We start from the raw sequence: 144,179 nt of genomic DNA, 5'->3' as shown, positions 1-144,179 counted from the left end.
GGCTTGCCATGCCCATAGGCACCCAGGACTAACTAGATGGTGTGTATTCCAGTTGAGGGAACCCACTGCTGTGCTCTAGAGTACCTCTCCTGGGGGGGGGTCCCCTGTGGCAGAAAACAGTACTCTTCATTCCCACAGAATGAACACAAACACTTGGGAGCTTGGACAATCCCCCGAGAGGAAGGCTCTTCCTCGGCCTCTGAGACAACCCCTACCCTGACCGGACACTGTAAACGCATCACCCAGAGACAAAATCCTGAGTGACTGCCTCCCACTTGCCCTACTTTGATTTCCAGAGGATCTCCCCTCACGGACTAGAGATCAGGCCTGCCATTACATTGGCCCCTAGCTGAGCCAAGTTTGCTTTTTCAGACATCTGTCCCCACAGCCCTGGCAAACACAGCCTCTAGGCTGGGTCCTCTGGAGCCATACCACAGGACCGTGCCTGCTCTCTCCTGGGAAACTGTGTCCATTCCTTTGGCCACACACCTCCAGAATATGAGAAACCTCAAGGCCTCCGAGGACATCCCACTACTGGGAGCCTCACTGGACTCACAGGGGCATTCGGACACAAGCTGAGCAGCTACATCCATGAATGCATGCACACAGATGTCAACAGAGATAGAAGGTTGAGCCGGACAGGCCTTTAGGCCGTAGTCTCAACTCTTGCTTTGGTTTCCAGGTGTCACTCCTCAGAGGCTTTGGTTCGAAGAACAGGGTATGGGGCTTTCCTGAGGCACGGAACAGAACTCCTCTCGTCTCCACATGGGAAGTTTCCTTGTTGGAGCCGTGTCAAACACCTCATGTTGGAGAATCCTGCAGAGTCCCTGAGCCACCTCCACATTCCAAAGTCTCCCAGGCCACCAAGCCACAGTAGGACTCATCTTCAGGAGAGACCATTTCAACTCTCCCCTCTGGGTAGCTCACCCAGGAGCCCGCAGATTGAGCCTGCCTTGTCCTGACTAAAGAGTGGGAATATGAGGTGGCGTTCCCAGGCATCCATGCTTAGACACCTGCTCTCGAGTCTTTCCATATGGGGCCTCTTGGAACCATCCAATAGGACTCGACTGTCGTGCAGAAGGTAACCTTCAGTTTTGGAGCAGTTCACAAATCCCATCGTAGCCAAAACTTTCTGGCCTCATGAAGCCCCCACACCCTTCAGGAAGAGGCCATGCTGGACAAGAACTCTAGCCTGAGGCACGTCTCATAGTTGACATGACCTCAGTGCAGGAGATCTCGATTCAGCCTCTGCAGAGTGGGCCTGCCGTGCCCTCGGTCCCAAACCTCACGCTAGCTTGTGTTTTCAGACTTCCTTCCTCACACTCCTGGCAAACAAGCCCTCCGGACTAGGAACTCCGGAACCAAAACCCAGCCCAGTGTCTGCCCAACCGAAGAAAAACGTTTCCCTGTGGGGCTCTCCAGAAAACCCAGATGAGGATCAACCTGCTCGGGCCTCGACGGTACCCGAACTGGATAGGCTGCTCTGGGCACTCATGCTCTGCCTGACACAGCCTGAAGCCAGACGTCCAGACAGACAAGGAGACAGCTGGCCGCACACCCAGCACTTCGGACACGCCATGGTCTTATGCCGTCACCTCATCCTAACCTTGGTTTTCAGATATCTGAACCTAGACATTATATCAATTCTCCACACAGCTGGGTATAGCAAGCACAAAACAGAACTCCTCCTTCCCCATGGCTGTCAAGCTTGCTCTTGGCATGGAGTCACACCCTCAGGGTGGGAGAAACCTTCATGGCCCCTGATGCCACGCCCAAACTTGAGTGCTGCTTGGGCACAAATTCACACTGTGACCCTCAGCATGAGCCCCATGTCAAAGAAAGGCCTGTCAGGGCCTGGACCAAGAGCCCACATATGGGGCTTGCCAAGCCCCTATGCACCCAATCCTCACCACGGTTTGAATTTTCCAGTCGCCCCGCCCGTACCTGGAGCTCTGCTCTGGAATCCCTTTCTTGGAGAGACCCATGAGCCAGACAACACGACTCCACCCTTCCCACAAAATGACCCCAAACTCTTGGGAGCTGGGACAAATCCCCAGAGAGGGATACTCGTCCACAGTACCTGAGGCCACCGCTCCAATCCACGGCTATCCCGGACACAACATCCAGAGACAAAAGCCTGAAGGAACGCCTCCCACTCGCCCTTGTTTCAGAGGCCCAGGAGCTCCCTCTCGGGCTGTACATCCGGCCTGCCATACCCTAGGCGCCACTCATAAGCTGAGTTTGTGTATTCAGACTTCTGTGCCCACAGCCTGGACCCACACAACATCCAGGCTAGGGCCTCTGGACCAAACAGCGAAAGATTGTGCCTGCCCTCTCCAAGGAAAGTGTGCCCAATCCATTGACCACAACCCTACAGGTTAGGGAAAAGCTCCAAGGTCCCTGAGGCCATCAATAGTATAGGCCACCCTGGACTAAGAGGGGCTCTCTGACACCAGCGGAGCAACTATCTCCACTTAGACTCTCAGACAGTGTCCCCAGAGACAGAAGGTTGAAATGGACAGGCCCCCAGGCCCTAATCTGAACCTTAGCTTTGGTTTCCATGTTTCCGTTCTCAGAGGACTGTTTTCGTAGACCAGCACATGGGGCTTTTCTGAGGCACCAAACCAAACCTCTCTCATCTCCACATGGGCAGCTTTCTTACTGGGATGTATCAAACACTTCAGGTAGGAGAGTTCCGCAGGGCCACCGAACAACCAGCACATTCCAAGGTCTCCATGGACCCAAACGCACATTATGACGCATCCTCAGGAGAGGCCATTTCAACTCAGCCCCCTGGGTCGCGTGTTCCAGAGGCAGCAGATCAAACATATCTTGTCGCTAATAGCCAATGGGAATGCGAGGCATGCTGTACAGGGATCCATCCTTCGAACCCTGCTCTCCAGTCCTTCCATATGGTATGTCCTGGAGCCATGCAACAGGACTCGAATGTCCCGCAGAAGGAAACCTTGTGGTTTGGGGCAACCTCCAAACTCAGCGTGGGAAAACTTCCTTGGCCTCATGAGGCCCCCACTTCATGAAGGTGCCATCATGGACACATACTCCAGCCTCAGCCAACGTCTGATCCTCAGCCTGACTTCAGATGCAGGAGATTTTGATTCAGCCTCTGCAGAGTGGGCCTGCTCTGCCCTTGGCTCCAATCCTCACACTAGCTTGTGTTTTCAGACTTCCGTCCTCACACTCCTGGCCCACAAACCCTCCCTCCTGGGAATTCTGGGGCCACAATGAAGCACTGTGCCTGCCTCCCAGGAGAAAAACATTGTCTATGGCGCTGCCCAGAAACCCCAAATGAGGATCAAACTGCTTGGCCCTCGGCAACACCCCAATTGCATAGGCTACCTTAAACAGTGATGCTCTGTCGCAAATAGCCTGAGCCCAGACCTTCCAACAGACACCGACACAGCTGGCTGCACACCCAGCACATTGGACCCGCCACTGCCTTAGGCCACCATCCATTCCCAACCTGGGTTTTCAGTCATCGGAACCTAGACCTTATCTCCAATCCCTGCACAGGGGGGAACCTGATGCACAAGTCAGAACCCCTCCTTCCCCCTGGCAAGAAACCTTGCTGCTGGCAGTGAGTCAAACCTTCAGTGTAGGAGAAAACGGCATGGCCCATGAGGCCACGCCCAAGCGTGAGGGCCGCCTTGGGCACAAACACACATTGTGACCCTCAGCGTGAGTACCTTTTTCAAGTAACGCCTCTCAGTGACTGGACCAAGAGCCCGCATATGTGGCTTGCCATGCCCATAGGCACCCAGGACTAACTAGATGGTGTGTATTCCAGTTGAGGGAACCCACTGCTGTGCTCTAGAGTACCTCTCCTGGGGGGGGGTCCCCTGTGGCAGAAAACAGTACTCTTCATTCCCACAGAATGAACACAAACACTTGGGAGCTTGGACAATCCCCCGAGAGGAAGGCTCTTCCTCGGCCTCTGAGACAACCCCTACCCTGACCGGACACTGTAAACGCAACACCCAGAGACAAAATCCTGAGTGACTGCCTCCCACTTGCCCTACTTTGATTTCCAGAGGATCTCCCCTCACGGACTAGAGATCAGGCCTGCCATTACATTGGCCCCTAGCTGAGCCAAGTTTGCTTTTTCAGACATCTGTCCCCACAGCCCTGGCAAACACAGCCTCTAGGCTGGGTCCTCTGGAGCCATACCACAGGACCGTGCCTGCTCTCTCCTGGGAAACTGTGTCCATTCCTTTGGCCACACACCTCCAGAATATGAGAAACCTCAAGGCCTCCGAGGACATCCCACTACTGGGAGCCTCACTGGACTCACAGGGGCATTCGGACACAAGCTGAGCAGCTACATCCATGAATGCATGCACACAGATGTCAACAGAGATAGAAGGTTGAGCCGGACAGGCCTTTAGGCCGTAGTCTCAACTCTTGCTTTGGTTTCCAGGTGTCACTCCTCAGAGGCTTTGGTTCGAAGAACAGGGTATGGGGCTTTCCTGAGGCACGGAACAGAACTCCTCTCGTCTCCACATGGGAAGTTTCCTTGTTGGAGCCGTGTCAAACACCTCATGTTGGAGAATCCTGCAGAGTCCCTGAGCCACCTCCACATTCCAAAGTCTCCCAGGCCACCAAGCCACAGTAGGACTCATCTTCAGGAGAGACCATTTCAACTCTCCCCTCTGGGTAGCTCACCCAGGAGCCCGCAGATTGAGCCTGCCTTGTCCTGACTAAAGAGTGGGAATATGAGGTGGCGTTCCCAGGCATCCATGCTTAGACACCTGCTCTCGAGTCTTTCCATATGGGGCCTCTTGGAACCATCCAATAGGACTCGACTGTCGTGCAGAAGGTAACCTTCAGTTTTGGAGCAGTTCACAAATCCCATCGTAGCCAAAACTTTCTGGCCTCATGAAGCCCCCACACCCTTCAGGAAGAGGCCATGCTGGACAAGAACTCTAGCCTGAGGCACGTCTCATAGTTGACATGACCTCAGTGCAGGAGATCTCGATTCAGCCTCTGCAGAGTGGGCCTGCCGTGCCCTCGGTCCCAAACCTCACGCTAGCTTGTGTTTTCAGACTTCCTTCCTCACACTCCTGGCAAACAAGCCCTCCGGACTAGGAACTCCGGAACCAAAACCCAGCCCAGTGTCTGCCCAACCGAAGAAAAACGTTTCCCTGTGGGGCTCTCCAGAAAACCCAGATGAGGATCAACCTGCTCGGGCCTCGACGGTACCCGAACTGGATAGGCTGCTCTGGGCACTCATGCTCTGCCTGACACAGCCTGAAGCCAGACGTCCAGACAGACAAGGAGACAGCTGGCCGCACACCCAGCACTTCGGACACGCCATGGTCTTATGCCGTCACCTCATCCTAACCTTGGTTTTCAGATATCTGAACCTAGACATTATATCAATTCTCCACACAGCTGGGTATAGCAAGCACAAAACAGAACTCCTCCTTCCCCATGGCTGTCAAGCTTGCTCTTGGCATGGAGTCACACCCTCAGGGTGGGAGAAACCTTCATGGCCCCTGATGCCACGCCCAAACTTGAGTGCTGCTTGGGCACAAATTCACACTGTGACCCTCAGCATGAGCCCCATGTCAAAGAAAGGCCTGTCAGGGCCTGGACCAAGAGCCCACATATGGGGCTTGCCAAGCCCCTATGCACCCAATCCTCACCACGGTTTGAATTTTCCAGTCGCCCCGCCCGTACCTGGAGCTCTGCTCTGGAATCCCTTTCTTGGAGAGACCCATGAGCCAGACAACACGACTCCACCCTTCCCACAAAATGACCCCAAACTCTTGGGAGCTGGGACAAATCCCCAGAGAGGGATACTCGTCCACAGTACCTGAGGCCACCGCTCCAATCCACGGCTATCCCGGACACAACATCCAGAGACAAAAGCCTGAAGGAACGCCTCCCACTCGCCCTTGTTTCAGAGGCCCAGGAGCTCCCTCTCGGGCTGTACATCCGGCCTGCCATACCCTAGGCGCCACTCATAAGCTGAGTTTGTGTATTCAGACTTCTGTGCCCACAGCCTGGACCCACACAACATCCAGGCTAGGGCCTCTGGACCAAACAGCGAAAGATTGTGCCTGCCCTCTCCAAGGAAAGTGTGCCCAATCCATTGACCACAACCCTACAGGTTAGGGAAAAGCTCCAAGGTCCCTGAGGCCATCAATAGTATAGGCCACCCTGGACTAAGAGGGGCTCTCTGACACCAGCGGAGCAACTATCTCCACTTAGACTCTCAGACAGTGTCCCCAGAGACAGAAGGTTGAAATGGACAGGCCCCCAGGCCCTAATCTGAACCTTAGCTTTGGTTTCCATGTTTCCGTTCTCAGAGGACTGTTTTCGTAGACCAGCACATGGGGCTTTTCTGAGGCACCAAACCAAACCTCTCTCACCTCCACATGGGCAGCTTTCTTACTGGGATGTATCAAACACTTCAGGTAGGAGAGTTCCGCAGGGCCACCGAACAACCAGCACATTCCAAGGTCTCCATGGACCCAAACGCACATTATGACGCATCCTCAGGAGAGGCCATTTCAACTCAGCCCCCTGGGTCGCGTGTTCCAGAGGCAGCAGATCAAACATATCTTGTCGCTAATAGCCAATGGGAATGCGAGGCATGCTGTACAGGGATCCATCCTTCGAACCCTGCTCTCCAGTCCTTCCATATGGTATGTCCTGGAGCCATGCAACAGGACTCGAATGTCCCGCAGAAGGAAACCTTGTGGTTTGGGGCAACCTCCAAACTCAGCGTGGGAAAACTTCCTTGGCCTCATGAGGCCCCCACTTCATGAAGGTGCCATCATGGACACATACTCCAGCCTCAGCCAACGTCTGATCCTCAGCCTGACTTCAGATGCAGGAGATTTTGATTCAGCCTCTGCAGAGTGGGCCTGCTCTGCCCTTGGCTCCAATCCTCACACTAGCTTGTGTTTTCAGACTTCCGTCCTCACACTCCTGGCCCACAAACCCTCCCTCCTGGGAATTCTGGGGCCACAATGAAGCACTGTGCCTGCCTCCCAGGAGAAAAACATTGTCTATGGCGCTGCCCAGAAACCCCAAATGAGGATCAAACTGCTTGGCCCTCGGCAACACCCCAATTGCATAGGCTACCTTAAACAGTGATGCTCTGTCGCAAATAGCCTGAGCCCAGACCTTCCAACAGACACCGACACAGCTGGCTGCACACCCAGCACATTGGACCCGCCACTGCCTTAGGCCACCATCCATTCCCAACCTGGGTTTTCAGTCATCGGAACCTAGACCTTATCTCCAATCCCTGCACAGGGGGGAACCTGATGCACAAGTCAGAACCCCTCCTTCCCCCTGGCAAGAAACCTTGCTGCTGGCAGTGAGTCAAACCTTCAGTGTAGGAGAAAACGGCATGGCCCATGAGGCCACGCCCAAGCGTGAGGGCCGCCTTGGGCACAAACACACATTGTGACCCTCAGCGTGAGTACCTTTTTCAAGTAACGCCTCTCAGTGACTGGACCAAGAGCCCGCATATGTGGCTTGCCATGCCCATAGGCACCCAGGACTAACTAGATGGTGTGTATTCCAGTTGAGGGAACCCACTGCTGTGCTCTAGAGTCCCTCTCCTGGGGGGGTCCCCTGTGGCAGAAAACAGTACTCTTCATTCCCACAGAATGAACACAAACACTTGGGAGCTTGGACAATCCCCCGAGAGGAAGGCTCTTCCTCGGCCTCTGAGACAACCCCTACCCTGACCGGACACTGTAAACGCATCACCCAGAGACAAAATCCTGAGTGACTGCCTCCCACTTGCCCTACTTTGATTTCCAGAGGATCTCCCCTCACGGACTAGAGATCAGGCCTGCCATTACATTGGCCCCTAGCTGAGCCAAGTTTGCTTTTTCAGACATCTGTCCCCACAGCCCTGGCAAACACAGCATCTAGGCTGGGTCCTCTGGAGCCATACCACAGGACCGTGCCTGCTCTCTCCTGGGAAACTGTGTCCATTCCTTTGGCCACACACCTCCAGAATATGAGAAACCTCAAGGCCTCCGAGGACATCCCACTACTGGGAGCCTCACTGGACTCACAGGGGCATTCGGACACAAGCTGAGCAGCTACATCCATGAATGCATGCACACAGATGTCAACAGAGATAGAAGGTTGAGCCGGACAGGCCTTTAGGCCGTAGTCTCAACTCTTGCTTTGGTTTCCAGGTGTCACTCCTCAGAGGCTTTGGTTCGAAGAACAGGGTATGGGGCTTTCCTGAGGCACGGAACAGAACTCCTCTCGCCTCCACATGGGAAGTTTCCTTGTTGGAGCCGTGTGAAACACCTCATGTTGGAGAATCCTGCAGAGTCCCTGAGCCACCTCCACATTCCAAAGTCTCCCAGGCCACCAAGCCACAGTAGGACTCATCTTCAGGAGAGACCATTTCAACTCTCCCCTCTGGGTAGCTCACCCAGGAGCCCGCAGATTGAGCCTGCCTTGTCCTGACTAAAGAGTGGGAATATGAGGTGGCGTTCCCAGGCATCCATGCTTAGACACCTGCTCTCGAGTCTTTCCATATGGGGCCTCTTGGAACCATCCAATAGGACTCGACTGTCGTGCAGAAGGTAACCTTCAGTTTTGGAGCAGTTCACAAATCCCATCGTAGCCAAAACTTTCTGGCCTCATGAAGCCCCCACACCCTTCAGGAAGAGGCCATGCTGGACAAGAACTCTAGCCTGAGGCACGTCTCATAGTTGACATGACCTCAGTGCAGGAGATCTCGATTCAGCCTCTGCAGAGTGGGCCTGCCGTGCCCTCGGTCCCAAACCTCACGCTAGCTTGTGTTTTCAGACTTCCTTCCTCACACTCCTGGCAAACAAGCCCTCCGGACTAGGAACTCCGGAACCAAAACCCAGCCCAGTGTCTGCCCAACCGAAGAAAAACGTTTCCCTGTGGGGCTCTCCAGAAAACCCAGATGAGGATCAACCTGCTCGGGCCTCGACGGTACCCGAACTGGATAGGCTGCTCTGGGCACTCATGCTCTGCCTGACACAGCCTGAAGCCAGACGTCCAGACAGACAAGGAGACAGCTGGCCGCACACCCAGCACTTCGGACACGCCATGGTCTTATGCCGTCACCTCATCCTAACCTTGGTTTTCAGATATCTGAACCTAGACATTATATCAATTCTCCACACAGCTGGGTATAGCAAGCACAAAACAGAACTCCTCCTTCCCCATGGCTGTCAAGCTTGCTCTTGGCATGGAGTCACACCCTCAGGGTGGGAGAAACCTTCATGGCCCCTGATGCCACGCCCAAACTTGAGTGCTGCTTGGGCACAAATTCACACTGTGACCCTCAGCATGAGCCCCATGTCAAAGAAAGGCCTGTCAGGGCCTGGACCAAGAGCCCACATATGGGGCTTGCCAAGCCCCTATGCACCCAATCCTCACCACGGTTTGAATTTTCCAGTCGCCCCGCCCGTACCTGGAGCTCTGCTCTGGAATCCCTTTCTTGGAGAGACCCATGAGCCAGACAACACGACTCCACCCTTCCCACAAAATGACCCCAAACTCTTGGGAGCTGGGACAAATCCCCAGAGAGGGATACTCGTCCACAGTACCTGAGGCCACCGCTCCAATCCACGGCTATCCCGGACACAACATCCAGAGACAAAAGCCTGAAGGAACGCCTCCCACTCGCCCTTGTTTCAGAGGCCCAGGAGCTCCCTCTCGGGCTGTACATCCGGCCTGCCATACCCTAGGCGCCACTCATAAGCTGAGTTTGTGTATTCAGACTTCTGTGCCCACAGCCTGGACCCACACAACATCCAGGCTAGGGCCTCTGGACCAAACAGCGAAAGATTGTGCCTGCCCTCTCCAAGGAAAGTGTGCCCAATCCATTGACCACAACCCTACAGGTTAGGGAAAAGCTCCAAGGTCCCTGAGGCCATCAATAGTATAGGCCACCCTGGACTAAGAGGGGCTCTCTGACACCAGCGGAGCAACTATCTCCACTTAGACTCTCAGACAGTGTCCCCAGAGACAGAAGGTTGAAATGGACAGGCCCCCAGGCCCTAATCTGAACCTTAGCTTTGGTTTCCATGTTTCCGTTCTCAGAGGACTGTTTTCGTAGACCAGCACATGGGGCTTTTCTGAGGCACCAAACCAAACCTCTCTCACCTCCACATGGGCAGCTTTCTTACTGGGATGTATCAAACACTTCAGGTAGGAGAGTTCCGCAGGGCCACCGAACAACCAGCACATTCCAAGGTCTCCATGGACCCAAACGCACATTATGACGCATCCTCAGGAGAGGCCATTTCAACTCAGCCCCCTGGGTCGCGTGTTCCAGAGGCAGCAGATCAAACATATCTTGTCGCTAATAGCCAATGGGAATGCGAGGCATGCTGTACAGGGATCCATCCTTCGAACCCTGCTCTCCAGTCCTTCCATATGGTATGTCCTGGAGCCATGCAACAGGACTCGAATGTCCCGCAGAAGGAAACCTTGTGGTTTGGGGCAACCTCCAAACTCAGCGTGGGAAAACTTCCTTGGCCTCATGAGGCCCCCACTTCATGAAGGTGCCATCATGGACACATACTCCAGCCTCAGCCAACGTCTGATCCTCAGCCTGACTTCAGATGCAGGAGATTTTGATTCAGCCTCTGCAGAGTGGGCCTGCTCTGCCCTTGGCTCCAATCCTCACACTAGCTTGTGTTTTCAGACTTCCGTCCTCACACTCCTGGCCCACAAACCCTCCCTCCTGGGAATTCTGGGGCCACAATGAAGCACTGTGCCTGCCTCCCAGGAGAAAAACATTGTCTATGGCGCTGCCCAGAAACCCCAAATGAGGATCAAACTGCTTGGCCCTCGGCAACACCCCAATTGCATAGGCTACCTTAAACAGTGATGCTCTGTCGCAAATAGCCTGAGCCCAGACCTTCCAACAGACACCGACACAGCTGGCTGCACACCCAGCACATTGGACCCGCCACTGCCTTAGGCCACCATCCATTCCCAACCTGGGTTTTCAGTCATCGGAACCTAGACCTTATCTCCAATCCCTGCACAGGGGGGAACCTGATGCACAAGTCAGAACCCCTCCTTCCCCCTGGCAAGAAACCTTGCTGCTGGCAGTGAGTCAAACCTTCAGTGTAGGAGAAAACGGCATGGCCCATGAGGCCACGCCCAAGCGTGAGGGCCGCCTTGGGCACAAACACACATTGTGACCCTCAGCGTGAGTACCTTTTTCAAGTAACGCCTCTCAGTGACTGGACCAAGAGCCCGCATATGTGGCTTGCCATGCCCATAGGCACCCAGGACTAACTAGATGGTGTGTATTCCAGTTGAGGGAACCCACTGCTGTGCTCTAGAGTCCCTCTCCTGGGGGGGTCCCCTGTGGCAGAAAACAGTACTCTTCATTCCCACAGAATGAACACAAACACTTGGGAGCTTGGACAATCCCCCGAGAGGAAGGCTCTTCCTCGGCCTCTGAGACAACCCCTACCCTGACCGGACACTGTAAACGCATCACCCAGAGACAAAATCCTGAGTGACTGCCTCCCACTTGCCCTACTTTGATTTCCAGAGGATCTCCCCTCACGGACTAGAGATCAGGCCTGCCATTACATTGGCCCCTAGCTGAGCCAAGTTTGCTTTTTCAGACATCTGTCCCCACAGCCCTGGCAAACACAGCCTCTAGGCTGGGTCCTCTGGAGCCATACCACAGGACCGTGCCTGCTCTCTCCTGGGAAACTGTGTCCATTCCTTTGGCCACACACCTCCAGAATATGAGAAACCTCAAGGCCTCCGAGGACATCCCACTACTGGGAGCCTCACTGGACTCACAGGGGCATTCGGACACAAGCTGAGCAGCTACATCCATGAATGCATGCACACAGATGTCAACAGAGATAGAAGGTTGAGCCGGACAGGCCTTTAGGCCGTAGTCTCAACTCTTGCTTTGGTTTCCAGGTGTCACTCCTCAGAGGCTTTGGTTCGAAGAACAGGGTATGGGGCTTTCCTGAGGCACGGAACAGAACTCCTCTCGTCTCCACATGGGAAGTTTCCTTGTTGGAGCCGTGTGAAACACCTCATGTTGGAGAATCCTGCAGAGTCCCTGAGCCACCTCCACATTCCAAAGTCTCCCAGGCCACCAAGCCACAGTAGGACTCATCTTCAGGAGAGACCATTTCAACTCTCCCCTCTGGGTAGCTCACCCAGGAGCCCGCAGATTGAGCCTGCCTTGTCCTGACTAAAGAGTGGGAATATGAGGTGGCGTTCCCAGGCATCCATGCTTAGACACCTGCTCTCGAGTCTTTCCATATGGGGCCTCTTGGAACCATCCAATAGGACTCGACTGTCGTGCAGAAGGTAACCTTCAGTTTTGGAGCAGTTCACAAATCCCATCGTAGCCAAAACTTTCTGGCCTCATGAAGCCCCCACACCCTTCAGGAAGAGGCCATGCTGGACAAGAACTCTAGCCTGAGGCACGTCTCATAGTTGACATGACCTCAGTGCAGGAGATCTCGATTCAGCCTCTGCAGAGTGGGCCTGCCGTGCCCTCGGTCCCAAACCTCACGCTAGCTTGTGTTTTCAGACTTCCTTCCTCACACTCCTGGCAAACAAGCCCTCCGGACTAGGAACTCCGGAACCAAAACCCAGCCCAGTGTCTGCCCAACCGAAGAAAAACGTTTCCCTGTGGGGCTCTCCAGAAAACCCAGATGAGGATCAACCTGCTCGGGCCTCGACGGTACCCGAACTGGATAGGCTGCTCTGGGCACTCATGCTCTGCCTGACACAGCCTGAAGCCAGACGTCCAGACAGACAAGGAGACAGCTGGCCGCACACCCAGCACTTCGGACACGCCATGGTCTTATGCCGTCACCTCATCCTAACCTTGGTTTTCAGATATCTGAACCTAGACATTATATCAATTCTCCACACAGCTGGGTATAGCAAGCACAAAACAGAACTCCTCCTTCCCCATGGCTGTCAAGCTTGCTCTTGGCATGGAGTCACACCCTCAGGGTGGGAGAAACCTTCATGGCCCCTGATGCCACGCCCAAACTTGAGTGCTGCTTGGGCACAAATTCACACTGTGACCCTCAGCATGAGCCCCATGTCAAAGAAAGGCCTGTCAGGGCCTGGACCAAGAGCCCACATATGGGGCTTGCCAAGCCCCTATGCACCCAATCCTCACCACGGTTTGAATTTTCCAGTCGCCCCGCCCGTACCTGGAGCTCTGCTCTGGAATCCCTTTCTTGGAGAGACCCATGAGCCAGACAACACGACTCCACCCTTCCCACAAAATGACCCCAAACTCTTGGGAGCTGGGACAAATCCCCAGAGAGGGATACTCGTCCACAGTACCTGAGGCCACCGCTCCAATCCACGGCTATCCCGGACACAACATCCAGAGACAAAAGCCTGAAGGAACGCCTCCCACTCGCCCTTGTTTCAGAGGCCCAGGAGCTCCCTCTCGGGCTGTACATCCGGCCTGCCATACCCTAGGCGCCACTCATAAGCTGAGTTTGTGTATTCAGACTTCTGTGCCCACAGCCTGGACCCACACAACATCCAGGCTAGGGCCTCTGGACCAAACAGCGAAAGATTGTGCCTGCCCTCTCCAAGGAAAGTGTGCCCAATCCATTGACCACAACCCTACAGGTTAGGGAAAAGCTCCAAGGTCCCTGAGGCCATCAATAGTATAGGCCACCCTGGACTAAGAGGGGCTCTCTGACACCAGCGGAGCAACTATCTCCACTTAGACTCTCAGACAGTGTCCCCAGAGACAGAAGGTTGAAATGGACAGGCCCCCAGGCCCTAATCTGAACCTTAGCTTTGGTTTCCATGTTTCCGTTCTCAGAGGACTGTTTTCGTAGACCAGCACATGGGGCTTTTCTGAGGCACCAAACCAAACCTCTCTCACCTCCACATGGGCAGCTTTCTTACTGGGATGTATCAAACACTTCAGGTAGGAGAGTTCCGCAGGGCCACCGAACAACCAGCACATTCCAAGGTCTCCATGGACCCAAACGCACATTATGACGCATCCTCAGGAGAGGCCATTTCAACTCAGCCCCCTGGGTCGCGTGTTCCAGAGGCAGCAGATCAAACATATCTTGTCGCTAATAGCCAATGGGAATGCGAGGCATGCTGTACAGGGATCCATCCTTCGAACCCTGCTCTCCAGTCCTTCCATATGGTATGTCCTGGAGCCATGCAACAGGACTCGAATGTCCCGCAGAAGGAAACCTTGTGGTTTGGGGCAACCTCCAAACTCAGCGTGGGAAAACTTCCTTGGCCTCATGAGGCCCCCACTTCATGAAGGTGCCATCATGGACACATACTCCAGCCTCAGCCAACGTCTGATCCTCAGCCTGACTTCAGATGCAGGAGATTTTGATTCAGCCTCTGCAGAGTGGGCCTGCTCTGCCCTTGGCTCCAATCCTCACACTAGCTTGTGTTTTCAGACTTCCGTCCTCACACTCCTGGCCCACAAACCCTCCCTCCTGGGAATTCTGGGGCCACAATGAAGCACTGTGCCTGCCTCCCAGGAGAAAAACATTGTCTATGGCGCTGCCCAGAAACCCCAAATGAGGATCAAACTGCTTGGCCCTCGGCAACACCCCAATTGCATAGGCTACCTTAAACAGTGATGCTCTGTCGCAAATAGCCTGAGCCCAGACCTTCCAACAGACACCGACACAGCTGGCTGCACACCCAGCACATTGGACCCGCCACTGCCTTAGGCCACCATCCATTCCCAACCTGGGTTTTCAGTCATCGGAACCTAGACCTTATCTCCAATCCCTGCACAGGGGGGAACCTGATGCACAAGTCAGAACCCCTCCTTCCCCCTGGCAAGAAACCTTGCTGCTGGCAGTGAGTCAAACCTTCAGTGTAGGAGAAAACGGCATGGCCCATGAGGCCACGCCCAAGCGTGAGGGCCGCCTTGGGCACAAACACACATTGTGACCCTCAGCGTGAGTACCTTTTTCAAGTAACGCCTCTCAGTGACTGGACCAAGAGCCCGCATATGTGGCTTGCCATGCCCATAGGCACCCAGGACTAACTAGATGGTGTGTATTCCAGTTGAGGGAACCCACTGCTGTGCTCTAGAGTACCTCTCCTGGGGGGGGGTCCCCTGTGGCAGAAAACAGTACTCTTCATTCCCACAGAATGAACACAAACACTTGGGAGCTTGGACAATCCCCCGAGAGGAAGGCTCTTCCTCGGCCTCTGAGACAACCCCTACCCTGACCGGACACTGTAAACGCAACACCCAGAGACAAAATCCTGAGTGACTGCCTCCCACTTGCCCTACTTTGATTTCCAGAGGATCTCCCCTCACGGACTAGAGATCAGGCCTGCCATTACATTGGCCCCTAGCTGAGCCAAGTTTGCTTTTTCAGACATCTGTCCCCACAGCCCTGGCAAACACAGCCTCTAGGCTGGGTCCTCTGGAGCCATACCACAGGACCGTGCCTGCTCTCTCCTGGGAAACTGTGTCCATTCCTTTGGCCACACACCTCCAGAATATGAGAAACCTCAAGGCCTCCGAGGACATCCCACTACTGGGAGCCTCACTGGACTCACAGGGGCATTCGGACACAAGCTGAGCAGCTACATCCATGAATGCATGCACACAGATGTCAACAGAGATAGAAGGTTGAGCCGGACAGGCCTTTAGGCCGTAGTCTCAACTCTTGCTTTGGTTTCCAGGTGTCACTCCTCAGAGGCTTTGGTTCGAAGAACAGGGTATGGGGCTTTCCTGAGGCACGGAACAGAACTCCTCTCGTCTCCACATGGGAAGTTTCCTTGTTGGAGCCGTGTCAAACACCTCATGTTGGAGAATCCTGCAGAGTCCCTGAGCCACCTCCACATTCCAAAGTCTCCCAGGCCACCAAGCCACAGTAGGACTCATCTTCAGGAGAGACCATTTCAACTCTCCCCTCTGGGTAGCTCACCCAGGAGCCCGCAGATTGAGCCTGCCTTGTCCTGACTAAAGAGTGGGAATATGAGGTGGCGTTCCCAGGCATCCATGCTTAGACACCTGCTCTCGAGTCTTTCCATATGGGGCCTCTTGGAACCATCCAATAGGACTCGACTGTCGTGCAGAAGGTAACCTTCAGTTTTGGAGCAGTTCACAAATCCCATCGTAGCCAAAACTTTCTGGCCTCATGAAGCCCCCACACCCTTCAGGAAGAGGCCATGCTGGACAAGAACTCTAGCCTGAGGCACGTCTCATAGTTGACATGACCTCAGTGCAGGAGATCTCGATTCAGCCTCTGCAGAGTGGGCCTGCCGTGCCCTCGGTCCCAAACCTCACGCTAGCTTGTGTTTTCAGACTTCCTTCCTCACACTCCTGGCAAACAAGCCCTCCGGACTAGGAACTCCGGAACCAAAACCCAGCCCAGTGTCTGCCCAACTGAAGAAAAACGTTTCCCTGTGGGGCTCTCCAGAAAACCCAGATGAGGATCAACCTGCTCGGGCCTCGACGGTACCCGAACTGGATAGGCTGCTCTGGGCACTCATGCTCTGCCTGACACAGCCTGAAGCCAGACGTCCAGACAGACAAGGAGACAGCTGGCCGCACACCCAGCACTTCGGACACGCCATGGTCTTATGCCGTCACCTCATCCTAACCTTGGTTTTCAGATATCTGAACCTAGACATTATATCAATTCTCCACACAGCTGGGTATAGCAAGCACAAAACAGAACTCCTCCTTCCCCATGGCTGTCAAGCTTGCTCTTGGCATGGAGTCACACCCTCAGGGTGGGAGAAACCTTCATGGCCCCTGATGCCACGCCCAAACTTGAGTGCTGCTTGGGCACAAATTCACACTGTGACCCTCAGCATGAGCCCCATGTCAAAGAAAGGCCTGTCAGGGCCTGGACCAAGAGCCCACATATGGGGCTTGCCAAGCCCCTATGCACCCAATCCTCACCACGGTTTGAATTTTCCAGTCGCCCCGCCCGTACCTGGAGCTCTGCTCTGGAATCCCTTTCTTGGAGAGACCCATGAGCCAGACAACACGACTCCACCCTTCCCACAAAATGACCCCAAACTCTTGGGAGCTGGGACAAATCCCCAGAGAGGGATACTCGTCCACAGTACCTGAGGCCACCGCTCCAATCCACGGCTATCCCGGACACAACATCCAGAGACAAAAGCCTGAAGGAACGCCTCCCACTCGCCCTTGTTTCAGAGGCCCAGGAGCTCCCTCTCGGGCTGTACATCCGGCCTGCCATACCCTAGGCGCCACTCATAAGCTGAGTTTGTGTATTCAGACTTCTGTGCCCACAGCCTGGACCCACACAACATCCAGGCTAGGGCCTCTGGACCAAACAGCGAAAGATTGTGCCTGCCCTCTCCAAGGAAAGTGTGCCCAATCCATTGACCACAACCCTACAGGTTAGGGAAAAGCTCCAAGGTCCCTGAGGCCATCAATAGTATAGGCCACCCTGGACTAAGAGGGGCTCTCTGACACCAGCGGAGCAACTATCTCCACTTAGACTCTCAGACAGTGTCCCCAGAGACAGAAGGTTGAAATGGACAGGCCCCCAGGCCCTAATCTGAACCTTAGCTTTGGTTTCCATGTTTCCGTTCTCAGAGGACTGTTTTCGTAGACCAGCACATGGGGCTTTTCTGAGGCACCAAACCAAACCTCTCTCACCTCCACATGGGCAGCTTTCTTACTGGGATGTATCAAACACTTCAGGTAGGAGAGTTCCGCAGGGCCACCGAACAACCAGCACATTCCAAGGTCTCCATGGACCCAAACGCACATTATGACGCATCCTCAGGAGAGGCCATTTCAACTCAGCCCCCTGGGTCGCGTGTTCCAGAGGCAGCAGATCAAACATATCTTGTCGCTAATAGCCAATGGGAATGCGAGGCATGCTGTACAGGGATCCATCCTTCGAACCCTGCTCTCCAGTCCTTCCATATGGTATGTCCTGGAGCCATGCAACAGGACTCGAATGTCCCGCAGAAGGAAACCTTGTGGTTTGGGGCAACCTCCAAACTCAGCGTGGGAAAACTTCCTTGGCCTCATGAGGCCCCCACTTCATGAAGGTGCCATCATGGACACATACTCCAGCCTCAGCCAACGTCTGATCCTCAGCCTGACTTCAGATGCAGGAGATTTTGATTCAGCCTCTGCAGAGTGGGCCTGCTCTGCCCTTGGCTCCAATCCTCACACTAGCTTGTGTTTTCAGACTTCCGTCCTCACACTCCTGGCCCACAAACCCTCCCTCCTGGGAATTCTGGGGCCACAATGAAGCACTGTGCCTGCCTCCCAGGAGAAAAACATTGTCTATGGCGCTGCCCAGAAACCCCAAATGAGGATCAAACTGCTTGGCCCTCGGCAACACCCCAATTGCATAGGCTACCTTAAACAGTGATGCTCTGTCGCAAATAGCCTGAGCCCAGACCTTCCAACAGACACCGACACAGCTGGCTGCACACCCAGCACATTGGACCCGCCACTGCCTTAGGCCACCATCCATTCCCAACCTGGGTTTTCAGTCATCGGAACCTAGACCTTATCTCCAATCCCTGCACAGGGGGGAACCTGATGCACAAGTCAGAACCCCTCCTTCCCCCTGGCAAGAAACCTTGCTGCTGGCAGTGAGTCAAACCTTCAGTGTAGGAGAAAACGGCATGGCCCATGAGGCCACGCCCAAGCGTGAGGGCCGCCTTGGGCACAAACACACATTGTGACCCTCAGCGTGAGTACCTTTTTCAAGTAACGCCTCTCAGTGACTGGACCAAGAGCCCGCATATGTGGCTTGCCATGCCCATAGGCACCCAGGACTAACTAGATGGTGTGTATTCCAGTTGAGGGAACCCACTGCTGTGCTCTAGAGTCCCTCTCCTGGGGGGGTCCCCTGTGGCAGAAAACAGTACTCTTCATTCCCACAGAATGAACACAAACACTTGGGAGCTTGGACAATCCCCCGAGAGGAAGGCTCTTCCTCGGCCTCTGAGACAACCCCTACCCTGACCGGACACTGTAAACGCATCACCCAGAGACAAAATCCTGAGTGACTGCCTCCCACTTGCCCTACTTTGATTTCCAGAGGATCTCCCCTCACGGACTAGAGATCAGGCCTGCCATTACATTGGCCCCTAGCTGAGCCAAGTTTGCTTTTTCAGACATCTGTCCCCACAGCCCTGGCAAACACAGCCTCTAGGCTGGGTCCTCTGGAGCCATACCACAGGACCGTGCCTGCTCTCTCCTGGGAAACTGTGTCCATTCCTTTGGCCACACACCTCCAGAATATGAGAAACCTCAAGGCCTCCGAGGACATCCCACTACTGGGAGCCTCACTGGACTCACAGGGGCATTCGGACACAAGCTGAGCAGCTACATCCATGAATGCATGCACACAGATGTCAACAGAGATAGAAGGTTGAGCCGGACAGGCCTTTAGGCCGTAGTCTCAACTCTTGCTTTGGTTTCCAGGTGTCACTCCTCAGAGGCTTTGGTTCGAAGAACAGGGTATGGGGCTTTCCTGAGGCACGGAACAGAACTCCTCTCGTCTCCACATGGGAAGTTTCCTTGTTGGAGCCGTGTGAAACACCTCATGTTGGAGAATCCTGCAGAGTCCCTGAGCCACCTCCACATTCCAAAGTCTCCCAGGCCACCAAGCCACAGTAGGACTCATCTTCAGGAGAGACCATTTCAACTCTCCCCTCTGGGTAGCTCACCCAGGAGCCCGCAGATTGAGCCTGCCTTGTCCTGACTAAAGAGTGGGAATATGAGGTGGCGTTCCCAGGCATCCATGCTTAGACACCTGCTCTCGAGTCTTTCCATATGGGGCCTCTTGGAACCATCCAATAGGACTCGACTGTCGTGCAGAAGGTAACCTTCAGTTTTGGAGCAGTTCACAAATCCCATCGTAGCCAAAACTTTCTGGCCTCATGAAGCCCCCACACCCTTCAGGAAGAGGCCATGCTGGACAAGAACTCTAGCCTGAGGCACGTCTCATAGTTGACATGACCTCAGTGCAGGAGATCTCGATTCAGCCTCTGCAGAGTGGGCCTGCCGTGCCCTCGGTCCCAAACCTCACGCTAGCTTGTGTTTTCAGACTTCCTTCCTCACACTCCTGGCAAACAAGCCCTCCGGACTAGGAACTCCGGAACCAAAACCCAGCCCAGTGTCTGCCCAACCGAAGAAAAACGTTTCCCTGTGGGGCTCTCCAGAAAACCCAGATGAGGATCAACCTGCTCGGGCCTCGACGGTACCCGAACTGGATAGGCTGCTCTGGGCACTCATGCTCTGCCTGACACAGCCTGAAGCCAGACGTCCAGACAGACAAGGAGACAGCTGGCCGCACACCCAGCACTTCGGACACGCCATGGTCTTATGCCGTCACCTCATCCTAACCTTGGTTTTCAGATATCTGAACCTAGACATTATATCAATTCTCCACACAGCTGGGTATAGCAAGCACAAAACAGAACTCCTCCTTCCCCATGGCTGTCAAGCTTGCTCTTGGCATGGAGTCACACCCTCAGGGTGGGAGAAACCTTCATGGCCCCTGATGCCACGCCCAAACTTGAGTGCTGCTTGGGCACAAATTCACACTGTGACCCTCAGCATGAGCCCCATGTCAAAGAAAGGCCTGTCAGGGCCTGGACCAAGAGCCCACATATGGGGCTTGCCAAGCCCCTATGCACCCAATCCTCACCACGGTTTGAATTTTCCAGTCGCCCCGCCCGTACCTGGAGCTCTGCTCTGGAATCCCTTTCTTGGAGAGACCCATGAGCCAGACAACACGACTCCACCCTTCCCACAAAATGACCCCAAACTCTTGGGAGCTGGGACAAATCCCCAGAGAGGGATACTCGTCCACAGTACCTGAGGCCACCGCTCCAATCCACGGCTATCCCGGACACAACATCCAGAGACAAAAGCCTGAAGGAACGCCTCCCACTCGCCCTTGTTTCAGAGGCCCAGGAGCTCCCTCTCGGGCTGTACATCCGGCCTGCCATACCCTAGGCGCCACTCATAAGCTGAGTTTGTGTATTCAGACTTCTGTGCCCACAGCCTGGACCCACACAACATCCAGGCTAGGGCCTCTGGACCAAACAGCGAAAGATTGTGCCTGCCCTCTCCAAGGAAAGTGTGCCCAATCCATTGACCACAACCCTACAGGTTAGGGAAAAGCTCCAAGGTCCCTGAGGCCATCAATAGTATAGGCCACCCTGGACTAAGAGGGGCTCTCTGACACCAGCGGAGCAACTATCTCCACTTAGACTCTCAGACAGTGTCCCCAGAGACAGAAGGTTGAAATGGACAGGCCCCCAGGCCCTAATCTGAACCTTAGCTTTGGTTTCCATGTTTCCGTTCTCAGAGGACTGTTTTCGTAGACCAGCACATGGGGCTTTTCTGAGGCACCAAACCAAACCTCTCTCACCTCCACATGGGCAGCTTTCTTACTGGGATGTATCAAACACTTCAGGTAGGAGAGTTCCGCAGGGCCACCGAACAACCAGCACATTCCAAGGTCTCCATGGACCCAAACGCACATTATGACGCATCCTCAGGAGAGGCCATTTCAACTCAGCCCCCTGGGTCGCGTGTTCCAGAGGCAGCAGATCAAACATATCTTGTCGCTAATAGCCAATGGGAATGCGAGGCATGCTGTACAGGGATCCATCCTTCGAACCCTGCTCTCCAGTCCTTCCATATGGTATGTCCTGGAGCCATGCAACAGGACTCGAATGTCCCGCAGAAGGAAACCTTGTGGTTTGGGGCAACCTCCAAACTCAGCGTGGGAAAACTTCCTTGGCCTCATGAGGCCCCCACTTCATGAAGGTGCCATCATGGACACATACTCCAGCCTCAGCCAACGTCTGATCCTCAGCCTGACTTCAGATGCAGGAGATTTTGATTCAGCCTCTGCAGAGTGGGCCTGCTCTGCCCTTGGCTCCAATCCTCACACTAGCTTGTGTTTTCAGACTTCCGTCCTCACACTCCTGGCCCACAAACCCTCCCTCCTGGGAATTCTGGGGCCACAATGAAGCACTGTGCCTGCCTCCCAGGAGAAAAACATTGTCTATGGCGCTGCCCAGAAACCCCAAATGAGGATCAAACTGCTTGGCCCTCGGCAACACCCCAATTGCATAGGCTACCTTAAACAGTGATGCTCTGTCGCAAATAGCCTGAGCCCAGACCTTCCAACAGACACCGACACAGCTGGCTGCACACCCAGCACATTGGACCCGCCACTGCCTTAGGCCACCATCCATTCCCAACCTGGGTTTTCAGTCATCGGAACCTAGACCTTATCTCCAATCCCTGCACAGGGGGGAACCTGATGCACAAGTCAGAACCCCTCCTTCCCCCTGGCAAGAAACCTTGCTGCTGGCAGTGAGTCAAACCTTCAGTGTAGGAGAAAACGGCATGGCCCATGAGGCCACGCCCAAGCGTGAGGGCCGCCTTGGGCACAAACACACATTGTGACCCTCAGCGTGAGTACCTTTTTCAAGTAACGCCTCTCAGTGACTGGACCAAGAGCCCGCATATGTGGCTTGCCATGCCCATAGGCACCCAGGACTAACTAGATGGTGTGTATTCCAGTTGAGGGAACCCACTGCTGTGCTCTAGAGTCCCTCTCCTGGGGGGGTCCCCTGTGGCAGAAAACAGTACTCTTCATTCCCACAGAATGAACACAAACACTTGGGAGCTTGGACAATCCCCCGAGAGGAAGGCTCTTCCTCGGCCTCTGAGACAACCCCTACCCTGACCGGACACTGTAAACGCATCACCCAGAGACAAAATCCTGAGTGACTGCCTCCCACTTGCCCTACTTTGATTTCCAGAGGATCTCCCCTCACGGACTAGAGATCAGGCCTGCCATTACATTGGCCCCTAGCTGAGCCAAGTTTGCTTTTTCAGACATCTGTCCCCACAGCCCTGGCAAACACAGCCTCTAGGCTGGGTCCTCTGGAGCCATACCACAGGACCGTGCCTGCTCTCTCCTGGGAAACTGTGTCCATTCCTTTGGCCACACACCTCCAGAATATGAGAAACCTCAAGGCCTCCGAGGACATCCCACTACTGGGAGCCTCACTGGACTCACAGGGGCATTCGGACACAAGCTGAGCAGCTACATCCATGAATGCATGCACACAGATGTCAACAGAGATAGAAGGTTGAGCCGGACAGGCCTTTAGGCCGTAGTCTCAACTCTTGCTTTGGTTTCCAGGTGTCACTCCTCAGAGGCTTTGGTTCGAAGAACAGGGTATGGGGCTTTCCTGAGGCACGGAACAGAACTCCTCTCGTCTCCACATGGGAAGTTTCCTTGTTGGAGCCGTGTGAAACACCTCATGTTGGAGAATCCTGCAGAGTCCCTGAGCCACCTCCACATTCCAAAGTCTCCCAGGCCACCAAGCCACAGTAGGACTCATCTTCAGGAGAGACCATTTCAACTCTCCCCTCTGGGTAGCTCACCCAGGAGCCCGCAGATTGAGCCTGCCTTGTCCTGACTAAAGAGTGGGAATATGAGGTGGCGTTCCCAGGCATCCATGCTTAGACACCTGCTCTCGAGTCTTTCCATATGGGGCCTCTTGGAACCATCCAATAGGACTCGACTGTCGTGCAGAAGGTAACCTTCAGTTTTGGAGCAGTTCACAAATCCCATCGTAGCCAAAACTTTCTGGCCTCATGAAGCCCCCACACCCTTCAGGAAGAGGCCATGCTGGACAAGAACTCTAGCCTGAGGCACGTCTCATAGTTGACATGACCTCAGTGCAGGAGATCTCGATTCAGCCTCTGCAGAGTGGGCCTGCCGTGCCCTCGGTCCCAAACCTCACGCTAGCTTGTGTTTTCAGACTTCCTTCCTCACACTCCTGGCAAACAAGCCCTCCGGACTAGGAACTCCGGAACCAAAACCCAGCCCAGTGTCTGCCCAACCGAAGAAAAACGTTTCCCTGTGGGGCTCTCCAGAAAACCCAGATGAGGATCAACCTGCTCGGGCCTCGACGGTACCCGAACTGGATAGGCTGCTCTGGGCACTCATGCTCTGCCTGACACAGCCTGAAGCCAGACGTCCAGACAGACAAGGAGACAGCTGGCCGCACACCCAGCACTTCGGACACGCCATGGTCTTATGCCGTCACCTCATCCTAACCTTGGTTTTCAGATATCTGAACCTAGACATTATATCAATTCTCCACACAGCTGGGTATAGCAAGCACAAAACAGAACTCCTCCTTCCCCATGGCTGTCAAGCTTGCTCTTGGCATGGAGTCACACCCTCAGGGTGGGAGAAACCTTCATGGCCCCTGATGCCACGCCCAAACTTGAGTGCTGCTTGGGCACAAATTCACACTGTGACCCTCAGCATGAGCCCCATGTCAAAGAAAGGCCTGTCAGGGCCTGGACCAAGAGCCCACATATGGGGCTTGCCAAGCCCCTATGCACCCAATCCTCACCACGGTTTGAATTTTCCAGTCGCCCCGCCCGTACCTGGAGCTCTGCTCTGGAATCCCTTTCTTGGAGAGACCCATGAGCCAGACAACACGACTCCACCCTTCCCACAAAATGACCCCAAACTCTTGGGAGCTGGGACAAATCCCCAGAGAGGGATACTCGTCCACAGTACCTGAGGCCACCGCTCCAATCCACGGCTATCCCGGACACAACATCCAGAGACAAAAGCCTGAAGGAACGCCTCCCACTCGCCCTTGTTTCAGAGGCCCAGGAGCTCCCTCTCGGGCTGTACATCCGGCCTGCCATACCCTAGGCGCCACTCATAAGCTGAGTTTGTGTATTCAGACTTCTGTGCCCACAGCCTGGACCCACACAACATCCAGGCTAGGGCCTCTGGACCAAACAGCGAAAGATTGTGCCTGCCCTCTCCAAGGAAAGTGTGCCCAATCCATTGACCACAACCCTACAGGTTAGGGAAAAGCTCCAAGGTCCCTGAGGCCATCAATAGTATAGGCCACCCTGGACTAAGAGGGGCTCTCTGACACCAGCGGAGCAACTATCTCCACTTAGACTCTCAGACAGTGTCCCCAGAGACAGAAGGTTGAAATGGACAGGCCCCCAGGCCCTAATCTGAACCTTAGCTTTGGTTTCCATGTTTCCGTTCTCAGAGGACTGTTTTCGTAGACCAGCACATGGGGCTTTTCTGAGGCACCAAACCAAACCTCTCTCACCTCCACATGGGCAGCTTTCTTACTGGGATGTATCAAACACTTCAGGTAGGAGAGTTCCGCAGGGCCACCGAACAACCAGCACATTCCAAGGTCTCCATGGACCCAAACGCACATTATGACGCATCCTCAGGAGAGGCCATTTCAACTCAGCCCCCTGGGTCGCGTGTTCCAGAGGCAGCAGATCAAACATATCTTGTCGCTAATAGCCAATGGGAATGCGAGGCATGCTGTACAGGGATCCATCCTTCGAACCCTGCTCTCCAGTCCTTCCATATGGTATGTCCTGGAGCCATGCAACAGGACTCGAATGTCCCGCAGAAGGAAACCTTGTGGTTTGGGGCAACCTCCAAACTCAGCGTGGGAAAACTTCCTTGGCCTCATGAGGCCCCCACTTCATGAAGGTGCCATCATGGACACATACTCCAGCCTCAGCCAACGTCTGATCCTCAGCCTGACTTCAGATGCAGGAGATTTTGATTCAGCCTCTGCAGAGTGGGCCTGCTCTGCCCTTGGCTCCAATCCTCACACTAGCTTGTGTTTTCAGACTTCCGTCCTCACACTCCTGGCCCACAAACCCTCCCTCCTGGGAATTCTGGGGCCACAATGAAGCACTGTGCCTGCCTCCCAGGAGAAAAACATTGTCTATGGCGCTGCCCAGAAACCCCAAATGAGGATCAAACTGCTTGGCCCTCGGCAACACCCCAATTGCATAGGCTACCTTAAACAGTGATGCTCTGTCGCAAATAGCCTGAGCCCAGACCTTCCAACAGACACCGACACAGCTGGCTGCACACCCAGCACATTGGACCCGCCACTGCCTTAGGCCACCATCCATTCCCAACCTGGGTTTTCAGTCATCGGAACCTAGACCTTATCTCCAATCCCTGCACAGGGGGGAACCTGATGCACAAGTCAGAACCCCTCCTTCCCCCTGGCAAGAAACCTTGCTGCTGGCAGTGAGTCAAACCTTCAGTGTAGGAGAAAACGGCATGGCCCATGAGGCCACGCCCAAGCGTGAGGGCCGCCTTGGGCACAAACACACATTGTGACCCTCAGCGTGAGTACCTTTTTCAAGTAACGCCTCTCAGTGACTGGACCAAGAGCCCGCATATGTGGCTTGCCATGCCCATAGGCACCCAGGACTAACTAGATGGTGTGTATTCCAGTTGAGGGAACCCACTGCTGTGCTCTAGAGTCCCTCTCCTGGGGGGGTCCCCTGTGGCAGAAAACAGTACTCTTCATTCCCACAGAATGAACACAAACACTTGGGAGCTTGGACAATCCCCCGAGAGGAAGGCTCTTCCTCGGCCTCTGAGACAACCCCTACCCTGACCGGACACTGTAAACGCATCACCCAGAGACAAAATCCTGAGTGACTGCCTCCCACTTGCCCTACTTTGATTTCCAGAGGATCTCCCCTCACGGACTAGAGATCAGGCCTGCCATTACATTGGCCCCTAGCTGAGCCAAGTTTGCTTTTTCAGACATCTGTCCCCACAGCCCTGGCAAACACAGCCTCTAGGCTGGGTCCTCTGGAGCCATACCACAGGACCGTGCCTGCTCTCTCCTGGGAAACTGTGTCCATTCCTTTGGCCACACACCTCCAGAATATGAGAAACCTCAAGGCCTCCGAGGACATCCCACTACTGGGAGCCTCACTGGACTCACAGGGGCATTCGGACACAAGCTGAGCAGCTACATCCATGAATGCATGCACACAGATGTCAACAGAGATAGAAGGTTGAGCCGGACAGGCCTTTAGGCCGTAGTCTCAACTCTTGCTTTGGTTTCCAGGTGTCACTCCTCAGAGGCTTTGGTTCGAAGAACAGGGTATGGGGCTTTCCTGAGGCACGGAACAGAACTCCTCTCGTCTCCACATGGGAAGTTTCCTTGTTGGAGCCGTGTGAAACACCTCATGTTGGAGAATCCTGCAGAGTCCCTGAGCCACCTCCACATTCCAAAGTCTCCCAGGCCACCAAGCCACAGTAGGACTCATCTTCAGGAGAGACCATTTCAACTCTCCCCTCTGGGTAGCTCACCCAGGAGCCCGCAGATTGAGCCTGCCTTGTCCTGACTAAAGAGTGGGAATATGAGGTGGCGTTCCCAGGCATCCATGCTTAGACACCTGCTCTCGAGTCTTTCCATATGGGGCCTCTTGGAACCATCCAATAGGACTCGACTGTCGTGCAGAAGGTAACCTTCAGTTTTGGAGCAGTTCACAAATCCCATCGTAGCCAAAACTTTCTGGCCTCATGAAGCCCCCACACCCTTCAGGAAGAGGCCATGCTGGACAAGAACTCTAGCCTGAGGCACGTCTCATAGTTGACATGACCTCAGTGCAGGAGATCTCGATTCAGCCTCTGCAGAGTGGGCCTGCCGTGCCCTCGGTCCCAAACCTCACGCTAGCTTGTGTTTTCAGACTTCCTTCCTCACACTCCTGGCAAACAAGCCCTCCGGACTAGGAACTCCGGAACCAAAACCCAGCCCAGTGTCTGCCCAACCGAAGAAAAACGTTTCCCTGTGGGGCTCTCCAGAAAACCCAGATGAGGATCAACCTGCTCGGGCCTCGACGGTACCCGAACTGGATAGGCTGCTCTGGGCACTCATGCTCTGCCTGACACAGCCTGAAGCCAGACGTCCAGACAGACAAGGAGACAGCTGGCCGCACACCCAGCACTTCGGACACGCCATGGTCTTATGCCGTCACCTCATCCTAACCTTGGTTTTCAGATATCTGAACCTAGACATTATATCAATTCTCCACACAGCTGGGTATAGCAAGCACAAAACAGAACTCCTCCTTCCCCATGGCTGTCAAGCTTGCTCTTGGCATGGAGTCACACCCTCAGGGTGGGAGAAACCTTCATGGCCCCTGATGCCACGCCCAAACTTGAGTGCTGCTTGGGCACAAATTCACACTGTGACCCTCAGCATGAGCCCCATGTCAAAGAAAGGCCTGTCAGGGCCTGGACCAAGAGCCCACATATGGGGCTTGCCAAGCCCCTATGCACCCAATCCTCACCACGGTTTGAATTTTCCAGTCGCCCCGCCCGTACCTGGAGCTCTGCTCTGGAATCCCTTTCTTGGAGAGACCCATGAGCCAGACAACACGACTCCACCCTTCCCACAAAATGACCCCAAACTCTTGGGAGCTGGGACAAATCCCCAGAGAGGGATACTCGTCCACAGTACCTGAGGCCACCGCTCCAATCCACGGCTATCCCGGACACAACATCCAGAGACAAAAGCCTGAAGGAACGCCTCCCACTCGCCCTTGTTTCAGAGGCCCAGGAGCTCCCTCTCGGGCTGTACATCCGGCCTGCCATACCCTAGGCGCCACTCATAAGCTGAGTTTGTGTATTCAGACTTCTGTGCCCACAGCCTGGACCCACACAACATCCAGGCTAGGGCCTCTGGACCAAACAGCGAAAGATTGTGCCTGCCCTCTCCAAGGAAAGTGTGCCCAATCCATTGACCACAACCCTACAGGTTAGGGAAAAGCTCCAAGGTCCCTGAGGCCATCAATAGTATAGGCCACCCTGGACTAAGAGGGGCTCTCTGACACCAGCGGAGCAACTATCTCCACTTAGACTCTCAGACAGTGTCCCCAGAGACAGAAGGTTGAAATGGACAGGCCCCCAGGCCCTAATCTGAACCTTAGCTTTGGTTTCCATGTTTCCGTTCTCAGAGGACTGTTTTCGTAGACCAGCACATGGGGCTTTTCTGAGGCACCAAACCAAACCTCTCTCACCTCCACATGGGCAGCTTTCTTACTGGGATGTATCAAACACTTCAGGTAGGAGAGTTCCGCAGGGCCACCGAACAACCAGCACATTCCAAGGTCTCCATGGACCCAAACGCACATTATGACGCATCCTCAGGAGAGGCCATTTCAACTCAGCCCCCTGGGTCGCGTGTTCCAGAGGCAGCAGATCAAACATATCTTGTCGCTAATAGCCAATGGGAATGCGAGGCATGCTGTACAGGGATCCATCCTTCGAACCCTGCTCTCCAGTCCTTCCATATGGTATGTCCTGGAGCCATGCAACAGGACTCGAATGTCCCGCAGAAGGAAACCTTGTGGTTTGGGGCAACCTCCAAACTCAGCGTGGGAAAACTTCCTTGGCCTCATGAGGCCCCCACTTCATGAAGGTGCCATCATGGACACATACTCCAGCCTCAGCCAACGTCTGATCCTCAGCCTGACTTCAGATGCAGGAGATTTTGATTCAGCCTCTGCAGAGTGGGCCTGCTCTGCCCTTGGCTCCAATCCTCACACTAGCTTGTGTTTTCAGACTTCCGTCCTCACACTCCTGGCCCACAAACCCTCCCTCCTGGGAATTCTGGGGCCACAATGAAGCACTGTGCCTGCCTCCCAGGAGAAAAACATTGTCTATGGCGCTGCCCAGAAACCCCAAATGAGGATCAAACTGCTTGGCCCTCGGCAACACCCCAATTGCATAGGCTACCTTAAACAGTGATGCTCTGTCGCAAATAGCCTGAGCCCAGACCTTCCAACAGACACCGACACAGCTGGCTGCACACCCAGCACATTGGACCCGCCACTGCCTTAGGCCACCATCCATTCCCAACCTGGGTTTTCAGTCATCGGAACCTAGACCTTATCTCCAATCCCTGCACAGGGGGGAACCTGATGCACAAGTCAGAACCCCTCCTTCCCCCTGGCAAGAAACCTTGCTGCTGGCAGTGAGTCAAACCTTCAGTGTAGGAGAAAACGGCATGGCCCATGAGGCCACGCCCAAGCGTGAGGGCCGCCTTGGGCACAAACACACATTGTGACCCTCAGCGTGAGTACCTTTTTCAAGTAACGCCTCTCAGTGACTGGACCAAGAGCCCGCATATGTGGCTTGCCATGCCCATAGGCACCCAGGACTAACTAGATGGTGTGTATTCCAGTTGAGGGAACCCACTGCTGTGCTCTAGAGTCCCTCTCCTGGGGGGGTCCCCTGTGGCAGAAAACAGTACTCTTCATTCCCACAGAATGAACACAAACACTTGGGAGCTTGGACAATCCCCCGAGAGGAAGGCTCTTCCTCGGCCTCTGAGACAACCCCTACCCTGACCGGACACTGTAAACGCAACACCCAGAGACAAAATCCTGAGTGACTGCCTCCCACTTGCCCTACTTTGATTTCCAGAGGATCTCCCCTCACGGACTAGAGATCAGGCCTGCCATTACATTGGCCCCTAGCTGAGCCAAGTTTGCTTTTTCAGACATCTGTCCCCACAGCCCTGGCAAACACAGCCTCTAGGCTGGGTCCTCTGGAGCCATACCACAGGACCGTGCCTGCTCTCTCCTGGGAAACTGTGTCCATTCCTTTGGCCACACACCTCCAGAATATGAGAAACCTCAAGGCCTCCGAGGACATCCCACTACTGGGAGCCTCACTGGACTCACAGGGGCATTCGGACACAAGCTGAGCAGCTACATCCATGAATGCATGCACACAGATGTCAACAGAGATAGAAGGTTGAGCCGGACAGGCCTTTAGGCCGTAGTCTCAACTCTTGCTTTGGTTTCCAGGTGTCACTCCTCAGAGGCTTTGGTTCGAAGAACAGGGTATGGGGCTTTCCTGAGGCACGGAACAGAACTCCTCTCGCCTCCACATGGGAAGTTTCCTTGTTGGAGCCGTGTGAAACACCTCATGTTGGAGAATCCTGCAGAGTCCCTGAGCCACCTCCACATTCCAAAGTCTCCCAGGCCACCAAGCCACAGTAGGACTCATCTTCAGGAGAGACCATTTCAACTCTCCCCTCTGGGTAGCTCACCCAGGAGCCCGCAGATTGAGCCTGCCTTGTCCTGACTAAAGAGTGGGAATATGAGGTGGCGTTCCCAGGCATCCATGCTTAGACACCTGCTCTCGAGTCTTTCCATATGGGGCCTCTTGGAACCATCCAATAGGACTCGACTGTCGTGCAGAAGGTAACCTTCAGTTTTGGAGCAGTTCACAAATCCCATCGTAGCCAAAACTTTCTGGCCTCATGAAGCCCCCACACCCTTCAGGAAGAGGCCATGCTGGACAAGAACTCTAGCCTGAGGCACGTCTCATAGTTGACATGACCTCAGTGCAGGAGATCTCGATTCAGCCTCTGCAGAGTGGGCCTGCCGTGCCCTCGGTCCCAAACCTCACGCTAGCTTGTGTTTTCAGACTTCCTTCCTCACACTCCTGGCAAACAAGCCCTCCGGACTAGGAACTCCGGAACCAAAACCCAGCCCAGTGTCTGCCCAACCGAAGAAAAACGTTTCCCTGTGGGGCTCTCCAGAAAACCCAGATGAGGATCAACCTGCTCGGGCCTCGACGGTACCCGAACTGGATAGGCTGCTCTGGGCACTCATGCTCTGCCTGACACAGCCTGAAGCCAGACGTCCAGACAGACAAGGAGACAGCTGGCCGCACACCCAGCACTTCGGACACGCCATGGTCTTATGCCGTCACCTCATCCTAACCTTGGTTTTCAGATATCTGAACCTAGACATTATATCAATTCTCCACACAGCTGGGTATAGCAAGCACAAAACAGAACTCCTCCTTCCCCATGGCTGTCAAGCTTGCTCTTGGCATGGAGTCACACCCTCAGGGTGGGAGAAACCTTCATGGCCCCTGATGCCACGCCCAAACTTGAGTGCTGCTTGGGCACAAATTCACACTGTGACCCTCAGCATGAGCCCCATGTCAAAGAAAGGCCTGTCAGGGCCTGGACCAAGAGCCCACATATGGGGCTTGCCAAGCCCCTATGCACCCAATCCTCACCACGGTTTGAATTTTCCAGTCGCCCCGCCCGTACCTGGAGCTCTGCTCTGGAATCCCTTTCTTGGAGAGACCCATGAGCCAGACAACACGACTCCACCCTTCCCACAAAATGACCCCAAACTCTTGGGAGCTGGGACAAATCCCCAGAGAGGGATACTCGTCCACAGTACCTGAGGCCACCGCTCCAATCCACGGCTATCCCGGACACAACATCCAGAGACAAAAGCCTGAAGGAACGCCTCCCACTCGCCCTTGTTTCAGAGGCCCAGGAGCTCCCTCTCGGGCTGTACATCCGGCCTGCCATACCCTAGGCGCCACTCATAAGCTGAGTTTGTGTATTCAGACTTCTGTGCCCACAGCCTGGACCCACACAACATCCAGGCTAGGGCCTCTGGACCAAACAGCGAAAGATTGTGCCTGCCCTCTCCAAGGAAAGTGTGCCCAATCCATTGACCACAACCCTACAGGTTAGGGAAAAGCTCCAAGGTCCCTGAGGCCATCAATAGTATAGGCCACCCTGGACTAAGAGGGGCTCTCTAACACCAGCGGATCAACTATCTCCACTTAGACTCTCAGACAGTGTCCCCAGAGACAGAAGGTTGAAATGGACAGGCCCCCAGGCCCTAATCTGAACCTTAGCTTTGGTTTCCATGTTTCCGTTCTCAGAGGACTGTTTTCGTAGACCAGCACATGGGGCTTTTCTGAGGCACCAAACCAAACATCTCTCATCTCCACATGGGCAGCTTTCTTACTGGGATGTATCAAACACTTCAGGTAGGAGAGTTCCGCAGGGCCACCGAACAACCAGCACATTCCAAGGTCTCCATGGACCCAAACGCACATTATGACGCATCCTCAGGAGAGGCCATTTCAACTCAGCCCCCTGGGTCGCGTGTTCCAGAGGCAGCAGATCAAACATATCTTGTCGCTAATAGCCAATGGGAATGCGAGGCATGCTGTACAGGGATCCATCCTTCGAGCCCTGCTCTCCAGTCCTTCCATATGGTATGTCCTGGAGCCATGCAACAGGACTCGAATGTCCCGCAGAAGGAAACCTTGTGGTTTGGGGCAACCTCCAAACTCAGCGTGGGAAAACTTCCTTGGCCTCATGAGGCCCCCACTTCATGAAGGTGCCATCATGGACACATACTCCAGCCTCAGCCAACGTCTGATCCTCAGCCTGACTTCAGATGCAGGAGATTTTGATTCAGCCTCTGCAGAGTGGGCCTGCTCTGCCCTTGGCTCCAATCCTCACACTAGCTTGTGTTTTCAGACTTCCGTCCTCACACTCCTGGCCCACAAACCCTCCCTCCTGGGAATTCTGGGGCCACAATGAAGCACTGTGCCTGCCTCCCAGGAGAAAAACATTGTCTATGGCGCTGCCCAGAAACCCCAAATGAGGATCAAACTGCTTGGCCCTCGGCAACACCCCAATTGCATAGGCTACCTTAAACAGTGATGCTCTGTCGCAAATAGCCTGAGCCCAGACCTTCCAACAGACACCGACACAGCTGGCTGCACACCCAGCACATTGGACCCGCCACTGCCTTAGGCCACCATCCATTCCCAACCTGGGTTTTCAGTCATCGGAACCTAGACCTTATCTCCAATCCCTGCACAGGGGGGAACCTGATGCACAAGTCAGAACCCCTCCTTCCCCCTGGCAAGAAACCTTGCTGCTGGCAGTGAGTCAAACCTTCAGTGTAGGAGAAAACGGCATGGCCCATGAGGCCACGCCCAAGCGTGAGGGCCGCCTTGGGCACAAACACACATTGTGACCCTCAGCGTGAGTACCTTTTTCAAGTAACGCCTCTCAGTGACTGGACCAAGAGCCCGCATATGTGGCTTGCCATGCCCATAGGCACCCAGGACTAACTAGATGGTGTGTATTCCAGTTGAGGGAACCCACTGCTGTGCTCTAGAGTCCCTCTCCTGGGGGGGTCCCCTGTGGCAGAAAACAGTACTCTTCATTCCCACAGAATGAACACAAACACTTGGGAGCTTGGACAATCCCCCGAGAGGAAGGCTCTTTTTCGGCCTCTGAGACAACCCCTACCCTGACCGGACACTGTAAACGCAACACCCAGAGACAAAATCCTGAGTGACTGCCTCCCACTTGCCCTACTTTGATTTCCAGAGGATCTCCCCTCACGGACTAGAGATCAGGCCTGCCATTACATTGGCCCCTAGCTGAGCCAAGTTTGCTTTTTCAGACATCTGTCCCCACAGCCCTGGCAAACACAGCCTCTAGGCTGGGTCCTCTGGAGCCATACCACAGGACCGTGCCTGCTCTCTCCTGGGAAACTGTGTCCATTCCTTTGGCCACACACCTCCAGAATATGAGAAACCTCAAGGCCTCCGAGGACATCCCACTACTGGGAGCCTCACTGGACTCACAGGGGCATTCGGACACAAGCTGAGCAGCTACATCCATGAATGCATGCACACAGATGTCAACAGAGATAGAAGGTTGAGCCGGACAGGCCTTTAGGCCGTAGTCTCAACTCTTGCTTTGGTTTCCAGGTGTCACTCCTCAGAGGCTTTGGTTCGAAGAACAGGGTATGGGGCTTTCCTGAGGCACGGAACAGAACTCCTCTCGCCTCCACATGGGAAGTTTCCTTGTTGGAGCCGTGTCAAACACCTCATGTTGGAGAATCCTGCAGAGTCCCTGAGCCACCTCCACATTCCAAAGTCTCCCAGGCCACCAAGCCACAGTAGGACTCATCTTCAGGAGAGACCATTTCAACTCTCCCCTCTGGGTAGCTCACCCAGGAGCCCGCAGATTGAGCCTGCCTTGTCCTGACTAAAGAGTGGGAATATGAGGTGGCGTTCCCAGGCATCCATGCTTAGACACCTGCTCTCGAGTCTTTCCATATGGGGCCTCTTGGAACCATCCAATAGGACTCGACTGTCGTGCAGAAGGTAACCTTCAGTTTTGGAGCAGTTCACAAATCCCATCGTAGCCAAAACTTTCTGGCCTCATGAAGCCCCCACACCCTTCAGGAAGAGGCCATGCTGGACAAGAACTCTAGCCTGAGGCACGTCTCATAGTTGACATGACGTCAGTGCAGGAGATCTCGATTCAGCCTCTGCAGAGTGGGCCTGCCGTGCCCTCGGTCCCAAACCTCACGCTAGCTTGTGTTTTCAGACGTCCTTCCTCACACTCCTGGCAAACAAGCCCTCCGGACTAGGAACTCCGGAACCAAAACCCAGCCCAGTGTCTGCCCAACGGAAGAAAAACGTTTCCCTGTGGGGCTCTCCAGAAAACCCAGATGAGGATCAACCTGCTCGGGCCTCGACGGTACCCGAACTGGATAGGCTGCTCTGGGCACTCATGCTCTGCCTGACACAGCCTGAAGCCAGACGTCCAGACAGACAAGGAGACAGCTGGCCGCACACCCAGCACTTCGGACACGCCATGGTCTTATGCCGTCACCTCATCCTAACCTTGGTTTTCAGATATCTGAACCTAGACATTATATCAATTCTCCACACAGCTGGGTATAGCAAGCACAAAACAGAACTCCTCCTTCCCCATGGCTGTCAAGCTTGCTCTTGGCATGGAGTCACACCCTCAGGGTGGGAGAAACCTTCATGGCCCCTGATGCCACGCCCAAACTTGAGTGCTGCTTGGGCACAAATTCACACTGTGACCCTCAGCATGAGCCCCATGTCAAAGAAAGGCCTGTCAGGGCCTGGACCAAGAGCCCACATATGGGGCTTGCCAAGCCCCTATGCACCCAATCCTCACCACGGTTTGAATTTTCCAGTCGCCCCGCCCGTACCTGGAGCTCTGCTCTGGAATCCCTTTCTTGGAGAGACCCATGAGCCAGACAACACGACTCCACCCTTCCCACAAAATGACCCCAAACTCTTGGGAGCTGGGACAAATCCCCAGAGAGGGATACTCGTCCACAGTACCTGAGGCCACCGCTCCAATCCACGGCTATCCCGGACACAACATCCAGAGACAAAAGCCTGAAGGAACGCCTCCCACTCGCCCTTGTTTCAGAGGCCCAGGAGCTCCCTCTCGGGCTGTACATCCGGCCTGCCATACCCTAGGCGCCACTCATAAGCTGAGTTTGTGTATTCAGACTTCTGTGCCCACAGCCTGGACCCACACAACATCCAGGCTAGGGCCTCTGGACCAAACAGCGAAAGATTGTGCCTGCCCTCTCCAAGGAAAGTGTGCCCAATCCATTGACCACAACCCTACAGGTTAGGGAAAAGCTCCAAGGTCCCTGAGGCCATCAATAGTATAGGCCACCCTGGACTAAGAGGGGCTCTCTGACACCAGCGGAGCAACTATCTCCACTTAGACTCTCAGACAGTGTCCCCAGAGACAGAAGGTTGAAATGGACAGGCCCCCAGGCCCTAATCTGAACCTTAGCTTTGGTTTCCATGTTTCCGTTCTCAGAGGACTGTTTTCGTAGACCAGCACATGGGGCTTTTCTGAGGCACCAAACCAAACATCTCTCATCTCCACATGGGCAGCTTTCTTACTGGGATGTATCAAACACTTCAGGTAGGAGAGTTCCGCAGGGCCACCGAACAACCAGCACATTCCAAGGTCTCCATGGACCCAAACGCACATTATGACGCATCCTCAGGAGAGGCCATTTCAACTCAGCCCCCTGGGTCGCGTGTTCCAGAGGCAGCAGATCAAACATATCTTGTCGCTAATAGCCAATGGGAATGCGAGGCATGCTGTACAGGGATCCATCCTTCGAACCCTGCTCTCCAGTCCTTCCATATGGTATGTCCTGGAGCCATGCAACAGGACTCGAATGTCCCGCAGAAGGAAACCTTGTGGTTTGGGGCAACCTCCAAACTCAGCGTGGGAAAACTTCCTTGGCCTCATGAGGCCCCCACTTCATGAAGGTGCCATCATGGACACATACTCCAGCCTCAGCCAACGTCTGATCCTCAGCCTGACTTCAGATGCAGGAGATTTTGATTCAGCCTCTGCAGAGTGGGCCTGCTCTGCCCTTGGCTCCAATCCTCACACTAGCTTGTGTTTTCAGACTTCCGTCCTCACACTCCTGGCCCACAAACCCTCCCTCCTGGGAATTCTGGGGCCACAATGAAGCACTGTGCCTGCCTCCCAGGAGAAAAACATTGTCTATGGCGCTGCCCAGAAACCCCAAATGAGGATCAAACTGCTTGGCCCTCGGCAACACCCCAATTGCATAGGCTACCTTAAACAGTGATGCTCTGTCGCAAATAGCCTGAGCCCAGACCTTCCAACAGACACCGACACAGCTGGCTGCACACCCAGCACATTGGACCCGCCACTGCCTTAGGCCACCATCCATTCCCAACCTGGGTTTTCAGTCATCGGAACCTAGACCTTATCTCCAATCCCTGCACAGGGGGGAACCTGATGCACAAGTCAGAACCCCTCCTTCCCCCTGGCAAGAAACCTTGCTGCTGGCAGTGAGTCAAACCTTCAGTGTAGGAGAAAACGGCATGGCCCATGAGGCCACGCCCAAGCGTGAGGGCCGCCTTGGGCACAAACACACATTGTGACCCTCAGCGTGAGTACCTTTTTCAAGTAACGCCTCTCAGTGACTGGACCAAGAGCCCGCATATGTGGCTTGCCATGCCCATAGGCACCCAGGACTAACTAGATGGTGTGTATTCCAGTTGAGGGAACCCACTGCTGTGCTCTAGAGTACCTCTCCTGGGGGGGGTCCCCTGTGGCAGAAAACAGTACTCTTCATTCCCACAGAATGAACACAAACACTTGGGAGCTTGGACAATCCCCCGAGAGGAAGGCTCTTCCTCGGCCTCTGAGACAACCCCTACCCTGACCGGACACTGTAAACGCAACACCCAGAGACAAAACCCTGAGTGACTGCCTCCCACTTGCCCTACTTTGATTTCCAGAGGATCTCCCCTCACGGACTAGAGATCAGGCCTGCCATTACATTGGCCCCTAGCTGAGCCAAGTTTGCTTTTTCAGACATCTGTCCCCACAGCCCTGGCAAACACAGCCTCTAGGCTGGGTCCTCTGGAGCCATACCACAGGACCGTGCCTGCTCTCTCCTGGGAAACTGTGTCCATTCCTTTGGCCACACACCTCCAGAATATGAGAAACCTCAAGGCCTCCGAGGACATCCCACTACTGGGAGCCTCACTGGACTCACAGGGGCATTCGGACACAAGCTGAGCAGCTACATCCATGAATGCATGCACACAGATGTCAACAGAGATAGAAGGTTGAGCCGGACAGGCCTTTAGGCCGTAGTCTCAACTCTTGCTTTGGTTTCCAGGTGTCACTCCTCAGAGGCTTTGGTTCGAAGAACAGGGTATGGGGCTTTCCTGAGGCACGGAACAGAACTCCTCTCGCCTCCACATGGGAAGTTTCCTTGTTGGAGCCGTGTCAAACACCTCATGTTGGAGAATCCTGCAGAGTCCCTGAGCCACCTCCACATTCCAAAGTCTCCCAGGCCACCAAGCCACAGTAGGACTCATCTTCAGGAGAGACCATTTCAACTCTCCCCTCTGGGTAGCTCACCCAGGAGCCCGCAGATTGAGCCTGCCTTGTCCTGACTAAAGAGTGGGAATATGAGGTGGCGTTCCCAGGCATCCATGCTTAGACACCTGCTCTCGAGTCTTTCCATATGGGGCCTCTTGGAACCATCCAATAGGACTCGACTGTCGTGCAGAAGGTAACCTTCAGTTTTGGAGCAGTTCACAAATCCCATCGTAGCCAAAACTTTCTGGCCTCATGAAGCCCCCACACCCTTCAGGAAGAGGCCATGCTGGACAAGAACTCTAGCCTGAGGCACGTCTCATAGTTGACATGACGTCAGTGCAGGAGATCTCGATTCAGCCTCTGCAGAGTGGGCCTGCCGTGCCCTCGGTCCCAAACCTCACGCTAGCTTGTGTTTTCAGACGTCCTTCCTCACACTCCTGGCAAACAAGCCCTCCGGACTAGGAACTCCGGAACCAAAACCCAGCCCAGTGTCTGCCCAACGGAAGAAAAACGTTTCCCTGTGGGGCTCTCCAGAAAACCCAGATGAGGATCAACCTGCTCGGGCCTCGACGGTACCCGAACTGGATAGGCTGCTCTGGGCACTCATGCTCTGCCTGACACAGCCTGAAGCCAGACGTCCAGACAGACAAGGAGACAGCTGGCCGCACACCCAGCACTTCGGACACGCCATGGTCTTATGCCGTCACCTCATCCTAACCTTGGTTTTCAGATATCTGAACCTAGACATTATATCAATTCTCCACACAGCTGGGTATAGCAAGCACAAAACAGAACTCCTCCTTCCCCATGGCTGTCAAGCTTGCTCTTGGCATGGAGTCACACCCTCAGGGTGGGAGAAACCTTCATGGCCCCTGATGCCACGCCCAAACTTGAGTGCTGCTTGGGCACAAATTCACACTGTGACCCTCAGCATGAGCCCCATGTCAAAGAAAGGCCTGTCAGGGCCTGGACCAAGAGCCCACATATGGGGCTTGCCAAGCCCCTATGCACCCAATCCTCACCACGGTTTGAATTTTCCAGTCGCCCCGCCCGTACCTGGAGCTCTGCTCTGGAATCCCTTTCTTGGAGAGACCCATGAGCCAGACAACACGACTCCACCCTTCCCACAAAATGACCCCAAACTCTTGGGAGCTGGGACAAATCCCCAGAGAGGGATACTCGTCCACAGTACCTGAGGCCACCGCTCCAATCCACGGCTATCCCGGACACAACATCCAGAGACAAAAGCCTGAAGGAACGCCTCCCACTCGCCCTTGTTTCAGAGGCCCAGGAGCTCCCTCTCGGGCTGTACATCCGGCCTGCCATACCCTAGGCGCCACTCATAAGCTGAGTTTGTGTATTCAGACTTCTGTGCCCACAGCCTGGACCCACACAACATCCAGGCTAGGGCCTCTGGACCAAACAGCGAAAGATTGTGCCTGCCCTCTCCAAGGAAAGTGTGCCCAATCCATTGACCACAACCCTACAGGTTAGGGAAAAGCTCCAAGGTCCCTGAGGCCATCAATAGTATAGGCCACCCTGGACTAAGAGGGGCTCTCTGACACCAGCGGAGCAACTATCTCCACTTAGACTCTCAGACAGTGTCCCCAGAGACAGAAGGTTGAAATGGACAGGCCCCCAGGCCCTAATCTGAACCTTAGCTTTGGTTTCCATGTTTCCGTTCTCAGAGGACTGTTTTCGTAGACCAGCACATGGGGCTTTTCTGAGGCACCAAACCAAACATCTCTCATCTCCACATGGGCAGCTTTCTTACTGGGATGTATCAAACACTTCAGGTAGGAGAGTTCCGCAGGGCCACCGAACAACCAGCACATTCCAAGGTCTCCATGGACCCAAACGCACATTATGACGCATCCTCAGGAGAGGCCATTTCAACTCAGCCCCCTGGGTCGCGTGTTCCAGAGGCAGCAGATCAAACATATCTTGTCGCTAATAGCCAATGGGAATGCGAGGCATGCTGTACAGGGATCCATCCTTCGAACCCTGCTCTCCAGTCCTTCCATATGGTATGTCCTGGAGCCATGCAACAGGACTCGAATGTCCCGCAGAAGGAAACCTTGTGGTTTGGGGCAACCTCCAAACTCAGCGTGGGAAAACTTCCTTGGCCTCATGAGGCCCCCACTTCATGAAGGTGCCATCATGGACACATACTCCAGCCTCAGCCAACGTCTGATCCTCAGCCTGACTTCAGATGCAGGAGATTTTGATTCAGCCTCTGCAGAGTGGGCCTGCTCTGCCCTTGGCTCCAATCCTCACACTAGCTTGTGTTTTCAGACTTCCGTCCTCACACTCCTGGCCCACAAACCCTCCCTCCTGGGAATTCTGGGGCCACAATGAAGCACTGTGCCTGCCTCCCAGGAGAAAAACATTGTCTATGGCGCTGCCCAGAAACCCCAAATGAGGATCAAACTGCTTGGCCCTCGGCAACACCCCAATTGCATAGGCTACCTTAAACAGTGATGCTCTGTCGCAAATAGCCTGAGCCCAGACCTTCCAACAGACACCGACACAGCTGGCTGCACACCCAGCACATTGGACCCGCCACTGCCTTAGGCCACCATCCATTCCCAACCTGGGTTTTCAGTCATCGGAACCTAGACCTTATCTCCAATCCCTGCACAGGGGGGAACCTGATGCACAAGTCAGAACCCCTCCTTCCCCCTGGCAAGAAACCTTGCTGCTGGCAGTGAGTCAAACCTTCAGTGTAGGAGAAAACGGCATGGCCCATGAGGCCACGCCCAAGCGTGAGGGCCGCCTTGGGCACAAACACACATTGTGACCCTCAGCGTGAGTACCTTTTTCAAGTAACGCCTCTCAGTGACTGGACCAAGAGCCCGCATATGTGGCTTGCCATGCCCATAGGCACCCAGGACTAACTAGATGGTGTGTATTCCAGTTGAGGGAACCCACTGCTGTGCTCTAGAGTACCTCTCCTGGGGGGGGTCCCCTGTGGCAGAAAACAGTACTCTTCATTCCCACAGAATGAACACAAACACTTGGGAGCTTGGACAATCCCCCGAGAGGAAGGCTCTTTTTCGGCCTCTGAGACAACCCCTACCCTGACCGGACACTGTAAACGCAACACCCAGAGACAAAATCCTGAGTGACTGCCTCCCACTTGCCCTACTTTGATTTCCAGAGGATCTCCCCTCACGGACTAGAGATCAGGCCTGCCATTACATTGGCCCCTAGCTGAGCCAAGTTTGCTTTTTCAGACATCTGTCCCCACAGCCCTGGCAAACACAGCCTCTAGGCTGGGTCCTCTGGAGCCATACCACAGGACCGTGCCTGCTCTCTCCTGGGAAACTGTGTCCATTCCTTTGGCCACACACCTCCAGAATATGAGAAACCTCAAGGCCTCCGAGGACATCCCACTACTGGGAGCCTCACTGGACTCACAGGGGCATTCGGACACAAGCTGAGCAGCTACATCCATGAATGCATGCACACAGATGTCAACAGAGATAGAAGGTTGAGCCGGACAGGCCTTTAGGCCGTAGTCTCAACTCTTGCTTTGGTTTCCAGGTGTCACTCCTCAGAGGCTTTGGTTCGAAGAACAGGGTATGGGGCTTTCCTGAGGCACGGAACAGAACTCCTCTCGCCTCCACATGGGAAGTTTCCTTGTTGGAGCCGTGTCAAACACCTCATGTTGGAGAATCCTGCAGAGTCCCTGAGCCACCTCCACATTCCAAAGTCTCCCAGGCCACCAAGCCACAGTAGGACTCATCTTCAGGAGAGACCATTTCAACTCTCCCCTCTGGGTAGCTCACCCAGGAGCCCGCAGATTGAGCCTGCCTTGTCCTGACTAAAGAGTGGGAATATGAGGTGGCGTTCCCAGGCATCCATGCTTAGACACCTGCTCTCGAGTCTTTCCATATGGGGCCTCTTGGAACCATCCAATAGGACTCGACTGTCGTGCAGAAGGTAACCTTCAGTTTTGGAGCAGTTCACAAATCCCATCGTAGCCAAAACTTTCTGGCCTCATGAAGCCCCCACACCCTTCAGGAAGAGGCCATGCTGGACAAGAACTCTAGCCTGAGGCACGTCTCATAGTTGACATGACCTCAGTGCAGGAGATCTCGATTCAGCCTCTGCAGAGTGGGCCTGCCGTGCCCTCGGTCCCAAACCTCACGCTAGCTTGTGTTTTCAGACTTCCTTCCTCACACTCCTGGCAAACAAGCCCTCCGGACTAGGAACTCCGGAACCAAAACCCAGCCCAGTGTCTGCCCAACGGAAGAAAAACGTTTCCCTGTGGGGCTCTCCAGAAAACCCAGATGAGGATCAACCTGCTCGGGCCTCGACGGTACCCGAACTGGATAGGCTGCTCTGGGCACTCATGCTCTGCCTGACACAGCCTGAAGCCAGACGTCCAGACAGACAAGGAGACAGCTGGCCGCACACCCAGCACTTCGGACACGCCATGGTCTTATGCCGTCACCTCATCCTAACCTTGGTTTTCAGATATCTGAACCTAGACATTATATCAATTCTCCACACAGCTGGGTATAGCAAGCACAAAACAGAACTCCTCCTTCCCCATGGCTGTCAAGCTTGCTCTTGGCATGGAGTCACACCCTCAGGGTGGGAGAAACCTTCATGGCCCCTGATGCCACGCCCAAACTTGAGTGCTGCTTGGGCACAAATTCACACTGTGACCCTCAGCATGAGCCCCATGTCAAAGAAAGGCCTGTCAGGGCCTGGACCAAGAGCCCACATATGGGGCTTGCCAAGCCCCTATGCACCCAATCCTCACCACGGTTTGAATTTTCCAGTCGCCCCGCCCGTACCTGGAGCTCTGCTCTGGAATCCCTTTCTTGGAGAGACCCATGAGCCAGACAACACGACTCCACCCTTCCCACAAAATGACCCCAAACTCTTGGGAGCTGGGACAAATCCCCAGAGAGGGATACTCGTCCACAGTACCTGAGGCCACCGCTCCAATCCACGGCTATCCCGGACACAACATCCAGAGACAAAAGCCTGAAGGAACGCCTCCCACTCGCCCTTGTTTCAGAGGCCCAGGAGCTCCCTCTCGGGCTGTACATCCGGCCTGCCATACCCTAGGCGCCACTCATAAGCTGAGTTTGTGTATTCAGACTTCTGTGCCCACAGCCTGGACCCACACAACATCCAGGCTAGGGCCTCTGGACCAAACAGCGAAAGATTGTGCCTGCCCTCTCCAAGGAAAGTGTGCCCAATCCATTGACCACAACCCTACAGGTTAGGGAAAAGCTCCAAGGTCCCTGAGGCCATCAATAGTATAGGCCACCCTGGACTAAGAGGGGCTCTCTGACACCAGCGGAGCAACTATCTCCACTTAGACTCTCAGACAGTGTCCCCAGAGACAGAAGGTTGAAATGGACAGGCCCCCAGGCCCTAATCTGAACCTTAGCTTTGGTTTCCATGTTTCCGTTCTCAGAGGACTGTTTTCGTAGACCAGCACATGGGGTTTTTCTGAGGCACCAAACCAAACATCTCTCATCTCCACATGGGCAGCTTTCTTACTGGGATGTATCAAACACTTCAGGTAGGAGAGTTCCGCAGGGCCACCGAACAACCAGCACATTCCAAGGTCTCCATGGACCCAAACGCACATTATGACGCATCCTCAGGAGAGGCCATTTCAACTCAGCCCCCTGGGTCGCGTGTTCCAGAGGCAGCAGATCAAACATATCTTGTCGCTAATAGCCAATGGGAATGCGAGGCATGCTGTACAGGGATCCATCCTTCGAACCCTGCTCTCCAGTCCTTCCATATGGTATGTCCTGGAGCCATGCAACAGGACTCGAATGTCCCGCAGAAGGAAACCTTGTGGTTTGGGGCAACCTCCAAACTCAGCGTGGGAAAACTTCCTTGGCCTCATGAGGCCCCCACTTCATGAAGGTGCCATCATGGACACATACTCCAGCCTCAGCCAACGTCTGATCCTCAGCCTGACTTCAGATGCAGGAGATTTTGATTCAGCCTCTGCAGAGTGGGCCTGCTCTGCCCTTGGCTCCAATCCTCACACTAGCTTGTGTTTTCAGACTTCCGTCCTCACACTCCTGGCCCACAAACCCTCCCTCCTGGGAATTCTGGGGCCACAATGAAGCACTGTGCCTGCCTCCCAGGAGAAAAACATTGTCTATGGCGCTGCCCAGAAACCCCAAATGAGGATCAAACTGCTTGGCCCTCGGCAACACCCCAATTGCATAGGCTACCTTAAACAGTGATGCTCTGTCGCAAATAGCCTGAGCCCAGACCTTCCAACAGACACCGACACAGCTGGCTGCACACCCAGCACATTGGACCCGCCACTGCCTTAGGCCACCATCCATTCCCAACCTGGGTTTTCAGTCATCGGAACCTAGACCTTATCTCCAATCCCTGCACAGGGGGGAACCTGATGCACAAGTCAGAACCCCTCCTTCCCCCTGGCAAGAAACCTTGCTGCTGGCAGTGAGTCAAACCTTCAGTGTAGGAGAAAACGGCATGGCCCATGAGGCCACGCCCAAGCGTGAGGGCCGCCTTGGGCACAAACACACATTGTGACCCTCAGCGTGAGTACCTTTTTCAAGTAACGCCTCTCAGTGACTGGACCAAGAGCCCGCATATGTGGCTTGCCATGCCCATAGGCACCCAGGACTAACTAGATGGTGTGTATTCCAGTTGAGGGAACCCACTGCTGTGCTCTAGAGTACCTCTCCTGGGGGGGGTCCCCTGTGGCAGAAAACAGTACTCTTCATTCCCACAGAATGAACACAAACACTTGGGAGCTTGGACAATCCCCCGAGAGGAAGGCTCTTCCTCGGCCTCTGAGACAACCCCTACCCTGACCGGACACTGTAAACGCAACACCCAGAGACAAAACCCTGAGTGACTGCCTCCCACTTGCCCTACTTTGATTTCCAGAGGATCTCCCCTCACGGACTAGAGATCAGGCCTGCCATTACATTGGCCCCTAGCTGAGCCAAGTTTGCTTTTTCAGACATCTGTCCCCACAGCCCTGGCAAACACAGCCTCTAGGCTGGGTCCTCTGGAGCCATACCACAGGACCGTGCCTGCTCTCTCCTGGGAAACTGTGTCCATTCCTTTGGCCACACACCTCCAGAATATGAGAAACCTCAAGGCCTCCGAGGACATCCCACTACTGGGAGCCTCACTGGACTCACAGGGGCATTCGGACACAAGCTGAGCAGCTACATCCATGAATGCATGCACACAGATGTCAACAGAGATAGAAGGTTGAGCCGGACAGGCCTTTAGGCCGTAGTCTCAACTCTTGCTTTGGTTTCCAGGTGTCACTCCTCAGAGGCTTTGGTTCGAAGAACAGGGTATGGGGCTTTCCTGAGGCACGGAACAGAACTCCTCTCGCCTCCACATGGGAAGTTTCCTTGTTGGAGCCGTGTCAAACACCTCATGTTGGAGAATCCTGCAGAGTCCCTGAGCCACCTCCACATTCCAAAGTCTCCCAGGCCACCAAGCCACAGTAGGACTCATCTTCAGGAGAGACCATTTCAACTCTCCCCTCTGGGTAGCTCACCCAGGAGCCCGCAGATTGAGCCTGCCTTGTCCTGACTAAAGAGTGGGAATATGAGGTGGCGTTCCCAGGCATCCATGCTTAGACACCTGCTCTCGAGTCTTTCCATATGGGGCCTCTTGGAACCATCCAATAGGACTCGACTGTCGTGCAGAAGGTAACCTTCAGTTTTGGAGCAGTTCACAAATCCCATCGTAGCCAAAACTTTCTGGCCTCATGAAGCCCCCACACCCTTCAGGAAGAGGCCATGCTGGACAAGAACTCTAGCCTGAGGCACGTCTCATAGTTGACATGACCTCAGTGCAGGAGATCTCGATTCAGCCTCTGCAGAGTGGGCCTGCCGTGCCCTCGGTCCCAAACCTCACGCTAGCTTGTGTTTTCAGACTTCCTTCCTCACACTCCTGGCAAACAAGCCCTCCGGACTAGGAACTCCGGAACCAAAACCCAGCCCAGTGTCTGCCCAACGGAAGAAAAACGTTTCCCTGTGGGGCTCTCCAGAAAACCCAGATGAGGATCAACCTGCTCGGGCCTCGACGGTACCCGAACTGGATAGGCTGCTCTGGGCACTCATGCTCTGCCTGACACAGCCTGAAGCCAGACGTCCAGACAGACAAGGAGACAGCTGGCCGCACACCCAGCACTTCGGACACGCCATGGTCTTATGCCGTCACCTCATCCTAACCTTGGTTTTCAGATATCTGAACCTAGACATTATATCAATTCTCCACACAGCTGGGTATAGCAAGCACAAAACAGAACTCCTCCTTCCCCATGGCTGTCAAGCTTGCTCTTGGCATGGAGTCACACCCTCAGGGTGGGAGAAACCTTCATGGCCCCTGATGCCACGCCCAAACTTGAGTGCTGCTTGGGCACAAATTCACACTGTGACCCTCAGCATGAGCCCCATGTCAAAGAAAGGCCTGTCAGGGCCTGGACCAAGAGCCCACATATGGGGCTTGCCAAGCCCCTATGCACCCAATCCTCACCACGGTTTGAATTTTCCAGTCGCCCCGCCCGTACCTGGAGCTCTGCTCTGGAATCCCTTTCTTGGAGAGACCCATGAGCCAGACAACACGACTCCACCCTTCCCACAAAATGACCCCAAACTCTTGGGAGCTGGGACAAATCCCCAGAGAGGGATACTCGTCCACAGTACCTGAGGCCACCGCTCCAATCCACGGCTATCCCGGACACAACATCCAGAGACAAAAGCCTGAAGGAACGCCTCCCACTCGCCCTTGTTTCAGAGGCCCAGGAGCTCCCTCTCGGGCTGTACATCCGGCCTGCCATACCCTAGGCGCCACTCATAAGCTGAGTTTGTGTATTCAGACTTCTGTGCCCACAGCCTGGACCCACACAACATCCAGGCTAGGGCCTCTGGACCAAACAGCGAAAGATTGTGCCTGCCCTCTCCAAGGAAAGTGTGCCCAATCCATTGACCACAACCCTACAGGTTAGGGAAAAGCTCCAAGGTCCCTGAGGCCATCAATAGTATAGGCCACCCTGGACTAAGAGGGGCTCTCTGACACCAGCGGAGCAACTATCTCCACTTAGACTCTCAGACAGTGTCCCCAGAGACAGAAGGTTGAAATGGACAGGCCCCCAGGCCCTAATCTGAACCTTAGCTTTGGTTTCCATGTTTCCGTTCTCAGAGGACTGTTTTCGTAGACCAGCACATGGGGCTTTTCTGAGGCACCAAACCAAACATCTCTCATCTCCACATGGGCAGCTTTCTTACTGGGATGTATCAAACACTTCAGGTAGGAGAGTTCCGCAGGGCCACCGAACAACCAGCACATTCCAAGGTCTCCATGGACCCAAACGCACATTATGACGCATCCTCAGGAGAGGCCATTTCAACTCAGCCCCCTGGGTCGCGTGTTCCAGAGGCAGCAGATCAAACATATCTTGTCGCTAATAGCCAATGGGAATGCGAGGCATGCTGTACAGGGATCCATCCTTCGAGCCCTGCTCTCCAGTCCTTCCATATGGTATGTCCTGGAGCCATGAAACAGGACTCGAATGTCCCGCAGAAGGAAACCTTGTGGTTTGGGGCAACCTCAAAACTCAGCGTGGGAAAACTTCCTTGGCCTCATGAGGCCCCCACTTCATGAAGGTGCCATCATGGACACATACTCCAGCCTCAGCCAACGTCTGATCCTCAGCCTGACTTCAGATGCAGGAGATTTTGATTCAGCCTCTGCAGAGTGGGCCTGCTCTGCCCTTGGCTCCAATCCTCACACTAGCTTGTGTTTTCAGACTTCCGTCCTCACACTCCTGGCCCACAAACCCTCCCTCCTGGGAATTCTGGGGCCACAATGAAGCACTGTGCCTGCCTCCCAGGAGAAAAACATTGTCTATGGCGCTGCCCAGAAACCCCAAATGAGGATCAAACTGCTTGGCCCTCGGCAACACCCCAATTGCATAGGCTACCTTAAACAGTGATGCTCTGTCGCAAATAGCCTGAGCCCAGACCTTCCAACAGACACCGACACAGCTGGCTGCACACCCAGCACATTGGACCCGCCACTGCCTTAGGCCACCATCCAATCCCAACCTGGGTTTTCAGTCATCGGAACCTAGACCTTATCTCCAATCCCTGCACAGGGGGGAACCTGATGCACAAGTCAGAACCCCTCCTTCCCCCTGGCAAGAAACCTTGCTGCTGGCAGTGAGTCAAACCTTCAGTGTAGGAGAAAACGGCATGGCCCATGAGGCCACGCCCAAGCGTGAGGGCCGCCTTGGGCACAAACACACATTGTGACCCTCAGCGTGAGTACCTTTTTCAAGTAACGCCTCTCAGTGACTGGACCAAGAGCCCGCATATGTGGCTTGCCATGCCCATAGGCACCCAGGACTAACTAGATGGTGTGTATTCCAGTTGAGGGAACCCACTGCTGTGCTCTAGAGTACCTCTCCTGGGGGGGGTCCCCTGTGGCAGAAAACAGTACTCTTCATTCCCACAGAATGAACACAAACACTTGGGAGCTTGGACAATCCCCCGAGAGGAAGGCTCTTCCTCGGCCTCTGAGACAACCCCTACCCTGACCGGACACTGTAAACGCAACACCCAGAGACAAAATCCTGAGTGACTGCCTCCCACTTGCCCTACTTTGATTTCCAGAGGATCTCCCCTCACGGACTAGAGATCAGGCCTGCCATTACATTGGCCCCTAGCTGAGCCAAGTTTGCTTTTTCAGACATCTGTCCCCACAGCCCTGGCAAACACAGCCTCTAGGCTGGGTCCTCTGGAGCCATACCACAGGACCGTGCCTGCTCTCTCCTGGGAAACTGTGTCCATTCCTTTGGCCACACACCTCCAGAATATGAGAAACCTCAAGGCCTCCGAGGACATCCCACTACTGGGAGCCTCACTGGACTCACAGGGGCATTCGGACACAAGCTGAGCAGCTACATCCATGAATGCATGCACACAGATGTCAATAGAGATAGAAGGTTGAGCCGGACAGGCCTTTAGGCCGTAGTCTCAACTCTTGCTTTGGTTTCCAGGTGTCACTCCTCAGAGGCTTTGGTTCGAAGAACAGGGTATGGGGCTTTCCTGAGGCACGGAACAGAACTCCTCTCGCCTCCACATGGGAAGTTTCCTTGTTGGAGCCGTGTCAAACACCTCATGTTGGAGAATCCTGCAGAGTCCCTGAGCCACCTCCACATTCCAAAGTCTCCCAGGCCACCAAGCCACAGTAGGACTCATCTTCAGGAGAGACCATTTCAACTCTCCCCTCTGGGTAGCTCACCCAGGAGCCCGCAGATTGAGCCTGCCTTGTCCTGACTAAAGAGTGGGAATATGAGGTGGCGTTCCCAGGCATCCATGCTTAGACACCTGCTCTCGAGTCTTTCCATATGGGGCCTCTTGGAACCATCCAATAGGACTCGACTGTCGTGCAGAAGGTAACCTTCAGTTTTGGAGCAGTTCACAAATCCCATCGTAGCCAAAACTTTCTGGCCTCATGAAGCCCCCACACCCTTCAGGAAGAGGCCATGCTGGACAAGAACTCTAGCCTGAGGCACGTCTCATAGTTGACATGACCTCAGTGCAGGAGATCTCGATTCAGCCTCTGCAGAGTGGGCCTGCCGTGCCCTCGGTCCCAAACCTCACGCTAGCTTGTGTTTTCAGACTTCCTTCCTCACACTCCTGGCAAACAAGCCCTCCGGACTAGGAACTCCGGAACCAAAACCCAGCCCAGTGTCTGCCCAACCGAAGAAAAACGTTTCCCTGTGGGGCTCTCCAGAAAACCCAGATGAGGATCAACCTGCTCGGGCCTCGACGGTACCCGAACTGGATAGGCTGCTCTGGGCACTCATGCTCTCCCTGACACAGCCTGAAGCCAGACGTCCAGACAGACAAGGAGACAGCTGGCCGCACACCCAGCACTTCGGACACGCCATGGTCTTATGCCGTCACCTCATCCTAACCTTGGTTTTCAGATATCTGAACCTAGACATTATATCAATTCTCCACACAGCTGGGTATAGCAAGCACAAAACAGAACTCCTCCTTCCCCATGGCTGTCAAGCTTGCTCTTGGCATGGAGTCACACCCTCAGGGTGGGAGAAACCTTCATGGCCCCTGATGCCACGCCCAAACTTGAGTGCTGCTTGGGAACAAATTCACACTGTGACCCTCAGCATGAGCCCCATGTCAAAGAAAGGCCTGTCAGGGCCTGGACCAAGAGCCCACATATGGGGCTTGCCAAGCCCCTATGCACCCAATCCTCACCACGGTTTGAATTTTCCAGTCGCCCCGCCCGTACCTGGAGCTCTGCTCTGGAATCCCTTTCTTGGAGAGACCCATGAGCCAGACAACACGACTCCACCCTTCCCACAAAATGACCCCAAACTCTTAGGAGCTGGGACAAATCCCCAGAGAGGGATACTCGTCCACAGTACCTGAGGCCACCGCTCCAATCCACGGCTATCCCGGACACAACATCCAGAGACAAAAGCCTGAAGGAACGCCTCCCACTCGCCCTTGTTTCAGAGGCCCAGGAGCTCCCTCTCGGGCTGTACATCCGGCCTGCCATACCCTAGGCGCCACTCATAAGCTGAGTTTGTGTATTCAGACTTCTGTGCCCACAGCCTGGACCCACACAACATCCAGGCTAGGGCCTCTGGACCAAACAGCGAAAGATTGTGCCTGCCCTCTCCAAGGAAAGTGTGCCCAATCCATTGACCACAACCCTACAGGTTAGGGAAAAGCTCCAAGGTCCCTGAGGCCATCAATAGTATAGGCCACCCTGGACTAAGAGGGGTTCTCTGACACCAGCGGAGCAACTATCTCCACTTAGACTCTCAGACAGTGTCCCCAGAGACAGAAGGTTGAAATGGACAGGCCCCCAGGCCCTAATCTGAACCTTAGCTTTGGTTTCCATGTTTCCGTTCTCAGAGGACTGTTTTCGTAGACCAGCACATGGGGCTTTTCTGAGGCACCAAACCAAACATCTCTCATCTCCACATGGGCAGCTTTCTTACTGGGATGTATCAAACACTTCAGGTAGGAGAGTTCCGCAGGGCCACCGAACAACCAGCACATTCCAAGGTCTCCATGGACCCAAACGCACATTATGACGCATCCTCAGGAGAGGCCATTTCAACTCAGCCCCCTGGGTCGCGTGTTCCAGAGGCAGCAGATCAAACATATCTTGTCGCTAATAGCCAATGGGAATGCGAGGCATGCTGTACAGGGATCCATCCTTCGAGCCCTGCTCTCCAGTCCTTCCATATGGTATGTCCTGGAGCCATGCAACAGGACTCGAATGTCCCGCAGAAGGAAACCTTGTGGTTTGGGGCAACCTCCAAACTCAGCGTGGGAAAACTTCCTTGGCCTCATGAGGCCCCCACTTCATGAAGGTGCCATCATGGACACATACTCCAGCCTCAGCCAACGTCTGATCCTCAGCCTGACTTCAGATGCAGGAGATTTTGATTCAGCCTCTGCAGAGTGGGCCTGCTCTGCCCTTGGCTCCAATCCTCACACTAGCTTGTGTTTTCAGACTTCCGTCCTCACACTCCTGGCCCACAAACCCTCCCTCCTGGGAATTCTGGGGCCACAATGAAGCACTGTGCCTGCCTCCCAGGAGAAAAACATTGTCTATGGCGCTGCCCAGAAACCCCAAATGAGGATCAAACTGCTTGGCCCTCGGCAACACCCCAATTGCATAGGCTACCTTAAACAGTGATGCTCTGTCGCAAATAGCCTGAGCCCAGACCTTCCAACAGACACCGACACAGCTGGCTGCACACCCAGCACATTGGACCCGCCACTGCCTTAGGCCACCATCCATTCCCAACCTGGGTTTTCAGTCATCGGAACCTAGACCTTATCTCCAATCCCTGCACAGGGGGGAACCTGATGCACAAGTCAGAACCCCTCCTTCCCCCTGGCAAGAAACCTTGCTGCTGGCAGTGAGTGAAACCTTCAGTGTAGGAGAAAACAGCATGGCCCATGAGGCCACGCCCAAGCGTGAGGGCCGCCTTGGGCACAAACACACATTGTGACCCTCAGCGTGAGTACCTTTTTCAAGTAACGCCTCTCAGTGATTGGACCAAGAGCCCGCATATGTGGCTTGCCATGCCCATAGGCACCCAGGACTAACTAGATGGTGTGTATTCCAGTTGAGGGAACCCACTGCTGTGCTCTAGAGTCCCTCTCCTGGGGGGGTCCCCTGTGGCAGAAAACAGTACTCTTCATTCCCACAGAATGAACACAAACACTTGGGAGCTTGGACAATCCCCCGAGAGGAAGGCTCTTCCTCGGCCTCTGAGACAACCCCTACCCTGACCGGACACTGTAAACGCAACACCCAGAGACAAAATCCTGAGTGACTGCCTCCCACTTGCCCTACTTTGATTTCCAGAGGATCTCCCCTCACGGACTAGAGATCAGGCCTGCCATTACATTGGCCCCTAGCTGAGCCAAGTTTGCTTTTTCAGACATCTGTCCCCACAGCCCTGGCAAACACAGCCTCTAGGCTGGGTCCTCTGGAGCCATACCACAGGACCGTGCCTGCTCTCTCCTGGGAAACTGTGTCCATTCCTTTGGCCACACACCTCCAGAATATGAGAAACCTCAAGGCCTCCGAGGACATCCCACTACTGGGAGCCTCACTGGACTCACAGGGGCATTCGGACACAAGCTGAGCAGCTACATCCATGAATGCATGCACACAGATGTCAACAGAGATAGAAGGTTGAGCCGGACAGGCCTTTAGGCCGTAGTCTCAACTCTTGCTTTGGTTTCCAGGTGTCACTCCTCAGAGGCTTTGGTTCGAAGAACAGGGTATGGGGCTTTCCTGAGGCACGGAACAGAACTCCTCTCGCCTCCACATGGGAAGTTTCCTTGTTGGAGCCGTGTCAAACACCTCATGTTGGAGAATCCTGCAGAGTCCCTGAGCCACCTCCACATTCCAAAGTCTCCCAGGCCACCAAGCCACAGTAGGACTCATCTTCAGGAGAGACCATTTCAACTCTCCCCTCTGGGTAGCTCACCCAGGAGCCCGCAGATTGAGCCTGCCTTGTCCTGACTAAAGAGTGGGAATATGAGGTGGCGTTCCCAGGCATCCATGCTTAGACACCTGCTCTCGAGTCTTTCCATATGGGGCCTCTTGGAACCATCCAATAGGACTCGACTGTCGTGCAGAAGGTAACCTTCAGTTTTGGAGCAGTTCACAAATCCCATCGTAGCCAAAACTTTCTGGCCTCATGAAGCCCCCACACCCTTCAGGAAGAGGCCATGCTGGACAAGAACTCTAGCCTGAGGCACGTCTCATAGTTGACATGACCTCAGTGCAGGAGATCTCGATTCAGCCTCTGCAGAGTGGGCCTGCCGTGCCCTCGGTCCCAAACCTCACGCTAGCTTGTGTTTTCAGACTTCCTTCCTCACACTCCTGGCAAACAAGCCCTCCGGACTAGGAACTCCGGAACCAAAACCCAGCCCAGTGTCTGCCCAACCGAAGAAAAACGTTTCCCTGTGGGGCTCTCCAGAAAACCCAGATGAGGATCAACCTGCTCGGGCCTCGACGGTACCCGAACTGGATAGGCTGCTCTGGGCACTCATGCTCTGCCTGACACAGCCTGAAGCCAGACGTCCAGACAGACAAGGAGACAGCTGGCCGCACAACCAGCACTTCGGACACGCCATGGTCTTATGCCGTCACCTCATCCTAACATTGGTTTTCAGATATCTGAACCTAGACATTATATCAATTCTCCACACAGCTGGATATAGCAAGCACAAAACAGAACTCCTCCTTCCCCATGGCTGTCAAGCTTGCTCTTGGCATGGAGTCAAACCTTCAGGGTGGGAGAAACCTTCATGGCCCCTGATGCCACGCCCAAACATGAGTGCTGCTTGGGCACAAATTCACACTGTGACCCTCAGCTTGAGCCCCATGTCAAAGAAAGGCCTGTCAGGGCCTGGACCAAGAGCCCACATATGGGGCTTGCCCAGCCCCTATGCACCCAATCCTCACCACGGTTTGAATTTTCCAGTCGCCCCGCCCGTACCTGGAGCTCTGCTCTGGAATCCCTTTCTTGGAGAGACCCATGAGCCAGACAACACGACTCCACCCTTCCCACAAAATGACCCCAAACTCTTGGGAGCTGGGACAAATCCCCAGAGAGGGATACTCGTCCACAGTACCTGAGGCCACCGCTCCAATCCACGGCTATCCCGGACAGAACATCCAGAGACAAAAGCCTGAAGGAACGCCTCCCACTCGCCCTTGTTTCAGAGGCCCAGGAGCTCCCTCTCGGGCTGTACATCCGGCCTGCCATACCCTAGGCGCCACTCATAAGCTGAGTTTGTGTATTCAGACTTCTGTGCCCACAGCCTGGACCCACACAACATCCAGGCTAGGGCCTCTGGACCAAACAGCGAAAGATTGTGCCTGCCCTCTCCAAGGAAAGTGTGCCCAATCCATTGACCACAACCCTACAGGTTAGGGAAAAGCTCCAAGGTCCCTGAGGCCATCAATAGTATAGGCCACCCTGGACTAAGAGGGGCTCTCTGACACCAGCGGAGCAACTATCTCCACTTAGACTCTCAGACAGTGTCCCCAGAGACAGAAGGTTGAAATGGACAGGCCCCCAGGCCCTAATCTGAACCTTAGCTTTGGTTTCCATGTTTCCGTTCTCAGAGGACTGTTTTCGTAGACCAGCACATGGGGCTTTTCTGAGGCACCAAACCAAACATCTCTCATCTCCACATGGGCAGCTTTCTTACTGGGATGTATCAAACACTTCAGGTAGGAGAGTTCCGCAGGGCCACCGAACAACCAGCACATTCCAAGGTCTCCATGGACCCAAACGCACATTATGACGCATCCTCAGGAGAGGCCATTTCAACTCAGCCCCCTGGGTCGCGTGTTCCAGAGGCAGCAGATCAAACATATCTTGTCGCTAATAGCCAATGGGAATGCGAGGCATGCTGTACAGGGATCCATCCTTCGAGCCCTGCTCTCCAGTCCTTCCATATGGTATGTCCTGGAGCCATGCAACAGGACTCGAATGTCCCGCAGAAGGAAACCTTGTGGTTTGGGGCAACCTCAAAACTCAGCGTGGGAAAACTTCCTTGGCCTCATGAGGCCCCCACTTCATGAAGGTGCCATCATGGACACATACTCCAGCCTCAGCCAACGTCTGATCCTCAGCCTGACTTCAGATGCAGGAGATTTTGATTCAGCCTCTGCAGAGTGGGCCTGCTCTGCCCTTGGCTCCAATCCTCACACTAGCTTGTGTTTTCAGACTTCCGTCCTCACACTCCTGGCCCACAAACCCTCCCTCCTGGGAATTCTGGGGCCACAATGAAGCACTGTGCCTGCCTCCCAGGAGAAAAACATTGTCTATGGCGCTGCCCAGAAACCCCAAATGAGGATCAAACTGCTTGGCCCTCGGCAACACCCCAATTGCATAGGCTACCTTAAACAGTGATGCTCTGTCGCAAATAGCCTGAGCCCAGACCTTCCAACAGACACCGACACAGCTGGCTGCACACCCAGCACATTGGACCCGCCACTGCCTTAGGCCACCATCCATTCCCAACCTGGGTTTTCAGTCATCGGAACCTAGACCTTATCTCCAATCCCTGCACAGGGGGGAACCTGATGCACAAGTCAGAACCCCTCCTTCCCCCTGGCAAGAAACCTTGCTGCTGGCAGTGAGTCAAACCTTCAGTGTAGGAGAAAACGGCATGGCCCATGAGGCCACGCCCAAGCGTGAGGGCCGCCTTGGGCACAAACACACATTGTGACCCTCAGCGTGAGTACCTTTTTCAAGTAACGCCTCTCAGTGACTGGACCAAGAGCCCGCATATGTGGCTTGCCATGCCCATAGGCACCCAGGACTAACTAGATGGTGTGTATTCCAGTTGAGGGAACCCACTGCTGTGCTCTAGAGTCCCTCTCCTGGGGGGGTCCCCTGTGGCAGAAAACAGTACTCTTCATTCCCACAGAATGAACACAAACACTTGGGAGCTTGGACAATCCCCCGAGAGGAAGGCTCTTCCTCGGCCTCTGAGACAACCCCTACCCTGACCGGACACTGTAAACGCAACACCCAGAGACAAAATCCTGAGTGACTGCCTCCCACTTGCCCTACTTTGATTTCCAGAGGATCTCCCCTCACGGACTAGAGATCAGGCCTGCCATTACATTGGCCCCTAGCTGAGCCAAGTTTGCTTTTTCAGACATCTGTCCCCACAGCCCTGGCAAACACAGCCTCTAGGCTGGGTCCTCTGGAGCCATACCACAGGACCGTGCCTGCTCTCTCCTGGGAAACTGTGTCCATTCCTTTGGCCACACACCTCCAGAATATGAGAAACCTCAAGGCCTCCGAGGACATCCCACTACTGGGAGCCTCACTGGACTCACAGGGGCATTCGGACACAAGCTGAGCAGCTACATCCATGAATGCATGCACACAGATGTCAACAGAGATAGAAGGTTGAGCCGGACAGGCCTTTAGGCCGTAGTCTCAACTCTTGCTTTGGTTTCCAGGTGTCACTCCTCGGAGGCTTTGGTTCGAAGAACAGGGTATGGGGCTTTCCTGAGGCACGGAACAGAACTCCTCTCGCCTCCACATGGGAAGTTTCCTTGTTGGAGCCGTGTCAAACACCTCATGTTGGAGAATCCTGCAGAGTCCCTGAGCCACCTCCACATTCCAAAGTCTCCCAGGCCACCAAGCCACAGTAGGACTCATCTTCAGGAGAGACCATTTCAACTCTCCCCTCTGGGTAGCTCACCCAGGAGCCCGCAGATTGAGCCTGCCTTGTCCTGACTAAAGAGTGGGAATATGAGGTGGCGTTCCCAGGCATCCATGCTTAGACACCTGCTCTCGAGTCTTTCCATATGGGGCCTCTTGGAACCATCCAATAGGACTCGACTGTCGTGCAGAAGGTAACCTTCAGTTTTGGAGCAGTTCACAAATCCCATCGTAGCCAAAACTTTCTGGCCTCATGAAGCCCCCACACCCTTCAGGAAGAGGCCATGCTGGACAAGAACTCTAGCCTGAGGCACGTCTCATAGTTGACATGACCTCAGTGCAGGAGATCTCGATTCAGCCTCTGCAGAGTGGGCCTGCCGTGCCCTCGGTCCCAAACCTCACGCTAGCTTGTGTTTTCAGACTTCCTTCCTCACACTCCTGGCAAACAAGCCCTCCGGACTAGGAACTCCGGAACCAAAACCCAGCCCAGTGTCTGCCCAACGGAAGAAAAACGTTTCCCTGTGGGGCTCTCCAGAAAACCCAGATGAGGATCAACCTGCTCGGGCCTCGACGGTACCCGAACTGGATAGGCTGCTCTGGGCACTCATGCTCTGCCTGACACAGCCTGAAGCCAGACGTCCAGACAGACAAGGAGACATCTGGCCGCACACCCAGCACTTCGGACACGCCATGGTCTTATGCCGTCACCTCATCCTAACCTTGGTTTTCAGATATCTGAACCTAGACATTATATCAATTCTCCACACAGCTGGGTATAGCAAGCACAAAACAGAACTCCTCCTTCCCCATGGCTGTCAAGCTTGCTCTTGGCATGGAGTCACACCTTCAGGGTGGGAGAAACCTTCATGGCCCCTGATGCCACGCCCAAACATGAGTGCTGCTTGGGCACAAATTCACACTGTGACCCTCAGCATGAGCCCCATGTCAAAGAAAGGCCTGTCAGGGCCTGGACCAAGAGCCCACATATGGGGCTTGCCAAGCCCCTATGCACCCAATCCTCACCACGGTTTGAATTTTCCAGTCGCCCCGCCCGTACCTGGAGCTCTGCTCTGGAATCCCTTTCTTGGAGAGACCCATGAGCCAGACAACACGACTCCACCCTTCCCACAAAATGACCCCAAACTCTTGGGAGCTGGGACAAATCCCCAGAGAGGGATACTCGTCCACAGTACCTGAGGCCACCGCTCCAATCCACGGCTATCCCGGACACAACATCCAGAGACAAAAGCCTGAAGGAACGCCTCCCACTCGCCCTTGTTTCAGAGGCCCAGGAGCTCCCTCTCGGGCTGTACATCCGGCCTGCCATACCCTAGGCGCCACTCATAAGCTGAGTTTGTGTATTCAGACTTCTGTGCCCACAGCCTGGACCCACACAACATCCAGGCTAGGGCCTCTGGACCAAACAGCGAAAGATTGTGCCTGCCCTCTCCAAGGAAAGTGTGCCCAATCCATTGACCACAACCCTACAGGTTAGGGAAAAGCTCCAAGGTCCCTGAGGCCATCAATAGTATAGGCCACCCTGGACTAAGAGGGGCTCTCTGACACCAGCGGAGCAACTATCTCCACTTAGACTCTCAGACAGTGTCCCCAGAGACAGAAGGTTGAAATGGACAGGCCCCCAGGCCCTAATCTGAACCTTAGCTTTGGTTTCCATGTTTCCGTTCTCAGAGGACTGTTTTCGTAGACCAGCACATGGGGCTTTTCTGAGGCACCAAACCAAACATCTCTCATCTCCACATGGGCAGCTTTCTTACTGGGATGTATCAAACACTTCAGGTAGGAGAGTTCCGCAGGGCCACCGAACAACCAGCACATTCCAAGGTCTCCATGGACCCAAACGCACATTATGACGCATCCTCAGGAGAGGCCATTTCAACTCAGCCCCCTGGGTCGCGTGTTCCAGAGGCAGCAGATCAAACATATCCTGTCGCTAATAGCCAATGGGAATGCGAGGCATGCTGTACAGGGATCCATCCTTCGAGCCCTGCTCTCCAGTCCTTCCATATGGTATGTCCTGGAGCCATGCAACAGGACTCGAATGTCCCGCAGAAGGAAACCTTGTGGTTTGGGGCAACCTCAAAACTCAGCGTGGGAAAACTTCCTTGGCCTCATGAGGCCCCCACTTCATGAAGGTGCCATCATGGACACATACTCCAGCCTCAGCCAACGTCTGATCCTCAGCCTGACTTCAGATGCAGGAGATTTTGATTCAGCCTCTGCAGAGTGGGCCTGCTCTGCCCTTGGCTCCAATCCTCACACTAGCTTGTGTTTTCAGACTTCCGTCCTCACACTCCTGGCCCACAAACCCTCCCTCCTGGGAATTCTGGGGCCACAATGAAGCACTGTGCCTGCATCCCAGGAGAAAAACATTGTCTATGGCGCTGCCCAGAAACCCCAAATGAGGATCAAACTGCTTGGCCCTCGGCAACACCCCAATTGCATAGGCTACCTTAAACAGTGATGCTCTGTCGCAAATAGCCTGAGCCCAGACCTTCCAACAGACACCGACACAGCTGGCTGCACACCCAGCACATTGGACCCGCCACTGCCTTAGGCCACCATCCATTCCCAACCTGGGTTTTCAGTCATCGGAACCTAGACCTTATCTCCAATCCCTGCACAGGGGGGAACCTGATGCACAAGTCAGAACCCCTCCTTCCCCCTGGCAAGAAACCTTGCTGCTGGCAGTGAGTCAAACCTTCAGTGTAGGAGAAAACGGCATGGCCCATGAGGCCACGCCCAAGCGTGAGGGCCGCCTTGGGCACAAACACACATTGCGACCCTCAGCGTGAGTACCTTTTTCAAGTAACGCCTCTCAGTGACTGGACCAAGAGCCCGCATATGTGGCTTGCCATGCCCATAGGCACCCAGGACTAACTAGATGGTGTGTATTCCAGTTGAGGGAACCCACTGCTGTGCTCTAGAGTCCCTCTCCTGGGGGCGTCCCCTGTGGCAGAAAACAGTACTCTTCATTCCCACAGAATGAACACAAACACTTGGGAGCTTGGACAATCCCCCGAGAGGAAGGCTCTTCCTCGGCCTCTGAGACAACCCCTACCCTGACCGGACACTGTAAACGCAACACCCAGAGACAAAATCCTGAGTGACTGCCTCCCACTTGCCCTACTTTGATTTCCAGAGGATCTCCCCTCACGGACTAGAGATCAGGCCTGCCATTACATTGGCCCCTAGCTGAGCCAAGTTTGCTTTTTCAGACATCTGTCCCCACAGCCCTGGCAAACACAGCCTCTAGGCTGGGTCCTCTGGAGCCATACCACAGGACCGTGCCTGCTCTCTCCTGGGAAACTGTGTCCATTCCTTTGGCCACACACCTCCAGAATATGAGAAACCTCAAGGCCTCCGAGGACATCCCACTACTGGGAGCCTCACTGGACTCACAGGGGCATTCGGACACAAGCTGAGCAGCTACATCCATGAATGCATGCACACAGATGTCAACAGAGATAGAAGGTTGAGCCGGACAGGCCTTTAGGCCGTAGTCTCAACTCTTGCTTTGGTTTCCAGGTGTCACTCCTCAGAGGCTTTGGTTCGAAGAACAGGGTATGGGGCTTTCCTGAGGCACGGAACAGAACTCCTCTCGCCTCCACATGGGAAGTTTCCTTGTTGGAGCCGTGTCAAACACCTCATGTTGGAGAATCCTGCAGAGTCCCTGAGCCACCTCCACATTCCAAAGTCTCCCAGGCCACCAAGCCACAGTAGGACTCATCTTCAGGAGAGACCATTTCAACTCTCCCCTCTGGGTAGCTCACCCAGGAGCCCGCAGATTGAGCCTGCCTTGTCCTGACTAAAGAGTGGGAATATGAGGTGGCGTTCCCAGGCATCCATGCTTAGACACCTGCTCTCGAGTCTTTCCATATGGGGCCTCTTGGAACCATCCAATAGGACTCGACTGTCGTGCAGAAGGTAACCTTCAGTTTTGGAGCAGTTCACAAATCCCATCGTAGCCAAAACTTTCTGGCCTCATGAAGCCCCCACACCCTTCAGGAAGAGGCCATGCTGGACAAGAACTCTAGCCTGAGGCACGTCTCATAGTTGACATGACCTCAGTGCAGGAGATCTCGATTCAGCCTCTGCAGAGTGGGCCTGCCGTGCCCTCGGTCCCAAACCTCACGCTAGCTTGTGTTTTCAGACTTCCTTCCTCACACTCCTGGCAAACAAGCCCTCCGGACTAGGAACTCCGGAACCAAAACCCAGCCCAGTGTCTGCCCAACGGAAGAAAAACGTTTCCCTGTGGGGCTCTCCAGAAAACCCAGATGAGGATCAACCTGCTCGGGCCTCGACGGTACCCGAACTGGATAGGCTGCTCTGGGCACTCATGCTCTGCCTGACACAGCCTGAAGCCAGACGTCCAGACAGACAAGGAGACAGCTGGCCGCACACCCAGCACTTCGGACACGCCATGGTCTTATGCCGTCACCTCATCCTAACCTTGGTTTTCAGATATCTGAACCTAGACATTATATCAATTCTCCACACAGCTGGGTATAGCAAGCACAAAACAGAACTCCTCCTTCCCCATGGCTGTCAAGCTTGCTCTTGGCATGGAGTCACACCTTCAGGGTGGGAGAAACCTTCATGGCCCCTGATGCCACGCCCAAACTTGAGTGCTGCTTGGGCACAAATTCACACTGTGACCCTCAGCATGAGCCCCATGTCAAAGAAAGGCCTGTCAGGGCCTGGACCAAGAGCCCACATATGGGGCTTGCCAAGCCCCTATGCACCCAATCCTCACCACGGTTTGAATTTTCCAGTCGCCCCGCCCGTACCTGGAGCTCTGCTCTGGAATCCCTTTCTTGGAGAGACCCATGAGCCAGACAACACGACTCCACCCTTCCCAAAAAATGACCCCAAACTCTTGGGAGCTGGGACAAATCCCCAGAGAGGGATACTCGTCCACAGTACCTGAGGCCACCGCTCCAATCCACGGCTATCCCGGACACAACATCCAGAGACAAAAGCCTGAAGGAACGCCTCCCACTCGCCCTTGTTTCAGAGGCCCAGGAGCTCCCTCTCGGGCTGTACATCCGGCCTGCCATACCCTAGGCGCCACTCATAAGCTGAGTTTGTGTATTCAGACTTCTGTGCCCACAGCCTGGACCCACACAACATCCAGGCTAGGGCCTCTGGACCAAACAGCGAAAGATTGTGCCTGCCCTCTCCAAGGAAAGTGTGCCCAATCCATTGACCACAACCCTACAGGTTAGGGAAAAGCTCCAAGGTCCCTGAGGCCATCAATAGTATAGGCCACCCTGGACTAAGAGGGGCTCTCTGACACCAGCGGAGCAACTATCTCCACTTAGACTCTCAGACAGTGTCCCCAGAGACAGAAGGTTGAAATGGACAGGCCCCCAGGCCCTAATCTGAACCTTAGCTTTGGTTTCCATGTTTCCGTTCTCAGAGGACTGTTTTCGTAGACCAGCACATGGGGCTTTTCTGAGGCACCAAACCAAACATCTCTCATCTCCACATGGGCAGCTTTCTTACTGGGATGTATCAAACACTTCAGGTAGGAGAGTTCCGCAGGGCCACCGAACAACCAGCACATTCCAAGGTCTCCATGGACCCAAACGCACATTATGACGCATCCTCAGGAGAGGCCATTTCAACTCTGCCCCCTGGGTCGCGTGTTCCAGAGGCAGCAGATCAAACATATCTTGTCGCTAATAGCCAATGGGAATGCGAGGCATGCTGTACAGGGATCCATCCTCGAACCCTGCTCTCCAGTCCTTCCATATGGTATGTCCTGGAGCCATGCAACAGGACTCGAATGTCCCGCAGAAGGAAACCTTGTGGTTTGGGGCAACCTCCAAACTCAGCGTGGGAAAACTTCCTTGGCCTCATGAGGCCCCCACTTCATGAAGGTGCCATCATGGACACATACTCCAGCCTCAGCCAACTTCTGATCCTCAGCCTGACTTCAGATGCAGGAGATTTTGATTCAGCCTCTGCAGAGTGGGCCTGCTCTGCCCTTGGCTCCAATCCTCACACTAGCTTGTGTTTTCAGACTTCCGTCCTCACACTCCTGGCCCACAAACCCTCCCTCCTGGGAATTCTGGGGCCACAATGAAGCACTGTGCCTGCCTCCCAGGAGAAAAACATTGTCTATGGCGCTGCCCAGAAACCCCAAATGAGGATCAAACTGCTTGGCCCTCGGCAACACCCCAATTGCATAGGCTACCTTAAACAGTGATGCTCTGTCGCAAATAGCCTGAGCCCAGACCTTCCAACAGACACCGACACAGCTGGCTGCACACCCAGCACATTGGACCCGCCACTGCCTTAGGCCACCATCCAATCCCAACCTGGGTTTTCAGTCATCGGAACCTAGACCTTATCTCCAATCCCTGCACAGGGGGGAACCTGATGCACAAGTCAGAACCCCTCCTTCCCCCTGGCAAGAAACCTTGCTGCTGGCAGTGAGTCAAACCTTCAGTGTAGGAGAAAACGGCATGGCCCATGAGGCCACGCCCAAGCGTGAGGGCCGCCTTGGGCACAAACACACATTGTGACCCTCAGCGTGAGTACCTTTTTCAAGTAACGCCTCTCAGTGACTGGACCAAGAGCCCGCATATGTGGCTTGCCATGCCCATAGGCACCCAGGACTAACTAGATGGTGTGTATTCCAGTTGAGGGAACCCACTGCTGTGCTCTAGAGTCCCTCTCCTGGGGGGGTCCCCTGTGGCAGAAAACAGTACTCTTCATTCCCACAGAATGAACACAAACACTTGGGAGCTTGGACAATCCCCCGAGAGGAAGGCTCTTCCTCGGCCTCTGAGACAACCCCTACCCTGACCGGACACTGTAAACGCAACACCCAGAGACAAAATCCTGAGTGACTGCCTCCCACTTGCCCTACTTTGATTTCCAGAGGATCTCCCCTCACGGACTAGAGATCAGGCCTGCCATTACATTGGCCCCTAGCTGAGCCAAGTTTGCTTTTTCAGACATCTGTCCCCACAGCCCTGGCAAACACAGCCTCTAGGCTGGGTCCTCTGGAGCCATACCACAGGACCGTGCCTGCTCTCTCCTGGGAAACTGTGTCCATTCCTTTGGCCACACACCTCCAGAATATGAGAAACCTCAAGGCCTCCGAGGACATCCCACTACTGGGAGCCTCACTGGACTCACAGGGGCATTCGGACACAAGCTGAGCAGCTACATCCATGAATGCATGCACACAGATGTCAACAGAGATAGAAGGTTGAGCCGGACAGGCCTTTAGGCCGTAGTCTCAACTCTTGCTTTGGTTTCCAGGTGTCACTCCTCAGAGGCTTTGGTTCGAAGAACAGGGTATGGGGCTTTCCTGAGGCATGGAACAGAACTCCTCTCGCCTCCACATGGGAAGTTTCCTTGTTGGAGCCGTGTCAAACACCTCATGTTGGAGAATCCTGCAGAGTCCCTGAGCCACCTCCACATTCCAAAGTCTCCCAGGCCACCAAGCCACAGTAGGACTCATCTTCAGGAGAGACCATTTCAACTCTCCCCTCTGGGTAGCTCACCCAGGAGCCCGCAGATTGAGCCTGCCTTGTCCTGACTAAAGAGTGGGAATATGAGGTGGCGTTCCCAGGCATCCATGCTTAGACACCTGCTCTCGAGTCTTTCCATATGGGGCCTCTTGGAACCATCCAATAGGACTCGACTGTCGTGCAGAAGGTAACCTTCAGTTTTGGAGCAGTTCACAAATCCCATCGTAGCCAAAACTTTCTGGCCTCATGAAGCCCCCACACCCTTCAGGAAGAGGCCATGCTGGACAAGAACTCTAGCCTGAGGCACGTCTCATAGTTGACATGACCTCAGTGCAGGAGATCTCGATTCAGCCTCTGCAGAGTGGGCCTGCCGTGCCCTCGGTCCCAAACCTCACGCTAGCTTGTGTTTTCAGACTTCCTTCCTCACACTCCTGGCAAACAAGCCCTCCGGACTAGGAACTCCGGAACCAAAACCCAGCCCAGTGTCTGCCCAACGGAAGAAAAATGTTTCCCTGTGGGGCTCTCCAGAAAACCCAGATGAGGATCAACCTGCTCGGGCCTCGACGGTACCCGAACTGGATAGGCTGCTCTGGGCACACATGCTCTGCCTGACACAGCCTGAAGCCAGACGTCCAGACAGACAAGGAGACAGCTGGCCGCACACCCAGCACTTCGGACACGCCATGGTCTTATGCCGTCACCTCATCCTAACCTTGGTTTTCAGATATCTGAACCTAGACATTATATCAATTCTCCACACAGCTGGGTATAGCAAGCACAAAACAGAACTCCTCCTTCCCCATGGCTGTCAAGCTTGCTCTTGGCATGGAGTCACACCTTCAGGGTGGGAGAAACCTTCATGGCCCCTGATGCCACGCCCAAACTTGAGTGCTGCTTGGGCACAAATTCACACTGTGACCCTCAGCATGAGCCCCATGTCAAAGAAAGGCCTGTCAGGGCCTGGACCAAGAGCCCACATATGGGGCTTGCCAAGCCCCTATGCACCCAATCCTCACCACGGTTTGAATTTTCCAGTCGCCCCGCCCGTACCTGGAGCTCTGCTCTGGAATCCCTTTCTTGGAGAGACCCATGAGCCAGACAACACGACTCCACCCTTCCCACAAAATGACCCCAAACTCTTGGGAGCTGGGACAAATCCCCAGAGAGGGATACTCGTCCACAGTACCTGAGGCCACCGCTCCAATCCACGGCTATCCCGGACACAACATCCAGAGACAAAAGCCTGAAGGAACGCCTCCCACTCGCCCTTGTTTCAGAGGCCCAGGAGCTCCCTCTCGGGCTGTACATCCGGCCTGCCATACCCTAGGCGCCACTCATAAGCTGAGTTTGTGTATTCAGACTTCTGTGCCCACAGCCTGGACCCACACAACATCCAGGCTAGGGCCTCTGGACCAAACAGCGAAAGATTGTGCCTGCCCTCTCCAAGGAAAGTGTGCCCAATCCATTGACCACAACCCTACAGGTTAGGGAAAAGCTCCAAGGTCCCTGAGGCCATCAATAGTATAGGCCACCCTGGACTAAGAGGGGCTCTCTGACACCAGCGGAGCAACTATCTCCACTTAGACTCTCAGACAGTGTCCCCAGAGACAGAAGGTTGAAATGGACAGGCCCCCAGGCCCTAATCTGAACCTTAGCTTTGGTTTCCATGTTTCCGTTCTCAGAGGACTGTTTTCGTAGACCAGCACATGGGGCTTTTCTGAGGCACCAAACCAAACATCTCTCATCTCCACATGGGCAGCTTTCTTACTGGGATGTATCAAACACTTCAGGTAGGAGAGTTCCGCAGGGCCACCGAACAACCAGCACATTCCAAGGTCTCCATGGACCCAAACGCACATTATGACGCATCCTCAGGAGAGGCCATTTCAACTCTGCCCCCTGGGTCGCGTGTTCCAGAGGCAGCAGATCAAACATATCTTGTCGCTAATAGCCAATGGGAATGCGAGGCATGCTGTACAGGGATCCATCCTTCGAACCCTGCTCTCCAGTCCTTCCATATGGTATGTCCTGGAGCCATGCAACAGGACTCGAATGTCCCGCAGAAGGAAACCTTGTGGTTTGGGGCAACCTCCAAACTCAGCGTGGGAAAACTTCCTTGGCCTCATGAGGCCCCCACTTCATGAAGGTGCCATCATGGACACATACTCCAGCCTCAGCCAACGTCTGATCCTCAGCCTGACTTCAGATGCAGGAGATTTTGATTCAGCCTCTGCAGAGTGGGCCTGCTCTGCCCTTGGCTCCAATCCTCACACTAGCTTGTGTTTTCAGACTTCCGTCCTCACACTCCTGGCCCACAAACCCTCCCTCCTGGGAATTCTGGGGCCACAATGAAGCACTGTGCCTGCCTCCCAGGAGAAAAACATTGTCTATGGCACTGCCCAGAAACCCCAAATGAGGATCAAACTGCTTGGCCCTCGGCAACACCCCAATTGCATAGGCTACCTTAAACAGTGATGCTCTGTCGCAAATAGCCTGAGCCCAGACCTTCCAACAGACACCGACACAGCTGGCTGCACACCCAGCACATTGGACCCGCCACTGCCTTAGGCCACCATCCAATCCCAACCTGGGTTTTCAGTCATCGGAACCTAGACCTTATCTCCAATCCCTGCACAGGGGGGAACCTGATGCACAAGTCAGAACCCCTCCTTCCCCCTGGCAAGAAACCTTGCTGCTGGCAGTGAGTCAAACCTTCAGTGTAGGAGAAAACGGCATGGCCCATGAGGCCACGCCCAAGCGTGAGGGCCGCCTTGGGCACAAACACACATTGTGACCCTCAGCGTGAGTACCTTTTTCAAGTAACGCCTCTCAGTGACTGGACCAAGAGCCCGCATATGTGGCTTGCCATGCCCATAGGCACCCAGGACTAACTAGATGGTGTGTATTCCAGTTGAGGGAACCCACTGCTGTGCTCTAGAGTCCCTCTCCTGGGGGGGTCCCCTGTGGCAGAAAACAGTACTCTTCATTCCCACAGAATGAACACAAACACTTGGGAGCTTGGACAATCCCCCGAGAGGAAGGCTCTTCCTCGGCCTCTGAGACAACCCCTACCCTGACCGGACACTGTAAACGCAACACCCAGAGACAAAATCCTGAGTGACTGCCTCCCACTTGCCCTACTTTGATTTCCAGAGGATCTCCCCTCACGGACTAGAGATCAGGCCTGCCATTACATTGGCCCCTAGCTGAGCCAAGTTTGCTTTTTCAGACATCTGTCCCCACAGCCCTGGCAAACACAGCCTCTAGGCTGGGTCCTCTGGAGCCATACCACAGGACCGTGCCTGCTCTCTCCTGGGAAACTGTGTCCATTCCTTTGGCCACACACCTCCAGAATATGAGAAACCTCAAGGCCTCCGAGGACATCCCACTACTGGGAGCCTCACTGGACTCACAGGGGCATTCGGACACAAGCTGAGCAGCTACATCCATGAATGCATGCACACAGATGTCAACAGAGATAGAAGGTTGAGCCGGACAGGCCTTTAGGCCGTAGTCTCAACTCTTGCTTTGGTTTCCAGGTGTCACTCCTCAGAGGCTTTGGTTCGAAGAACAGGGTATGGGGCTTTCCTGAGGCACGGAACAGAACTCCTCTCGCCTCCACATGGGAAGTTTCCTTGTTGGAGCCGTGTCAAACACCTCATGTTGGAGAATCCTGCAGAGTCCCTGAGCCACCTCCACATTCCAAAGTCTCCCAGGCCACCAAGCCACAGTAGGACTCATCTTCAGGAGAGACCATTTCAACTCTCCCCTCTGGGTAGCTCACCCAGGAGCCCGCAGATTGAGCCTGCCTTGTCCTGACTAAAGAGTGGGAATATGAGGTGGCGTTCCCAGGCATCCATGCTTAGACACCTGCTCTCGAGTCTTTCCATATGGGGCCTCTTGGAACCATCCAATAGGACTCGACTGTCGTGCAGAAGGTAACCTTCAGTTTTGGAGCAGTTCACAAATCCCATCGTAGCCAAAACTTTCTGGCCTCATGAAGCCCCCACACCCTTCAGGAAGAGGCCATGCTGGACAAGAACTCTAGCCTGAGGCACGTCTCATAGTTGACATGACCTCAGTGCAGGAGATCTCGATTCAGCCTCTGCAGAGTGGGCCTGCCGTGCCCTCGGTCCCAAACCTCACGCTAGCTTGTGTTTTCAGACTTCCTTCCTCACACTCCTGGCAAACAAGCCCTCCGGACTAGGAACTCCGGAACCAAAACCCAGCCCAGTGTCTGCCCAACGGAAGAAAAATGTTTCCCTGTGGGGCTCTCCAGAAAACCCAGATGAGGATCAACCTGCTCGGGCCTCGACGGTACCCGAACTGGATAGGCTGCTCTGGGCACTCATGCTCTGCCTGACACAGCCTGAAGCCAGACGTCCAGACAGACAAGGAGACAGCTGGCCGCACACCCAGCACTTCGGACACGCCATGGTCTTATGCCGTCACCTCATCCTAACCTTGGTTTTCAGATATCTGAACCTAGACATTATATCAATTCTCCACACAGCTGGGTATAGCAAGCACAAAACAGAACTCCTCCTTCCCCATGGCTGTCAAGCTTGCTCTTGGCATGGAGTCACACCTTCAGGGTGGGAGAAACCTTCATGGCCCCTGATGCCACGCCCAAACTTGAGTGCTGCTTGGGCACAAATTCACACTGTGACCCTCAGCATGAGCCCCATGTCAAAGAAAGGCCTGTCAGGGCCTGGACCAAGAGCCCACATATGGGGCTTGCCAAGCCCCTATGCACCCAATCCTCACCACGGTTTGAATTTTCCAGTCGCCCCGCCCGTACCTGGAGCTCTGCTCTGGAATCCCTTTCTTGGAGAGACCCATGAGCCAGACAACACGACTCCACCCTTCCCACAAAATGACCCCAAACTCTTGGGAGCTGGGACAAATCCCCAGAGAGGGATACTCGTCCACAGTACCTGAGGCCACCGCTCCAATCCACGGCTATCCCGGACACAACATCCAGAGACAAAAGCCTGAAGGAACGCCTCCCACTCGCCCTTGTTTCAGAGGCCCAGGAGCTCCCTCTCGGGCTGTACATCCGGCCTGCCATACCCTAGGCGCCACTCATAAGCTGAGTTTGTGTATTCAGACTTCTGTGCCCACAGCCTGGACCCACACAACATCCAGGCTAGGGCCTCTGGACCAAACAGCGAAAGATTGTGCCTGCCCTCTCCAAGGAAAGCGTGCCCAATCCTTTGACCACAACCCTACAGGTTAGGGAAAAGCTCCAAGGTCCCTGAGGCCATCAATAGTATAGGCCACCCTGGACTAAGAGGGGCTCTCTGACACCAGCGGAGCAACTATCTCCACTTAGACTCTCAGACAGTGTCCCCAGAGACAGAAGGTTGAAATGGACAGGCCCCCAGGCCCTAATCTGAACCTTAGCTTTGGTTTCCATGTTTCCGTTCTCAGAGGACTGTTTTCGTAGACCAGCACATGGGGCTTTTCTGAGGCACCAAACCAAACCTCTCTCATCTCCACATGGGCAGCTTTCTTACTGGGATGTATCAAACACTTCAGGTAGGAGAGTTCCGCAGGGCCACCGAACAACCAGCACATTCCAAGGTCTCCATGGACCCAAACGCACATTATGACGCATCCTCAGGAGAGGCCATTTCAACTCAGCCCCCTGGGTCGCGTGTTCCAGAGGCAGCAGATCAAACATATCTTGTCGCTAATAGCCAATGGGAATGCGAGGCATGCTGTACAGGGATCCATCCTTCGAACCCTGCTCTCCAGTCCTTCCATATGGTATGTCCTGGAGCCATGCAACAGGACTCGAATGTCCCGCAGAAGGAAACCTTGTGGTTTGGGGCAACCTCCAAACTCAGCGTGGGAAAACTTCCTTGGCCTCATGAGGCCCCCACTTCATGAAGGTGCCATCATGGACACATACTCCAGCCTCAGCCAACGTCTGATCCTCAGCCTGACTTCAGATGCAGGAGATTTTGATTCAGCCTCTGCAGAGTGGGCCTGCTCTGCCCTTGGCTCCAATCCTCACACTAGCTTGTGTTTTCAGACTTCCGTCCTCACACTCCTGGCCCACAAACCCTCCCTCCTGGGAATTCTGGGGCCACAATGAAGCACTGTGCCTGCCTCCCAGGAGAAAAACATTGTCTATGGCACTGCCCAGAAACCCCAAATGAGGATCAAACTGCTTGGCCCTCGGCAACACCCCAATTGCATAGGCTACCTTAAACAGTGATGCTCTGTCGCAAATAGCCTGAGCCCAGACCTTCCAACAGACACCGACACAGCTGGCTGCACACCCAGCACATTGGACCCGCCACTGCCTTAGGCCACCATCCAATCCCAACCTGGGTTTTCAGTCATCGGAACCTAGACCTTATCTCCAATCCCTGCACAGGGGGGAACCTGATGCACAAGTCAGAACCCCTCCTTCCCCATGGCAAGAAACCTTGCTGCTGGCCGTGAGTCAAACCTTCAGTGTAGGAGAAAACGGCAAACCTGCCGGGCCTCATGAAGCCCCCCATATCCTTCAGGGAGAGGCCATCATGGTCAAAAACTCTAGCTTGAAGCACGTCTCATAGTAGACATGATCGCAATGCAGGAGATCTTGATTCAGCCTCTGCAGAGTGGCCTGCCGTGCCCTCGGTCCCAAACCTCACGCTAGCTTGTGTTTTCAGACTTCCTTCCTCACACTCCTGGCAAACAATCCCTCCAGAGTAGTAATTGCAGAACCACAAGCCTGCCCAGTTACTGCCCACCGGTAGAAAACGTTTCCTTGTGGGGCTTTCCATAAAACCCAGATGAGGATAAACCTGCTCTTGCCTCGACGGCACTCAGATTTGATAGGCTGCTCTGGGCACTAATGCTCTCCCTTTCACAGCCTGAGGCCAGACGTCCAGACAGGCAAGGAGACAGCTGGCCACACACCTAGCACTTCTGACACGCCATGGTCTTATGCCGTTATCTCTTCCTAACCTTGGTTTTCCGATATCTAAACCCAGATATTATATCAATTCCCCACACAGTTGGGCATCTGAAGCACAAATCAGAACTCCTTCTTCCCCATGGCTGTAAGGCTTGCTCTTGGCATGGAGTCACACCTTCAGGGTGGGAGAAACCTTCATTTCCCCTGAAACCACGCCCAAACTTGAGTGCTGCCTTGGGCAGAAATTCACTCTGTGACCCTCAGCGTGAGGCCAATATCAAAGAAAGGCCTGTCAGGGCCTTGACCAAGAGCCCTCATATGGGGCGTGCCAAGCCCCTATACACCCAATCCTCACCAGTGTTTGAGTTTTCCAGTCTCCCCCCTGTTCCTGGGGCTCTGCTCTGGAATCAATTTCTAGGAGAGACACATGAGCCAGACAACAGGACTCCACCCTTCCCACAAAATGACCCCAAACTCCTTTTAGCTGGGACAAATCCCCAGAGAGGTTACTCGTCCACAGTCACTGAGGCCACCCCCTACAATCCACGGCTATCCTGGACGCATCCAGAGACAAAAGCCTGAAGGAATCTCGCCCTTGATTCACAAGCCAAGGAGCTCACTCCTTATCTGTACATCCGGCCTGCCATACCCTTGGCACCACTCATAAGCTGAGTTTTTGTTTTCAGACTTATGTGCCCACAGCCTGGACCCACACAACCTCCAGGCTAGGGCATCTGGAGCCACAGTGAAAGATTGTGCCTGCCCTCTCCAAGGAAAGTGTGCCCAATCCATTGACCACAACCCTACAGGTTAGGGAAAAGTTCCAAGGCCCCTGAGGCCATCCTGATAGTGTAGGCTGCCCTGGACTAAAAGGGGCACTCTGACACCAGCTCTGCCATTATCACCACTTAGACTTTCAGACAGTGTCCCCAGAGACAGAAGATTGAAATGGACAGGCCCTTAGGCCCTAATATGAACCTTAGCTTTAGTTTTCATGTGTCTGTCCTCAGAGGACTGGTTTCTTATACCAGCATATTAGGTTTTTCTGAGGCTCCAAACCAAACCTCTCTCGTCTCCACATGGAGTGCTTTCTTACTGGATCTGTATCAAACCCTTCTGGTCGGAGAATTCCGCAGGGCCACAGTACAACCATCACATTCCAAGGTCTCCATGGACAGAAACACACATTATGACGCATCCTCCTGAGAGGCCATTTCAACTCAGCCCACTGGTTAGCTTGCCCCAGAGCCAGCAGAACAAACATATCTTGTCGTTAATGGCCAAAGGGAATGCGAGGCATGTTGTTCAGGGATCCATCCTTTGAACCCTCCTCTTCAGTCCTTCCGTATGGTATGTACTGGAGCCATTCAACAGGACTCGACTGTCTCGCAGAAGGAAACCTTGTGGTTTGTGGCAACCTCCAAACTCAGCGTGGGAAAACTTCGTTGGCCTCATGAGGCACCTGCTTCATGAAGGTGCCATCAAGGGCACAATCCAACCTCAGCCAATGTCTGATCCTCAGCCTGACTTCAGATGCATGAGATATCCTTTCAGCCTTTGCAGAGTGGGCCTGCTCCCCACCTCACTCTATGTTTTGTTTTCAGACTCTACCCTAGCACTCCTGGCCCAAAAGCCCTCATGATTGGGAATTCTGGTTCCAGAACGAAGCACTCTGCCTGCCCCCCAAAGAAAAACATTGTCTATGGCATTGCTCAGAAACCCCAAATGAAAATCAACCTGCTCAGCCCTCGGCAACACCCCAATTGCATAGGCTACCCTAAACACTATGCTCTGTCTTACATAGCCTGAGCCCAGACCTTGTGAGAGACATTGAGACAGTTGGCTTCACACCCAGCACATCGAACCTGCCATGGGTTAGGCCATTTCATCCCTTCCCATTGACCTGGGTGTCTTCCTGTAGGTATATTCTGAGGCTGTGTCAGACTATGCATTTTTTCTGGAGCTTCCTATGGAATTGGGGTGGTATTAGGGGCCTTGCAATTTTCTCTTAATCTGGTGGGTTGGGAAACTGAGACAGGCTGACATTCCTTGGGAGAGCTGGCCCAGTGCTGTTGTGTGTTCCTGGAGGCCCCATCCTGGAGGGCATATGGGTCAGGACTCTGGGTCCAAAGTCTTCAGACACAAACTCGGGTAAGAGTTAAGCTCGAGGTGATGGCAGACCCAATCTGCAGACCCTGAGCGAAGCATCTCCAGATATGAAATTCGGACGGCTGTGAGGCAGGAGCACAGTCTTTTCTGTCTGACTTGTTTGTCTATGATGGCCACGAAATGGAGGGGTGGCCTCATGGGTCCATGTGAGATTCTACCTCTCTGGGAATTCTGCTCGGCACCCAAGAGTTTGGTGTATTTCTGGGGGATGGGAGGAGCGCAGTTTTCTGAGTCAGGGATCCCGTCCAAACAGCCATTCCAGAGATGGGTCCTGGGTTCTGGAGCCTGGATCACCGCAACAAGGCTTAGGATTTAGGCCTAGGGTCCTGCTCTATGTTTTCCTGGTACAGCTCCCGAGTGTTCTTGTTGGAAATGGGTCTCATTCTGAGGGTCACAATGCCTGTTTTTGCCCAGATGCCCATGCTGAGTGGGTGTGACCTCATGGGCTATGCACTTGGCTCCCACTCTGAGGGTAGGACTGCCATCTCAACATTCAGTTTTCCTGCCATGGGGAAGGAGGTGTACTTTTTTATGCTTCAGGTTCCCCCATGGGCAGGAATTTGAGCTAAGTTCTGGGACAGGTGCCTGAATACCCAGTTCACTTTGAGATGAGGTCCTTGGGCCAAGGCAGGACCCACCTGCAGAAAATGAGGCCTGCTTTCTGGGTGGCTGTCAGGAGCTCGGGCTCGAGCTGTGTCAGACAGAACATTCATGGAGAGTTCGGCCTATGATATTGGGGTGCTTTTGAGAGCTGTGCAACTGGATCCTCATGGGGGATTTTTGCACAGACCCTTTCTTCACTTCTTCTATCTGGTGAGCAGGCAGATGGCTGCATTACGGCTCCAGAATATCCAAGTTGGAGGGTTTGCAGGCGAGGAGTGTGAGGACAGAAGTATGAAAACATAAGCTACGGTTACGCTCAGTGCCGAGCACATGTCTATTCCAATGTACAGCAGTTGTTTCGAGATCTTCAGCACCTGGGCGAGGGGAAGATGTCTGCTCACGCTGGAGTTTGTATCCATGATGGCCAACAAATGGTGGGGAGGCCTCAAGAATTCTTGGAGGTTTTTCCAAGCTGGAGCTTGTGAGCTGCTCCAAACATCAAGGTGTCCTACTAAGGGACAGCAGAAGTCTTCTTACAGGGCTCCAGGGTCCCCAATATGGAAGATTCGATAGCAATGCTCTCTGATTGGAGGCCTGGGAAGCCAATCTCTTGTTACCATTGCAGCTGAGGAACAGGGTAAGCTTGAACCAATGACACTGATTCCAAGTTCCAAGTGATTTGCGTTGATGGAAGTTCTCAGTCTAACAGGTTCCAATGCTGCTTGATGTCCAGGGAGACCTTAGAATGTGGTGGCGGCTCTCTGACCATTGAGGATTCTCTATCCTTAGGATTAGACCCAGTACCCAGGAGCCAGATTTCCTTCTTGGGACAGGAGGTGTGCTCTTGTATGGCTCACGGACCACAGGTTGGACCATATGCTTGAATTTCCAGAACAGCCCTCTACGGAGAGAGACCTCAAAACATAAGCTAGGGTTCTGATGAGGTTTTAGGGCCATGGAAGTTTCAATCTTCGGACTAAGTGCCATTGGCCTGCATGTCATCCTGGAGGTAGGTGCTGAGGCTGTGTCAGGCTGTGCACTTTTTCCAGAGTGGCCTATGATATTGGGGTGCAGTCAGGGGCCTTGCAGTTTTCTCCTAATCTGGACATTTTGGGAAACTGAGATGGGCAGGGTTTCCTCAGGAGAGCAGGGCCAGTGATGTCATGTGTTTCTCGAGGCCCCATCCTGGAGGTCATGTGTGTCAGGACTTTGGGACCAAAGACTTTAGACACAACCTCGGATAAGAGATAGGAGTGAGGTGTTGGCAGTCCGAATCTGAAGACCCTGAGGGAAGCTCCTCGGGATTTGAAATTCAGGTGGCTGTGAGGGAGGAGCAAAGGCTTTTCTGTCTGGATTTTGTGTCTAGGATGGCCACTAAATGGAGGGGTGACCTCATGTGTCCATGGGATATTCTTCCACTCTGGTGATTCTGCTTGGCACCCAAGAGTTTGATTTCTTTCTGGGGAAGAGGAAAAGACTGTATTCCATCTCTGGGATCCTGTCCAAACAGGGATTCCAGAGATGGTTTCTGGGTCCAGACACTGGGAAAACTTAACCAAAGCTTCGATTTGGGATCCTGGTCCAGATCCCAAGGGGGATCTTTGGAAAGGGGTCTCATTCTGAGGGTCACAATGCCTGTTTGTGCCCAGCTGCCCATCCTGTGTAGGCGTGGTCTCATGGACCATGCACCTGGTTCCCACTCAGGGTTGTACAGCCATCTCAACATTCAGTTTTCTGGCCATGGGGAAGGAGGAGCACTCTTTTGTGCTTCCGAGTCCCCTATGGGCAGGAATTTGAGCTAAGTCTGGGACAGGTACCTGAATATCCAGGTTGCTTCAAGATGATGGCCTCAGGCCAAGGTTGGACCCACCTGGAGGATATGGGGCCCACTATCTGGGTGGCTGACAGGAGGTCTGGGATCAGGCGCTGTCAGACAGACAATTTATGCAGAGGTCGGTCTATTATATTGGGGTGCCATTGAGGGCCGTGCAGGAGGATCCTCATGTGGGTTTCTGCGAAGACCCATAGGGCACTTCTTCTTTGTGGTGGGCAGGCAGAAAGCTGCACTGTGGCTTCAGAATTCCCAATATGGAGGGCTTGTAGGCGAGGAGTGTGAAGACAGAAGTCTGAAAACACAAGCCAGGGATAAGCTCAGTGCCGACCACAGGACCATTCCATTGTGCAGTGGTTGTTTTGAGATTTCCAGCACCTGAGTATGGGCGAGGGTCAGATGTCTGCTCACGCTGGGTTTGCATCCATGATGGTCAACGAATTGTGGGGTGGCCTCAAGAATTCTTGGAGATTTTCCCAAGCAGGACCTTGTGAGCTGCTCCAAACAGCAAGGTGTCCTACTGTGGGACAGGGGAAGTCCGCTTACAAGGCTCCAGGGTCCCCCATATAGAAAGATTCGACAGCAGAGGTCTCTGAATGGGGGCCTGGGAAGTCTTCCTTGCATGACCATTGCAGCTGAGGAACATTGCAGGCTTGATCTGCTGGTTTTTGTTCAAATTTCCAAGTGATCTAAGTTGACGGATGTTCTCAGTCTAATGAGTCACAATGCTGCTTGTTGTCCAGGGAGACCTTAGAATGTGGTGGTGAGGGTGCCTGGGTGGCTCAATGGGCTAAGCCGCTGCCTTCGGCTCAGGTCATGATCTCAGGGTCCTGGGATTGAGTCCCGCATCGGGCTCTCTGCTCAGCAGGGAGCCTGCTTCTTCCTCTCTCTCTCTCTCTGCCTTCCTCTATGCCTACTTGTGATCTCTCTCTGTCAAATAAATAAATAAAATCTATATAAAAAAAAAAGAATGTGGTTGTGGATCTGTGGCCATGCAGGATTCTCCTACCTGAGGGTTAGACCCAGTTCCCAGGAGCCAGGTTCCCTTCTCGGGACAGGAGGGGTTCTCTTGTATGGCTCAGGGACCACATGTCGGATCATATGTTGGATTTCAAGACCAGGCCTCTGGGCACAGAGGCCTGAATATCTAGGCTGGGGTTCTTATGAGGTTGTAGGGGCATGTCATCCTCAACCTTCGGACTTAGGGACTTTGACCTGTGAGTCTTCCTGGAGGTAGATGCTCAGGCTGTGTCAGACTGTGCATTTTTTCCAGAGTGGCCTATGAAATTGGGGTGGGCTCAGGGGCCTTGCAGGCTTTTCCTAATCTGGAGGGTTTGTGCAACTGAGACGGCAGAATTTCATCCAGAGATCAGGCCCAGTGATGTAGTGTGGTTCTGTCAGCCCCATCCTGCAGGGAATGTGGTTAAGGGCTCTGGGACCAAAGTCTTCAGACACAAAATTGTGTATCAATTAGGAGGGAGGTGATGGCAGCCCCGATCTGCAGACGCTGAGGGCAGCTCCTCAGGATTTGAAATTCGTGTGGCTGGGAGGCAGGAGCAAAGGCTTTTCTGTCTGGATTGTGTCTAGGATGGCCTTGGAATGGTGGGGTGTCCTCATGTGTCCATGGAATATTCTACCTCTCTGGGGATTCTGCCCAGCACCCAAGAGTTTGGTGTCTCACTGCGAAGGAGAGAGCGTGGTTTACTGTTTCACGGTTCCCATCAACACAGGGATTCCAGAGATGGGTTATAGGTCCCTGTGCCTGGATAACCCTACAAAGGCTTAGTATTTGGGCCTAGAGGCTTGACTGCCTGGCTCTGTGGGGCTTTGGTTCAGATCCCATGGAGACTTGTTGGAAATGGGTCTCAGGGTAAGGGTCACAATGCCTGTTTGTGCCCAGATGCCCATCCTGAGTGGGCATTGGCTCTTGTTCCATGCACCTGGATCCCAATATGAGGGTTGGACCACCATATCAACATTTAATTTTCCTTCTATGAGGAAGGAGGAGTACTCTTTTGTGCTTCAGATTCCCCCATGCACAGTAATTTGAGCTATGTTCTGGGACTGGTACGTGAATAACCAGGTTGGTTTGAGATGAAGGACTCAGGTCAAGGCAGGTCACACCTGCCAGATATGGGTCCCGCTATCTAGGTGGCTACCAGGAGGTCGGGGCTCGAGCTGTGTCAGACAAAGCATTAGTTCACAAGGTGGCCTATGATATTGTGGTGCTATAGAGGGCTGTGCTGGTGGAACCTTATATGGAGTTTCACGCAGACCCATAGGGCACCTCTTTTTTCTGGTGGGCAGGCAGAAGGCTGCATTGTGGCTCCCAAATTCCCAATATGGGGGACTTGAAGGCGAGGAGTGTGAGAACAGAAGGCAGAAAACACAATCTATGCTTAATCTCAGTGCCGAGAACATGGCCGTTCCAATGTGCAGTGGTTTTTTTCGAGATCTCCAGCATCTGAGTACAGGCGAGGGTCAGATGTCTGCTCATGATAGAGTTTGTATCTATCGTGGCCAACAAATGAAATATCCAGCACCTGAGTAAAGGTGGATTTCAGATGTTTACGCACACTGGAGTTTGTGTCTCTGATGACCGAATGGAGGAGTGGCATCAAGAGGCTGATGCATGTGAGATGCTCCAAACAGCAAGGTTGTTTTTTCTACTGGACAGTTAGAGTCTGGTATGTTTTCTGCAGGGCCCCCCATGTGAAAAGTATGGGTAGCAGAGCCCTTCCACATGGATGCCTGGAAAGCACACCTCCATTGACCAATGCAGCTGAGGAACATGCAGGTTCTTTACGGTGCTTCTGGGGCGAAGCACCAAGGTCTTGAGTTGACATGGAATCTCTTGAAGATGGGTTACAATGCTGGTTTTTTTTTTACCAGGTAGATCTTAGAATGTGTTGGTGGCTAAGGTGCCTGCAGGATTCTCCTACCCTGAGGGTTTAACACAGGTCGAAGAGCACGGTTACCTTCTGGGGACAGGAGATGTAGTGTTTTGTGGCTCAGGGACCACATGCCATATCATAAGTTCCTATTCAAGAACAGGCCTCTGAAGACAGATGCCCGACAACCTAATCTAGGGTTCCAATGAGTCCCAGGGGCATGAGACGTTCAATCTTCAGACTTAGGACAGTTAACTTGGGTGTCTGCCAGAATGTAGGTGATCAGGGAGTTTCAGACTGTGCACTTATGTCCAGAGTAACCTCCAATATTGGGGTGGCCACAGGGGCCTTGAATGTTTCAACCAACTCTGGAGGGTTTGGTTAACTGACATGCACAATTTCCATGGGGATGGCAAGCACAGTCCTGTGGTGTGGCTCCAGAGACTCCACCCTGGAGGGCATGTGAGCCATGGTTCTGGGAGGGAAGTCTGCAAACACAAACTTGGATTAGGTTTAGTGGCTAGGTTATCGCAGGGCAATGTGTAGACCTGGAAGGCTACTCGTCAGGAACAGTAACTGGAATGACCCGAAGGCGGAAGCACAGGCTTTTATATCTGGATTGTGTGTCTAGGGTGACCTCAGAATGTAGCTGTGGCCTCATGGGTCCATGGGAGATTTTTCCTCTAAGGATACAGGCGGCTCCCAATATTTTGATGACTTTTTGGTATCGGAAGACTGCTATTTTCGATCTTAGGTGTGCCCCAAAACAGAGATTCCAGAGATGGGCTCTGGGTCTAGGCGCCTGGAAAATCCCACCAAGGGTTGGGATTTGGGCTTATGGGCAGACCAGGCCTGCAATGCAGGATCTTGGTGGTGCAACTGAGAGGGCTTGTTTGGAAACATGCTCAGGCTGAGCATTACAATGCCTGTTTGTGCTCAGGGTGGCCCTCAGGAGTGGGAGTGGTCCCATTGTCCATTTTCTGGCTCCCACACTGAGGGATGGACACACATTCCAATGGCCAGGTTTCCAGCCATGGGGAAGGAGGAAATATCTATTGTGCTTCATGTTCCCCCATAGGCAGGGATTACAGCAAAGGTCTGGGGACAGATGCCTGAATACCAAGGATGCATAGAGATGACAGATTTGGGCCATGGCCGTTCTCACATGCTGGATATGGGCCCCGCTCTCTGGGTGGCTGACACGAGGTCTGGGCTCAGGCTGTGTCAGACACAGCACTAGTGGCCAGAGAAGTCTATATATTGGGGTTCTCTCCAGGGCCGAGTAAATTGATCCTCATGTAGGGTTTCTGGCCAGACTCATGAAGCACTTCTTTCTGTGGGGCAGGCAGAATGCTGCCTTATGGATCCAGAATTCCCTATCAAGAGGGTTTGGGGACAAATAGGGTGAGAATGCAATTGTAAACACCAGCTATGCTTAAATTGAGTGCCAAGCGGAAGTCAGTTTCAATGTGCAGCAGCTTATACGAGATATCCAGCACCTGAGTAAGGGCAGATGTCAGATATTTGCTCACACTGGAGTTTGTGTCTAGAATGACGACTAATGGAGGGGTGGCTTCAGGAGGCAATGGAGGATTACCCACGCTTAAGATTGTGAGATGCTCCAAACAACAAGGTTTCCTTCTAATGGACAGGAGGAGTCTGTTTTTTTTTTTCCTCCAGGGTCCCTCAAGTGGAAGTTTGCGTAGCAGAGCCCTCCCGCATGGATGACTGGAAAGCACACGTCCAATGACCATTGCAGCTGAGGAACATGACAGGTTCGTTTTGGTGGTTCTGGTGCCAAGTACCAAGGCCTTGAGTTGACTTGGAATCTCTTACAGATGTGTCCCAAAACTGGTTTGTTACAAGGGAGGTCTTAGAATGTATTGGTGGCTATGGGCCACGTTGAGGGTTTGGCACAGGTCGATGTGCACAGTTTCCATCTTGGGAGAGGAGATGTTCTGTTTTGTGGCTCAGGGTACATATGTTGTATCCTGACTTGGTATTCAAGAACAGGCCTCTGAGGATTGATGCTGGCAACCTAATCTAGAGATCCAATGATGTCCTTGGTGCCCATCAGGTTCAATTTTCTTACTAAGGACCATTGATATGGTTGTCTGACTGGATGTAGGTGATCAGGGTGTTTCAGACTGTGCATTTGCATCCAGAGCCACTTCCACTATTGGGGTGGGCTCAGGGGCCTTGCAGGTTTCTCCTAACTTGGAGGCTTTGGGGAACTGTGATGGGCACAGTTTCCTTGGGGATGGCAGGCCCAGTCCTGTGGTAAGGCTTCAGAGACCACCTCCTTGAGGATATGAGAGCCATGGTTTTGGGAGGGAAGTCTGCAAACACAAATTTGGGTCAGGGATAGTGGCAAGGTGATCGCAGGTCCAATGCATAGACCTAGAATTCATCACGTCAGGAACTGTAATTAGGGTGACTGAAAGCTGGTAGCACAGGCTTTTCTATCTGGATTGTGTGTCCAGGATGGGCTCTGAATGTAGACGTGGTCTCATAGTTCAATGGGAGACTTTTCCTCTCTAAGGATCCTGGTGGATCTCCATAGATTGGTGGTTTTTCAGAGAAGAAAAGAGTGCTCTTTTCCATCTTAGGGGTGCTCCAAAACAGGGAAGAATGCTGTTTTCCAACTTAGGCTTATGCCAAAACAGGGATTCCAGAGACGGGCTCTGGGTCTGGGTGCCCGGATATCCCACCAAGTGTTAGGATTTGGGCCTAGGGGCATTCCAGGCCTGCAATGCAGGATCCTAATGGTGTAACAGAGAGGGCTTGTTTGAAAGCATGCTCAGGCTGAGGGTCATCATGCCTCTTTGTGCCCAGGGGGGCCCTCAGGAGAGGGCGTAGTCTCATTGGCCATATAGCTGGATCCCACTTTGAGGGTTGGACACCCATTGCAACAGCCAGGCTTCCTGCAATGGAAAGAGGAGTTCTCTATTGTGCTTCAGGTTCCCCCATTGGCAGGGTTACAGGAAAGGTCTGTGGAAAGTTGCCTTAATACCAAGGATGTGTACAGATGACAGGCTAAGAATTCCCAGGTAACAAAACAGCATTGTTACCCATATTCATGACATTCCATGTAGAAATAAGCCCTTAGTACTTCGCCCCAGAGCCACCAGAATGAACTTGCCATGTTCCTAAGCTGCAATGGTCAGTGGAGGTGTGGTTTCCAGGCAACCATACGGGGGTGCTCTGCTACACAAACTTTGCAATTGGCGGGGACCCTTGAGACAAAAAAACAGAATGCCCCTGTCCGGTAGAAGGAAACCTTCTGTTTGGAGCATCTCACAAGCCCCAGCGTGGGAAATCCTCCATTTCCTCTTGAAGCCACCACTCCATTTGTCAGTCATCATAGACACAAACTCCAGCATGAGCAAACATCTGACATCCGCCCTTACTCAGTTGCTGGATTTCAATTCGATCGCTGCACACTGGAACTGCCTTTAGTTTGACTGAATTAAGCCATAGCTTGGGTTTACAATTCCATCCTCAGCCTACTGGTCCACAAACCCTATTGTGAGGGAATTCTGGAGCTACAACACAATATTCTGCCTTCCCCATAGAAAGAAAAAGGGCCTGGAGAGTCTGCCCAGAAACTCCATATGATGGTCAATCTTCTCGGTGCTAGACGGAACCCTGATTCATAGGCTGCCCTGGGCACTAGTGCTGTGTCTGACATAGCCGGAGCCAGGACCTAGTGTCAGCCACTGAGAGATCAGGGCCCATATCCAGCATGTGAGACCAGCTATGGCCCAAGTCTGTCTTCTCTTCTATTCTTGGTATTCAGGCATCTGTACCCACACCTTTGCTGAAATCCTTGCCATTGGGGAAACCTGTAGCACAATAGAGAACTCCTCCTTCCCCATGGAAGGTATTCTGACAGTTGGGATAGTTGCTCAACCCTCAAAGTGGAAGGCAGCTCCATGGCCAAGTAGACCATGTGCACTCATGATGGCTTACCCGGGCACAAGCAGGCATTGTGACCTCAGCCTGAGCATGCTTTCAACCAAACGCTCTCAATTGCATCTCTGGGACCCCGAATTGCAGGCCTAGTACACACCTAGGCCCAAAACCTAACCCTGGTGGGATTTTACAGGGGCCCAGACACAGAGCCCATCTCTGGAATCCCTATTTTGGGGGACCCTTAAGATGGAAAACAGCACTCTTCCCTTCCCCGAGATAGTCACCAAACTCTTGGTAGCCACCAGGATCCTTGAGTGGAAAAATCTGCCATAGACCCATGAGAACACACCTGCATTCCGAGGCCATCCTGGACATACAATCCAGATACATATCATGTGCTATCACCTTTGAGTCATCGGATTTACAGTTCCTGACGAGCTGCCTTCCAGGTCTATGCATTGGGCCTGCAATCACCTTGCCATTAACCTAAACTGAGTTTGTGTTTGCAGACTTCCTTCCTAAAACCATGGCTCACATGACCTCCAGGTTCTGGCATCTGAAGCCACACCACAAGACTGTGCATGAGATCCTCAAGGAAACTGTGCCCATCACTTTTGCCCGATACCTTTAGATTAGGAGAAACCTGCAAGGCCCCTGAGCGCAGCCAAATAATGGAGGCCGCTCTGGGCACAAATGCACAGTCTGAGACACCCTGATCCCCTCCATACAGGCAGACACCCAAGTCAATGCTCCTGAGTCAGAAGATTGAACCTGACATGCCCCGAGGACTTCATTGGCACACTAGATTAGGTTTACAGGTATCTGTCATCAGAGGCCTGCTCTGGAATATCAACTTATGATAAAATATATAGTCCCTGAGCCACAGAACAGAATATGTTCTCCCCAAAAAGGAAGCCATGCTCCTGGAATTGTGTCATACCCTAAGGGTATTTGGATCCTGAATGGCCCCTTAGCAACCAGCACATTCTATGATATTCCTGGTAACAAACCATCATTGTGCCCCATCTTCATCAGACTCCATGTCAACTCAAGGTCTCAATATATTGCCCCAGAGCCACCAGAATGCACCTGCCATGTTCCTCAGGTGCAATGGTCAATAGAGGGGTGATTTCCAGGCATCCATGTGGGGTTCTCTGCTACAAAACTTTCCACATGGAGAAACCAGAGAAAACAAACCAGACTTCTCCTGTCCGGTAGAAAGAAACTTTGCTATTTGGAGCATCTCACAAGCCCCAGCATGGGAAATCCTCCATGGCCTCTTGACGCCACCCTTCCATTTGTGGGTAATCACAGACACAAACTCCAGTGTGAGCAAACATCTGACATCCACCCTTACTCAGGTGCTGGATATTCGAAACGGCACCTGCACACTGGAACTGCCTTTTGCTTTTCACTGAACTTAACCATAGCTTTGTATTACTATTCTATCCTCACCACACTGGTCCACAATATCTCTTGATAGGGAATTCTGGAGCCACAACGCAGTATTCTGCCTTCCACATAGAAAGAAGAAGGACCTGTTGAGTCTGCCCAGAAACCTCACATGAGGATCAATCTACTCAGACCACGAGGCAACCCTGATTAATAGATTTCCCTGACCACTAGTGCTGTGTCTGACAGAGTCTAAGCCCCGACCTCGTGTCAGCCACCCAGAGTTGAGGGCCCATATTTAGCATGAGAGATCGGCCATGGCCCTGGGCCATCATCTGTACCCATCCTTGGTATCCAGTCATCTGTCCCCCAAACTTTGCTGGAATTCCTGCCAATGGCGAACCTGAAACACAATAGAGAACACCTCCTTCCCCATGGCAGGAATATTGGTTGTCCAACCCTCAGCGTGGGAGCCAGCTGCATGGCCAAGTAGACCATGCCCACTCCTGAGGGCCGACATGGGCACAGGCAGGCATGGTGATCCTCAGCCTGAGCATGTTTTCAAACAAACACTCTCAGTTGCTCCTCCAGTACCAGCATTGCAGGCCTGGTGTGCCCCTAGGCCCAAATCCTAACCCTTGGTGGGATTTTCCAGGTGCCCAGACCCAGAGTCCATCTAAGAATCCCTGTTTGGGGCACCCTTAAGATGGAAAATAGCACTCTTCCCTTCCCTGAGAAAGGCACCAAACTATTGGGAGCCGCCAGGATCCTTAGAGAGAAAAAATCTCCCATGGACCCATGAAAACAAACCTGCATTCCGAGGCCATCCTGTCCACACAATCCAGAGAGAAAAGTCTTTGCTACCGCCTTCGAGTCATCCTATTTACATTTCCTGACGAGCTGCCCTCCATGTCTATGCATTGGGCCTGTGATCATCTCGACACTAACCCTAACCCCAGTTTGTGTTTGCCGACTTCTCTCCCAAAACCATGGCTTACATGCCCACCAGGATGTGGTCCCTCAAGCCACATCACAGGAAAGTTCCTGCCTTCCCCAAGAAAACTGTGCCCATCAGGTTGTCCAAACCCTCCAGATTAGGAGAAACCTGCCAGGCCCCTGAACCCACCCCAATATTGGAGGTTGCTCTGGATGCAAACGTGCAGTCTGAAACACCCTGAGCACCTCCATCGAGGCAGAAAGCCAAGTCAATGGTTCTGAGTCAGATGATTGAACCTGACATGCCCAAGGACTTCACTGGAACCCTAGATTGGGTCTTCAGACATCTGTTCTCAGAGTCCTGTTCTGGAATACCAAGTTATGATACAACATGTGGTCCCTGATTCCCACAACAGAACATCTCCTGTCTCCAGAAGGAAAATGTGCTCTTGGATCTATGTCCAACTTTCAGGGTAGATGGATCCTGCATGATCCATTAGCCCCAGCACCTTCTATGATCTCCCTGGTAACAAACCAGCATTGTGACCCAACTTCCTGAGACTTGATGCCAACTCAAGGTGTTGGTACTTTGCCCAAGAGCCATGAAACGAATCTGCCATGTTCCTCAGGTACAAAGGTCAATGGACGTGTGCTTTCTAGGCATCCAAGAGGTAGTTCTCTGCTACACAAAAATTCCACATAGGGAACCCTAGAGCAAACAAATAAGACTGCTCCTGTCAGGTTGAAGGAAACCTTGGTTGTTTGGAGCATCTCACAAGCCCCAGCCTGGGAAGTCCTCCACATTCTCTTGATGCCAACCCTCCATTTGTTAGTCATCATAGACACAAATTCCAGCATGAGCAAACATCTGACATCTGCTCTTACTCAGGTGCTGGATATTCGAATCAGTCACGCACACTGGAAATACCTTTCACTTGACACTGTATTCTTGCATAGTTTGGGTTTACAATTCCATCCTCACCCTACTGGACTGCAAGTCCTCTTGAGAGGGAATTAGGGAGACAAAACGCAACATTCTGCCTTCCCCATAGAAAGAAGAAGGGCCTGGTGAGTCTGCCCAGAAACTCCCCATGAAGATCAATCTACTTGGCCCTCGAGGGAACCCCGATTTATACTTTGCACTGGCCACTAGCGCTGTGTCTGAGAGAGCCTGAGCCCCAACCTCGTGCCAGCCACCCAGAGTGTGGGGCCCTTATCCAGCATGTGGGACTGGCCATGGCCCAGTCATCTCTACCCATCCTTGGTATTCCGGCAACTATCCCAGATCTTTGCTGGAATCCCTACCAGTGGGGGAACCTGAAGCACAATTGAGAACTCCTCCTTCCCCATGGCAGGAAGCCTGGCTGTTGCTATGGGTGCCCAACCCTCAGAATTAGAACCAGGTGCATGGCCAATGAGACAACGCCCAATCATAAGGGCCGCCTGGGCCAAAGCAGGCATTGTGTCCCTCAACCTTAGCATGCATTCAAACAAATGCTCTCAGTTGTTTCTGCAGGGTCCCGCATCGCAGGCCTGGTATGCCCTTAGGACCAAATCCTAACACTTCGTGGGATTTTCCATGCCAACATAACCAGAGCCCGTCTCTGGAATCTCTGTTTTGAAGCACCCCTATGATGGAAAACAGCACTCTTCCCTCCCCTGAGAAAACTATTAGGAGCTGCCAGGATGCGTAGAGAGGAAAAATCTCCCAGGGCTCCATAAGACCACACCTTCATTCCGAGGCCATCCGGGACACACAATCCAGATACAAGAGACTGTGCTACCACCTTCGAATCACCTGGTTTACAGTTCCAGACGAGCTGCCCTACAGACCTATGCATTGGGCCTGTGATCACCTTGCCATTAACCCTACCCCAAGTTTGTGTTTGCAGACTTCTTTCCCAAAACCATGGCTCACATGCCCTCTATGATGGGTCTCTGTAGCCACACCACAGGAAAGATCCTGCTATCCCCAATGAAACTGTGTCCATCACAGTTGCCCAAACCCTCCAGATTAGGAGAGACCTGCAAGTCCCCTAAGCCCAGTCCAATATTGGAGGCCACTCTGGACACAAATGCACAGTGTGCAACACCCTGATCACCTCCATCCAGGAAGACACCCAAGTCAATGGTCCTGAGTCAGAAGATTGGTCCCTGAACACCACAATAGAATATCTCCTGTCCCCAGATGGAATTCGTGCTCTTCAACTTGTGTCAAGGGTCGGGGTATATGAATTATGCACAGCCCCTTAGCCCCCAGCACATTCTAAGATCTCTCTGGTAACAAACAAACAGCATTGTGATCCATCTTCATGAGATTCCATGTCACTTCAAGTCCTTGGTAATTCGCCCCAGAGCCACCAGAATGAACCTGCCATGTTCCTCACCTGATATGGTCAGTGGAGGTGTGCTTTCCAGGCATCCATGTGGGAGTGCTCTTCTACTTATTCTTTCCACATGTGGGACCCTGGAGCAAACAAACCAGACTGCCACTGACCAGTAGAAGGGAACCCTCTGTTTGGAGCATCTCAGAAGCACCAGCAGGAGAAATCCTCCATGGCCCTTGACACAACCCCTCCATTTGTCAGTCATCATAGACAAAAACTCCAGCATGAGAAAACATCTGAAATCTGCCGTTATTTAGATTCTGCATTTTCTTTTCCACCACTGCACACTGGAACTGCGTTTCACTTGACACTGAATTTAACAATAGCTTGGGTTTAGAATTCCATCCTCAGCCTCCTGGTCTGCAAGCCCTCTAGAGAGGGAATTTGGAGCCACAAGGCAACATTCTGCATTCCCACTAGAAAGAAATAGGGCCTGGTGAATCTTCCCAGAAACTCCACATGAGGATCAATCTACTTGGCACTCGATGGAACCTTGATTTATAGGCTGTCCTGGGCACTAGTACTAGTACTAGTACTAGTACTGTGTCTGACAGAGCCTGAGCCAAGACCTAGTTTCAGGCACCCAGAGATATGAGCCCATATCCAGCATGTGAGATTGGCCAGGGCCCAAGTCCATCATCTCTACCCATCCTTGGTATTCAGGCACCTGACCCCAGACTTTTTATGTAATCCCTACCAATGGGGTAACCTAAAGCACAACAGAGAACTTCTCCTTCCCCATGGTAGGAATCCTGGCTGTTGATATGAGTGTCCAAACCTCAAAGTGGGAGCCAGCTGCATGGCCAAGGAGACAATGCCCACTCATGAGGGCTGCCCTGGGCACAAGTAGCCATTGTAACCCTCAGCTTGATCAAGCCTTCAAAAAAATGCTCTTAGTTGCACCTCCAGGATCCTGCATTGCAGGCCTGATATGCCCTTAAGCCCAAATCCTAACACATCGTGGGATGTTCCATGTGCACATACCCAGAGCCCGTCACTGGAATCCCTGTTTTGAGGCACCCCTAAGATGGAAAACAGCACTCTTCACTTCCCTGAGAAAGCCACCAAACTAATGGGATCCCCCAGGATCCTTGAGAAGAAGAATCTCCCATGGTCCCATGAGTCCACACCTGTATTCCGAGGCCAGCGTGGATATGCTATCCAGATACAAGAGACTGTGCTACTGGCTTCGAGTCACCTGATTTACAGTTCCTGACGTGCTGCCCTCCAGATCTTTGGATTGGGGCTGTGAACGCCTCTCCATTAACCTTATCCCGAGTTTGTGTTTGCAGATCTCTCTCTAAAAACCATTGCTCACATGTCCTCCAGGATGGGGCCCCTAGAGTCACACCACAAGACTGTGCTTGCCATCCCCAAGGAAACTGGGCCCATCACAGTTGCCCAAACCCTCCTGATTAGGAGAAACCTGGAAGGCTCCTGAGCACATCCCAATATTGGAGGCTGCTCTGGATGCAAATGCACAGTCTTAAACACCCTGATCACCTCCATCCAGGCAGACACCCAAATCAATGGTCCTGAGTCAGATAATTGAACCTGACATGGCCCTAGGACCTCATTGGAAGAGGGATTAACTTTTCAGGCACCTGTCCTCAGAGGCCTCTTCTGGAATACCAACTTATGATACAAATTATGGCCCCTGAGCCCCAGGGTGGGAAATCCTCCATGGCCTCTTGACGCCACCTCTCCATTTGTTGGTCATCATAGACACAAACTCCAGCCTGAGCAAACATCTGACATCCGCCCATATTCAGGCGCTGATATTGGAATCAGCTGCTGCACACTGGAACTGCCTTTCGCTTTGCAATGAATTTAAGCCTAGCTTCAGATTACAATTTCATCCTCACCCAACTGGTCTGCCATATCTCTTGATAGGGAATTCTGGAGCCACAAGGCAACATTCTGCCTTCTTCATAGATAGAAGGACCTGGTGAGTCTGCCCATAAACTGCACATGAAGATCAATATACTCAGCCCAGGAGGGAACCCCTATTTATAGTTTGCCCTAGCCACTAGTGCTGTGTCTGACAGAGCCTGAGCCCCTACCTCGTGTCAGCAACCCAGAGGGTGGGGCCCACATTAACCATGTGAGACCGGCCATGGCCCAGGGCTGTCATTACTACCCATCCTTGGTATTCAGGCATCTGTCCCCTAGATCTTAGCTGGAATCCCTACCAATGGGGGGACCTGAAGCACAATAGAGAATTCATCCTTCGCCATGGCAGGAATCCTGGCTTTTGGATGGGTGTCCAACCCTAGGAATGGGAACTGGCTGCATGGCTGAGTAGACATCGCCCAATCCTGATGGCCTCCGGGGCACAAGCAGGCATTGGGACCCTCAGCTTGACCATACTTTCAAACAAACGCTCTCAGTTGCACCTCCAGGATCCCGCATTGCAGGCCTGGTATGGCCCTAGGCCTAAATATTAACCCTTGGTGGGATTTTCCAAGCACTTAGACCCAGAGCTCATCTCTGGAATGCCTGTTTTGGGGCACGCCTAAGCTGGAAAACAGTACTCATCCCTTCCCGGAGAAATCCAACAAACTATTGAGAACCGCCAGGATCCTTGAGAGGAGAAATCTCCCATGGACCCTTGAGACAACACCTGCAATAAAGGCCATTCTGGAAATTAAATCCAGATACAATTACCTGTGCTACCACCTTTGAGTTACGTGATTTACAGTTCCAGACTTGCTGCCCTCCTGGTCTATGGATTGGGACTATGATCACCTTGCCACTAACCCTAACCTAAGTTTGTGTTTGCAGACTTCTCTCTCAAAATCATGGCGCACATGTCCTCCAGGATGGGGTCTCTGGAGTCACACCACAGGACAGTTCCTGCAATCCCCAAGGAAACTGCCCATCACAGTTGTCCAAAAACCCCATATAAGGAGAAACCTGCAAGGAACCTGAGCCAACCCTAGTATTGGATGCCACTCTGGACACAAATGCACAGTCTGAAACACCCTCATCACCTGCATCCAGTCAGACACCAGAGTCAATGATCCTGAGTCAGAAGATTGAATGACATTCCCCTAGGGCCTCATTCAAACCCTTTATTAGGTTTTCAGGCTTCTGTCCTCAGAGACCTGTTCTGGATTACCAATTTATGATACAACATATGGCCGCTGAGCCCCACAACAGAATATCTCCTGCCCCCAGAAGCAATCCGGGCTCTTGGGCCTGTGTCAAATCCTCAGGCTAGATGAATCCTGCATGGCCCATTAACCACCAGCACATTCTAAGATCTCCCTGGTAACAAACCAACATTTTGACCCATCATCATGAGGTTCCATGTCCAATCCAGTCTTTATTTCTTCGCCTCAAAGCCACCAGATGCCATGTTCCTTCGCTGTCATGGTCAATGAAGGTGTGCTTTCCAGTCACCCATGTGGGAGATCTATGTTATCCGATCTTTCGACATGGGGAACCATGGAGGAAACAAATCAGACTGCCCCTGTCTGGTAGAAGGAAACCTTGCTGTTTGGAGCATCTCAAAAACACCAGATTGGGAAATCCTCCATAACCTCTTGACGCCACCCCTCCATTTTTGTGTCATCATAGACACAAACTCCAGCATGAGCAAATATCTGACATCCACCCTCACTCAAGTGCTGAATATTGGATTCAAACATTGCACACTGGAAATTTCTTTCGCTTGATACAGAGTGTAACCATAGCTTAGGTTTACAATTCCATCCTCAGCCTCCTGGTCCACAAACCCTCTTGATAGTGAATTCTAGAACCACAAAACAGCATTCTGCCTTCCCCTTACAAACAAGAAGGGCCTGGTGAGTCTGCCCAGAAACCATACATGAGGATCAATCTGCTCGGCACTCGAGGGAACCCCAATTTATAGGCTGCCCTGGGCACTAGTGCTGTGTCTGACAGAGCCTGAGCCAAGACCTAGTGTCAGCCACCCAGTGATCGGGGCCCATATCCACGATTTGATACTGGCCATGGCCCATGTCCATCATCTTTACCCATCCTTGGTATTCAGGCCTCTGTCCCCAGACCTTTGCTGGAATCCCCGCTAATGGGGGAACCTGAAGCACTATAGAGAACTCCTCTTTCCCCATGGCAGGATTCTGGCTGTTGGGATGGTTTTCCAACCCTCAAAGTGGGAGCCAGCTGCATGGCCAATGTGACCACGCCCACTCATGAGGGCCACCTGGGCATAAGCAAGTATTGTGACCCTCAGCCTGAGAATGATTTCAAACAAGCCCTCTCAGTTGCACCTCCAGGATCCTGCATGCAGGCCTGGTAAGCCACTAGGCCCAAATCCTAACACTTGGTGGGATTTTCCAGGGGACCAAACCCAGAGTCGGTCTCTGGAATCCATATTTTGGGGCACCCCTAACATGAAAAAAAGCACTCTTCCCTTCCCCGAAAAAGCCACCAACTATTGGGAGCCACCAGGATCCTTAGAGAGGAAAAATCTCCCATGGACCCATGAGGCCACAACTGCATTCTGAGGCCATCCTGCACACAATACAGAGAAAAAAGCCTGTGATTCTGCCTTTGAGTCACCCAATTAACAGTTCCTGAAGAGCTGCCATCCATGTCTATGCATTGGGCCTGTGATAACCTTGCCACTAAACCTAACCCAAGTTTGTGTTTTCAGACTTCCCTCCCAAAACCATGGCTCACATGCCCTCCAGTTTGTGATAACTGGAGCCACACCACGGGATTTTACCTGTCTTCCCAAAGGAAACTGTGATTGTCACTATGAAACAAACCCTCTAGATTAGGAGAAACCTGCAAGGCCCCTAAGCCCAGCCCAATATTGGAGGCCACTCTGGACGCAAATGCACAGTCTGACACACCATATCACCTACATCCAGGCTGATATCCAAGTCAATGGTCCTCAGACAGAAGATTGAACCTGACATGCTCCTAGGATTCACTGGAACACTAGAATAGGTTTTCAGGTATCTGTACTCAGAAGGCTGTTCTGAATATCAATGTATGATACAATATGGTCACTGAGCCACACAAAAGAACATCTCCTGTCCTTAGAAGAAAGCTGTGCTCTGGACCTGTGTCAAACACTCTGGGTAGATGAATCCTTCAAGGCCCCCTGGCAACCAGCACATTCTATGATCTCCCTGACAACATACCAGCATTGTGACCCATATTCATGAGACTCCATGACAACTCCAGCCCTTGGTACTTCGGCCCAGAGCCACCAGAATGAAACTGCCATGTTCCTCTGCTGCCATGGTCAATGTAGGTGTACTTTCCAGGCATCCAGCGGGAGTGCTCTGATACCAACTTTCCACATGGGGAACCCTGGAGGAAACAAACCAGACTCCCCTATATGGTAAAAGGAATCTTTTCTGTATGGAGTATCTCAAGCCTGAGGGTGGGTAATCCTCCATGGCCTCTTGAGGCCACCCATCCATTTGTTGGTCATCATAGACACTAACTCCAGCGTGAGCAATCAACTGACATCTGCACTTACTCAAGTGCTGGATATTTGAATCAGCTGCTACACACTGGAATTGCCTTATGCTTGGCACTGAATTTAAAAGTAGCTTGGCGGGATGCCTGGGTGGCTCAGTTGGTTAAACAGCTGCCTTCGGCTCAGGTCATGATCCCAGCGTCCTGGGATCGAGTCCCACATCAGGCTCCTTGCTCCGCAGGGAGCCTGCTTCTCCGTCTGACTCTGCCTTCCACTCTGTCTGCCTGTGCTTGCTCTCGCTCGCTCTCTGACAAATAAATAAAATCTTGAAAAAAAAAAAAAAGTAGCTTGGGTTTGCAATTCCATCCTCACCCTGGTGTTCAGTAAGCTCTCTTGATAGGGAATTCTGAAGCCACAACACAGCATTCTGCCTTCCCCATAGCAAGAAAAAACAGCCTGGAGAGACTGCCCAGAAACCCTACATGAGGATAAATCTACTCGACCCTCGAGTGAACCCCATTTATAGGTTTACCTGGCCACTAGCGCTGAGTCTGACAGAACCTCGTCTCTGACCTCGTGTCAGGACCCAGAGACTGGGCTCCAACTCCAGAATGTGAGACCAGCCATGTCCCAGGGCTGTCATCTCTACCCATTCTTGATTCAGGCATCTGTCCCCAGACATTTGCTGAAATCCCTGCCAATGGGGGAACCAGAAGCACAATAGGGAAATCCTCCTTCCCCATGGCAGGAATGATGGCTCTTGGGATGGGTTTCCAGACCTCAGAGTGGTAGCCAGCTGAATGGCCAATGATAACCCGCCCACTCATGAGGGCCGCCCTGGACACAAGCAGGCATTGTGACCCCCAACATGAGCATGCTTTCAAACAAACACTCTCAGTTGCATTCCAGAATCCAAATTTGCAGGCCTGATATGCCCCTAAGCACAAATCATAACACCTGGTGGGATTTTTCAGGGGCCCAGAAACACAGCCTGTCTCTGGAATCCCTGTTTTGGGACACCCCTAAGATGGAAAATAGCACTCTCCCCTTCGCCAAGAAAGCCACCATAGTATAGGGAGCCGCTAGGATCCTTGAGAGGAAAAATCTCCCATGGATCCATGAGACCACACCTGTATTCCGAGGCCATCCTGGACACAAAAGCCAGATACACAAGCCTGTGCTACCACCTTCAAGGCAACTAATTTATAGTTCCAGACGAGCTGCCCTCCAGGTCTATGCATTGGGCCTGCGATCACCTCACCGCTAACCTTAACCCGAGTTTGTGCTTACAGACTTCTATCCCGAAACCATGGCTCATATTTCCTCCAGGATGGGGTCTCTGGAGCCACACCAAAGGACTGTGCCTGCCATCCCCAAGGAAAATGTGTCCGTCACATTTGCCTAAAACTTCGAGATAAGGAGAAACCTGCAAGGCCCCTGAGCCCACCCCAATACTGGAGGCCCCTCTGGACACAAATGTGCAGTCTGAAATACGCTGATCACCTGAATCCAGGCAGATACCCAAGTCAGTGTTTCTCAGTCAGAAGATTGAACCTGACATGCTCCTATGACCTCATTGTAACCCCTGATTAGGTTTTCAGGCATCTATAATCAGAGACCTGTTCTGGAGTAACAACTTAAGATACAACATATGGTCCCTGATCCCCACAACAGAACATCTCCTTTCTTTAGATGGAAGCCGTGCTCTTGGAACTGTGTCAAACCCTCAGGGTAGATGAATCCTACTTGGCCCGTAGCCACCAGCAGATTCTAAGATCTCACTGGTAACAAGCCAGCATTGTGAGCCATCTTCATGAGATTCCATGTCAACTACAGGCCTTGGTACTTCACCCCAGAGCCTTCAGAAAGAACCTGCCATGTTCCTCAGCTGCAATGTTCAGTGGAAGTGTGCTTTCCAGGCATCCATGTGGGAGTGCTCTGCTACCCAAACTTTCCACATGGGGGACTCTCGAGCAAACAAATCTGACTGCCCTGTCCTGTAGAAGGAAACCTGGCTGTTTGGAGCATCTCACAAGCTCAAGTGTGGGAAATCCTCTATGACCTCTTTTCAACTCCTCTCCATTTGTCGGTCATTATAGACACAAACTCCAGCTTGAGCAAACATCTGACGTCTGCGCTTACTCAGGTGCTGGATATTCGAATCAGCCGCTGCACACTGGAAATGCCATTCGCTTGTCACTGAATTTATTCATAGCTTGGGTTTACAATTCCATCCTCACCCTACTGGTCCACAAGCCCTCATGATAGGGAATTCTGCAGCCACAACACAGCATTCTGCCTTCCCAATAGAAAGAAGAAGGGCCTGGTGAGTCTGCCCAGAAACTCCACATTATGATCAGTCTACTTGTCCCTTGAGGGAACCCTGAATTATAGACAGCCCTGGCCCCTAGTGTTGTGTCTGACAGAGCCTAAGCCCCGACCTCGTGTCAGCCACCTAGAAGGCGGGGCCCATATCCCACATGTTAGACTGGCCACGGAACAGAGCTGTCATCTTTACCCATCCTTGGTATTCAGGCATGTGTCCCCAGACCTTTCCTGGAATCCCTACCAATGAGGGAACCTGAATCACAATAGAGAAATCCTCATTCCCCATGGCAGAATTCCTGTAAGTTCGGAAGGGTGTCCAACACTCAGAGTGTTAGCCTACTGAATGGCCATTGAGACCACCCCCATTCCTGAGGGCCACCCTATGCAAAAGCTTGCATAGTGACCCTCAGCCTGAGCATGCTTTCAAACAAACGCTCTCAGTTGTATCTCCAGGACTTGCATTGGAGGCCTGGTAAGCCCCTATGCCCAAATCATAACCCTTGGTGGGTATTTCCAGGTGCCCAGAGCCAGAGCACTTCTCTGCAATCCCTGTTATGGGACACCCTTAATATGGAAAACAGAACTCTTTCCTCTCTGAGAAAGCCAACACATTATAAGGAGCCGCCAGGATACTTGAGAGGAAATATCACCCATGGACACCTGAGACCACACCTGCATTCTTAGTCCATCGTGGATACACAATCCAGATAAAAAAGCCTGTGCTACCTCCTTTGAGGCATGCGATTTACATTTCACACGGAGCTTCCCTCCAGGAGTATGCATTGGGCCTACAATCACTTCGCCACTAAACCTAACCCGCATTTGTGTTTGCAGACTTCCCTCCCAAAACCATGGCTCTCATGCCCTCCAGCATGGGGTCTCTGGAGCCACACCACAGGACTGTGCCCACCATTGCCAAGGAAACTGTGCCCATCAAATTGCCCTATCTTTCCAGATTAGGAGAAACCTGCAAGGCCCCTGAGCCCACCCCAATACTGGTTGCCACTCTGTACACAAATGCACAGTCTGGAACACCCTGATCACCTACATCTAGGCAGACTTTGAAGTCAATGATACTGAGTCAGAGGATTGAACCTGACATTCCGTTAGGATTTTATTGGAACCCTAGATTAAATTTTCAGGCATCTATCCTCAGAGGCCTGTTCTGCAATACCAAATTATGATACATTTGGTCCATTAGCCCCACATCAGAACATCTCTGGTCCGAGAAGGAAACCGTGCCCTTTGACCAGTGTCAAACCCTCAGGGTAGATGAATCCTACATGGTCCCTTAGCCACCAGCACACTGTAAGGTCTCCATGGTAACAAACCTGCATTCTGACCCATCTTCATGAGACTTCATGTCAACTCCAGGCCTTGGTAATTCGCCCAAGAGCCACCAGAACGAATTGGCCATGTTTCTCAGCTGCAATTTTAATGGAGGTGTGCTTTTCAGGCATCCACGTGGGAGTGCTCTGCTACCCAAACTTTCCACATGGGGGACCCTGGAGCAAATAAACCAGTCTCCCCCTGTGTGGTAGAAGGAAACTTTGCTGTTTGAAGCATCTCACAAGCCCCAGCATGTGAAATCCTCCATGGCCTCTTGACGCCACCCCTCCATTCATCGGTCATCATAGACATAAACTCCAGCATGAGGAAATGTCTGACTTTCACCTTTACTCAGGTGCTGGATATCTGGAATCAGACACTGCACAATGGAACTGCCTTTTGCTTGGCACTGAATTGAACCTTAGCTTGAGTTTACAATTCCATCCTCACCCTACTGGTCCCCAAGCCCACTTGATAGGGAATTCTGGGGCCACAACGCAGCTTTTTGCCTTCCCCTTAGAAAGAAGAAGGGCATGGTGATTCTGCCCAGAAACTCTGCATGAGGATCAATCTGCTCAGCCCTTGAGGGATCCCTGATTCATACTCAGCCCTGACCACTAGTTCTGTTTCTGACAGAGCCTGAGTGCTCAATTTATGTCAGCTACTCAGAGAGTCAGGCATGTGAGACTGGCCATGTCTCAGGTCCCTCATCTCTACCCATCCTTGGTATTCAGGCATCTGTCCCCAGACATTTGCTAGAATACCTGCTAATGGGGGAACCTGAGGCACAATAGAGAATTCTTCCTTTTCCATGGCAGGAATCCTGGTAGTTGGGATGGGTGTCCTACATTAAAGTGGTAGCCAGCTGCATGGCCAAGGAGACAACTCCCACTCATAAGGGCTGCCCTAATCACATCAGGCATTGTGACACTCAGACTAGCATGCTTTCAAACAAACGCTCTCAGTTGTACCTCCAAGTCACACATTGTAGGCCTGGTACTCCCCTAGGCCCAAATCCTAATCCTGGTGGGATTTTCCAAGCACCCAGACTCACAGCCCTTCTCTGGAATCCCTTTTTGGGGAACATCTAAGATTGAAAACAGCACTCTTCCATTCAAACGAGAAAGCCACCATACTATTGGGAGCTTCCAGGATCTGTAGAGAGGAAAATACTCTCATGGAAACATTAGAACACACCTGCATTCCAAGGCTATCATGGACACACAATCCAGATACAAAAGCCAGTGCTAGTGCCTTCGAGTACGTGATTTACAGTTCCTGACGATCTGCCTTCCAGGTCTATGCATTGGGCCTACGATCACCTCGCAACTCAACCTAATCTGATTTTGTGATTGCAGACTTCTCTCCCAAAACCATGGCTTACATGCCCTCCACGATGGATTCTCTGGAGCCACACCACAGGACTGTGCCTGCCACCCCCAAGGAAACCGTGCCCCCAAATTTCATAAACCTTCAAGATTAGGAGAAACCTGCAAGGCCCCAGAGCCCACCCCAATATTGGAGGCCACTCTGTACACAAAGGCACAGTCAGAAACACCCTGGTTGCCTACATATAGGCAGACACCGAAGTCAATGGTCCTGAGTCTGATGATTCAACCTGAAATTCCCCTTGGACTTCATTGGAACCCTAGATGAAGTTTTTAGGCATCTGTCCTCAGAGGCCTGTTCTGGAATACCAACTTATGATACAACATTTGGTCCGTGAGCCCCACAACAGAACATCTCCGATACCCAGAAAGAAACCGTGTTCTTCGACCGGTGTCAAACCATCAGGATAGACTAATCAAACATGGCCCCGTAGCCACCAGCACATAGTAAGATTTCCGTGGTAACAAAACTGCATTGTGACCCAACTTCATTAGAATCCAGGCCTTGGTACTTTGCCCTAGAGCAACCAGAAAGAACCTGCCATGTTCCTTAGGTGCAATGGTTAATGTAGGTGTGCTTTCCAGTATCCACATGCGAGTACTATGCTACCCAAACTTTGCACATGGGGGAACCTGGTGTAAACAAACCAGACCTCCCCTGTCCAGTAGAAGGAAACCTTATGTTTGGATCAACTCACAGGCCTCAGCGTGTAAACTGCTCCATGGCCTCTTGATGCCACCACTCAATTGGTCGGTCATCATAGACACAAACTCCAGTCTAAGCAAACATCTGACATGCACCCTTATCCCAGTGCTGGATGTCTTGAATAAACCACTGCACATTGGAACTGCCTTCCACTTGGCACTGAATTGAACCATAGCTTGTGTTTACAATTCCATCCTCACCTGACTGGTCCCTAAGCCCTCTTGATAGGGAAATCTGGAACCACAACGCAGCATTCTGCCTTCCCCATCGAATGAAGAAATGCCTGGTGAGTCTGCCCTGAAAAACCACATGAGGATCAATCAGGTCGGCCCTCGAGTCAACACCGATTTATAGGCTGCCATGGCCACTAGTGCCGTGTCTGACAGAGCCTGAGCTCGACTGAGTTTCAGCCACTAGAGAGCAGGCCCCATATCTAGCATTTGGGATTGCCATGGCCCAAGTATGTCATCTCTACCCATCCTTGATATTCAGGCACCTGTCCCCAGACCTTGGCAGGGATCCCTGCCAATTAGGGAACTTGAAGCACAATAGAGAACTCTTCTTTCCCCATGGCAATAAACCTGGCTTTTGGGATGGGTGTTCTACCCTCAAAGGGGGAGCCAGTTACAACATCAATGACACCACACACACTCCTGAGGACTACCCTTGGCACAAACAGGCATTGTGACCCTCACCCTGAGCATGCTTTCAAAAAATCCCTCTCAGATTCACCACAATGATCCCTCATTTCAGGCCTGGTATGCCTGTACGTTCAAATCATAAAACTTGGTGGGATTTTCGAGGTGCCCAGACCCAGAGACCATCTCTGGAATTTTTGTTTTGGTGCACCCTTCAGATGGAAAACAGCACTCATCCCTTCCCCAAAAATGTCACCAAATTATGAGGAGCCACCAGGATCCATAGAGAGGCAATGTCTCCCATGGACCCATGAGAACACACCTGCATTCCGAGGCCATCCTGGACACACAATCCGGAGAGAAAAGCCTGTGCTACTGCCTTCCATTCACCCTAATTACAGTTCCAGATGAGCTGCTCTCAAGGTATATGCATTGGGCCTGTGATCACCTCGCCACTCACCCTAATTCGAATTTGTGTTTGCAGACTTATCTACCAAAACCATGGCACACATGCCCTCCAGGATGGGGTCTCTGGATCCACACTGCAGGACTGTCCCTGCCATCCACAAGGAAACTGTTTCCATCACAGTTGCCCAAACTGTCTAGATTAGGAGAAACCTACAAGGCCTCTGGGCCTACCCCAATTTCGGCGGCCGCTCTGAACACAAATGCACAGTCTGAAATACCCTGATCTCCTACATCCAGGAACACAGCCAAGTCAATGGTCCTGAGTCAGAATAATGAACCTAACATGCCCCTAGGACGTCATTGGAACCATTGATTCGGTTTTCAGACATGTGTCCTCAGAGGCATGTTCTAGAATGCGAACTTATGATACAACATGTGGTGGCTGGGCCACACAACAGAACATCTCCTGTCCCCAGAAGGAAACCATGCCCTACAATCTGTGCAAAATCCCAGAGTAGTAGATTCCTGCACAACTACTAAGCCACCAGCACATTCTAAGATCTACCTGGTAACAAACCAGCTGTGTGGCCCATCTGCAAGAGATTCCATGTCAAATCAAGGACTTGGTACTTTGCTACAGAGACACCAGAATAAAGCTGCCATGTTCTTCAGTTGCAATGGTCAATGAAGTTGAACATTCCAGGCATCCATGCGGTAGAGCTCTGCTACCCAAACTTTCCACATGGGGGACCCTGGAGCAAATAAACCACACTCCACCTGTCCAGTAGAATGAAACCTTGCTATTTGGAGCAGCTCATGAGTCTCAACGTGAAAATCCCTCCATGGCTTCTTGACGCCACCCCTCCATTTGTCAGTCATCATAGACACAAACTCCAGTGTGAGCAAATATCCGACGTCCTCCCTTACTAAGGTGCTGGATATCTCGAAAAAGCTGCTGGACACAGGAACTGCCTTCCGCTTGGCAGTGAATTGAACTGTAGCTTGTGTTTACAATTCCTTCCTCACCCGACTGGTCCCCAAGCCTTCTTGATAGCGAATTATGGAGACACAACACAGCATTCTGCCTTCCCGATAGAAACAAGTGCCTGGTGAGTCTGGCCAGAAACCCCACATGAGGATCAATCTGCTCGGCCCTATATCGGAGGAACCCTGATTTATAGGTTGCCCTGGCCACTAGTGCTGTGTCTGACAGAGCCTGAGCCCAGACCTAGTGTCAGTCACCAGAGTTTGAGCCCCACATCTAGTATTTGGGAATGCCATGGCTCAAGTATTTCATCTCTAACCATCCTTGGTATTCAGGCACCTGTCCCCAGACCTTTGCTGGTATCCCTGATAATGGGGCATCCTGAAGCACAATAGAGAACTCCTCCTTCTTCATATCAGGAAACTTGGCTGTTAGGATGGGTGTTCAACCCTGAAAGGGGGAGTCATTTACAAGTCCAGTGAGACCACACAAACTCCTCATGGATGCCCTGGAGGCAAACAGGCCTTGTGACCCTCAGCCTGAGCATGCTTTCAAACAATCCTTCTCTGTTGCACCACCATGAACCCGCATTGCAGGCCTAATATGCCCCTAAGCCCAAATCCTAGCACTTGTTGTGATGTCCCAGATGCCATGAACCAGAGCCCGTCTCTGGAATCCCTGTTTTGGGGCACCCATAAGGTGGAAAACATCATTCTCCCCTTCCCCGAAAAAGCCACCAAACTATGGAGAGCCACCAGGATCCATAGAGAGGAAAAGACTCCCATGGACCCATGAGACCACACCTGCATTCCAAGGCCATCCTGGACACACAATCCAGAGAGAAAAGCCTGTGCTACTGCCTTCCAGTCTCCCTAATTATAGTTCATGACGAGCTTCCCTCCAGGTCTACGCATTGGGCCTGTGATCACCTCGCCACTCACCCTAATTTGTATTTGTGTTTGCAGACTTCTCTCCCAAAACCATGGCTCACATGCCCACCAGAATGTGATCTCTGGAGCCACACCACAGAACTCTGGCTGCCAACCCCAAGGACACTGTGCATATCAGATTTGCCCAAACCTTCCAGATTAGGAGAAACCTGTGTGGCCCCTGAGCCCACACCAATATTGCCGGCCACTCGGGATGGAAATGCGCAGTCTGAAACACCCTTATCACCTACATCCAGGGAAATAGCCAAGTCAATGATCGTGAGATAGACGATTGAACCTAAAATGCCAGTAGGCTCTCAATGGAACCCCATTAGGTTTTCAGGCATCTGTCCTCAGGGGCCTGTTCTGAAATACCAATCTATGACACATCATGTGGTCTCTGAGCCACACGACAGAACATCCCCTGTCCCCAGAAGAATACCATGCTCTTCGACCTGTGCCAAACCCTCAGGGTAGGAGAATCCTGCATGGCACCTTAGCAACCAGCACATTCTAAGTTCTCCCTGGTAACAAACAAGCATTGTGACCCATCTGCAAGAGATCCCATGTCAACTCAAGGCCTTGGCACTTTGTCCCAGAGCCACCAGAACGAATCTGCCATGTTCCTCAGCTGCAATTGTCAATGGAGGTGTGCTTTCCTGGCATCCATGCCGGAGAGCTCTTCTTCACAAACTTTCCACATGGGGAAACCTAGAGTAAACAAACCAGACTTCACCTACTCTGTACAAAGAAATGTTACTTTTTGCAGCAGTTCACAGGCCTCAGCATGTGAACTCCTCCATGGTCTCTTTATACCACCCCTCCACTTGTTGGTCATCATAGACAAAAACTCTAGTGTGAGCAAGCATCTGAAATCCACCCTTATTCCAGTGCTGGATGTCTCGAGTAAACTGCTACAAATTGGAACTGCCTTCTGCTTGGCACTGAATTGAACCATAGCTTTTGTTTACAATTCCACCCAAAACTGACTGGTCCCCAAGCTCTCGTGATTGGGAAATCTGGAGCCACAACACAGCATTCTGCCTTCCCTATTGAATGAACAAATGCCTGGGAATCTTCCCAAGAAACTCCACATGAGGATCAATCTGCTCCGCCCTCGAATCTACTCTGATATAAAGGCTGCCATGGCCACTAGCGCTGTGTCTGACAGAGCCTGAGCCCCGACCGAGTTTTAGGCCTCATATCTAGCATTTGGGATTGCTATGGCCCAAGTACGTCATCTCCACCCATCCTTGGTATTCAGGCACCTATCTCGAGACCTTGCTGGAAACCCTGCCAATGGGGCAACCTGAAGCACAGAGGAACCTGACGGAAGAGAACTCATCCTTCCTCATGGCAGGACATTTGGCTGTTGGGTTGGGTGCCCAACTCTCTAAGAGGGAGCCAGATATATGACCAATGAGACCACTCCCACTCCTGAGGGCCGCCATGGGAGCAAACAGGCATTGTGAGACTCAGCCTGAGCAAGCTTTCAAACAATCCCTCTCAGTTGCACCATCATGATCCCGCATTGCAGGCCTCATACACCCCAAGGTGCAAATCCTAACCCTTGGTGGGAAGTCCCAGATGCCCAGAAAAAGAGCCTGTATCTGGAATCCCTGTTTGGGGGCACCCATAAGATGGAAAACAACACTCTTCCCTTCCCCAAAAAAGCCACCAAACTATGAGCTGCACAGATCCATAGAGAGGAAAAGTTTCCCATGGACCCATGAGACTATACCTGCATTCCGAGGCCATCCTGGACACACAATATAGAGAGAAAAGCCTGTGCTACTGCCTTCCAGTCACCCTAATTACAACTCCTGACAAGCTGCACTCCAGGTCTACTCATTGGGCCTGTGATCACCTTTCCACTAACCATAACCCACATTTGTGTTTGCAGACTTCTCTCCCAAAACCATGGCTCATATGCCCTCCAGGACAGGGTCTCTGGATCCACAACACATGACTGGGCCTGCCATCCCCAAGGAAACTGTGCCCGTCAAACCTGCCCAAACCTTCCAGTTTAGGAGAAACATGCAAGAGCCCTGAGCCCGACCCAATATTGTCGGCAGCACTGGACACAAATGCCAGTCTGAAACGCCCTGATCACCTACATCCAAGCAGACAGCCATTTCAATGTTCCTGGGTTAGAAGATTGTACCTGACATGCTCCTAGGACGTCATTGGAACACTAGATTAGGTTTTCAGGCATCTGTCCTCAGGGTCCTGTTCTGAAATACCAACTTAGGATACAACATGTGGTCCCTGAGCCACACAATAGAATATCTCTTGTCCCCAGTAGGAAACCATGCCCTTCGACCTGTGCCAAACCCTCAAGATTGGAGAATCCTGCACAGCACCTTAGACACCAGCACAAACTCTAGTTTGTGCGTTGACCCATACCACAAGCTTTCCATCTGCTGGACAGTTGAGTCCTGTTGAATGGCTCCAGAATGTCCCATACGGAAAGACTGGAGAGCAGGATTCGAAGGATGGATGCCTGTACAGCATACCTCACATTCCCATTGGCTCTTTGTGACAAGACATGTTTGAACTACTGGCTCTGGGGCGAGCTAACTAGGGGGCTGAATTGAAATGGACTCTCCTGCGGATGGGTCATAATGTGGGTTTGTGTGCATGGAGATCTTGGAATATGTTGGCAGCTCAGGGGCCATGAAGTATTCGCCTAACCGAAGGGTGTAATATTGCTCCAATTAAAAAGAGATCCCTATGTGGAGATGAGACAGGTTCTCTTTGGTGCCTCAGAAAAGCCCCAGATACTGGTCTTCAAACCAGTTCTCTGAGTAGAGACACCTGGAAACCAAAGCTAGGGTTCAGATTAGAGCCTAGATGCCTGTCCGTTTCAATCTTCTGTCTCTGGGGACACTGTCTGAGTATCTAAGTGGAGATAGTTGCTCAGCTGGTGTCAGAGTGCCCCTCTTAGTCCATGGCCGAGGCATGGCCTTGGAGACCTTATTGGATTCTCCTAATCTCTAGGGTTGTGGCCAATGGATTGGGTACAGTTTTCTTGGAGAGGACTGGCACAGTCCTTCAGTGTGTCTCCATAGGCCCTAGCCTGGAGGGTGTGTGGGTCCGGGCTGTGGGCACAGAAGTCTGAAAACACAAACTCGGCTTGGGTGCAGAGCCGAGAGCATTGCAGGATGGACCCACAGACCGTGAGAGGAGATCCTCAGCTTATGAAAGAAGGGCAAATGGGAGGCAGTCACGCAAGCTTTTGTCTTTGGATGTTTTGTCTCCCATAGCCGTGGAATGTAGGGGTGACCTCAGGGGCTATGGAAGAGTCTCCCTCTCTGAGGAGTTGGTCCAGCTCTTAAGATTTTGGGGACATTTTGTGGGAAGGGTGGAGTCCTGCTGTCTGGCTCAGGTGTTCTTCCAGGAGAGGGACTCCAGATCACAGTCCTGGGTTCGAGCAAATGGAATACTCGAGCTCTTGTGAAGATTGGGATCATAGGGGCTTGGCAAGCCCCATATGCGGGCTCTTAGTCCAGGCCCTGAGAGACCTTACTTCGACATGGGGCCCATGCTGATGGTCCCAATGCGAGTTTGTACCCAAGGAGGCACTCAAGTTTAGGCTTGGCCTCAGGGGCCATGAAGGTTTCTCCTACACTGAAGGTATGACTCCATGCCAACAGCAAGTTTTCCAGCCATGGGGAAGTAGATCTGATTTGTGCTTCAGTTACCCACGTTTGCCAGGATTTGATATAATATCTAGGGTCAGATGTCTGAAAACCCAGGTTGGGAAGAGATGACGGCATAAGGCCATGGCCTGTCTGATGTGCTTATTGTGCAGCCAGCTGTTTCCTTGTCTGTCGGGACGTCAGGCTGTGTCAGACAGAGCATTACTGACCAGGGTAGCTTTTCCAGTTAGGGTGCGGTCGAGGCCAGAGCAGGTTGGTTCTCATTTGTGGTTTCTGGAGAGCCCCATAGGGCAACGTTTTTCTTCTGGTGGGCAGGCAGAAAACTGTGTTGTGGTTCTGGAATTCCCAGTATGGAGGGCTTGTTTGCCAGGAGTGTGAAGAGGGAAGTCTGAAAACACAAGCTAGCGTTAGGTTTGGGGCCGAGGGCATGGCAGGCCCACTCTGCAGAGACTGAATCAAGATCTCCTGCATCTGAGGTCAGGGCGAGTATCAGACGTTGCCTCAGGTTGGAGTTTGTGTCCATTATGGCCCCTTCCTGAAGGGGGTGGGGGCGTCATGAGGCCAGGGAGGTTTCCCAACGCTGGGAGTTATGAGCTGCCCCAAACATCAAGGTTTCCTCTGTAGGACAGTCGAGTACTATGAGATGGTTCTAGGATGACCCCTACAGAAAGACTCGAGAGAAGGGGTCTAAGCATGAATGTCTGCAAATGCCACCTCACATTCCCACTGGCTGCTTGGGGCAAGGCAGGCTCAATCTGCAGGCTCTTGGGCGGGTTTCTCAGAGGGCTGAGTTGAAATGGACTCTCCTGAGGATGAGTCATACTGTGGGTTGTTGGCCATGGAGACCTTGGAATGTGGCGGTGGCTCAGGGACTCTGCAGGTTTCTCCAAACCGAAGGGTTTGACACAGCTCCAACAATGAAGCTTCCCATGTGGAGACGATAGTTGTTCTGTTTGGTGTCTCAGGAAAGCCCCAGATGCTGGTCTTCAAACCCAGGCCTCTGAGGAGTGACACCTGGAAACCAAAGCAAGAGTTCAGATTAGGGCCCAGGGGCCTGTCTGGTTCAATCTACTGTCTCTGCCGACATCTGTCTGTGTTTCTGCATGGAGGTAGTTGCTCAGCTTGTGTCAGGATGCCTTTGTCCAGAGAGGCATATAGTAGTGGGATGTCCTCGGGGGCCTTGAGGTTTCTCCTATTCTGTGGGGTTATGGGCAATGGAATGGGCATAGTCTCCTTGGAGAGAGCAGGACAGTCCTGTGGTGTGGCTTCAGAGGCCCCAGCCTGGCGGCTGTGTGGGCCAGGGCTGTGGGGACAGACATCCAAAAACACAAACTCGGCTGAGGTTTGGGGCTGAGGTTATGGCAGGAGTGATCTACAGTCCGTGAGGGGAGCTCATTGTGATTAGAAAGTAAGGCGAGTGAGAGGCGGTTGTTCAAGCTTATGTCTCTGGATGTTGTATTCATGATGGTCATTTAATGTAAGCATGGTCTCATGGGCCATGGAAGTCTCCCTCTCTGGTGATTTGTCCGGCTCCCAAGAGATTGGGGTCATTTTGTGGGAAGGGAGGAGTCCTGTTTTCTGCCTCATGTGTTCCCACAATAGAGGGATTCTAGAGCAGAGCACTGGGTACAGACAACTGGAATACCCACCCTCTGGTTAGGCCTGGGATCCTATGGGCATGGCAAGCCCATATGCAGATTCTTGGTCCAGCCACTGAGAGACGTTACTTGAATAGTGGACTCATGCTGAGGGTCACAATGTGTGTTTGTGCCCAAGGTGGTCCTCAATATTGGGCGGGACTTCATTGAGCTTGCAGGTTTCTCCTACACTGAACCTTGGACATGCCAACCTCAGGGTTTCTTGCCATGGGGAAGGAGGAGTTTTGATTTCTGCATCACGTTCACCTCTGGGCACTAATTGGAGATAAGTTCTAGGTTCTGAAGCCTGAAAACCGAGGTTTGGAAGAGATGACGACCTAAGGCCATGGCGGGTCCAATGTGTTCAGTTTGGGGCCAGCTTTCTAGGTGTCGTTCAGGAGGTCTGCACTCAGGCTGTGCCAGACAGGGCATTCGTGCCCAGATATGCTGTATAATTGGGGTACAGTTCAGTGGCATGCAGAAGATAATTATTTGGGGTTTCTCCGTAGCCCCATAAAGCAAAGTCTTTCTTCTGGAAGGCAGGCAGAGTGCTGCATTCTGGCTCCGGAACTGCCAAACTGGAGTCCTTGGGGCCAGGAATGCAAGGATGTAAGTCTGAGAACTGAAGCTTTGCTTTGGTTTCAGGGCGAGGACATGGCAGGCACACTCTGCAGAGCTGAATTGAGATTTCATGCATCTGAGGTCAGGGCGAGGTTCATATGTTGGCTCAGGTTGGAGTTTCTGTCCATGATGGCCCCTTCATGAAGGGGGGTCATCACACCGCCATTGGTGTTTTCCCATGATGGCAGTAGTGAGATGCTCCAAACCACAAGGATTTTCTGCGGGTCAGTTGAAACCTGTTGGATGGCTCCAGGGCATCCCATATGGAACAATTGCAGAGCAGGGTTGTAAGGATGGATGCCTGGGCATCCGGCCTTGCATTCCAATTGTCTCCTAGCGAAACGGCACGTTTGATTGCTGCCTATGATGTAGCAGCCGAGGGGGCTGAGTTGAAATGCATTCTCCTGAGGATTGGTCATAATGTGGGATTGTGTCCATGGAGACCTTGGAATGGGGCAGTGGCACCAGGGCTCTGAAGGATGCTCCTAACCAGAGGTTTTGACACAGCTCCAAGAAGCATTTTTCCCATGGGGAAACAAGATTTGTTCTCATTGGTGCTTCAGTAACCCCCAATATGCTGGTATTGGAAACCAGAACTCTGAGGAGAGATGCCTGGAAACCAAGGCAATGGATCTGATTAGGGCCTGGGGCCTGTCTGGTTTAATCTTCTTCTCTCGGTTCATCTGTCTATGGGATTGAGTGGAGGTAGTTCCTCAGCTGGTGTCAGATTGCCCCTATTTGTCCTGGGCAGTCTACACTATTGGGATGGCCACTTTGACTTTGGAGGTTTCTCCTAATTTGCAAGTTTGTGGCCAATGAAATGGACAGAATTCCTTTGGGGAGGGAAGGCACAATCCTGAGGTGTGGCTCTAGGGGCTCAAGCATGGAGGGTGTGTGGGTCAGAGCTGTGGGGACAGAAGTCTGAAAACAGAAACTCGTCTTAAGTTTGGGGACATAGGTATGGGAGGCACGATCTACAGACCTTGAGCAGAACTCTTCAGGATATGAACAAAGAGTGAGTTTGAGGCACTTGCTCAGGCTTTTGACTCTGGATTTTGTGTCACTGATGGCCGTGGAATGTAGGGGCGTCCTCATGGACCATGGGTGAGAGTTCCTCTATGGGGATTTGGATGATCCCAATATTTTGGGGTCATTCCGTGGGATGGGAGGAGTCCATTCTGTTTTTTTGTTTTGTTTTGTTTTGTTTTTTTTTACCTCAGGTGTGCCACTAAAGAGGGATTCCAGAGCAGAACCCTGGGAAGGGGCGACTGGACAACCCGAACTCTGTATAAGATTGGGGGCCTAAGGGCATGGCAATCCCCATATGGGGTACCTTGGTCCAGCCACTGAGAGGTCTTACGTGAGTACAGTGCTCACACTGAGGGTCACAATGCATGTTTGTGCCCAATGTAGGCATCAAGCATGGGCGGGGACTCATGGGCCATGCTTGATTCTCCTACACTGAACTTTGGACAACATACGAACCACAAGGTTTCTTTCCATGGGGAAGGAGGAATTCTGATTTCTGCATCATGTTCACCCCTGGGCAGTGACTGGAGATAAGATCTAAGTTCTGAATCCAGAAAATAGAGGTTGGGATGAGATGATAACCTAAGGTCATGGAGGGTCCGATGTGCTCAGTGTGCGGTCAGCTTTCTGGGTGTTGTTCAGGAGGTATGGATTCAGGCTGTGTCAGACAGTGCATTAGTGCCCAGGTTAGACTGTATAATTTGGGTACAGTTGAGTTCCATGTAGGTTCATCCTCATTTATTGTGTCAGGGAAGCTCACTGGGGCAGGCAGAGTACAGCATTGTGGGTCCAGAATTGCCAAACTTAAGGACGTCGGGACCAGGAGTGTGAGGACTTAAGTCTGAGATCATAAGCTAGACTTAAGTTTCAGGGCGAGGGCACGGCAGGCACCCTCTGCAGATCCGAATCAAAATCTCATTCATCTGAAGTCAAAACGAGGATCAGACTTAGGCGCAGGTTGGAGTTTCTGTCCATGATGGCCCCTTCATCAAAGGGGTGGAATCTCGAGGCCATGGAGGTTTTCCCACGTTGGGAGTTGTGGGATGCTCCAAACTGCAAGGATTCCTTCTGTGGGAAAATTGAGAACTGTTGGATGGCTCCAGGACATCCCATATGGAATGACTCCAGAGCCGGGTTCTAAGGATGGATGCCTGAGCAGACTGCCTCTTACACCAATTGTCTCCCTGCCACAAGACAGGTACGATCTGATGGCTATGCAGGAGCAATCGTGGGAGCTGAGTTGAAATGGACTCTCCTGAAGATGGGTCTTAATGTGTGTTTGTGTCCATGAGGACGTTGGAATGGGGTGGTGGCCCCAGGGCTCTAAAGGATTCTAACCGGAGATTTTGAAACAACTCGAAAGAGCAAGTTTTCCATGTGGAGACAAGATTTGTTCTAATTGGTGCCTCAGGAAACCCACATATGCTGGTATTAGAACCAGGCCTCTGAGGAGAGATACATAGAAACCACAGCAATGCATCCAATTAGGTCCTAGGAGCCTCTCTGGTTCAATCTTCTTCTCTGTCGACATCTGTCTATTTTATGAAATGGAGGTAGTTGCTCAGCTGGTGTCAGACCGCTCCTGTTTGTCCGGGCGGCCTACACTATAGGGATGGCCTCGGGGACTTTGGAGGTTTCTCCTAAATTGTATGATTATGGACAATGGCATGGGCAGAATTCCTGTGGAGTGGGCAGGCACAGACCTGATGTGTGGCTCCAAGGGCCCAGCCTTGAGGGTGTGTGGGCAAGGACTGTGGGGACAGATGTCTGAAAACACAAACTCAGCTTAGGTTTTGGGACGTAGGTATGGCAGGTCCGATTTACAGACTATGAGGAGAACTTTTTGGGATATGAATAAAGGGTGAAAGTGTGACACTTGTCAGGCTTTTGCCCCTGGATTTTGTGTCAATGATGGCTGTGGAATGTCGAGGAGTCCTCATGGGCCATGGAAGAGTCTTTCTCTCTGTGGATTTGGCCAGATCCCAATTGTTTTGGGTTAATCTGTGGGATTCAGTTTTGTTAACTAAGGTGTCCCACCAAAAGAGGGATTCCAGAGCAGAGCCCTGGACAACAAGAAATCTAACTAAAAATACGGGCCTAGGGGCATGGCAAGCCCAATATGCCTTCTAATGGTCCAGCCACTGAGAGGCCTTCATTGAGGACAGAACTCTTGCTGAGGGTCACAATGCGTGTTTATGCCCTTGTGGTACTCAAGCATGGGTGGGGACTCATGGTGCATGCTTGTTTCTCCGACACTGAATGATAGTCAACATGTCAACCACATGAGTTCTTGCCATGGGGAAGTATTAATTCTGATTTCTGCATGTCATTCACCCCTGGGCAGTGATTGGAGATAAGGTCTAGGTTGTGAAGTCTGAAAACCGAGGTTGGGAAGAGATGACGACCTAAGACCATGTCGGGTCCGATATGCTCAGCGTGGAGCCAGCTGTCTGGGTGTTGGTCGGGAGGTCCAAGCTTGGGCTGTGTCAGACAGGGCATTAGTGCCCAGGGTAGATTGTATAATTGGGGTACAACTGAATGCCGTGCAGGTTGATCTTTATTTGGCATTTCTGGATAGCCCCAAGGGCAATGTTTTTCTTCTGGAAAATGCAGAGTGCTGCATTGTGGCTCCGGAATTTCCAAAGTGGATGCCTTGTGGACGGGGAGTGTGAGAACGGAAGTCTGAGAACACATGTTAGGCGTAGGTTCTGGGCGAGGGCACGGCAGGCACCCTCTGCAGATCTGAATCGGGATATCATGAATCTGAAGTCAGGGCGAGGTTCAAACCTAGGCTTAGGTTTGAATTTCTGTCCATTCTGGCCACTTTATGAAGGGGACAGCATCTCCAGTCCATGGAGGTTTACCCACAATGGGAGTTGTGAGATGCTCCAAACAACAAGGATTCCTTCTGATCAACAATTGAGACCTTTTGTATCACTCCAGTACATACCATACAGAATGACACCAGAGCAGGGATCTTAGGATGGATACATGGGAAGCCCGCCTCACATTGCAGTTGTCTCCTAGCAAATAGACAGGTTTGATATGCTGGCTCTGTCAGAGCAACCAAGGGGGCTGAGTTGAAATGGACTCTCCTGAGGATGGATGCTAATGTGGGTTTGTGTCCATGGAGACCTTGGAATGGGGCGTTGGTGCATGGGCCCTGAAGGATTCTCCTAACCGGAGGTTTTGAGACATCTCCAAAGGACAAGTTTCCCATGTGGAGACGAGATTTGTTCTGATTGGTGCCTCAGGAAACCCCCATATACTGTTATTGGAATATAGGCCTCTGAAGAGAGATAACTGGAAACCAAAGCAATGGCTCCGTTTAGAGCCTAGGGGCCTGTCCGGTTGAATCTTCTTCTCTGTGTACATCCATCTAAGGTATTAGTGGAGTTAGATGCTCAGCTGGTGTCAGATGGCCCTTGTTTGTCCCAGGCGGCCTACACTATTGTGAAGGCCTTGGGGACTTTGGAGGTTTCTCCTAATTTTATGATTATGGACAATGGAATGGGCAGAATTCCCGTGGAGAGGGAAGGCACAGTTTTGATGTGGCTCCAGGGGCCCCAGCCTGCAGGGTGTGTGCACCAGGACTGTGGAGACAGAAGTCTAAAACACAAACTCAGTTTAGGTTTAGGGACGTAGGTATGGCAGGCCCGATCTACAGACCGTGAGGAGAATTCTTCCAGATATGAAGAAAGAGAGATTGTGAGGCACTTGTTCAGGCTTTTGTTTCTGGATTTTGTGTCAACGATGGGCGTGGAATGTCCAGGAGGCCTCATGGGCCATGGACGAGTCTTCCGCTCTGTGGATTTGGCCCGATTCCAATTGTTTTGGGTCAAACTGTGGGATGGGAGGAGTCCTTTCAGTTTTGTTACCTCAGGTGTCCCACCAAAAGAGGGATTCCAAAGCCGAGCCCTGGGGAGGGGAGACTGGACAACCAGAAATCTGGTTAAAAATTGGGGCCTAGGGGCATGACAAGCCCAATATGCTGTCTTTTGGTCCAGCCACTGAGAGGCCTTACTTGAGAACTGGGCTCACGTTGAGGGTCAGAATGCATGTTTGTGAACGACTTGGTCCTCAAACATCTGTAGGGCCTCATGGGCCACACTGGTTTCAACTACATTTTACGTTGGACAACATGCCAACCACAAGGTTTCTTGCCATGGGGAAGGAGTTCTGATTCCTGCATCATGTTCAACCCTGGGTGGTGACTGGAGATAAGGTTTAGTTTCTGAAGCCTGAAAACCGAGGTTGGAAAGAGATGATGACCTAAGGCCATGGCGGGTCTGATGTGCTCAGTGTGTGGCTAGCTGGGTGGGTGCGAGCCAGGAGGTTCATTCTCAGGCTGTGCCAGAAAGGGCAGTAGTGCCCAGGGCAGCCTGTATAATTGGGGTCCAGTCAAGTGGCATGCAGGTTGATCCTCATTTGGGGAATCTGGGTAGCCCCAGAGGGCAATGTTTTTCTTCCGGAAAGCAGGCAGAGTGCTGCCTTGTAGTTCTGGAATTGCCAAACTGGAGGGCTTGTGGGCCAGGAATGTGAGGATGGAAGTTGAGAACACAAATTAGACTTACGTTTCTGGGCAAGGGCATGGCAGACACACTCTGCAGAGATGAATCAAGATGTCCTGCATCTGAAGTTAGGGCGAGGATCAGACGATCGCTCAGGTTGGAGCTTCTGTCCCTGATGGCCCCTTCATGAAGCACAGGGGGCGAAATCACGAGGCCATGGAGGTTTGCCCACGATGGGAGTTGTGAGATGCTCCAAACAGTAAAGATTCTTCTGCGGGACTATTGAGACCTGTTGGTTGGCTCCAGGACTTCCCATACAGCATAATTCTGAGAATGGTTCTAAGTATGGATGTCTGGGAAGCCTGCCTCTCATTCCAATCATCTCCTAGCGACAAGACGGGTTAGATCTGCTGGATCAGGGAGAGCAACTTAGGGGGCTGAGTTGAAATGGACTCTCCTGTGGATGGGTCCTAATGTGGGTGTGTCTCCATGGAGACCTTGGAATGAGGCGCTGGCACCGGGAACCTGAAATGTCCTTCTAACCAGAGGCTTTGAGAGAGCTCCAACATGCAAGTTTCCCATGTGTAGACGAGATTTGTTCTGATGGGTGCCTCAGGAGAAGCACTCAGCTGGTATTGGAAACCAGGCTTTTGAGGAGACATGCCTGTAAACCAAAGCTATGGATCCCATTATGGCCTGGGGTCCTGTCTGGTCAATCTTCTTCTCTGGGGACATCCATCTATGGTATGAGTGGGGGTAGATGCTCAGCTGGTGTCAGACGGCCCTTTTTTGTCCCGGACAACCTACACCATTGGTATGGCCTCAGGGAATTTGGAGGTTTCTCCTAATTTGTACGGTTTTGGATAATGGAATGGGCAGAATTCCCATGGATTGGTTAGGCACAGTCCTAATGTGTGGTTCCAGGGGCCCAGCCTGGAGGGTGTGTGGCCCAGGACTTTGAGGACAGAACTCAAAAAACACAAACTCAGCTTAGGTTTGGGAACGTAGGTATGGCACGGCCGAACTACAAATCATGAGAAGAACTCTTCAGGATATGAAGAAAGAGCGAGTCTGAGGCGCTTGGTTAGGCTTTTGTCTCTGGATTTTGTATCAGCGATGGCCGTGGAATGTCGGGGAGGCCTCATGGGCCATGGACGAATCTTCCTCTCTGTGGATTTGGCCCTATCCCAATTCTTTTTCGTGAATCTGTGGGATGTGAGGACTCCTTTAAGGTTTGTTACCTGAGGTGTCCCACCAAAAGAGGAATTCCAAAGCAGAGCCCTGGGCAAGAGTGAAGGGACAACCCGAAATATGGTTAAAAATTAGGGTCTAGGGGCATGGCAAGCCCAATATGCTGTTTCTTCATGCAGCCACTGAGAGGCCTTGCCTGAGGACCGGGCTCAGGCTGAGGGTCACAATGTGTGTTTGAGACCAATGTGGCCCTCAAGCATGGGCTGGGTCTCATGTGCCACACTGGTTTCAACTACACTGAAAGTTGGACAACATGCCAACCACGAGGTTTCATGCCAAGGGAACGAGTTCGGATTTCTGAAACATTTTCAAACCTGGGCAGTGATTGGAGATAAGGTCAAGGTTCTGAAGCCTGAAAACCGAGGTTGGGTAGAGATGTGGACCTAAGGCCATGGCGGGTCCGATGTGCTCAGTGTGCAGCCAGCTGTCTGCGAGGGTCCACGGGTTCCAGGCTCAGGCTGTGTCAGAATGGGCAATTGTGCCCACTTCAGCCTATATATTTGGTGTACAGCCAAATGGCGTGCAGTTTGATCCTCATTTGGGGTTTCTGGGTAGCCCCAGAGGGCAATGTTCTTCTTCCAGGGAGCAGGCAGAGTGCCGCATTGTACTTCTGGATTGCCAAACTGGAGGGCTTGTGGGCCAGTAGTCTGAGGACTGAAGTCTGAGAACACAAGCTAGGCTTAGTTTTTATGGGTGAGGACATGGCAGGCACAATCTACAGACCTGAATCGAGATCTCGTGCATCTGAAGTCAGGGTGAGGATCAGACGATCTTCAGGTTGGACTTTCTGTCCCTGATGGCCCCTTCATGAAGGGGGGGAATCACGAGGCCATGGGGGTTTTCGCACGATGGGAGTTGTGAGAAGCTCCAAACTACAAAGATTCTTTTCCAGGACAATTGAGACCTGTTAGTTGGCGCCAGGCCAAGGATTCCAAGCATGGTTCTGAGGATGGATGGCTAGGTACCACACCTGGCATTCCAATTTTCTCCTAGCTACAAGAAAGGTTAGATCTGCTGGATCTGGGGGAGCAACTGAGGAGGCTGAGTTGAAATTGACTCTCCTGTGGATGGATCCTAATATGTTTTTGTGTCTATGGAGACCTTGGAATGAAGAGGTGGCACTGGGGTCCTGAAGGGTTTTTTCAAACAGAGGCTTTGACACAGCTCCAACGTGCAAGTTTCCCATATGTAGATGAGATTTTTTATGACGGATGAGTCAGGAAACAGCCATATGCTGGTATTGAAATCCAGGCCTCTGAGGAGAGATGACTAGATACCACAACAATGAATCCGAATAGTGCCTAGGGGCCTGTTCGTACCTTTTTACCTCTGGGAACATCAGTCTATGCGTCTGAGTGCATGTAGGTTCTCAGTTGGGCTCAGATTGCCCGAGTTTGTCCTGGGAAGCCACCACTATTGGGATGGCCTCAGGGAGTTTGCAGGTTTATCCTATTAGTAGGGTTGTGGCCATTGGAATGGGCACATACAATTCCCTTGGAGAGGGCAAGTACAGTCCTCAGGTTTGGCTCCAGGGGCCTGAGCCTGTGGGGTGTGTAGGCAGAGCTGTTTGGACAGTCGTCTGAAAACACAAACGCGGCTTATGTTTCAGGTCATAGGTATGGCAGGATTGATCTACAGACCATGAGGAGAACTCTTCGGGATATGAATAAGGGGCTAGTGTGAGGCTCGTGCTCAAGTTTTTGTCTCTGGATATCGTGTCACTCATGGTCGTGAAATTCCCTGGTGACTTCATGGGAAATGGACGAGTCTTACACTCTGGGGGTTTGGCCCCGTCCAAAGAGTTTGGGGTCATTCTGTGGGATGGAAGAAGTCCGTTTTGTTGTTGTTGTTGATTTGCCATGTTTTGTTTTTTAACCTCAGGTGTCCCACCAAATGAGGGATTCCAGAGTAGAGCCCTGGGGAGGGCCGAACGGACAACCAGAAATCTGGTTAAAAATTGTGGCCTAGGGACATGTCAAGCCCATTATGACATCTAATGGTCGAGCCACTGAGAGGACTTACTAGAGGACAGGACTCACGCTGAGGGTCACAATGCGTGTTTATGCCCACTTCGCAAACAAGAATGGGCAGGGCCTCATGGTGAATCCTGGTTTCTCGTACACTGAACGTTGGACAACATGCCAACCACAAGGTTTCTTGCCGTGGGTAAGGAAGAGTTCTGATTTCTGCATCAAAGGCACCCCTGGGCAGTGATTGGAGATAAGGTCTAGGTACTGAAGCCTAAAAACTGAAGTAGGGAAGAGATGATGACCTAAGGCCATGGCGGTTCTGATGTGCTCAGTGTGCGGTCAGCTGTCTGGGTGTTGGTCAGGAGGTCCGGGCTCAGGTTGTGTCAGTGCATTAGTGCCCAGGTTAGACTATATAATTTGGGTACAGTCGAGTGCCATGTAGATTTATCCTCATATAAGTTGTCTGGGCAGCTCATTAGGCAAAATTTGTTTTCTAGAGGGCAGGCAGAGTGCTTCATTGTCAGTCCGAAATTGCTAAACTTGAGGGCTTCATGTAGAGGAGTGTGAGGACGGAAGTCTGAGAACACAAGCTAGACTTGGGTTTCAGGGCGAGGACACGGCAGGTACCACTGTAGATCTGAACCAATATCTCATGCATCTGAAGTCAGGGCGAGGATCAGACGTTGGCTCAGGTTGGAGTTTCTGTGCATGACGGACCCTTCATGAAGGGAGCGGAATCTCAAGGCCATGGAGTTTTTCCCACGTTGGGAGTTGTGGGATGCCCCCATCAACATTTCCTTCTGCGGGACAATTGAGACCTGTTGGGCAGCTTCAGGACATCCCATATGGAATGACTCCAGGGCACTGTTCGAGGATGGATGCCTGGGAAGCCGGCCTCGCATTCCAAATGTCTCCCAGCAACAAGACAGTTTAGATCTGATGGCTCTGCGGGAGCAACCGGGGTGGCTGACTTGAAATGGACTTTCCTGAGGATGGGTCCTAATGTGTGTTTGTATCCATGAGGGCCTTAAAATGGGGCGGTGGCACCGGGACCCTGAAGTATTCTCCTAAGCTTTTGACATAGCTCGATGCACAAGGTTCCTTGTGGAGACGAGATTTGTTTTGATGGGTGCCTCAGGAAAACTTCTATGCTGGTATTGGAATCCAGGCTTTTGAGGAGACATGCCTGTAATCCAAAGCAATGTATCCTATTATGGCCTAGGGTCCTGTCTGGTTCAATCTTCTTCTCAGGGGACATCCATCTATGGTATGAGTGGAGGTAGATGATCAGCAGGTATCAGACCGCCCTTGTTTGTCCCGGGCGACCTGCACTATTTGGTTGGCCTCAGGGATTTGTAGGGTTCTCCACATTTTACTGTATTGGACAATGGCATCGGCAGAATTCCCATGGATTGGGTTGGCACAGTCCTAATGTGTGACTCCAGGGGCCCCAGCCTGGAGGGTGTGTGGCCCAGGACTTTGAGGACAGAAGTCTGAAAACACAAACTCAGCTTAGGTTTGGGGAAGTAGGTATGGCAGGCCCGATCTATAAACCATGAGAAGAACTCTTCCGGATATGAAGAGAGAGCGAGTCTGAGGCGCTTGCTCAGGCTTTTGTCTCTGGATTTTGTATCAGAGATGGCCGTGGAATGTCGGGGAGGCCTCATGGGCCATGGACGAATTTTCCTCTCTGTGGATTTGGCCCGATCCCAATTGTTTTTCATCAATCTGTGGAATGGGAGGACTCCTTTCAGGTTTGTTACCTCAGGTGTCCCGCCAAAAGAGTAATTCCATGGAATTACTCCCAGCATATGGGAAAACATGCCAACCACTAGGTTTTTGTTTTTTGTTTTTTTACCTCAGGTGGACCACCAAAAGAGGGATTCCAGAGCAGAGTCGTGGGTGGGGGCAACTGCAAAACCATAACTCTGGTTAATATTGGGACCTAAGAACATAGCAAGCCCCATATGTGGGCTCTTGGTCCAGACACTGAGAGGCCTTCCTTGAGGATAGGTCTCACATTGAGTTTCACAATGTGTTTTTGTGCCCAAGGAGCCCCTCAAGACAAGGCGTGGCCTAATGTACTATGCTGGTTTCTCCTACACTGAACGTTGCACAGTATGGGAACCACAAGTTTTCTGGCAATGGGGAAGATGGAGTTCTAATTTCTGCAACACTTTCACTCCTGGACTGTGATTGGATTTAAGGTCTAGGTTCTGAAGCCTGAAAACTGAGGTTGGGAAGAGATGAAGCCCTAAGGCCATGGTGTGTCTGATGTGCTCAGTGTTCGGCCAGCTGTTGAGTGTCGGTAGGGAGGTGCAGGCTCAGGCTGTGGCAGACAGGGAATTAGTGCCCAGGCTAGACTGCATCATTGGGGTGCGGACGAGTTTCGTGCAGGATAGTACTCATTTGTGGTTACTGGGTAGCCCCAGAGGGCAACGTTTTTCTTCTGGAGGGAAGACACAGTGCCACATAGTGGCTCCAGAATTCCCAAACTGGAAGGCTTGTGGGCCAGGAGTGTGAGGAAAAAATTCTGAGAACACAAGCCAGACTTAGATTTCGGAGTGAGGGGACGGCAGGCACCCTCTGCAGAGATGATTTGAGATCCCGTATACCTGAAGACAGAGCTAGGATCAGACGTTGGCTTAGATCGAAGTCTCTGTACACGACGGCCCCTTCATGAAGGGGAGGGTGTCACGAGGACATGGAGGTTTTCCCACGATGGGAATTGTGAGATGCTCCAAACCGCAATAATTCCTTTTGTGGGACAGTCGAGACCTGTTGGATGGCTCCAGGACATCCCATAAGGAAATTATCCAGAGCAGGGTTCTAAGGATGGATGCCTGGGCAGCCTGCCTCCCATTCCAGGTGTCTCATAGAGCCAAGGCAAGTTCGATCTGCTGGATCAGGGGAGCAACCGAGGCGGGTGTTTTGAAATGGGTGAGTTGAGGATGGGTGATAATGTGCATTTGTGTCCATGTAGACCTTGGAATGGGGTGCTTGATCCGGGGCCTTGAGGGATGTTCATAACTGGAGGTTTTGATGGAGCTCTAAAGAGTATGTTTCCTATGTAGAGAAGAGAATTGTTTTGATGAGTGCTTAAGGAATCTCCCATATGCTGGTATTGGAAACCAGGCCTCTGAGGAGAGATGACTGGAATCAAAAGCAATGGATCTGGTTAGGACATAAGTGCCTGTCAAGTTCAATCTAATTCTATGGGACTATCTGTCTCTGGGTCTGAGTGGTGGTGGTTTCCTAACTTGTGAAAGATTATCCCTGTTTGTCCTGGGCAGCCAACACAATTCAGATGGCCTGGGGGAGTTTGGAGGATTCTCCTAATCTATATGGTTGTGGCCAATGGAAATGGCAGAATTCCCCTGGAGAGGGAAGCCACAGTCCTGAGGTGTGGCTCCAGGGGCCCCAGCTTGGATGGTGTGTAGGCCAGGCCTGTGGAGACAGAATTCTGAAAAGACAAACTCAGCTTAGGTTTGGGGATGTATGTATGAAGGCTCGATCTACAGACAGTGAGAATTTTCCGGGCTATGAGCAAAGGGCGAGTATGTGGCGCTTGATCAGGCTTTTGTCTCTGGATTTTGTGTCAACAGTGGCCGTGGAATTTCGGGATGTCCTCAAGGGCCATGGACAATTCTTTCTCTGGTGATATGGCCTGATCCCATGTGGTTGGGAACGTTCTGTGGATTGGAAGAGTCCTTGCTGTGTGTATATATATATATATATATATATATATATATATTTTTTTTTTTTTTTTTTTTTTTTACCTCAGGTGTCCCACCAAAGAGGGATTCCAGAGTAGAGCCCTGAGTAGGGATGACTAGATATCTCGAACTCTTGTTGATATTGGGGGACTAGGGGCTTGGCAAGCCCCATATGTGGGCTGTTGTTCCAGTCACTAAGAGGCTTTACATGAGGATAGGGCTCACGCTGAGGGTCACAATGTGTTTTTGTGCAAATTTGGCCCTCAGGGATAGGTGGGGCCTCATACTCCATGCTGCTTTCTCCTACAATGAACATTGGACAACATGCCAACAACTAGGTTTCTTGCCAAGGGGAACGAGAATTTCTGATTCTTGCATCACGTTCACTCCTGAGTAGTGAGTGGAGATAAGGTCTAGGTTCTGAAGGTGAAAACTGAGGTTGGGTAGAGATGATGGCCTAAAGCCATTGTGGGTGTGATATGCTCTGTGTACGGCCAGCTGTCTGGGTGTTGGACTGGAGGTCTGCCCTCAGATGTGTCAGACAGGGCTTTAGTGCACAGGCTAGACTGTATAATTTGGGTATGGTCGAGTGACATGCAGGTTGTTACTCATTTGGCGTTTCTGGTTAGCCCTATAGGGCAACATTTTTCTTCTGGAGGGCAGGCAGAGTGCTGCATTGTGTCTCCAGAATTGCCAAACTGGAGGGGTGTGGCCAGGATTGTGAGGAAGGAAGTCTGAAAACACAAGCTAGCACGAGTTTTGGGGCCAAGAGCATGGCAGGCCCACTCTGCAGAGGCTGAATCGAGATCTCCTGCAGGTGAGGTCAGGGCGAGAATCAGATGTTGCCTCAAGCTGGAGTTTGTGTCCATGACGGCCCCTTCCTGAAGGGGGTGGGGGCGTCATGAGGCCAGGGAGGTTTCCCTACGCAGGGAGTTGTGAGCTGCTCCAAACTTCAAAGTTTCCTTCTTCAGGACAGTCGAGTACTATTGGATGGTTCCAGGATGCCCCATACAGAAAGACTCCAGAGCAGGGCCCTAAGCATGGATGTCAAAAACGCCAACTCACCTTCCCATTGCCTGGTCGAGACAAGGCACGCTCAATCTGCAGGCTCTTGGGTGAGCTACCCAGAAGGCTGAGTTTAAATGGACTCTCCTGAGGATGAGTCATAATGTGGGTTGGTGGCCAAGAAGACCTTGGAATGTGGCAGTAGCTAAGGGACTCTGCAGGATTCTCCAACCCGAAGGGCTTGACACAACCCCAACAAGGAAGCTTACCACGTGGAGATGAGAGGTCTTCTGTCTGGTGCCTCAGGAAAGCCCCGTATGCTGGTCTTCGAACCCAGGCCTCTGAGGAGTGATACCTGGACACCAAAGCAAGAGTTCATAATAGGGCCTAGGGGCCTGTCTGGTTCAATCTTCTGTCTCTGCGGATATCTGTCTGTGTGTCTGCATGGAGGTAGTAGTTGCTCAGCTTGTGTCATAATGCCCCTATTTGTCCAGTGCGGCTTGCGGTAGTGGGATGTCCTTGGGGACCTTGAGGTTTCTACTATTTTGTAGAGTTGTGGCCAATGGAATGGGCAGTTTCTTAGGAGAGAGCAGGCACAGTTCTGTGGTGTGGCTCCAGAGACCCCAGCCTGGAGGCTGTGTGGGCCATGGCTGTGCAGACAGACATCCAAAAACCCTAACTCAGTTCAGGTTTGGGGCCGAGGTTACAGCAGGCCTGATCTACAGTCCATGAGGGGAGCTCCTCTGGATATGAAAGAAGGGTGAGAGGGAGGCAGTCGCTCAGGCTTTTGTCTCTGGATGTTTTGTCCCCAATGGCCGTTTAATGTAGGAGTTGCCTCATGGGTCGTAGAAGTCTCCCTCTCTGGTAGTTTGTCCAGCCCCCAAGAGTTTGGGGTCATTCTGTGGGAAGGGAAGTGTCCTGTTTTCTGCTTCATGTGTCCCCCCAGTAGAGGGATTCTAGAGCATAGCAGTGGGTACTGACAACTGGAATACTCGCCCTCTGGTTAAGCCTGGGGGCCTATGGATATGACAAGCCCCATATGCAGGATCTTGGTCCAGCCACTGAGAGGCGTTACTTTAATACGGGACTCACGCTGCAGGTCACAATGCATGTCTGTGCCCTAGGCGGCCCTCAAGCACTGGCGTGGCCTTTCGGACAATGCAGGTTTTCCCACATTGAACGTTGGACAACATGCCAACCACAAGGTTTCCGGCCATGGGGAAGGAGGAATTCTAATTTCTGCATCACGTTCACCGCTGGGCAGTGATTGGAGATAAGGTCTAGGTTCTGAAGCCTGAGAACCGAGGTTGGGAAGAGATGACGACCTACAGCCATAACGGGTCCTATGTGTCCAGGTTGGGGCCAGCTGTCTGGGTGTCGTTTGGGATGTCTTGTCTCAGGCTGTGCCAGACAGGGCATTAGTATACAGGGTGGGCTGTATAATTGCTTTACAATCGAGTGGCATGCATTAGAAAATCATTTGGGATTACTTATTAGCAGCATAGGGCAAAGTTTTTCTTCTGGAGGGCAGGCAGAGTGCTGCATTGTGGCTTCGGAATTCCCAAACTGGAGGGCTTGTGGGCCAGGAGAGTGAGGACAGAAGTCTGAGAACACAAGCTAGGCTTTGTTTTGGGGCAAGGATATGGCAGGCACACTCTGCAGAACTGAATTGAGATCTCATGCGTCTGAAGTCAGGTCGAGGTTCAGACTTTGGCTCAGGTTTGAGTTTCTGTCCGTGTTGGCCCCTTCAGGAAGGGGGGGCATTATGAGGCCATGGGGGTTTTCCCACTTTTGGAGTTGTGAGATGCTCCAAACCGCAAGGATTCCTTCTGTGGGACAATTAAGATTTGTTGGATGGCTCCAGGACGTCTTATAAGGTACTTTTCCAGAACAGGGTTCGAAGTATGTATGCCTGGGCAGCCAGCCTCACATTCCAATTTTCTCCTAGCAACAAGAAACGTTTGATCTGCTGGCTTGGGGTAGCAACAGAGGGGGCTGAGTTGAAATGGACTTTCCTGAGGATGGTCTTAATGTTGGTTTGAGTCCATGGAGACCTTGGTATGGGGCAGTGGCACCAGGGCCCTGAAGGATTCTCCTAACCAGTGGTTATGACAAAGCTCCAATGAGCAAGTTTTCCATGGGGAGACGAGATTTGTTCTTATTGGTGCCTCAGGAAACCACCATATGCTGGTATTGGAAATGAGGCCTCTGAGGAGAGATGTCTGGAAACCAAAGCAATGGATCTTATTAGGGCCTAGGGGCCTGTCCGGTTCAATATTCTTCTCTGGGGACATCTGTTGTCTGAGTGGAGGTAGTTGCTCAGCTGGTTTGAGATCACCCCTGTTTGTCCTGGGCAGCCTACACTATTGGGATGGCCTCGGTGACTTTGGAGGTTTTTCCTAATTTGCAAGGTTGTGGCTAATGGAATGGGAAGAATTCCCTTGAAAGGGAAGCACAGTTTTGAGGTGTGGCTCCAGGGACCCAAGTGTGGATCGTGTGTGGTCCAGGGCTATTTGGACAAAAGTCTGAAAACACAAACTCCACTTAGGTTGTGGGATGTAGGTATGGCCGGCCCGATCCATAGACCGTGAGGAGACCTCTTCGGGATATGAACAAAGGGCGAATGTGATGTGCATGCTCATGCTTTTTTTTTTTTTTTTTCTGGAAATGTGTCTACCGATTGCCATGGAATGTCGGGGTGTCCTCATGGGCCATTGATGAGGCTCCCATTCTGGGGATTTCACCCGATCCCAAGAGTTTGGGGTCATTCTGTGGGAAGGGAGGGGGCCTTTCTGTTTTTTTTTTGTTTATTTTTTTTAACCTCAGGTGGACCACCAAAAGAGGAATGCCCGAGCAGAGTCGTGGGTGGGGGCAACTGGACAACCAGACCTCTGGTTAACATTGGGACCTGAGAATATGGCAAGCCCCTTATGTGGGCTCTTGGTCCAGACACTGAGAGGCCTTCCTTGAGGATAGGTCTCACTCTGAGTTTCACAATGTGTTTTTGTGCCCAAGGAGCCCCTCATGTCAGGGCGTGGCCTAATGTACCATGCTGGTTTCTCCTACACTGAACGTTGCACAATATGGGAACCACAAGTTTTCTGGCAATGGGGAAGATGGAGTTTTAATTTCTGCAACTCTTTCTCTCCTGGACTGTGATTGGATTTAAGGTCTAGGTTCTGAAGCCTGAAAATTGAGGTTGGGAAGAGATGAAGCCCTAAGGCCATGGTGTGTCTGATGTGCTCAGTGTTCGGCCAGCTGTTGAGTGTGGGTTGGGAGGTGCAGGCTCAGGCTGTGGAAGACAGGGAATTAGTGCCCAGGCTAGATATCCAGAGACAAAAAGTTGAGCAGGAGCCTCACACTCGCCCTTCTTTCAAATCCCGAAGGGTTCTCGTCATGGTCTGTAGATCAGTCATGCCATACCTATGACCCGAAACATAAGCTGTACCCCAAATACATAGGCTGACCAGGGCACTAATGCCCTATCTGACACAGCCTGAGCCTGGACCCCGTGGACCCTCCCAGACAGCTGGCCGCACACTGAGCACATGGAGCTGCCATGGCCTTAGGTCGTCAGGGGCTGGATGAAGAGATAGCAAAACTGACATGAATCCTCCCATCCCACAGATTGACGAATAGCAATTGGGAATCGGGCCAAATCCTCAGAGAGGAAGATTCGTCCATGGCCCATGAGGCCTCCCCGACATTCCACGGCCATCGCTGATACAAAATCCAGAGACAAAAGCCTGAGCAAGCGCCTCAGACTAGTACATTCTTCATATCCTGAAGAGTTCTTCTCATGGTTTGTAGATCGGGCCTGCCATGCCTATGTCCCCAAACCTAAGCTGAGTTTGTGTTTTCAGACTTCTGTCCTCAAAGTCTTGGGCCCCACACCCTCCGGGCTGGGCCCCTGGAGCCACACATTAGGACTGTGCCTAGCAATCCATGGGAATTCTGCCCATTCCAGGGTCCAAAATCGTACAAATTAGGAGAAACCTCCAAAGTCCCTGAGGCCATCCCAATAGTGTAGGTCGCCCGGAACAAACAAGGGCTGTCTGACACCAGCTGATAATCGACCTCCACTCATACCATAGATGGATGTCCCCAGAGAAGAAGATTGAACCAGACAGGACCCTAGGCCATAATAGGATCCATTGCTTTGGGTTACAGGCAGGTGTCCTCAAAAGCCTGATTCCAATACGAGCATAGGGGTTTTCCTGAGGCACCCATCAGAACTCATCTCGTCTCCACAAGGAAACCTATGCATGGGAGCCATGTCCAAAACTTAGGAGAGTACTTCAGGGTCCCGGTGCCACCGCCCCATTCGAAGGCCCTCATGGACACAAAAACACATTAGGACCCATCCTCAGGAAAGTCCATTTCAACTCAGCCACCCCGGTTGCTCCGGCAGAGCCATCAGATCTAAACTGTCTTGTTGCTAGGAGACAATTGGAATGCGAGGCGGGCTTCCCAGGCATCCATCCGCGAACGGTGCTCTGGAGTCATTCCATATGGGATGTCCTGGAGCTTCCAACAGGTCTCAATTGTCCCGCAGAAGGAATCCTTGAAGGGGGCATCCCACAACTCCCAACGTGGGAAAACCTCAATGGCCTCGAGATTCCGCTCCTTCATGAAGCGGCCGTCATGCTCAGAAACTCCAACCTTAGCCAACGTCTGATCCTCGCCCTGACTTCAGATGCATGAGATATTGGTTCAGATCTGCAGGGGGTACCTGCCGTGCCCTCGCCCTGAAACCCAAGTCTAGCTTGTCTTCTCAGACTTCCGTCCTCACACTCCTGGCCCCGAAGCCCTCAAGTTTGGCAATTCCGGACCCACAATGCAGCACTCTGCCTGCCCTCTAGAAAAAAAACTATTGCCTCATGAGCTGCCCAGGCACCTTAAATGAGGGTAAACCTACACAGCACTCGACTTTACCCAAATTATATAGTCTAACCTGGGCACTAATGCACTGTCGAACACAACCTGAGCCCGGACCTCCTGACCAACACCCAGAAAGCTGACCGCACACTGAGCACATAAAACCCGCCATGGCCTTAGGTCATCATCTCTTCCCTACCTCAGTTTTCAGGCTTCAGAACCGAGACCTTATCTCCAATCACTGCCCAGGGGTGAGTGTGATGCAGAAATCAAACTCCTCCTTACCCATGGCAAGAACCCTTGTGGGTGGCACGTTGTCCAACGTTCAGTGTAGGAGAAACCAGCATTCACCCTGAGGCCCCGCCCATTCTTGAGTGCGACGAGGGCATACACACGCATTGTGACCCTCAGCATGAGTCCTGACCTCTAGTAAGTCCTCTCAGTGGCAGGACCATTAGGTGTCATAATGGGCTTGACATGTCCCTAGGCCCCAATTTTTAACCAGATTTCTGACTGTCCAATCGCCCCTCCCCAGGGCTCTACTCTGGAATCCATCATTTGGTGGGACACCTGAGGTTAGAAAAGAAAAAAACTACAAAAAAAAAAAAAAAAAACGGACTTCTTCCAGCCCACAGAATGACCGCAAACTCTTTTGACGGGGCCAAACCACCAGAGAGTAAGACTCGTCCATTTCCCATGAAGTCACCCAGAAATTCCACGACCATGAGTGACACGATATCCAGAGACAAAAACTTGAGCAGAGCCTCACACTCGCCCTTCTTTCAAATCCCGAAGAGTTCTCCTCATGGTCTGTAGATCAGTCCTGCCATACCTATGACCCGAAACATAAGCCGAGTTTGTGTTTTCAGACAACTGTCCAAACATCCCTGGCCTACACAACCTACAGGCTCAGGCCCCTGGAGCCAAACCTGAGGACTGTACTTGCCCTCTCCAAGGGAATTGTGTGTGCCCATTCCAATGGCCACAACCCTTCTCATAGGATAAACCTCCAAAGTCCCTGATCCATCTCAATAGTGGTGGCTTCCCAGGAAAAACAGGGGCAATCTGAGCCCAACTGAGCACCTACCTGCACTCAGACCCATAGACAGATGTCCCCAGAGGTATGAAGGAAAGAACAGACCCCTAGGCACTAATCAGATCCATTGCTTTGGTTTCCAGGCATCTCTCCTCAGAGGCCTGGATTTCAAAATCAGCATATAGCTGTTTCTTGACTCACCCATCACAAAATATCTCATCTACACATGGGAAACTTGCACGTTGGAGCTGTGTCAAAGCCTTTGTTTAGGAGAACCCTTTTGGGCCCCAGTGCCACCGCTTCATTCCAAGGTCTCCATAGACACAAAAGCACATTAGGACCCATCCCCAGGGGTGTCCATTTCAACTCAGCGTCCTCGGTTGCTCCCCACAGATCCAGGAGATCTAACCTGTCTTGTTGCTAGGAGACAATTGGAATGCGAGGTGGGCTACCCAGCCATCCATCCTTAGAACCCTGCTCAGAATCATTGGCCTGGAGCCAAACAACAGGTCTCAATTGTCCCGCAGAAGACTCTCTGCAGTTTGGAGCTTCTCACAACTCCCATCGTGGGAAAACACCCATGGCCTCCAGATGCCCCCCCCCATTCATTAAGGGGCCATCAGGGACAGAAACTCCAACCTGAGCGATCGTCTGATCCTCGCCCTGACTTCAGATGCACGAGATCTCGATTCAGGTCTGTAGATTGTGCCTGCCATGGCCTAAACCAGAAACCTAAGCCTAGCTTGTGTTCTCAGACTTTTGTCGTCAGACTACTGGCCCACAAGCCCTCCAGTTTGGCAATCCAGAACTACAATGCAGCAATCTGCCGGTCCTCCAGAAGAAAAACATTGTCCTCTGGGGCTACCCAGTAACCCCAAATGAGGATCAACCTGCACCGACCTTGGCTGTACCCCAAATACTTAGGCTGACCAGGGCACTAATGCCCTTTCTGACACAGCCTGAGCCTGGACCCCGTGGACCCTCCCAGACAGCTGGCCGCACACTGAGCACATCGAGCCGCCATGGCCTTAGGTCGTCATCTCTTCCCAACCTCGGTTTTCAGGTTTCAGAACCTAGACCTTATCTCCAATCACTGCCCAGGGTTGAAGGTGATGCAGAAATCAGAATTCCTTCCCCCCATGGCAAAAAATCTTGTGGTTGGCATGTTGTCCAACGTTCAGTGTAGTTGAAACCAGTGTGGCCCATGAGGCCCCGCCCATGCTCGCGGGACACATTGGTCAGAAACACACATTGTGACGCTCAGGCTGAGCCCAGTCCTCAAGTAAGGTCACTCGGTGGCTGGATGAAGAGATAGCATATTGGGCTTGCCATGCCCCTAGTCCCCAATTTTTTAACCATAGTTCGGGTTGTCCCTTCAGTCTTCCCCACGGCTTGGCTTTGGAATTCCTCTATGGTGGGACATCTGAGATAACAAAACTGAAATGAGTCCTCCCATCCCACAGATTGACGAAAAGCAATTGGGAATCGGGCCAAATCCTCAGAGAGGAAGATTCGTCCATGGCCCATGAGGCCTCCCCGACATTCCACGGCCATCGCTGATACAAAATCCAGAGACAAAAGCCTGAGCTAGCGCCTAGACTCGCACTTTCGTCATATCCTGAAGAGTTCTTCTCATGGTTTTTCGATCGGGCCTGCCATACCTACGTCCCCAAACATAAGCTGAGTTTGTGTATTCAGACTTCTGTCCTCAACGTCTTGGGCCACACACCCTCCAGGCTGGGCCCCTGGAGCCACACATTAGGACTGTGCTTTCCAATCCATGGGAATTCTGCCCATTCCATGGTCCAGAATCGTACAAATTAGGAGAAACCTCCAAAGTCCCTGAGGCCATCCCAATAGTGTGGATCGCCCGGAACAAACAAGGGCTGTCTGACTCCAGCTGATAATCGACCTCCACTCATACCATAGATGGATGTCCCCAGAGAAGAAGATTGAACCAGACAGGACCCTAGGCCATAATAGGATCCATTGCTTTGGGTTTCAGGCATGTGTCCTCAAAGGCCTGATCCCAATACGAGCATAGGGGTTTTCCTGAGGCACCCATCAGAACTCATCTCGTCTCCACAAGGAAACCTGTGCATGGGAGCCATGTCCAAAGATTAGGAGAGTACTTCAGGGTCCCGTTGCCACCGCCTTATTCCAAGGCCCTCATGGACACAAAAACACATTAGGACCCATCCTCAGGAAAGTCCATTTCAACTCAGCCACCCCGGTTGCTCCCGCAGAGCCATCAGATCTAAACAGTCTTGTTGCTAGGAGACAATTGGAATGCGAGGCAGGCTTCCCAGGCATCCATCCGCGAACGGTGCTCTGGAGTCATTCCATATGGGATGTCCTGGAGTTGTCCAACAGGTCTCAATTGTCCCGCAGAAGGAATCCTTGAAGGGGGCATCCCACAACTCCCAACGTGGGAAAACCTCAATGGCCTCGAGATTCCGCTCCCTTCATGAAGCGGCCGTCATGCTCAGAAACTCCAACCTGAGCCAACGTCTGATCCTCGCCCTGACTTCAGATGCATGAGATATTGGTTCAGATCTGCAGGGTGTACCTGCCGTGACCTCGCCCTGAAACCCAAGTCTAGCTTGTCTTCTCAGACTTCCGTCCTCACACTCCTGGCCCCGAAGCCATCAAGTTTGGCAATTTTGGACCCACAATACAGCACTCTGCCTGCCCTCTAGAAAAAAAAATTATTGCCTCATGAGCTGCCCAGGCACCTTAAATGAGGGTAAACCTACACAGCACTCGACTTTACCCAAATTATATAGTCTAACTTGGGCACTAATGCACTGTCGAACACAACCTGAGCCCGGACCTCCTGACCAACACCCAGAAAGCTGACCGCACACTGAGCACATAAAACCCGCCATGGCCTTAGGTCATCATCTCTTCCCTACCTCAGTTTTCAGGCTTCAGAACCGAGGCCTTATCTCCAATCACTGCCCAGGTGTGAGTTTGATGCAGAAATCAGGACTCCTCCTTACCCATGGCAAGAACCCTTGTGGTTGGCACGTTGTCCAACGTTCAGTGTAGGAGAAACCAGCATTCACCCTGAGGCCCCGCCCATTCTTGAGTATTACGAGCGCATACTCACGCATTGTGACACTCAGCATGAGTCCTGTCCTCTAGTAAGTCCTCTCAGTGGCTGGACCATTAGATGTCATAATGGGCTTGACATGTCCCTAGGCCCCAATTTTTAACCAGATTTCTGATTGTCCAGTCGCCCCTCCCCAGGGCTCTACTCTGGAATCCATCATTTGGTGGGACACCTGAGGTTAAAAAAGAAAAAAACAACAACAAAAACAAAACAAAAAAAAAAAAAACGTACTTCTTCCAGCCCACAGAATGACCGCAAACTCTTTGGATGGGGCCAAACCACCAGAGAGTAAGACTCGTCCATTTCCCATGAAGTCACCCAGAAATTCAACGACCATGAGTGACACGATATCCAGAGACAAAAAGTTGAGCAGGAGCCTCACACTCGCCCTTCTTTCAAATCCCGAAGAGTTCTCCTCATGGTCTGTAGATCAGTTCTGCCATACCTATGACCCGAAACATAAGCTGTACCCCAAATACATAGGCTGACCAGGGCACTAATGCCCTATCTGACACAGCCTGAGCCTGGACCCCGTGGACCCTCCCAGACAGCTGGCCGCACACTGAGCACATGGAGCTGCCATGTCCTTAGGTCGTCAGGGGCTGGATGAAGAGATAGCAAAACTGACATGAATCCTCCCATCCCACAGATTGACGAATAGCAATTGGGAATCGGGCCAAATCCTCAGAGAGGAAGATTCGTCCATGGCCCATGAGGCCTCCCCGACATTCCACGGCCATCGCTGATACAAAATCCAGAGACAAAAGCCTGAGCAAGCGCCTCAGACTAGTACATTCTTCATATCCTGAAGAGTTCTTCTCATGGTTTGTAGATCGGGCCTGCCATGCCTATGTCCCCAAACCTAAGCTGAGTTTGTGTTTTCAGACTTCTGTCCTCAAAGTCTTGGGCCCCACACCCTCCGGGCTGGGCCCCTGGAGCCACACATTAGGACTGTGCCTAGCAATCCATGGGAATTCTGCCCATTCCAGGGTCCAAAATCGTACAAATTAGGAGAAACCTCCAAAGTCCCTGAGGCCATCCCAATAGTGTAGGTCGCCCGGAACAAACAAGGGCTGTCTGACACCAGCTGATAATCGACCTCCACTCATACCATAGATGGATGTCCCCAGAGAAGAAGATTGAACCAGACAGGACCCTAGGCCATAATAGGATCCATTGCTTTGGGTTACAGGCAGGTGTCCTCAAAAGCCTGATTCCAATACGAGCATAGGGGTTTTCCTGAGGCACCCATCAGAACTCATCTCGTCTCCACAAGGAAACCTATGCATGGGAGCCATGTCCAAAACTTAGGAGAGTACTTCAGGGTCCCGGTGCCACCGCCCCATTCGAAGGCCCTCATGGACACAAAAACACATTAGGACCCATCCTCAGGAAAGTCCATTTCAACTCAGCCACCCCGGTTGCTCCGGCAGAGCCATCAGATCTAAACTGTCTTGTTGCTAGGAGACAATTGGAATGCGAGGCGGGCTTCCCAGGCATCCATCCGCGAACGGTGCTCTGGAGTCATTCCATATGGGATGTCCTGGAGCTTCCAACAGGTCTCAATTGTCCCGCAGAAGGAATCCTTGAAGGGGGCATCCCACAACTCCCAACGTGGGAAAACCTCAATGGCCTCGAGATTCCGCTCCTTCATGAAGCGGCCGTCATGCTCAGAAACTCCAACCTTAGCCAACGTCTGATCCTCGCCCTGACTTCAGATGCATGAGATATTGGTTCAGATCTGCAGGGGGTACCTGCCGTGCCCTCGCCCTGAAACCCAAGTCTAGCTTGTCTTCTCAGACTTCCGTCCTCACACTCCTGGCCCCGAAGCCCTCAAGTTTGGCAATTCCGGACCCACAATGCAGCACTCTGCCTGCCCTCTAGAAAAAAAACTATTGCCTCATGAGCTGCCCAGGCACCTTAAATGAGGGTAAACCTACACAGCACTCGACTTTACCCAAATTATATAGTCTAACCTGGGCACTAATGCACTGTCGAACACAACCTGAACCCGGACCTCCTGACCAACACCCAGAAAGCTGACCGCACACTGAGCACATAAAACCCGCCATGGCCTTAGGTCATCATCTCTTCCCTACCTCAGTTTTCAGGCTTCAGAACCGAGACCTTATCTCCAATCACTGCCCAGGGGTGAGTGTGATGCAGAAATCAAACTCCTCCTTACCCATGGCAAGAACCCTTGTGGGTGGCACGTTGTCCAACGTTCAGTGTAGGAAAAACCAGCATTCACCCTGAGGCCCCGCCCATTCTTGAGTGCGACGAGGGCATACACACGCATTGTGACCCTCAGCATGAGTCCTGACCTCTAGTAAGTCCTCTCAGTGGCAGGACCATTAGGTGTCATAATGGGCTTGACATGTCCCTAGGCCCCAATTTTTAACCAGATTTCTGACTGTCCAATCGCCCCTCCCCAGGGCTCTACTCTGGAATCCATCATTTGGTGGGACACCTGAGGTTAGAAAAGAAAAAAACTACAAAAAAAAAAAAAAAAACGGACTTCTTCCAGTCCACAGAATGACCCCAACCTCTTTGGACGGGGCCAAACCACCAGAGAGTAAGACTCGTCCATTTCCCATGAAGTCACCCAGAAATTCCACGACCATGAGTGACACGATATCCAGAGACAAAAACTTGAGCAGAGCCTCACACTCGCCCTTCTTTCAAATCCCGAAGAGTTCTCCTCATGGTCTGTAGATCAGTCCTGCCATACCTATGACCCGAAACATAAGCCGAGTTTGTGTTTTCAGACAACTGTCCAAACAGCCCTGGCCTCCACAACCTACAGGCTCAGGCCCCTGGAGCCAAACCTGAGGACTGTACTTGCCCTCTCCAAGGGAATTGTGTGTGCCCATTCCAATGGCCACAACCCTTCTCATAGGATAAACCTCCAAAGTCCCTGATCCATCTCAATAGTGGTGGCTTCCCAGGAAAAACAGGGGCAATCTGAGCCCAACTGAGCACCTACCTGCACTCAGACCCATAGACAGATGTCCCCAGAGGTAAAAAGGAAAGAACAGGCCCCTAGGCACTAATCAGATCCATTGCTTTGGTTTCCAGGCATCTCTCCTCAGAGGCCTGGATTTCAAAATCAGCATATAGCTGTTTCTTGACTCACCCATCACAAAATATCTCATCTACACATGGGAAACTTGCACGTTGGAGCTGTGTCAAAGCCTTTGTTTAGGAGAACCCTTTTGGGCCCCAGTGCCACCGCTTCATTCCAAGGTCTCCATAGACACAAAAGCACATTAGGACCCATCCCCAGGGGTGTCCATTTCAACTCAGCGTCCTCGGTTGCTCCCCACAGATCCAGGAGATCTAACCTGTCTTGTTGCTAGGAGACAATTGGAATGCGAGGTGGGCTACCCAGCCATCCATCCTTAGAACCCTGCTCAGAATCATTGGCCTGGAGCCAAACAACAGGTCTCAATTGTCCCGCAGAAGACTCTCTGCAGTTTGGAGCTTCTTACAACTCCCATCGTGGGAAAACACCCATGGCCTCCAGATGCCCCCCCCCATTCATGAAGGGGCCATCAGGGACAGAAACTCCAACCTGAGCGATCGTCTGATCCTCGCCCTGACTTCAGATGCACGAGATCTCGATTCAGGTCTGTAGATTGTGCCTGCCATGGCCTCACCCAGAAACCTAAGCCTAGCTTGTGTTCTCAGACTTTTGTCGTCAGACTACTGGCCCACAAGCCCTCCAGTTTGGCAATCCAGAACTACAATGCAGCACTCTGCCGGCCCTCCAGAAGAAAAACATTGTCCTCTGGGGCTACCCAGTAACCCCAAATTAGGATCAACCTGCACCGACATTGGCTGTACCCCAAATACATAGGCTGACCAGGGCACTAATGCACTTTCTGACACAGCCTGAGCCTGGACACCCTGGACCCTCCCAGACAGCTGGCCGCACACTGAGCACATCGAGCCGCCATGGCCTTAGGTCGTCATCTCTTCCCAACCTCGGTTTTCAGGTTTCAGAACCTAGACCTTATCTCCTATCACTGCCCAGGGTTGAAGGTGATGCAGAAATCAGAACTCCTTCCCCATGGCAAAAAACCTTGTGGTTGGCAGGTTGTCCAACGTTCAGTGTAGTTGAAACCAGTGTGGCCCATGAGGCCCCGCCCATGCTGGCGGGCCACATTGGTCAGAAACACACATTGTGACGCTCAGGCTGAGCCCAGTCCTCAAGTAAGGGCACTCAGTGGCTGGATGAAGAGATAGCATATTCGACTTGCCATGCCCCTAGGCCCCAATTTTTAACCATAGTTCGGGTTGTCCCTTCAGTCTTCCCTACAGCTTGGCTTTGGAATTCCTCTTTTGGTGGGACACCTGACGTAACAAAACTGAAATGAGTCCTCCCATCCCACAGAATGACGAAAAGCAATTGGGAATTGGGCCAAATCCTCAGAGAGGAAGATTCGTCCATGGCCCATGAGGCCTCCCCGACATTCCACGGCCATCGCTGATACAAAATCCAGAGACAAAAGCCTGAGCAAGCGCCTCAGACTAGTACATTCTTCATATCCTGAAGAGTTCTTCTCATGGTTTGTAGATCGGGCCTGCCATACCTACGTCCCCAAAACTAAGCTGAGTTTGTGTTTTCAGAATTCTGTCCTCAAAGTCTTGGGCCACATACACTCCAGGCTGGGCCCCTGGAGCCACACATTAGGACTGTGCCTAGCAATCCATGGGAATTCTGCCCATTCCATGGTCCAAAATCGTACAAATTAGGAGAAACCTCCAAAGTCCCTGAGGCCATCCCAATAGATTTGGTCGCCCTGAACAAACAAGGGCTGTCTAACGCCAGCTGATAATCGACCTCCACTCATACCATAGATGGATGTCCCCAGAGAAGAAGATTGAACCAGACAGGACCCTAGGCCATAATAGGATCCATTGCTTTGGGTTACAGGCATGTGTCCTCAAAAGCCTGATCCCAATACGAGCATAGGGGTTTTCCTGAGGCACCCATCAGAACTCATCTCGTCTCCACAAGGAAACCTGTGCATGGGAGCCATGTCCAAAGCTTAGGAGAGTACTTCAGGTTCCCGGTGCCACCGCCCCATTCCAAGGCCCTCATGGACACAAAAACACATTAGGACCCATCCTCAGGAAAGTCCATTTCAAGTCAGCCACCCCATTGCTCAGGCAGAGGCATCAGATCTAAACAGTCTTGTTGCTAGGAGAAAATTGGAATGTGAGGCGGGCTTCCCAGGCATCCATCCGCGAACGGTGCTCTGGAGTCATTCCATATGGGATGTCCTGGAGCTGTCCAACAGGTCTCAATTGTCCCGCAGAAGGAATCCTTGAAGGGGGCATCCCACAACTCCCAACGTGGGAAAACTTCAATGGCCTCGAGATTCTGCTCCCTTCATGAAGCGGCCGTCATGCTCAGAAACTCCAACGTGAGCCAACGTCTGATCCTCGCCCTGACTTCACATGGATGAGATATTGGTTCAGATATGCAGGGGGTACCTGCCATGCCCCCCCGAAACCCAAGTCTAGCTTGTCTCCTCAGACTTCCGTCCTCACACTCCTGGCCCTGAAGCCCTCAAGTTTGGCAATTCCGGACCCACAATGCAGCACTCTGCCTGCCCTCTAGAAAAAAAATTATTGCCTCATGAGCTGCCCAGGCACCTTAAATGAGGGTAAACCTACACAGCACTCGACTTTACCCAAATTATATAGTCTAACCTGGGCACTAATGCACTGTCGAACACAACCTGAGCCCGGACCTCCTGACCAACACCCAGAAAGCTGACCGCACACTGAGCACATAAAACCCGCCATGGCCTTAGGTCATCATCTCTTCCCTACCTCAGTTTTCAGGCTTCAGAACGACACCTTATCTCCAATCACTGCCCAGGGGTGAGTGTGATGCAGAAATCAGAACTCCTCTTTACCCATGGCAAGAACCCTTGTGGTTGGCACGTTGTTCAACGTTCAGTTTAGGAGAAACCAGCATTCACCCTGAGGCCCCACCAATTCTTGTGTGTTAGGAGGGCATACACACGCATTGTGACCCTCAGCATAAGTCCTGTCCTCTAGTACGTCCTCTCAGTGGCTGGACCATTAGATGTCATAATGGGCTTGACATGTCCCTAGGCCCCAATTTTTAACCAGATTTCTTATTGTCCAGGCGCCCCTCCCCAGGGCTCTACTCTGGAATCCATCATTTGGTGGGACACCTGAGGTTAAAAAAGAAAACAACAACAACAACAACAAAAACGGACTTCTTCCAGCCCACAGAATGAACCCAAACTCTTTGGACGGGGCCAAACCACCTGAGAGTAAGACTCGTCCATTTCCCATGAAGTCACCCAGAAATTCAACGACCATGAGTGACACGATATCCAGAGACAAAAAGTTGAGCAGGAGCCTCACACTCGCCCTTCTTTCAAATCCCGAAGAGTTCTCCTCATGGTCTGTAGATCAGTTCTGCCATACCTATGACCCGAAACATAAGCTGTACCCCAAATACATAGGCTGACCAGGGCACTAATGCCCTATCTGACACAGCCTGAGCCTGGACCCCGTGGACCCTCCCAGACAGCTGGCCGCACACTGAGCACATGGAGCTGCCATGGCCTTAGGTCGTCAGGGGCTGGATGAAGAGATAGCAAAACTGACATGAATCCTCCCATCCCACAGATTGACGAATAGCAATTGGGAATCGGGCCAAATCCTCAGAGAGGAAGATTCGTCCATGGCCCATGAGGCCTCCCCGACATTCCACGGCCATCGCTGATACAAAATCCAGAGACAAAAGCCTGAGCAAGCGCCTCAGACTAGTACATTCTTCATATCCTGAAGAGTTCTTCTCATGGTTTGTAGATCGGGCCTGCCATGCCTATGTCCCCAAACCTAAGCTGAGTTTGTGTTTTCAGACTTCTGTCCTCAAAGTCTTGGGCCCAACACCCTCCGGGCTGGGCCCCTGGAGCCACACATTAGGACTGTGCCTAGCAATCCATGGGAATTCTGCCCATTCCAGGGTCCAAAATCGTACAAATTAGGAGAAACCTCCAAAGTCCCTGAGGCCATCCCAATAGTGTAGGTCGCCCGGAACAAACAAGGGCTGTCTGACACCAGCTGATAATCGACCTCCACTCATACCATAGATGGATGTCCCCAGAGAAGAAGATTGAACCAGACAGGACCCTAGGCCATAATAGGATCCATTGCTTTGGGTTACAGGCAGGTGTCCTCAAAAGCCTGATTCCAATACGAGCATAGGGGTTTTCCTGAGGCACCCATCAGAACTCATCTCGTCTCCACAAGGAAACCTATGCATGGGAGCCATGTCCAAAACTTAGGAGAGTACTTCAGGGTCCCGGTGCCACCGCCCCATTCGAAGGCCCTCATGGACACAAAAACACATTAGGACCCATCCTCAGGAAAGTCCATTTCAACTCAGCCACCCCGGTTGCTCCGGCAGAGCCATCAGATCTAAACTGTCTTGTTGCTAGGAGACAATTGGAATGCGAGGCGGGCTTCCCAGGCATCCATCCGCGAACGGTGCTCTGGAGTCATTCCATATGGGATGTCCTGGAGCTTCCAACAGGTCTCAATTGTCCCGCAGAAGGAATCCTTGAAGGGGGCATCCCACAACTCCCAACGTGGGAAAACCTCAATGGCCTCGAGATTCCGCTCCTTCATGAAGCGGCCGTCATGCTCAGAAACTCCAACCTTAGCCAACGTCTGATCCTCGCCCTGACTTCAGATGCATGAGATATTGGTTCAGATCTGCAGGGGGTACCTGCCGTGCCCTCGCCCTGAAACCCAAGTCTAGCTTGTCTTCTCAGACTTCCGTCCTCACACTCCTGGCCCCGAAGCCCTCAAGTTTGGCAATTCCGGACCCACAATGCAGCACTCTGCCTGCCCTCTAGAAAAAAAACTATTGCCTCATGAGCTGCCCAGGCACCTTAAATGAGGGTAAACCTACACAGCACTCGACTTTACCCAAATTATATAGTCTAACCTGGGCACTAATGCACTGTCGAACACAACCTGAGCCCGGACCTCCTGACCAACACCCAGAAAGCTGACCGCACACTGAGCACATAAAACCCGCCATGGCCTTAGGTCATCATCTCTTCCCTACCTCAGTTTTCAGGCTTCAGAACCGAGACCTTATCTCCAATCACTGCCCAGGGGTGAGTGTGATGCAGAAATCAAACTCCTCCTTACCCATGGCAAGAACCCTTGTGGTTGGCACGTTGTCCAACGTTCAGTGTAGGAGAAACCAGCATTCACCCTGAGGCCCCGCCCATTCTTGAGTGCGACGAGGGCATACACACGCATTGTGACCCTCAGCATGAGTCCTGACCTCTAGTAAGTCCTCTCAGTGGCAGGACCATTAGGTGTCATAATGGGCTTGACATGTCCCTAGGCCCCAATTTTTAACCAGATTTCTGACTGTCCAATCGCCCCTCCCCAGGGCTCTACTCTGGAATCCATCATTTGGTGGGACACCTGAGGTTAGAAAAGAAAAAAACTACAAAAAAAAAAAAAAAACGGACTTCTTCCAGCCCACAGAATGACCGCAAACTCTTTTGACGGGGCCAAACCACCAGAGAGTAAGACTCGTCCATTTCCCATGAAGTCACCCAGAAATTCCACGACCATGAGTGACACGATATCCAGAGACAAAAACTTGAGCAGAGCCTCACACTCGCCCTTCTTTCAAATCCCGAAGAGTTCTCCTCATGGTCTGTAGATCAGTCCTGCCATACCTATGACCCGAAACATAAGCCGAGTTTGTGTTTTCAGACAACTGTCCAAACAGCCCTGGCCTCCACAACCTACAGGCTCAGGCCCCTGGAGCCAAACCTGAGGACTGTACTTGCCCTCTCCAAGGGAATTGTGTGTGCCCATTCCAATGGCCACAACCCTTCTCATAGGATAAACCTCCAAAGTCCCTGATCCATCTCAATAGTGGTGGCTTCCCAGGAAAAACAGGGGCAATCTGAGCCCAACTGAGCACCTACCTGCACTCAGACCCATAGACAGATGTCCCCAGAGGTAAAAAGGAAAGAACAGGCCCCTAGGCACTAATCAGATCCATTGCTTTGGTTTCCAGGCATCTCTCCTCAGAGGCCTGGATTTCAAAATCAGCATATAGCTGTTTCTTGACTCACCCATCACAAAATATCTCATCTACACATGGGAAACTTGCACGTTGGAGCTGTGTCAAAGCCTTTGTTTAGGAGAACCCTTTTGGGCCCCAGTGCCACCGCTTCATTCCAAGGTCTCCATAGACACAAAAGCACATTAGGACCCATCCCCAGGGGTGTCCATTTCAACTCAGCGTCCTCGGTTGCTCCCCACAGATCCAGGAGATCTAACCTGTCTTGTTGCTAGGAGACAATTGGAATGCGAGGTGGGCTACCCAGCCATCCATCCTTAGAACCCTGCTCAGAATCATTGGCCTGGAGCCAAACAACAGGTCTCAATTGTCCCGCAGAAGACTCTCTGCAGTTTGGAGCTTCTTACAACTCCCATCGTGGGAAAACACCCATGGCCTCCAGATGCCCCCCCCCCCATTCATGAAGGGGCCATCAGGGACAGAAACTCCAACCTGAGCGATCGTCTGATCCTCGCCCTGACTTCAGATGCACGAGATCTCGATTCAGGTCTGTAGATTGTGCCTGCCATGGCCTCACCCAGAAACCTCAGCCTAGCTTGTGTTCTCAGACTTTTGTTGTCAGACTACTGGCCCACAAGCCCTCCAGTTTGGCAATCCAGAACTACAATGCAGCACTCTGCCGGCCCTCCAGAAGAAAAACATTGTCCTCTGGGGCTACCCAGTAACCCCAAATTAGGATCAACCTGCACCGACATTGGCTGTACCCCAAATACATAGGCTGACCAGGGCACTAATGCACTTTCTGACACAGCCTGAGCCTGGACACCCTGGACCCTCCCAGACAGCTGGCCGCACACTGAGCACATCGAGCCGCCATGGCCTTAGGTCGTCATCTCTTCCCAACCTCGGTTTTCAGGTTTCAGAACCTAGACCTTATCTCCAATCACTGCCCAGGGTTGAAGGTGATGCAGAAATCAGAACTCCTTCCCCATGGCAAAAAACCTTGTGGTTGGCAGGTTGTCCAACGTTCAGTGTAGTTGAAACCAGTGTGGCCCATGAGGCCCCGCCCATGCTGGCGGGCCACATTGGTCAGAAACACACATTGTGACGCTCAGGCTGAGCCCAGTCCTCAAGTAAGGGCACTCAGTGGCTGGATGAAGAGATAGCATATTCGACTTGCCATGCCCCTAGGCCCCAATTTTTAACCATAGTTCGGGTTGTCCCTTCAGTCTTCCCTACAGCTTGGCTTTGGAATTCCTCTTTTGGTGGGACACCTGACGTAACAAAACTGAAATGAGTCCTCCCATCCCACAGAATGACGAAAAGCAATTGGGAATTGGGCCAAATCCTCAGAGAGGAAGATTCTTCCATGGCCCATGAGGCCTCCCCGACATTCCACGGCCATCGCTGATACAAAATCCAGAGACAAAAGCCTGAGCAAGCGCCTCAGACTAGTACATTCTTCATATCCTGAAGAGTTCTTCTCATGGTTTGTAGATCGGGCCTGCCATACCTACGTCCCCAAAACTAAGCTGAGTTTGTGTTTTCAGAATTCTGTCCTCAAAGTCTTGGGCCACATACCCTCCAGGCTGGGCCCCTGGAGCCACACATTAGGACTGTGCCTAGCAATCCATGGGAATTCTGCCCATTCCATGGTCCAAAATCGTACAAATTAGGAGAAACCTCCAAAGTCCCTGAGGCCATCCCAATAGATTTGGTCGCCCTGAACAAACAAGGGCTGTCTAACGCCAGCTGATAATCGACCTCCACTCATACCATAGATGGATGTCCCCAGAGAAGAAGATTGAACCAGACAGGACCCTAGGCCATAATAGGATCCATTGCTTTGGGTTACAGGCATGTGTCCTCAAAAGCCTGATCCCAATAGGAGCATAGGGGTTTTCCTGAGGCACCCATCAGAACTCATCTCGTCTCCACAAGGAAACCTGTGCATGGGAGCCATGTCCAAAGCTTAGGAGAGTACTTCAGGTTCCCGGTGCCACCGCCCCATTCCAAGGCCCTCATGGACACAAAAACACATTAGGACCCATCCTCAGGAAAGTCCATTTCAAGTCAGCCACCCCATTGCTCAGGCAGAGGCATCAGATCTAAACAGTCTTGTTGCTAGGAGAAAATTGGAATGTGAGGCGGGCTTCCCAGGCATCCATCCGCGAACGGTGCTCTGGAGTCATTCCATATGGGATGTCCTGGAGCTGTCCAACAGGTCTCAATTGTCCCGCAGAAGGAATCCTTGAAGGGGGCATCCCACAACTCCCAACGTGGGAAAACTTCAATGGCCTCGAGATTCTGCTCCCTTCATGAAGCGGCCGTCATGCTCAGAAACTCCAACGTGAGCCAACGTCTGATCCTCGCCCTGACTTCACATGGATGAGATATTGGTTCAGATATGCAGGGGGTACCTGCCATGCCCCCCCGAAACCCAAGTCTAGCTTGTCTCCTCAGACTTCCGTCCTCACACTCCTGGCCCTGAAGCCCTCAAGTTTGGCAATTCCGGACCCACAATGCAGCACTCTGCCTGCCCTCTAGAAAAAAAATTATTGCCTCATGAGCTGCCCAGGCACCTTAAATGAGGGTAAACCTACACAGCACTCGACTTTACCCAAATTATATAGTCTAACCTGGGCACTAATGCACTGTCGAACACAACCTGAGCCCGGACCTCCTGACCAACACCCAGAAAGCTGACCGCACACTGAGCACATAAAACCCGCCATGGCCTTAGGTCATCATCTCTTCCCTACCTCAGTTTTCAGGCTTCAGAACGACACCTTATCTCCAATCACTGCCCAGGGGTGAGTGTGATGCAGAAATCAGAACTCCTCTTTACCCATGGCAAGAACCCTTGTGGTTGGCACGTTGTTCAACGTTCAGTTTAGGAGAAACCAGCATTCACCCTGAGGCCCCACCAATTCTTGTGTGTTAGGAGGGCATACACACGCATTGTGACCCTCAGCATAAGTCCTGTCCTCTAGTACGTCCTCTCAGTGGCTGGACCATTAGATGTCATAATGGGCTTGACATGTCCCTAGGCCCCAATTTTTAACCAGATTTCTTATTGTCCAGGCGCCCCTCCCCAGGGCTCTACTCTGGAATCCATCATTTGGTGGGACACCTGAGGTTAAAAAAGAAAACAACAACAACAACAACAAAAACGGACTTCTTCCAGCCCACAGAATGAACCCAAACTCTTTGGACGGGGCCAAACCACCTGAGAGTAAGACTCGTCCATTTCCCATGAAGTCACCCAGAAATTCAACGACCATGAGTGACACGATATCCAGAGACAAAAAGTTGAGCAGGAGCCTCACACTCGCCCTTCTTTCAAATCCCGAAGAGTTCTCCTCATGGTCTGTAGATCAGTTCTGCCATACCTATGACCCGAAACATAAGCTGTACCCCAAATACATAGGCTGACCAGGGCACTAATGCCCTATCTGACACAGCCTGAGCCTGGACCCCGTGGACCCTCCCAGACAGCTGGCCGCACACTGAGCACATGGAGCTGCCATGGCCTTAGGTCGTCAGGGGCTGGATGAAGAGATAGCAAAACTGACATGAATCCTCCCATCCCACAGATTGACGAATAGCAATTGGGAATCGGGCCAAATCCTCAGAGAGGAAGATTCGTCCATGGCCCATGAGGCCTCCCCGACATTCCACGGCCATCGCTGATACAAAATCCAGAGACAAAAGCCTGAGCAAGCGCCTCAGACTAGTACATTCTTCATATCCTGAAGAGTTCTTCTCATGGTTTGTAGATCGGGCCTGCCATGCCTATGTCCCCAAACCTAAGCTGAGTTTGTGTTTTCAGACTTCTGTCCTCAAAGTCTTGGGCCCCACACCCTCCGGGCTGGGCCCCTGGAGCCACACATTAGGACTGTGCCTAGCAATCCATGGGAATTCTGCCCATTCCAGGGTCCAAAATCGTACAAATTAGGAGAAACCTCCAAAGTCCCTGAGGCCATCCCAATAGTGTAGGTCGCCCGGAACAAACAAGGGCTGTCTGACACCAGCTGATAATCGACCTCCACTCATACCATAGATGGATGTCCCCAGAGAAGAAGATTGAACCAGACAGGACCCTAGGCCATAATAGGATCCATTGCTTTGGGTTACAGGCAGGTGTCCTCAAAAGCCTGATTCCAATACGAGCATAGGGGTTTTCCTGAGGCACCCATCAGAACTCATCTCGTCTCCACAAGGAAACCTGTGCATGGGAGCCATGTCCAAAGCTTAGGAGAGTACTTCAGGGTCCCGGTGCCACCGCCCCATTCCAAGGCCCTCATGGACACAAAAACACATTAGAGGCCTGGATTTCAAAATCAGCATATAGCTGTTTCTTGACTCACCCATCACAAAATATCTCATCTACACATGGGAAACTTGCACGTTGGAGCTGTGTCAAAGCCTTTGTTTAGGAGAACCCTTTTGGGCCCCAGTGCCACCGCTTCATTCCAAGGTCTCCATAGACACAAAAGCACATTAGGACCCATCCCCAGGGGTGTCCATTTCAACTCAGCGTCCTCGGTTGCTCCCCACAGATCCAGGAGATCTAACCTGTCTTGTTGCTAGGAGACAATTGGAATGCGAGGTGGGCTACCCAGCCATCCATCCTTAGAACCCTGCTCAGAATCATTGGCCTGGAGCCAAACAACAGGTCTCAATTGTCCCGCAGAAGACTCTCTGCAGTTTGGAGCTTCTTACAACTCCCATCGTGGGAAAACACCCATGGCCTCCAGATGCCCCCCCCCATTCATGAAGGGGCCATCAGGGA

The sequence above is a fragment of the Mustela nivalis genome, assembly GCF_964662115.1.
Source record: "Mustela nivalis genome assembly, contig: HAP1_SCAFFOLD_226, whole genome shotgun sequence".
Lineage (NCBI taxonomy): Eukaryota > Metazoa > Chordata > Mammalia > Carnivora > Mustelidae > Mustela > Mustela nivalis.
This window is presented reverse-complemented; position numbering follows the sequence as displayed.